The sequence below is a fragment of the Mya arenaria genome, chromosome 2 (genome assembly GCF_026914265.1).
Source record: "Mya arenaria isolate MELC-2E11 chromosome 2, ASM2691426v1".
Classification (NCBI taxonomy): Eukaryota; Metazoa; Mollusca; class Bivalvia; order Myida; family Myidae; genus Mya; species Mya arenaria.
The window spans coordinates 12,367,458-12,511,636 of NC_069123.1; the positions used below are offsets into that span (position 1 = coordinate 12,367,458).

General features: G+C 37.0%; 7 protein-coding genes across 8 annotated transcripts; 2 read left to right on the forward strand and 5 right to left on the reverse strand.

The window, feature by feature from the left end:
• Positions 1–3,242: 3,242 nt before the first annotated feature.
• On the reverse strand, positions 3,243–9,461 carry LOC128206116 (atrial natriuretic peptide-converting enzyme-like). The gene is made up of 7 exons (XM_052908352.1): positions 9,446–9,461; positions 8,970–9,099; positions 7,464–7,622; positions 6,549–6,659; positions 5,674–5,796; positions 4,989–5,108; positions 3,243–3,391 (listed from the first exon to the last, which is right to left on the reverse strand). Exons 2-7 carry the CDS (start codon positions 9,097–9,099, stop codon positions 3,243–3,245), a joined length of 792 nt encoding a protein of 263 aa, XP_052764312.1. The 5' UTR covers positions 9,446–9,461.
• Positions 9,462–11,827: 2,366 nt separating this feature from the next.
• Positions 11,828–12,634, reverse strand: LOC128206117 (uncharacterized). The gene has a single exon (XM_052908367.1). It carries the CDS (start codon positions 12,632–12,634, stop codon positions 11,828–11,830), a length of 807 nt encoding a protein of 268 aa, XP_052764327.1.
• Positions 12,635–37,731: 25,097 nt separating this feature from the next.
• Positions 37,732–40,765, forward strand: LOC128220108 (uncharacterized). 2 transcript variants are annotated; one of them, XM_052928372.1, is made up of 3 exons: positions 37,732–37,826; positions 39,017–39,304; positions 39,848–40,765. In XM_052928372.1, exons 2-3 carry the CDS (start codon positions 39,022–39,024, stop codon positions 40,042–40,044), a joined length of 480 nt encoding a protein of 159 aa, XP_052784332.1. In that variant the 5' UTR covers positions 37,732–37,826; positions 39,017–39,021; the 3' UTR covers positions 40,045–40,765. The 2 variants fall into 2 exon arrangements, with proteins under 2 accessions (XP_052784332.1, XP_052784338.1); XM_052928378.1 differs by having other exon boundaries at positions 37,742–37,864.
• A 1,066-nt stretch (positions 40,766–41,831) lies between these two features.
• LOC128211416 (WD repeat domain phosphoinositide-interacting protein 3-like) lies at positions 41,832–59,804 on the reverse strand. Its single transcript, XM_052916186.1, has 9 exons — positions 59,667–59,804; positions 56,625–56,801; positions 55,475–55,562; positions 54,628–54,722; positions 52,333–52,523; positions 51,671–51,756; positions 50,824–50,925; positions 50,011–50,132; positions 41,832–48,522 (listed from the first exon to the last, which is right to left on the reverse strand). Exons 1-9 carry the CDS (start codon positions 59,731–59,733, stop codon positions 48,416–48,418), a joined length of 1,035 nt encoding a protein of 344 aa, XP_052772146.1. The 5' UTR covers positions 59,734–59,804; the 3' UTR covers positions 41,832–48,415.
• A 169-nt stretch (positions 59,805–59,973) lies between these two features.
• On the forward strand, positions 59,974–70,755 carry LOC128217817 (enoyl-CoA hydratase, mitochondrial-like). The gene is made up of 8 exons (XM_052925220.1): positions 59,974–60,091; positions 63,980–64,171; positions 64,830–64,957; positions 65,679–65,778; positions 68,304–68,408; positions 69,499–69,618; positions 70,142–70,209; positions 70,386–70,755. Exons 1-8 carry the CDS (start codon positions 59,983–59,985, stop codon positions 70,449–70,451), a joined length of 888 nt encoding a protein of 295 aa, XP_052781180.1. The 5' UTR covers positions 59,974–59,982; the 3' UTR covers positions 70,452–70,755.
• A 1,580-nt stretch (positions 70,756–72,335) lies between these two features.
• Positions 72,336–105,280, reverse strand: LOC128219266 (uncharacterized). Its single transcript, XM_052927081.1, has 15 exons — positions 105,132–105,280; positions 102,824–103,180; positions 99,985–100,158; positions 97,891–98,082; positions 95,045–95,190; positions 93,932–94,106; positions 91,122–91,269; positions 84,997–85,161; positions 83,659–83,752; positions 81,256–81,462; positions 79,814–79,874; positions 78,926–79,078; positions 77,516–77,971; positions 76,694–76,835; positions 72,336–75,837 (listed from the first exon to the last, which is right to left on the reverse strand). The coding sequence occupies exons 1-15, from the start codon at positions 105,157–105,159 to the stop codon at positions 75,660–75,662; spliced, it is 2,676 nt and encodes an 891-aa protein (XP_052783041.1). The 5' UTR covers positions 105,160–105,280; the 3' UTR covers positions 72,336–75,659.
• An 11,541-nt stretch (positions 105,281–116,821) lies between these two features.
• On the reverse strand, positions 116,822–140,055 carry LOC128218517 (sodium-dependent multivitamin transporter-like). Its single transcript, XM_052926200.1, has 16 exons — positions 140,026–140,055; positions 136,685–137,156; positions 135,726–135,791; positions 133,974–134,025; positions 132,551–132,618; positions 131,579–131,733; positions 130,521–130,661; positions 129,019–129,148; positions 128,232–128,320; positions 126,636–126,748; positions 120,848–120,915; positions 120,227–120,313; positions 119,697–119,938; positions 118,817–118,923; positions 118,355–118,473; positions 116,822–117,882 (listed from the first exon to the last, which is right to left on the reverse strand). The coding sequence occupies exons 2-16, from the start codon at positions 137,054–137,056 to the stop codon at positions 117,736–117,738; spliced, it is 1,956 nt and encodes a 651-aa protein (XP_052782160.1). The 5' UTR covers positions 137,057–137,156; positions 140,026–140,055; the 3' UTR covers positions 116,822–117,735.
• Positions 140,056–144,179: the final 4,124 nt, after the last annotated feature.

Genomic DNA, 144,179 nt, shown 5'->3' on the forward strand with positions numbered 1-144,179 from the left:
GGCAGTTATGCACCAGTCAATTGACCGCCCCCCCCCCCCCCCAAAAAAAAAAGGTGCGGGGGTAAACTGGGGATAGCCGTGGAAACGGGCGGTGTTTTTACCTTCCAGGTGGCTCCGCAGTGCCGGGTGAATTGGTTTAGTCTTGGCGCCAAAAAAAGCGGGAAAATGGGTCTTACCTAGGGTCACTGGGGCGAGGGGCATTTGGCAGGGATTTTACCAGCAGTTCGTCCCCACACTCTTATATAATTGGTTCTCTTGGATTTTCACAAAAATTAGCATGTTCCAAGACAAAAAATAAAAAAAGTTGTCAAAACGTTCAATCTGTGAGAGTGCAGCTTTAGGTCAGTTTACTGTAATTTAAAATGTTCTGTGTTATGTATAAAGAACATAAAGTAACCGACCCTTGTGTATGTAAAGGGGTTAGTCAGACCCGAGACGAGATTTGGATATCAGGTTTATTCTGTACAACCGTTAACAACAACTAAATACGATTCTTGAATATAATGCGTAAATGCTAATCGCTGACTTCTAACTGGTAGGCGGAGCTTATCAGATCCGGCAGAGCATATAAGAGACCACTACATCTCTGTTTGTTTTCAGACATGGATTTTACTCATAATATAAGATTATAAATTCATAAGATGCATACAAAATACAAGTATATTAACAATTTAGATCCTCCTACCATACTACTTAAACACATGTTTGCAATTACCGACTGATGTTTAAGAATTCATGTGAAATTTGTATTTTCATTGCTAAAGTGTCTTTTTATCTTTCTATTTCCACTCAGTAATATATATTCAAAACATATATCCAAAGAAAATAATGAAACAAGAGGTATGACATTTTTCTCAAGGTCATGCCATGAGCAATGGGCGAAACCATTCTCATGTTGGGTGACCTAATTTGCATTATAACCAGAACGCATGGATAAAATATACTCATATTGGAAAATTTCTTTAACATTATAAAAGTAATACATTGATTATGCACCAGTCAATTGTAACCACGCCCCCCCCCCCCCCAGTGGGTATACCGGGGATAGCCGGGGAAATGGGCCGTATTTCTACCTTTCAGGTGGCCCCACAGTGCCGGGTGAATGCGGTGGTTTTGTCTTCGCTATACATATAGCGGGGAATGGGCCTTACCTAGGGTCCCTGAGGTGCGGGGGAATTTGCGGGGATTTTACCATCTGTTTGTTCCCGCAGGGCGGGGATTTTAGCCGTGGTTGGCTGGACCGAAAGTCAAAGTCCCCGCTATTTCCCGGACGTGGGGGGGGGGCGTGGTTACAATTGACTGGTGCATTAACCAAACTCATGTTCGATGTTCCCATTTACAGTATTATTTATTTAAACAATTATGTATAAACGCTTACATCTTGAACATATAACTGATTAGGGGCGTTGCTAGGCCTAAAAAAACTTGAAGGCCCGATGGTGAATTCGGGGATACCCAGCTCAAAGATTTCTTTCTAAATAAGAAGCAAAATAGTGCAAGTTGGGAGCATTCCATGAGAAAAACAAATGGCACAATTACATCCATTGTTTATGCACATTACAACAACTTAAATATATGCAATGATTTCAATAAAATCAAGCAATACACCCATCAGATAGTTTAAAGAAACACCAGACTTGCTTTTGTTATAATAACTTTATATACAACTTTTGAGTTTTTACTGCATTTTGGGGTTATATTTTTTCATTTTTCAAAAAAGTTGTAGGCCCAGGCCTACAAGGCCTATATGTAGCTACGCCACTGCTGATTATACAATTTGTGAATGGCCAAAGGCAGGATTAAGCGTCATAATGTTTGAATAACATGTTCATTTGTTGACGCATCTTATTGATCTTTAAACATTCGGAGCTCCTCGGCCATTTTTATCGAAAAGAACCTCGGATGTATATGGACGGTTTACATACTCAGAAATCGGTATGTTTAAGTCCGCTTAAGTAGATTGCGTAGTAATTAAATTAAGAAGTTAAACTTAATGAGACTTAACTCTTGGGAATCTTAATTATTTTTGCAAAAGAACAGTTCACTGGCAATCAATTTAAGCTTAAATCAATAAATACAACTCTAAAACACTACATTATGATTAAAAAACAACAACTATTGTTACTGATGTACCGGCATAAATCCGTGGTTGTTTTCGATATAAATGGCTGAGGAGCTCCGAATGATCTTTAAAGTGTTGGAAATTTTCTATGTATCCTATTTTATTAAACCTACTGCGCAGTGGCAGTTTCGTTGTCTGTTTTTCAGTACGCACTGCGCAAGTAGGGAATATCGATGACCTCAATCACAATGCTGAATGAGAACTCTTATTTAGACTATAATGTTAACCATGCACATGCTTTCTTTATCTAAATCACAGTGATTTGCTAGGAATGAACTCCTGCTTTGGTGTAATTTGACCTGTACAAAATTTAGTGATATTTAACCTAAATATTTTTTTTCTTCAGAAATATCAAAGTGGTCACTCCTACCAATTATCTAGCATAAAGTAGCTATGAATTACTGCAGTTTAACAATGTCAGAAAATCGTTTTTTAACCAAGTTTCAAGCCTATCCCTTTCAAAATAAAATGCTAAGTTCAAATCTCACTTCTAAAGCGCTTGACATTTATTCACTTTTTTGAAACTTATTAGTCAAAGTGTTTGCCTCGAATTAATACAGGACTGAGTCATCTTGAGTCATAATTAGCATGGGCGTAGCTAGCCATCTTTTAATGTGGATTCATAATTGCGCTGTGGGGGACCGGGGGCATGCCCCCTCGGAAAATTTGAAAACCACGGTGTAGTCTGGTGCATTCTGGGCGCTCTGAGGCGATGTATTTAGTACTGGAAAATGGACAGTATTAGGATCGTGGAGTCAAGTACGCATACTGCAACTTTGGCTGATTTTATATATATTTTTGTCAGAATCATGTGGATTAAGCAGCTACACGCATGATTAGTGCCAGCTATATGCTGTCAATCTGAATGTTCAAGTGAAATTTGGCCTTGATCTTCATGTCGTTGAACACGGCCATACATTTCTTAAGGCATCTAATGTTCAAATATCGAAGAATTTCTGGCCACCCCATACTTACTTAGTGGGAAAGGGATGGGGCACGTTTATGGGGGAATGTAATTATATTAACAACGTTAAAATTCAAGAAAGATAATTGTTTATTAACGAAAGAAATGTTGAATTTATTCAAACGGGCTTGGCTATATAAGTTACAAGTTTCAAACTCAGTCACAGATGATGTCATCTTCGTCATCTCCATTCGGACATTGTTGATCCAATAGCTCCCCACCTTCTTCGCAAAACTGCTCGTTCTGAATGCAGACTGTTCCTCCGTCGCACTGATATTCACCCTGCTTACATTGGCACCCACTACCTGTAAACAGACCATACATCATTCGCACTGATATTCACCCTGCTTACATTGGCACCCAATACCTGTAAACAGACCATACATCATTCGCACTGAAATTCACCCTGCTTACATTGGCATCCATTGCCTGTAAACTGACCATACATCATTCGCACTGATATTCACCCTGCTAACATTGGCACCCACTACCTGTAAACAGACCATACATCATTCGCACTGATATTCACCCTGCTAACATTGGCACCCACTACCTGTAAACAGACCATACATCATTCGCATTGATTTTTAATTAACACACGTTACCAGTTAACAGAGTATATCTCCTTCGTACTGAAATTCACCCCTCTTACATTTATACACGCTACCAGTAAACAGAGTTTATTTCCTTCGCACTGAAATTCACCCCTCTTACATCTGCACACGCTACCAGTTAACATACTATACCTCCTTCGCACTAATTTTCACCCAACTTACATCAGCTCACGTTACCTGTAAACAGAGTTTTCCTCCTTCGTACTGATATTCATCCCTTTAACATTTACACACGTTACCTGTAAACAGAGTATCCCTCCTTCGCACTGATATCCACCCTCTTACATTTACACACGCTACCAGGAAACAGAGTATACCTTCTTCGCACTGATATTCACCCAACTTACATCTGCTCACGTAACCTGTAAACAGAGTATACCTCCTTCGCACTGATATTCACCAAACTTACATCTGCTCACATTGCCTGTAAACAGAGTATACCTTCTTTGCACTGATATTCACCAAACTTACATCTGCTCACATTGCCTGTAAACAGAGTATACCTCCTTCGCACTGATATTCACCAAACTTACATCTGCTCACATTGCCTGTAAACAGAGTATTGCTCCTTCGCACTGATATTCACCCCTCTTACATTTACATACGTTACCTGTAAACAAAGTATATCTCCTTCGCACTGATATTTAACCAGCTTACATTTGCACACGCTACCTGTAAACAGAGTTGACCTCCTTTGCACTGATATTCACCAAACTTACATTTACAAACGCTACCAGTAAACAGAGAGTTCACAACGCACTGATATTCACCCAGCTTACATTTACATACGCTACCAGTAAACAGAGTGTTCGTCCATCGCACTGATATTCGCCAAGCTTACATTTGCGTCCGCTACTTCGCACTGTTATTCACCCAGCTTTCATTTGCGTCCACGACTTCGCACTCATATTCACCCAGCTTACATTTGCTCCCACTACTTCCCTGATATTTACCCTGTTTACATTTTTTAACAGTGACCTAATGAGGAGCATGATATAAATATGAATATTATATAGAACTTATTGAAAACAAGATATCCTTTTTTGAATATAAATGAAACAGAATTGTTGCCCAAATAAGCCGCTTTGCTTTACTCCCACAGTTTGATATTTACCCAGTTTAGCCCCCGCCCCCCCCCCCGCCCCCGCCCCCCTCGGACACTAACAATTTGTCATGGTTGTTGTAAATAGGGTAACCGTTTCGACCCCTCCTTGAACGTTTCGCATATTGAAGCGAGCCCAAGGTGGCAAAAAACGTACCAAGTACAATATTTAACTTTTGTACGTACGACAGGTTTCATCCTCGTTCATCGGGCAGTCATTATCGCCGTCACAGACCTGTTTGATGTTGATACATTTCCCCTTCCCCATGCACAGATAGGATCGTTCTCCACACTTGCATTCTGCGGCTGTTAAAAGCAAATGTTTGTATATTTTTAATTAGCCTTAATTTTTAAGCTGGTGACTTTGGAAATATGATACCTTTAGCAGTTTATTCCTTGGCATTAATTATTTTTACAGTAACTGTGTGAATGTGATATTTGTATCCAATTGTGATAAATATATAACGTCAAATTTATTTCATTTTTAAGTCACTTCTTAAAGCTGCACTCTCACAGATTAATTGTTTTGACAACTTTTAATATATTGTCTTGGAACGAGCCAATTTATGCGAAAATTCATGGAAACCAGTGATATGAGACTGCTGACAAAAAATGAGATCGCAGATTTTTATATGTAGGTTAAAAAATGATGTTTTATGCGTTTTTCTTAAACCGTTAGTAACGCTTTTAGCCGTAAAACATTAATTTTCGAACGGAAATATTAAAATCTTCGATCTACTTTTGTAAGCAGTTCAATGTCACTGGTTCGCAGATATTTATGCAAAAGAATGGCTCATTCCAAGACAAAAAATATTAAAGTTGTCAAAACGGTAATTCTGTGAGAGTGCAGCTTTAATATAAGATAACGTACGGCAATCGTCTTCGTCGTCGCACGCGGGGCAGTCGTTGTTGCCGTCACAGAGTTGCTTCTTCGATACGCAGGTCTTCATATCCTTGCAAAGGTAGTGGTTTTCGGGGCAGAAGCAACCGGCAGCTTTGAGATAATAAGCATTATTTAGACGATTAATAGTGATCCGTTAAAATTTCAAATCAACCATGAGTGACCTAATTGGAAGTCAAAGGTTATTAGCTCTAACAGCTAATGTGCTCTCAATTTTCTTGTGTTTTTTTTGTGAGTAAAAATCTGTTTTAATATCGTATTAAGTTCCAAATACGTCCTGCACCTTTGGCATCAATAACCTTGTTTTACTGCAAAATCCGATAAAGCACATCGTTCTTGCTTTTATTCGATATATTTTCAATATGACTCAATATCTTGTTTGTCACAGAACCGTAGATTCTCCAGAAAAATGGGTCATCGGTCTACACAGGGTATTGCATACACGTTTAAATATGTTAAAGATGCACTTTTACCCCCAAATAGGATTTACCACAATTAAAACAATTGTTTTGATATACCAAAAAGGATGAATAAATTTCGAAAACAATGGTTCTTATTAAGGATACCAAGTTTAATTTGAAAAAAGGTGCAAAGAACACGGTATTTCTGCATTTTGAGACTATGGTAGATCACAGTAAATCTTTTACCATTCACCAATCATTTTAAATATTCTTGCGTTTTCAGCTATTAAATACACGGTTACAATCTTGTTATCAGAAATTAATAGTTTTCCCTAAATGCATTATTTAGTAAGTAATTAAACGTGTATCACTCAAAATGTATGTTTGTTATACATGTGTATGTATTAGTTTTTTAATAAGAGTGTCGCTTTTATTATTACGTACGACAGGGCCTTTCATCTTCCATGCCGTGACAATCAGGAACTCCGTCACAAAGACTACCACAGTTCTTCCGATCCCTGCAACTGATCATTCCCATCTTGGCGCACTGGGGAGCTAAAATTGCAATGATGCATTATAACTCGATTATAACGTCGCCGATATCGAGGTAGATTCTGTGTGTGTGTGTGGGGGGGGGGGGGGGGTGTAAAAGGAAAAATTCAAATAATCCGTTTAATATGGTTTGGGCGATTTTATTCTATAATGCACCAGTCAATTGTAACCACGGCCCCTCCAGTTCCGGGGAATAGTGGAGACTTTGAATTTCGGTCCAGCAAAGCCCGGGTAAAAACCCCGCCCTGCGGGGACGAACTGATGGTAAAATGCCCCCGCACCACAGGGACCCTACGGAAGGCCCATTCCCCGCTATATTTGGCGCGAATACAAAACCACCGCATTCACCCGGCACTGCGGGGCCACCGGGAAGGTAAAAACACGGCCCATTTCCCCGGCTATTCCCGGTATACCCCCGGACCTTGGGGGCTGTGGTTACAATTGACTGGTGCATTACTGATAACTATAATAACATGGTTTTTTTTGTAAACGAAATTCTACAATAATATAGAAAGACATAAGTAGAAGTTGCAACCAGACATTAGAATTGTCCAAGCAGTGTCTTTCGAGTTACCTTTAGTGACAATGTGCTTTTGACTCTCGATAAATTGAACGCATACATTAAACAAAATACAATACATTCTTTTTCTATGTCCATTCTTTGACTACAGCAATGAAAGGCGTCTTATTGAAGACTCTTTCGTCGGCCCCGTTATCAAGAGATAAACTGTTTGGAATAATATTCGCAACCTATACCCTATAACAACTAATCGATATTATGTATGAAAATGTGACAAAGTGACTTACGGCAGCCCTTTTCGTCGGCCCCGTTACTGCAGTCCATCATACCATCACATATTTTCATTTTGTTCACGCACTCGGGCTGGCTCGATGGTTGCATCCAACTGATACCACTACTGGACTGTGTGTTCTTGCAGTAGAACTGTCCCACGCAGGCAGCCGTAGCTGGAATTGAGAAGCGGTTCCTGACAACAACAACAACTACAACAACAAAAACAAAAATACACGGCAAAAATGGTGCTCGCTCAGTAACTCAAGATATAAGCACAAACTTCCCAATGTGGTTACAGCAGTAAACATAAGAGTACTAAAGTCTCTTAAAATAACCCCCAGAGCACTATATTCTCTCAAAATTAACCCCACAAACTATATCAACACCACCAAATTCGAGTAATTGCAAATCAAATAATCTTTGTCTGAGATAACTCGTCAAGCTATTGTTTGTATATCTTATTTCTTCGAAGAATATTTAAGGGCCTTCCACAGTGAAAAATTCAATTTGAAGGACCAAAACATAAATGTTTATTTTTTTTTATATTTTTTATTTAAGTTTGATGTTCAATAATTAGCAAGCATTATTCATATATCCGTTGCAACATTTGTAGTTGTAATAAGGAATCGAGCAAATTTTATGGAATAAGATATTACGAGATTTTTTTACTTTTTTACGGAAATGTCTTTATACAAAGTTACTTTGTTTGTGTGCCAAGATAGGCAGGACTACCCGATCAACAATGACTTGCGGCTTTGTGATTATTGCAGGTATTTTGAGAAAGATATTTGCATTTTTCAAACCTGGAAATTTAATTAATCCACTATTTTGCATTGTTTTCTTTAATATCTTTCTTATTTGCAACGTTATCATTAATTCCCCGCAAAACATTTATGATTTGGTAGTCTGGAGCATTTTGACACAAAATATATCTATATCGTCGACCGACTTTTCAAAAGAAATGTAAATGCCTTTTGAACCAAAATCTAATAAAATTGTAAAATTTGCTCAATTCCTTATTACCCCAACATATGTTGCAAAGGATGTTTGTTCTACTCCTGAAAAATATTGTTCTTAAAAACTTAGTTAAACATGAACTTTTTAAACATTTTGATTGTTGGCCTTCCCCACCCACTTTGTGGAAGGCCCTTAATGAAACGATTATAAATACGATGTGCTTGCTCATGAGATAAACTGTACATCTGAATATTTGTATAAAAAATTCAGGTTTTTTCTTGTATAATGAGATACGCAACCGGTCATTGCGAGCGATCGCCTACTTTGAACAAATGTTTACTCCAGAATCAGATAAATGTTATTTGCCAGTCCATGTTATATAAAATGCATAGACGCCTACTTTGAACAAATGTTTGCTCCAGAATCAGATAAATGTTATTTGCTAGTACATGCTATATAAAAATGCATAGACGCCTACTTTGAACAAATGTTAACTCCAGAATCAGATAAATGTTATTTGCTAGTCCATGCTATATAAAAATGCATAGAAGAACGTCACTTACATCCGTGATAGGCAGTTGGATATTGATAATACCCTGCTTTCCCGAACGACATCTTCGAGGGATAGTATCCATGATTTCCTGAGCAGACCTCGGCCACGATGGCCAGAACAACAAAAGATGCAAAACCCATCTAAAATTATTTTTGATAATAAATATAAAGATTGTTTTGCCAGCAGTGAGAATGCATTCAGCATCATGACATCTTAATGATAATCACACTCATCATCTTTATCATCTAGATGCGTATCATTGTTATAATCAATATAATCTTCATTATCATAATCGCTATCCTCATCATCATTTTTCAAATAGTAAATGCATTAGTTCTCTCTGGAAAAAAGCAGTATTATTATTTATTTAAAGCAACATACAGTACTGAATCTGTTAATGTGATCTGAATATCAATATATTAAGAAGAATAAAATAACACAATTATTTAATTAATTTAACTTTCTTAAGTTTAATATGTTGCTTACCTCTCTCTTCCTCCGAGAAAAATGGTCACATGCGATGAATCAAAGCCCATTTATAGTCAAAAAGACATAAATTATGTATTTAAATTTTCATTTCCGACCACGAGTAAATGACGTGTCATTACTTCTAATATTTTAGATATAATTATGTTCAAAATCGAACGACGCAATAAAAAGAAGGTCACACCTTTAAGTATGAAGCAACATATGTGTTTAATTATGGGAGCATGACAATGAAGTTAGCTAGAAAATAATACAGTAAAAAAAAATTGAGGGGGTGGGGGGGGGGGTGAGGGGGGGTATATATGTTTTACTGATTCATGTTATAGTATATGAGTCTTTTAACATACACATCTCTTAAGCACGTAAAATTTGGAAAACAACAACATTTAAATAAAAACATTTAAAAAATAAACATTTTTAATCGCCTGGAATCCGCAGTCTCTACTTTCGCTGAGACTACATAAAATAAGGGTATAAGTGTTCCCACTAATTCGATGCGGCTGAATATCATTAGGGTGAAACATTGCATTCGCACAAAGCTGTCGCACACAGAGCCTGGTAGTGCTCCATTTAACCGGGCCTGACCCGGGAGAGGGGGGGGGGAATGGGGTTAACTTACTGATTCTCTTTATGGAGCTAACTGATTCTGATTGAGGTAGGTGGGGCTAACTGATTCTCTTCAGGCGGATAACTGATTCTCTTTAGGAGGCTAACTGAATCTCTTTAGGGGGCTAACTGAACCTCTTTAGGGGGCTCAATGATTATCTATGGCTTTATATCTCGTTCTAAGATAAGGGTAAGTATCCCTCGTTCGGGTTTTTATTCCTTTTTCAACTTCGCGGTGGTACGTTATGGTCAAGCTATAATGCAGCCAATAGGCGTGCACAGAAAACATCATCCTTTCATCTAATAACTTATTAATTAATTTGAAATAGGGGTCCTTTGTTGACAGTTTGCAACTATCACAACAACTGTCAACTAATTGATTGAGGTCAATTGTGTACACAGCGGGGATTAGAGAGACCGTAAATTGTCCTCTTGGCAACTAACCAGTCATATTTTGTTTGTAAATCGTGTATTTGGTGATTGTTACAGAATTTTTTTCCGAGTGAGTAGTGATTTGGTACTCGAGTACTCGGACGTTCGATCGAGTACTCGGGTACTCGTTGCCATCCCTACTAATAAATAATCGTTATTATTTCATGTCAAGAAGTACCTGATTCTTAAACTTATTTGGCATGCCAGAAAAAGAGTTGGTGATATGGCGTTGGTGGTTGATGTTTCCTTGTAGTGGGTTGTTTGGCACTGGGTGTGTGTTATAGCGTTGGGTGGGTGGTGAATGGAACTGGGTGTGTGTTATGGCGTTGGGTGGGTGATGTTTCCTTGTAGTGGGTTGTTTGGCACTGGGTGTGTGTTATGGCGTTGGGTGTATGATATTGCCTTGTAGTGGGTTGTTTGGCACTGGGTGTGTGTTATGGCGTTGGGTGGGCGATATTGCCTTGTAGTGGGTTGTTTGGCACTGGGTGTGTGTTATGGCGTTGGGTGGGTGATGTTGCCTTGTAGTGGGTTGTTTGGCACTGGGTGTGTGTTATGGCGCTGGGTGGGTGATATTGCCTTGTAGTGGGTTGTTTGGCACTGGGTGTGTGTTACGGCGTTGGGTGGGTGAAATTGCCTTGTAGTGGGTTGTTTGGCACTGGGTGTGTGCTATGGCGTTGGGTGGGTGATATTGCCTTGTAGTGGGTTGTTTGGCACTGGGTGTGTGTTATGGCGCTGGGTGGGTGATATTGCCTTGTAGTGGGTTATATGGCACTGGGTGTGTGTTATGGCGCTGGGTGGGTGATGTTGCCTTGTAGTGGGTTGTTTGGCACTGGGTGTGTGTTATGGCGTTGGGTGGGTGATGTTGCCTTGCAGTGGGTTGTTTGGCACTGGGTGTGTGTTATGGCGTTGGGTGGGTGATATTGCCTTGTAGTGGGTTGTTTGGCACTGGGTGTGTGTTATGGCGTTGGGTGGGTGGTGAATGGCACTGGGTGTGTGTTATGGCGTTGGGTGGGTGATGTTGCCTTGTAGTGGGTTGTTTGGCACTGGGTGTGTGCTATGGCGTTGGGTGGGTGGTATTGCCTTGTAGTGGGTTGTTTGGCACTGGGTGTGTGCTATGGCGTTGGGTGGGTGATGTTGCCCTATAGTGGGTTGTTTGGCACTGGGTGTGTGCTATGGCGCTGGGTGGGTGATGTTGCCTTGTAGTGGGTTGTTTGTCACTGGGTGTGTGTTATGGCGCTGGGTGGGTGATATTGCCTTGTAGTGGGTTGTTTGGCACTGGGTGTGTGTTATGGCGTTGGGTGGGTGATATTGCCTTGTAGTGGGTTGTTTGGCACTGGGTGTGTGTTATGGCGTTGGGTGGGTGATATTGCCTTGTAGTGGGTTGTATGGCACTGGGTGTGTGTTATGGCGTTGGGGGTGGGGGGAGGGTATGGCGTTGGTGTGGTTGGTATGGTGTTGAGGTAGATGGAATGACCTTTGATTAGGTTGTATGCCGTTTCGGTGAATATTATGGCGTTGATGTGGTTGGTATAGTGTTGAGATGGGTGGAATGGCGTTTGGTTTGGTTGTATGGCGTTTGGGTTGGTTGTATGACCTTGGGATGGGTGGTATGGCGTTTGGGTTGGTTGTATGACCTTGGGATGGATGGTATGGCGTTTGGATGGGTTGTATGGCGTTTGGGTAGGTTGTATGGCGTTTGGGTTGGTTGTATGGCGTTTGGGTGGGTTGTATGACCATGGGATGGGTGGTATGGCGTTTCGGTTGGTTGTATGGCGTTTGGGTGGGTTGTATGACCTTGGCATGGGCGGTATGACGTTTGGGTTGGTTGTATGTCCCTGGGATGGGTGGTATGGCGTTTGGGTGGGTTGTATGGCGTTTGGGTGGATTGTATGACCTTGGGATGGGTGGTATGGCGTTTTGGTTGGTTGTATGGCGTTTGGGTGGATTGTATGACCTTGGGATGGTTGGTATGGCGTTTTGGTTGGTTGTATGGCGTTTGGGTGGGTTGTATGGCGTTTGGGTGGGTTGTATGACCTTGTGATGGGTGGTATGGCGTTTGGGTGGGTTGTATGGCGTTTGGGTGGGTTGTGTGTCGTTTGGGTTGGTTGTATGACCTTGGGATGGGTGGTATGACGTTTGGGTTGGTTGCATGGCGTTTGGGTGGGTTGTATGACCTTGGGATGGGTGGTATGGCGTTTTGGTTGGTTGTTTGGTGTTTGGGTGGGCGATAAAGTGTTGATTTAAGTTGGCAGGTACGGCGATGGGATGGGTGGTTTGGCCTTAGGGAGGGTGGATAAGTGGTATGGCGTTGGGTAAGATGATGCAGGATATGGCTTTGGGTGGTATTGCGTATGAGTGGGTCGAATGGCGTGGTGTGTCGTTTTGATGGATGATATGGAGTCTGGTTTGGTGGTATTGGCGGTGTGTGGGGGGCTATGGCGCTTAGGTGGATTGTTTGTTGTTGGCGAACATTAAATACTATTGGAGAGGATGGTATGCCATTGGGATAGGTGGAATGGCGTCGGAGTGAGTGGTATGGCGTTGGATGGGTGGTATGGCATTGGTAGGGTGGTTTGACTTTGGAATGGGTACTTTTGCGTTGCGTTTGGTTGATTTTGGCGTTGATGTTGATGGTATTGAATTGTGATTGATGGTATGGCGTTGGGATAGTGGTATGGGATTAAGGTGTGTTGTATGGCAATGGAGTTTGTGGTATGACGTTGGAGTGGTAGGTATGACGTTGGTGGAGGTGGTATGACGTTGGTGGAGGTGGTATGACGTTGGTGGAGGTGGTATGACGTTGGTGGAGGTGGTATGAAGTTGGGGTTAGTGATATGACCCACCCAATTTGTTCTGGTGCATTACCATCATAAATATTTCACCAGTGTTAGAGTTGTTCTATAATCTTGCATTTAATTAAATTATTCCGTGAGGAAATTAAAAATACCAGGATCAGTAACGATATTTTGTGAACTTTTGAAGAAGTTGACAAATATTTCCAGAACTTGAAAAGGTTGCAGAAATATTAAGCATGAAAGAGCACTCAAAGCACTATTTTTATTGGTAAAGCTGGTAAAGTTTACAAGCAACAAATATCGCATTATAAAAGGTTAAGGCAGACTTATAGGCAAAAATTAAGAAATTGTAGGAAGGAATTTGGTCAAAAACATGTATAATTCGCTGGAACTAAAGGAACGTTTTTTGACAAATGGTGTTCATCTAAGAAAATTATGAACAATTCTAATATTAATCAAAATTTATTTCATCATTGAGCCTATGTATGATGAATATTATTTGATGTGTTAAGACGCAAATATTCGATGCCGGTAGCCTGGCTGTAGGACATGGTGACTACATGTTTTTGCTGATACTTACGTCAATATAACAAATACCTTATTAAGTTTATAACAAAATTGAAACAAAATATGGCTGTGAAGGTCACGGTTTGTCGAAACTGAACAACAACTAGTTTTGTAATTGGTCATTTTATCATTTAAACCTGCATGTAAAACTTATTTCTTGATAATAAATATATGTGAAAAATAAAACAAAGCTTCCTTGCCCAAAACCTGACGCGCATGTGTTTTGTCCTGATATTTTTTTTTAATTTAAAAACCGCGCTTTTGTTATCATAAATGTAAACAGTTCAGTGACCAGCAATGTAAACAGTTCAGTGACAAGCAATGTAAACAGTACAGTGACCAGCAATGTAAACAGTTCAGTGACCAGCAATGTAAACAGTACAGTGACCATAAATGTAAACAGTTCAGTGACCATCAATGTAAACAGTTTAGTGACCAGCAATGTAAAGAGTTCAGTGACCAGCAATGTAAACAGTTCAGTGATCATCAATGTAAACAGTTCAGTGATCATCAATGTAAACAGTTCAGTGACCAGCAATGTAAACAGTACAGTGACCATAAATGTAAACAGTTCAGTGACCATCAATGTAAACAGTTAGGTGACCAGCAATATAAAGAGTTCAGTGACCAGCAATGTAAACAGTTCAGTGATCATCAATGTAAACAGTTCAGTGATCATCAATGTAAACAGTTCAGTGACCATCAATGTAAACAGTTCAGTGATCATCAATGTAAACAGTTCAGTGATCATAAATGTAAACAGTTCAGTGATCATCAATGTAAACAGTTCAGTGACCAGCAATGTAAACAGTTCAGTGATCATCAATGTAAACAGTTCAGTGACCAGCAATGTAAACAGTTCAGTGATCATCAATGTAAACAAATCAGTGACCAGCAATGTAAATAATTCAGTGATCATCAATGTAAACAGTTCAGTGACCAGCAATGTAAACAGTTCAGTGATCATCAACGTAAACAGTTCAGTGATCAGCAATGTTAACAGTTAAGTGACCAGCAATGTAAGCAGTTCAGTGACCAGCAATGTAAACAGTTCAGTGATCATCAATGTAAACAGTTCAGTGATCATCAATGTAAACAGTTCAGTGACCAGCAATGTAAACAGTTCAGTGATCATCAATGTAAACAAATCAGTGACCAGCAATGTAAATAATTCAGTGATCATCAATGTAAACAGTTCAGTGACCAGCAATGTAAACAGTTCAGTGACCAGCAATGTAAACAGTTCAGTGATCATCAATGTAAACAAATCAGTGACCAGCAATGTAAATAATTCAGTGATCATCAATGTAAACAGTTCAGTGACCAGCAATGTAAACAGTTCAGTGATCATCAACGTAAACAGTTCAGTGATCAGCAATGTTAACAGTTCAGTGACCATCAATGTAAACAGTTACGTGACCAGCAATGTAAGCAGTTCAGTGACCAGCAATGTAAACAGTTCAGTGATCATCAATGTAAACAGTTCAGTGATCATCAATGTAAACAGTTCAGTGATCATCAATGTAAACAGTTCAGTGACCAGCAATGTAAACAGTTCAGTGATCAGCAATGTAAACAGTTCAGTGACCAGCAATGTAAACAGTTCAGTGACCATCAATGTAAACAGTTCAGTGACCAGCAATGTAAACAGTTTAGTGATCATCAATGTAAACAGTTCAGTGATCATCAATGTAAACAGTTTAGTGATCATCAATGTAAACAGTTCAGTGATCATCAATGTAAACAGTTCAGTGACCAGCAATGTAAACAGTTCAGTGATCATCAATGTAAACAGTTCAGTGACCAGCAATGTAAACAGTTCAGTGATCATCAATGTAAACAGTTCAGTGATCATCAATGTAAACAGTTCAGTGATCATCAATGTAAACAGTTCAGTGACCAGCAATGTAAACAGTTTAGTGATCATCAATGTAAACAGTTCAGTGACCAGCAATGTAAACAGTTCAGTGATCATCAATGTAAGCAGTTCAGTGATCATCAATGTAAACAGTTTAGTGATCATCAATGTAAACAGTTCAGTGATCATCAATGTAAACAGTTCAGTGACCAGCAATGTAAACAGTTCAGTGATCATCAATGTAAACAGTTCAGTGACCAGCAATGTAAACAGTTCAGTGATCATCAATGTAAACAAATCAGTGACCAGCAATGTAAACAGTTCAGTGATCATCAATGTAAACAGTTCAGTGACCAGCAATGTAAACAGTTCAGTGATCATCAACGTAAACAGTTCAGTGATCAGCAATGTTAACAGTTAAGTGACCAGCAATGTAAGCAGTTCAGTGACCAGCAATGTAAACAGTTCAGTGATCATCAATGTAAACAGTTCAGTGATCATCAATGTAAACAGTTCAGTGACCAGCAATGTAAACAGTTCAGTGATCATCAACGTAAGCAGTTCAGTGATCAGCAATGTTAACAGTTAAGTGACCAGCAATGTAAGCAGTTCAGTGACCAGCAATGTAAACAGTTCAGTGATCATCAATGTAAACAGTTCAGTGATCATCAATGTAAACAGTTCAGTGACCAGCAATGTAAACAGTTCAGTGATCATCAATGTAAACAAATCAGTGACCAGCAATGTAAATAATTCAGTGATCATCAATGTAAACAGTTCAGTGACCAGCAATGTAAACAGTTCAGTGACCAGCAATGTAAACAGTTCAGTGATCATCAATGTAAACAAATCAGTGACCAGCAATGTAAATAATTCAGTGATCATCAATGTAAACAGTTCAGTGACCAGCAATGTAAACAGTTCAGTGATCATCAACGTAAACAGTTCAGTGATCAGCAATGTTAACAGTTCAGTGACCATCAATGTAAACAGTTAAGTGACCAGCAATGTAAGCAGTTCAGTGACCAGCAATGTAAACAGTTCAGTGATCAGCAATGTAAACAGTTCAGTGATCATCAATGTAAACAGTTCAGTGACCAGCAATGTAAACAGTTCAGTGATCATCAATGTAAACAAATCAGTGACCAGCAATGTAAATAATTCAGTGATCATCAATGTAAACAGTTCAGTGACCAGCAATGTAAACAGTTCAGTGATCATCAACGTAAACAGTTCAGTGATCAGCAATGTTAACAGTTAAGTGACCAGCAATGTAAGCAGTTCAGTGACCAGCAATGTAAACAGTTCAGTGATCATCAATGTAAACAGTTCAGTGATCATCAATGTAAACAGTTCAGTGACCAGCAATGTAAACAGTTCAGTGATCATCAATGTAAACAGTTCAGTGATCATCAATGTAAACAGTTCAGTGACCAGCAATGTAAACAGTTCAGTGATCATCAATGTGAACAAATCAGTGACCAGCAATGTAAACAATTCAGTGATCATCAATGTAAACAGTTCAGTGACCAGCAATGTAAACAGTTCAGTGATCATCAACGTAAACAGTTCAGTGATCAGCAATGTTAACAGTTCAGTGACCATCAATGTAAACAGTTAAGTGACCAGCAATGTAAGCAGTTCAGTGACCAGCAATGTAAACAGTTCAGTGATCAGCAATGTAAACAGTTCAGTGATCAGCAATGTAAACAGTTCAGTGACCAGCAATGTAAACAGTTCAGTGACCAGCAATGTAAACAGTTCAGTGATCAGCAATGTAAACAGTTCAGTGATCAGCAATGTAAACAGTTCAGTGATCATCAATGTAAACAGTTCAGTGACCAGCAATGTAAACAGTTTAGTGATCATCAATGTAAACAGTTCAGTGATCAGCAATGTAAACAGTTCAGTGACCAGCAATGTAAACAGTTCAGTGACCAGCAATGTAAACAGTTCAGTGATCAGCAATGTAAACATTTCAGTGATCATCAATGTAAACAGTTCAGTGATCATCAATGTAAACAGTTCAGTGATCATCAATGTAAACAGTTCAGTGACCAGCAATGTAAACAGTTCAGTGACCAACAATGTAATTATTCAGTGATCATCAATGTAAACAGTTCAGTGACCAGCAATGTAAACAGTTCAGTGATCATCAACGTAAACAGTTCAGTGATCAGCAATGTTAACAGTTCAGTGACCAGCAATGTAAGCAGTTCAGTGATCAGCAATGTAAACAGTTCAGTGATCAGCAATGTAAACAGTTCAGTGACCAGCAATGTAAACAGTTCAGTGACCAGCAATGTAAACAGTTCAGTGATCAGCAATGTAAACAGTTCAGTGACCAGCAATGTAAACAGTTCAGTGATCATCAACGTAAACAGTTCAGTGATCAGCAATGTAAACAGTTCAGTGATTATCAATGTAAACAGTTCATGGCCAGCAATGTAAACAGTTCAGTGATCATCAATGTAAACAAATCAGTGACCAGCAATGTAAATAATTCAGTGATCATCAATGTAAACAGTTCAGTGACCAGCAATGTAAACAGTTCAGTGATCATCAACGTAAACAGTTCAGTGATCAGCAATGTTAACAGTTCAGTGACCATCAATGTAAACAGTTAAGTGACCAGCAATGTAAACAGTTAATCAACCAGCAATGTTAAAAGTTCAGTGACCAGCAATGTAAACAGTTAAGTGACCAGCAATGTAAACAGTTCAGTGACCAGCAATGTTAACAGTTCAGTGATCAGCAATGTAAACAGTTAAGTGACCAGCAATGTAAACAGTTAAGTGACCAGCAATATAAACAATTTAGTGACCAGCAATGTAAACAGTTCAGTGATCATTAATGTTGACAGTTCAGTGACCAGCAATGTTAACAGTTCAGTGATCAGCAATGTAAACAGTTAAGTGACTATCAATGTAAACAGTTACGTGACCAGCAATGTAAACAATTCAGTGACCAGCAATGTAAACAGTTCAGTGATCATTAATGTTAACATTTCAGTGACCAGCAATGTAAACAGTTCAGTGACCAGCAATGTAAACAGTTCAGTGACCAGCCATGTAACCACTTCAGTGATCATTAATGTAAACAGTTCAGTTACAAGCAATGTAAACAGTTCAGTGTCCAGCCATATAAACAGTTCAGTGATCAGCAATGTAAACAGTTCAGTGACCATCGATGTAAACAGTTCAGTGAGCGGCAATGTAAATAGTTCAGTGACCATCAATGTAAACAAGTTAGTGACCAACCATGTAAAAAGTTCAGTGACCATCCATGTAAACAGTTTAGCGACCAGCATTGAAAATAGTTCAGTGACCATCAATGTAAACAGTTTAGCGACCATCTATGTAAACAGTTTAGCGACCATAAATGTAAACAGTTCAGTGACCATCAATGTAAACAGTTCAGTGACGATCAATGTAAATAGTTCAGTGACCATCAATGTAAATATTTTAGCGTCAAACATTGTAAGCAGTGCAGTGACCAGCATTGTAAATAGTTTGGTGACCATCAATGTGAACAGTTAAGTGACCAGCAATGTAAACAGTGCAGTGACCATCAATGTAAACAGTTGAGTGACTAGCAAGTTAACAGTTCAAAGACAATCAACGTAAACAGTTTAGCGACCAGCATTATAAACAGCTCATTGACCATCAATGTAAACAGTTAAGTGACCAACCATGTAAATAGTTAGCCATGTAAACAGTTCAGTGACCAGCAATGTAAACAGTTCAGTAACCAGCAATGTTAAAAGTTCAGTGACCAGCAATGTAAACAGGTCAGTGAATATCAATGTAAACAGTTTAGTGACCATCAATGTAAACAGTCGAGTGACATGCACCGTAAACAGTTTAGTGACCATCAATGTAAACAATTCAGCGACCATCAATGTAAACAGTTTAGTGACCAGCCATGTAAACAGTTCAGTGACCAGCCATGTAAACAGTTCAGTGACCAGCATTGTTCACAGGTCAGTGACCATTTATGTAAACAGTCCAGTGACCATCCATGTAAACAGTTCAGTGACCATCCATGTAAACAACTAAGCAACCAGCATTGCAAACAGTTCATTGACCATCCATGTGAACAGTTCAGTGACCATCCATGTAAACAACTAAGCAACCAGCATTGCAAACAGTTCATTGACCATCCATGTAAACAGTTCAGCGACCAGCAATGTAAACAGTTCAGTGACCATCATTGTAAACAGTTCAGTGACCAACCATGTAAATAGTTCAGTGACCAGCCATGTAAACAGTTTAGTGACCATCAAAGTAAATAGTTCAGTGGCCAGCAAGCGGCCAGCCATGTAAACAGTTCAGTGACCAGCAATGTAAACAGTTTAGCGATCAGCATTGTGAACAGTTTAGTGACCAGCAATGTAAACAGTTCAGTGACCAGCAATGTAAACAGTTGACGACCAGCCATTTAAACAATTCAGTAACCAGCAATATAAACAGTTTAGTGACCAGCATTGTAAATAGTTCAGTGATCAGCAATGTAAACAGTTTAGTGACCAGCATTGTAAACAGTTCAGTGACCAGCCATGTAAACAGTTCGGTGACCATCAATGTAAACAGTTCAGTGACCATCAATGTAAACAGTTCAGTGAAGTATGTACAACACGAGACATAACACTGCATACAAACAGATGTTACTGACATAGCAATTCATAAATGGAGTTGAGGCATGGTAGTCAAATTGTCCTGACGTTATAAATTAGTTAATTGATTCATTAATTATAATTGTTCTTGGTAAGTAGAAATTTCGGAGATTTGCAAAACTCCACATGAACTTCACATGTGTGTGTTCTAATATTTCATATATTCTTAGAATAATTTAAATATTTTTTTATTTAAGGTATGGATCTGAAAAACAGTGAACATTTAAAATAAAATTCAGGATATCGCGCTATGTATTTTAGCTTGCGGGTTAATGATATTACGCTGTTAACGTAAAGCTTACGTTCATAACGTTTCATCTTTATATATATATATATATATATATATATATATATATATATATATCTTATATTTCCTTATATACATTGAGTATTTAGTTAATTAAAAATTGAAGTTTAAAAGTTTTATCTTACACATTTTCACAGTATCAGTTATGTAGTGTGCCCATTTTCCCCGCTACCATTTTGATAAATCTATTTTATTTCCCGGGAAAAACTTGCAAAGACAGTAAACAAAACAAGATATATCAGACCTCTAGATTTGTGGCTGGTTTAGAACTTATAGACCTCTAGATTTGTGGATCAAGTTTAGAACTAAAAGACCTCTAGATATTTGGCTGGTTTAGAACTATTAGACCTCTAGATTTGTGGCTGCTTTAGAACTATTAGACTTCTAGATTTGTGGCTGGTTTAGAACTATTAGACCTTTAGATTTGTGGCTGGTTTAGAACTATTAGACCTCCAGATTTGTGATTTGTTTAGAACTATTAGACCTCTAGATTTGTGGCTGGTTTAGAACTATTAGACCTATAGATTTGTGGCTGGTTAAGAACTATTAGACCTCTAGATTTGTGGCTGGTTTAGAGCTATTAGACCTTTAGATTTGTGGCTGCTTTAGAACTATTAGACTTCTAGATTTGTGGCTGGTTTAGAACTATTAGACCTATAGATTTGTGATTGGTTTAGAACTATTAGACCTCTAGATTTGTGATTGGTTTAGAACTATTAGACCTCTAGATTTGTGGCTGGTTTAGAACTATTAGACTTCTAGATTTGTGATTGGTTTAGAACTATTAGACCTCTAGATTTGTGGCTGGTTTAGAACTATTAGACCTATAGATTTGTGGCTGGTTTAGAACTATTAGACCTCTAGATTTGTGGCTGGTTTAGAACTATTAGACCTCCAGATTTGTGATTGGTTTAGAACTATTAGACCTCTAGATTTGTGGCTGGTTTAGAACTATTAGACCTATAGATTTGTGGCTGGTTAAGAACTATTAGACCTCTAGATTTGTGGCTGGTTTAGAGCTATTAGACCTCTAGATGTGTGGCTGGTTTAGAACTATTAGACCTCTAGATTTGTGGCTGGTTTAGAGCTATTAGACTTCTAGATTTGTGGCTGGTTTAGAACTATTAGACCTCTAGATTTGTGGCTGATTTAGAGCTATTAGACCTATAGATTTGTGGCTGGTTTAGAACTATTAGACCTCTAGATTTGTGGCTGGTTTAGAACTATTAGACCTCTAGATGTGTGGCTGGTTTAGAACTATTAGACCTCTAGATTTGTGGCTGGTTTAGAACTATTAGACCTCTAGATTTGTGGCTGCTTTAGAGCTATTAGACCTATAGATGTGTGGCTGGTTTAGAGCTATTAGGCCTATAGATGTGTGGCTGGTTTAGAGCTATTAGACCTCTAGATTTGTGGCTGCTTTAGAGCTATTAGACCTATAGATGTGTGGCTGGTTTAGAGCTATTAGACCTCTAGATCTGTGGCTGGTTTAGAGCTATTAGGCCTATCGATGTGTGGCTGGTTTAGAGCTATTAGACCTCTAGATTTGTGGCTGGTTTAGAACTATTAGACCTATAGATTTGTGGCTGGTTTAGAGCTATTAGGCCTATAGATGTGTGGCTGGTTTAGAGCTATTAGACCTCTAGATTTGTGGCTGCTTTAGAGCTATTAGACCTATAGATGTGTGGCTGGTTTAGAGCTATTAGACCTCTAGATCTGTGGCTGGTTTAGAGCTATTAGGCCTATCGATGTGTGGCTGGTTTAGAGCTATTAGACCTCTAGATGTGTGGCTGGTTTAGAACTATTAGACCTCTAGATTTGTGGCTGCTTTAGAGCTATTAGACCTATAGATGTGTGGCTGGTTTAGAGCTATTAGGCCTATAGATGTGTGGCTGGTTTAGAACTATTAGACCTCTAGATTTGTGGCTGCTTTAGAGCTATTAGACCTATAGATGTGTGGCTGGTTTAGAACTATTAGACCTCTAGATTTGTGGCTGCTTTAGAGCTATTAGGCCTATAGATTTGTGGCTGGTTTAGAACTATTAGACCTTTAGATTTGTGGCTGGTTTAGAACTATTAGACCTCTAAATCTGTGGCTGGTTTAGAACTATAAGACCTCTAGATTTGTGATTGGTTTAGAACTATTAGACCTCCAGATTTGTGATTGGTTTAGAACTATTAGACCTCTAGATTTGTGGCTGGTTTAGAACTATTAGACCTCTAGATTTGTGGCTGGTTTAGAGCTATTAGACCTCTAGATTTGTGGCTGGTTTAGAACTATTAGACCTATAGATTTGTGGCTGGTTTAGAGCTATTAGACCTCTAGATTTGTGGCTGGTTTAGAACTATTAGACCTCTAGATGTGTGGCTGGTTTAGAACTATTAGGCCTCTAGATCTGTGGCTGGTTTAGAACTATTAGACCTCTAGATGTGTGGCTGGTTTAGAACTATTAGACCTCTAGATTTGTGGCTGGTTTAGAGCTATTAGACTTCTAGATTTGTGGCTGGTTTAGAACTATTAGACCTCTAGATTTGTGGCTGATTTAGAGCTATTAGACCTATAGATTTGTGGCTGGTTTAGAACTATTAGACCTCTAGATTTGTGGCTGATTTAGAGCTATTAGACCTATAGATTTGTGGCTGGTTAAGAACTATTAGGCCTCTAGATCTGTGGCTGGTTTAGAACTATTAGACCTCTAGATTTGTGGCTGATTTAGAGCTATTAGACCTATAGATTTGTGGCTGGTTTAGAACTATTAGACCTCTAGATTTGTGGCTGGTTTAGAGCTATTAGACCTATAGATTTGTGGCTGGTTAAGAACTATTAGGCCTCTAGATCTGTGGCTGGTTTAGAACTATTAGACCTCTAGATGTGTGGCTGGTTTAGAACTATTAGACCTCTAGATTTGTGGCTGGTTTAGAACTATTAGACCTCTAGATGTGTGGCTGGTTTAGAACTATTAGACCTCTAGATGTGTGGCTGGTTTAGAACTATTAGACCTCTAGATCTGTGGCTGGTTTAGAACTATTAGACCTCTAGATTTGTGGCTGATTTAGAGCTATTAGACCTATAGATTTGTGGCTGGTTAAGAACTATTAGACCTCTAGATGTGTGGCTGGTTTAGAACAATTAGACCTCTAGATCTGTGGCTGGTTTAGAACTATTAGACCTCTAGATTTGTGGCTGATTTAGAGCTATTAGACCTATAGATTTGTGGCTGGTTTAGAACTATTAGACCTCTAGATCTGTGGCTGGTTTAGAGCTATTAGACCTATAGATTTGTGGCTGGTTAAGAACTATTAGGCCTCTAGATCTGTGGCTGGTTTAGAACTATTAGACCTCTAGATGTGTGGCTGGTTTAGAACTATTAGACCTCTAGTTTTGTGGCTGGTTTAGAGCTATTAGACTTCTAGATTTGTGGCTGGTTTAGAACTATTAGACCTCTAGATTTGTGGCTGATTTAGAGCTATTAGACCTATAGATGTGTGGCTGATTTAGAGCTATTCGACCTCTAAATTTGTGGCTGGTTTAGAACTATAAGACCTCTAGATTTGTGGCTGGTTTAGAACTATTAGACCTCTAGATCTGTGGCTGGTTTAGAACTATAAGACCTCTAGATTTGTGGCTGATTTAGAGCTATTAGACCTATAGATTTGTGGCTGGTTTAGAACTATTAGACCTCTAGATTTGTGGCTGATTTAGAGCTATTAGACCTATAGATGTGTGGCTGATTTAGAGCTATTAGACCTCTAGATCTGTGGCTGGTTTAGAACTATAAGACCTCTAGATTTGTGGCTGATTTAGAGCTATTAGACCTATAGATCTGTGGCTGGTTTAGAGCTATTAGACCTATAGATTTGTGGCTGGTTAAGAACTATTAGACCTATAGATGTGTGGCTGGTTTAGAACTATTAGACCTCTAGATTTGTGGCTGGTTTAGAGCTATTAGACCTATAGATTTGTGGCTGGTTTAGAGCTATTAGACCTATAGATCTGTGGCTGGTTTAGAACTATAAGACCTCTAGATTTGTGGCTGATTTAGAGCTATTAGACCTATAGATTTGTGGCTGGTTTAGAGCTATTAGGCCTATAGATTTGTGGCTGGTTTAGAACTATTAGACCTCTAGATTTGTGGCTGGTTTAGAGCTATTAGACTTCTAGATTTGTGGCTGATTTAGAGCTATTAGACCTATAGATCTGTGGCTGGTTTAGAACTATAAGACCTCTAGATTTGTGGCTGATTTAGAGCTATTAGACTTCTAGATTTGTGGCTGCTTTAGAGCTATTAGACCTCTAGATTTGTGGCTGGTTTAGAGCTATTAGACTTCTAGATTTGTGGCTGATTTAGAGCTATTAGACCTATAGATGTGTGGCTGATTTAGAGCTATTAGACCTCTAGATCTGTGGCTGGTTTAGAACTATAAGACCTCTAGATGTGTGGCTGATTTAGAGCTATTAGACCTCTAGATTTGTGGCTGGTTTAGAACTATTAGACCTCTAGATTTGTGGCTGGTTTAGAACTATTAGACCTGTAGATGTTTGGCTGATTTAGAGCTATTAGACCTCTAGATTTGTGGCTGGTTTAGAGCTATTAGACCTCTAGATGTGTGGCTGATTTAGAGCTATTAGACCTCTAGATTTGTGGCTGGTTTAGAACTATTAGACCTCTAGATGTGTGGCTGGTTTAGAGCTATTAGACTTCTAGATTTGTGGCTGATTTAGAGCTATTAGACCTCTAGATCTGTGGCTGGTTTAGAGCTATTAGACCTATAGTTTTGTGGCTGGTTAAGAACTATTAGACCTCTAGATGTGTGGCTGGTTTAGAACTATTAGACCTCTAGATTTGTGGCTGCTTTAGAGCTATAAGACCTCTAGATTTGTGGCTGCTTTAGAGCTATTAGACCTATAGATTTGTGGCTGGTTTAGAACTATTAGACCTCTAGATTTGTGGCTGGTTTAGAACTATTAGACTTCTAGATGTGTGGCTGGTTTAGAGCTATTAGACCTCTAGATTTGTGGCTGCTTTAGAGCTATAAGACCTCTAGATTTGTGGCTGATTTAGAGCTATTAGACCTATAGATGTGTGGCTGGTTTAGAGCTATTAGACCTCTAGATGTGTGGCTGCTTTAGAGCTATAAGACCTCTAGATTTGTGGCTGATTTAGAGCTATTAGACTTCTAGATGTGTGGCTGCTTTAGAGCTATAAGACCTCTAGATTTGTGGCTGCTTTAGAGCTATAAGACCTCTAGATTTGTGGCTGATTTAGAGCTATTAGACCTATAGATGTGTGGCTGGTTTAGAACTATTAGACCTCTAGATTTGTGGCTGCTTTAGAGCTATTAGACCTCTAGATTTGTGGCTGGTTTAGAGCTATTAGACCTCTAGATCTGTGGCTGGTTTAGAACTATTAGACTTCTAGATTTGTGGCTGGTTTAGAACTATTAGACCTATAGATCTGTGGCTGGTTTAGAACTATTAGACCTATAGATGTGTGGCTGGTTTAGAGCTATTAGACTTCTAGATTTGTGGCTGCTTTAGAGCTATAAGACCTCTAGATTTGTGGCTGATTTAGAGCTATTAGACCTCTAGATCTGTGGCTGGTTTAGAACTATTAGACCTCTAGATTTGTGGCTGATTTAGAGCTATTAGACCTATAGATGTGTGGCTGATTTAGAGCTATTAGACTTCTAGATTTGTGGCTGGTTTAGAACTATTAGACTTCTAGATGTGTGGCTGGTTTAGAACTATTAGACCTATAGATTTGTGGCTGGTTTAGAGCTATTAGACCTATAGATCTGTGGCTGGTTTAGAACTATTAGACCTATAGATGTGTGGCTGGTTTAGAGCTATTAGACTTCTAGATTTGTGGCTGCTTTAGAGCTATAAGACCTCTAGATTTGTGGCTGATTTAGAGCTATTAGACTTCTAGATTTGTGGCTGGTTTAGAACTATTAGACTTCTAGATGTGTGGCTGGTTTAGAACTATTAGACCTATAATTTGTGGCTGGTTTAGAGCTATTAGACCTATAGATCTGTGGCTGGTTTAGAACTATTAGACCTATAGATGTGTGGCTGGTTTAGAGCTATTAGACTTCTAGATTTGTGGCTGCTTTAGAGCTATAAGACCTCTAGATTTGTGGCTGATTTAGAACTATTAGACCTCTAGATTTGTGGCTGGTTTAGAGCTATTAGACCTATAGATGTGTGGCTGGTTTAGAGCTATTAGACTTCTAGATTTGTGGCTGCTTTAGAGCTATTAGACTTCTAGATTTGTGGCTGGTTTAGAACTATTAGACCTCTAGATTTGTGGCTGCTTTAGAACTATTAGACCTCTAGATTTGTGGCTGGTTTAGAGCTATTAGACCTATAGATGTGTGGCTGATTTAGAACTATTAGACTTCTAGATTTGTGGCTGGTTTAGAACTATTAGACTTCTAGATTTGTTGCTGGTTTAGAGCTATTAGACTTCTAGATTTGTGGCTGCTTTAGAGCTATAAGACCTCTAGATTTGTGGCTGATTTAGAACTATTAGACCTCTAGATCTGTGGCTGGTTTAGAACTATTAGACCTATAGATGTGTGGCTGGTTTAGAGCTATTAGACTTCTAGATTTGTGGCTGCTTTAGAGCTATTAGACTTCTAGATTTGTGGCTGGTTTAGAACTATTAGACCTCTAGATTTGTGGCTGGTTTAGAGCTATTAGACCTATAGATTTGTGGCTGGTTTAGAACTATAAGACCTCTAGATTTGTGGCTGGTTTAGAACTATTAGACCTCTAGATTTGTGGCTGATTTAGAGCTATTAGACCTATAGATGTGTGGCTGGTTTAGAACTTTTAGACCTCTAGATTTGTGGCTGATTTAGAGCTATTAGACCTATAGATGTGTGGCTGCTTTTAAGTGCTATGCTAGTTAAATAGTTAATATAATCTTATAATTTTTCATTTCGTTACCAGGACGAAGTCAATAGTTTTAGTTAGTATAACACATTTATCTTTTAAACAATATATTTCGGTTACTTATGAAGGTGTTATGTAATGAGACAATCTTTGAAACCGTTATTGGTATAAATTGGATCTAAGGTTGATGTAGCTAATCGGATTACTCGATGTGAATAACAAACCTTTTAAGTGAATGAAACAAATTATGTTCGACCATTAGAATAACTTAAGTTGAATATTAAATACCCCTTCAGGTAAGACTTTTGGGAAGGTTTTGAGTGTACAAGTGTTATGGGTGCATGTGGATCTAAGAAATCGGCGGAAACATAACCGGAAACGTGGTAATACTGGATGTTGAATCGAGCAATGAGAATGTCATAACATCTTATTAACATCATGCGGTTTATGAAAATGAACACCAGTTTCTTCTCTTGACAAAGATTGAGGCAATGATAATAATTTTGGTGACATAGTATGGAAAAATTCGTACTGTATTATAATAAGGGCGGGGGGAGTTTACATTGGATTGCCGGTTTAAATCAATTACAGGAAAATTACTCAAGCAAAACATGCAAGATTACGGTGAAATACTTCGTTAACCAACATGTTGTAATATAATAATATCTTTTGAAAACATTTTAATGGGAAACGGAAATAAATGAAACAACCATGTTGTAGCAAAACATGTTAAATAACATGTCAGGGTTGACATATACATAAATGTATATATATATATTCGTTTCCCAACTTATGTTTTAATGAAACAAACTTTCAAAATGAGTCATTTGACTATGTTTTAACTTCGATGGAAAAATACTGAGCTTTACTGATAAATGTGTAGTGTATAAAGCTTGGTGTTGTTTTTAAATGATGTTTAGATGTATATTTTACTAAATGGTTGCTCAAACTTGTACGAACCTTTTTCCGAATTACACATAATTTATAAGAGAAATCGACCGTGTAGCATACCTGGTCATAGTATACATGAATATGTAGAGATTCCGTTGTCGGAAGTGCAAAAAGTCGCGAAAGCCACGAAAAAATACACATTGAAGCGCGAAATCTCGAAAACCCACACAATTAAACGCGATATCATAAAAACACACACAGCGGAACGCGATATCACGAAAGCCCACAAAATGAAACGCAATATCACGAAAACACACACTATGAAACGCAATATCACGAAAACCCACACAATGAAACGCAATATCACGAAAACCCACATAACGAAACGCAATTTCACGAAAAACAACATGAAAGAGAAAGAAGATTATATCTTTATATGAATCAGTATCGTGTGTAATGTGCATTGGAAGTTATAATTGTTACACGTCGTACAGTACTTAGTTAAGAATGGTCACGAAAAGCTACAAAATGGACGAAATCTCATGAAAATCAAACGATTTGTCACGAAAGGCAAGGAACCGTCACGAACAAAGCAAGAAAGTGTCACGTAAAGAAACTGCACGAGAAGTCTTATACAAGTTAAGTTAATATTAAATGTATAAGTTAAGAGAGCATTTCGTTACATGAAAATGGACAACATCAAAACTGTTATCCATGTTCATGCATCCAGACCAAGCCACGTGGAGGCGCTCTCACAATGGTCCTTTCAATTATGATAAAACTGTATTAAAATATAAGCTTTCTGATATGTGTATTTCTGACAACATCAATATTATCACTTATGAAAAAAAATAATCTTGACACTTTACTAATTCACATTATAATAAATAGTTCATTGTTTACATGAATTGTGTTAATGTACGTATTTACATTAACAACTTGTAATGGATACTACCAAATGTGTAAATATTGAAAATATATTGATTGAACGTGGTTTTTCTGAATATATCTACATTATTTACAGGATGAAATTATTGTAATTTATAATCATCATATTAAACTGAGTTTTGTTTGTCGAAGAAATGTTGAATACATGTATAATTATGTTGAATTACATGAGAAAAGTATGATAGTGATAGTGCGATTGCATGTTTTGTATGTTGCTTAATATGTAAGTTAGTATATGTGTTTTTGTAATACTTTTTGTGTGAAGGCCATGCTGGAAATAAGTAGTATGTCTGTAATGATTGTACATTTAGTATGTAACCTTCGTTAAATAAAGTTGTTGTTATTATTATTATTATTACTATTCTTCTTCTTCTTCTTCTTCTTCTTCTTCTTCTTCTTCTTCTTCTTCTTCTTATTATTATTATTATTATTATCATAAAATAACAAACAGCGCAGTCATTAAATACATTTGAAAAGATGAAATGGTAGCAAAAGCAACATGAATAACAATAATACAACATACGGAACAATAATGTAAATTATAATCATATGAGCAAAGAATTAAATAAGGATAGTACAAAATAATATATCACTTGCAGTTAATTAACAAAAAAGTATTCAGAGATCGATAGTAAATAAAGATCGGGGGCGGGTCCAGGATTTGACGTCAGAGGGGGGCGTGGCTTAGGGGCGTTACCTTTTGATATATGTATATACAATCAAATACATTTATCTAATTTTAATGTGTACCATATATTTTATATACCATATAAACGAACAAAATGAGCTGCACGGTGTATGGGGCGGGCTTAATAAGTACGGTATGTCATTTCAAATTTCCAGCGAATTAAAACTAAACATCAGGGAAAGTTGATAAATCAGTATGGGTTTTTATTTCTCGTCAAGAAGTAAAACTCAACAAAATCAGCACATAAAATATTGTTTTCTTTTTGAAAAATTGAATTTTGTTGCAATATAAAAAAAATTCAGCAAACCATTAATGAAACATGACAGGAAACGGTGATTAGCAAATTTATAAAACGTGCTCCTACCATGTACATAACCAAAATATAACTCCATAAGAGGCTTCGCATTCCAGTGCGGCGTCAATCTGGTGAGGGGGGTGGGCGTTTTGACAGACGCGGTGATACAGCCACTTGTTACAAGTCAGGTTTGGACAAGCACATGCACGTCCGGCACTACAGCTGCCGGTTTTATCGTGTTGTGTTTTGTTGCAAACACCAAAGGGAAAAGACGACATTGGGCGTTTTGTCTCAGAATCGAGAACACAATATCTGCCCCATGCACAATAAAGGTTTACAGTCACTCGCGTAAGGTAACGTCAGCAAGCTGTCTGTATTGTATCCCTGTTGCATCGCAGCACATTCACTGCGAGCAGGACCCTATTCGCGAACGTAAGCCGCAAACACTTACTCACAGAACACAGGGCTGGCATTGCAGTCGCATTTCGCTCTGCTGTTGTGGCATGGGAACCGTGAGAAGTTTTGGGTTCTGTTGCGTAGTGGCCGCGTGGCAGATGACGGAACGAAATACAAAGTTAAGTATTATGTTGTCATTTAGACGCTTGTGGAAGAACGAAATAATGAAAAGACGGCAAATTTAACCAGCCGTTACCGAACTTTTCAAGTCAACTGTCCTGTTCTTGAATATATAAGCCGCGCATTTTTATATAATGTTTGTTTTATGAAAGTATCGTATATCTGTTCTGGCGCCAAAACTGGCAAAATCAATCATCATAAAATATACCTCCCAGACATTTTGTCTGATTTCCGTCCCAGGGGCGACTCAATTTTAAATACGTTTCCGATCATATACCGGTAGACACACTGGCGTCGGGTGGAACAGCCAATGTGCACAGGCACACCTTTATCAACTCCGAAACAACATCAACGATCATGTATAATTAAATAGAGCAATCTATGGGGGCTGATTTCTGCCAATTCTTGTTTTAGCCTCGTCAACAGTAACATTTCTGGCGCATTGTCGCACGTTGCCTTGCAGTATTTATTGTCGCATATTTATTTTGGTATTGAGTCGTATGCAGAATTGGGTTGTTTAGTATGTACTGTGTTTAGCTTTTATTAATCATGCTTCATGATTTTACCTTTTCTACACGGTGATGGGTTAATTTCGCACATTATCGCCTTCCGATAGGCATGAGCAATTAAAACGTTATCAAAACAAATTCTACCGCTGCCTTTTCTGTGCATTTATGTACCTTTTTATGCCCCCGAAGGTGGGCATATTAAAATCGCACCGTCCGTCCGTCCGTCCCGTCCGTCCGTCCGTCCGTCCGTCCGGCTCTGTAACTTTCCCTTGCATGGACAGATTTTTAAATAACTTGCCACATGTGTTCCACATACCAAGACGACGTGGGGCGTGCAAAACTCGTGTCCCTACCTCAAAGGTCAAGGTCACACTTAGTGTTTATTCACAATGGAGTGCTGCATATAAGGACATAGAGTATAGGTTGTCGTGTCCGGGCTGTAACTTTCTCTTCTATAGACAGATTTTAAAATAACTTGCCACATGTGTACCACATACCAAGATGACGTGTCGCGTGCAAGACCCATGTTCCTACCTCAAAGGTCAAGGTCACACTTAGTGTTTATTCACAATGGAGTGCTGCATATAAGGACATAGAGTATAGGTTGTCGTGTCCGGGCTGTATATTTCCCTTGTATGGACAGATTTTAAAATAACTTGCCACATGTGTTCCACATACCAAGACGTCGTGTCGCGTGCAAGACCCGTGTCCCTACCTCAAAGGTCAAGGTCACACTTAGTGTTTATTCACAACGGAGTGCTGCATATAAGGACATAGAGTATAGGTTGTAGTGTCCGGGCTGTAACTTTCTCTTGTATGGACAGATTTTAAAATAACTTGCCACATGTGTACCACATACCAAGACGACGTGTCGCGTGCAAGACCCATGTCCCTACCTCAAAGGTCAAGGTCACACTTAGTGTTTATTCACAATGGAGTGCTGCATATAAGGACATAGAGTATAAGTTGTCGTGTCCGGGCTGTAACTTTCCCTTGTATGGACAGATTTTAAAATAACTTGCCACATGTGTTCCACATACCAAGACGACGTGTCGCGTGCAAGACCCTTGTCCCTACCTTAAAGGTCAAGGTCACACTTAGTGTTTATTTACAATGGAGTGCTGCATATAAGGACATAGAGTATAGGTTGTCGTGTCCGGGCTGGAACTTTCCCTTGTATGGACAGATTTTAAAATAACTTGCCACATGTGTTCCACATACCAAGATGACGTGTCGCGTGCAAGACCCGTGTCCCTACCTTAAAGGTCAAGGTCACACTTAGTGTTTATTTACAATGGAGTGCTGCATATAAGGACATAGAGTATAGGTTGTCGTGTCCGGGCTGTAACTTTCTCTTCGTTGTATGGACAGATTTTAAAATAACTTGCCACATGTGTTCCACATACCAAGACGACGTGTCGCGTGCAAGACCCGTGTCCCTACCTCAAAGGTCAAGGTCACACATAGTGTTTATTCACAATGGAGTGCTGCATATAAGGACATAGAGTATAGGTTGTCGTGTCCGGGCTGTATATTTCCCTTGTATGGACAGATTTTAAAATAACTTGCCACATGTGTTCCACATACCAAGACGTCGTGTCGCGTGCAAGACCCGTGTCCCTACCTCAAAGGTCAAGGTCACACTTAGTGTTTATTCACAACGGAGTGCTGCATATAAGGACATAGAGTATAGGTTGTAGTGTCCGGGCTGTAACTTTCTCTTGTATGGACAGATTTTAAAATAACTTGCCACATGTGTACCACATACCAAGACGACGTGTCGCGTGCAAGACCCATGTCCCTACCTCAAAGGTCAAGGTCACACTTAGTGTTTATTCACAATGGAGTGCTGCATATAAGGACATAGAGTATAGGTTGTCGTGTCCGGGCTGTAACTTTCCCTTGTATGGACAGATTTTAAAATAACTTGCCACATGTGTTCCACATACCAAGACGACGTGTCGCGTGTAAGACCCGTGTCCCTACCTCAAAGGTCAAGGTCACACTTAGTGTTTATTCACAATGGAGTGCTGCATATAAGGACATAGAGTATAGGTTGTCGTGTCCGGGCTGGAACTTTCCCTTGTATGGACAGATTTTAAAATAACTTGCCACATGTGTTCCACATACCAAGATGACGTGTCGCGTGCAAGACCCGTGTCCCTACCTTAAAGGTCAAGGTCACACTTAGTGTTTAATTACAATGGAGTGCTGCATATAAGGACATAGAGTATAGGTTGTAGTGTCCGGGCTGTAACTTTCTCTTGTATGGACAGATTTTAAAATAACTTGCCACATGTGTACCACATACCAAGACGACGTGTCGCGTGCAAGACCCATGTCCCTACCTCAAAGGTCAAGGTCACACTTAGTGTTTATTCACAATGGAGTGCTGCATATAAGGACATAGAGTATAGGTTGTCGTGTCCGGGCTGTAACTTTCCCTTGTATGGACAGATTTTAAAATAACTTGCCACATGTGTTCCACATACCAAGACGACGTGTCGCGTGCAAGACCCGTGTCCCTACCTCAAAGGTCAAGGTCACACTTAGTGTTTATTTACAATGGAGTGCTGTATATAAGGACATAGAGTATAGGTTGTCGTGTCCGGGCTGGAACTTTCCCTTGTATGGACAGATTTTAAAATAACTTGCCACATGTGTTCCACATACCAAGATGACGTGTCGCGTGCAAGACCCGTGTCCCTACCTTAAAGGTCAAGGTCACACTTAGTGTTTATTTACAATGGAGTGCTGCATATAAGGACATAGAGTATAGGTTGTAGTGTCCGGGCTGTAACTTTCTCTTGTATGGACAGATTTTAAAATAACTTGCCACATGTGTACCACATACCAAGACGACGTGTCGCGTGCAAGACCCATGTCCCTACCTCAAAGGTCAAGGTCACACTTAGTGTTTATTCACAATGGAGTGCTGCATATAAGGACATAGAGTATAGGTTGTCGTGTCCGGGCTGTAACTTTCCCTTGTATTGACAGATTTTAAAATAACTTGCCACATGTGTTCCACATACCAAGACGACGTGTCGCGTGCAAGACCCGTGTCCCTACCTCAAAGGTCAAGGTCACACTTAGTGTTTATTTACAATGGAGTGCTGCATATAAGGACATAGAGTATAGGTTGTCGTGTCCGGGCTGGAACTTTCCCTTGTATGGACAGATTTTAAAATAACTTGCCACATGTGTTCCACATACCAAGATGACGTGTCGCGTGCAAGACCCGTGTCCCTACCTTAAAGGTCAAGGTCACACTTAGTGTTTATTTACAATGGAGTGCTGCATATAAGGACATAGAGTATAGGTTGTCGTGTCCGGGCTGTAACTTTCTCTTCGTTGTATGGACAGATTTTAAAATAACTTGCCACATGTGTTCCACATACCAAGACGACGTGTCGCGTGCAAGACCCGTGTCCCTGCCTCAAAGGTCAAGGTCACACATAGTGTTTATTCACAATGGAGTGCTGCATTTAAGGACATAGAGTATAGGTTGTCGTGTCCGGGCTGTATATTTCCCATGTATGGACAGATTTTAAATTAACTTGCCACATGTGTTCCACATACCAAGACGACGTGTCGCGTGTAAGACCCGTGTCCCTACCTCAAAGGTCAAGGTCACACTTAGTGTTTATTCACAATGGAGTGCTGCATATAAGGACATAGAGTATAGGTTGTCGTGTCCGGGCTGTATATTTCCCTTTTATGGACAGATTTTAAAATAACTTGCCACATGTGTTCCACATACCAAGACGTCGTGTCGCGTGCAAGACCCGTGTCCCTACCTCAAAGGTCAAGGTCACACTTAGTGTTTATTCACAACGGAGTGCTGCATATAAGGACATAGAGTATAGGTTGTAGTGTCCGGGCTGTAACTTTCTCTTGTATGGACAGATTTTAAAATAACTTGCCACATGTGTACCACATACCAAGACGACGTGTCGCGTGCAAGACCCATGTCCCTACCTCAAAGGTCAAGGTCACACTTAGTGTTTATTCACAATGGAGTGCTGCATATAAGGACATAGAGTATAGGTTGTCGTGTCCGGGCTGTAACTTTCCCTTGTATGGACAGATTTTAAAATAACTTGCCACATGTGTTCCACATACCAAGACGACGTGTCGCGTGCAAGACCCGTGTCCCTACCTCAAAGGTCAAGGTCACACTTAGTGTTTATTTACAATGGAGTGCTGCATATAAGGACATAGAGTATAGGTTGTCGTGTCCGGGCTGGAACTTTCCCTTGTATGGACAGATTTTAAAATAACTTGCCACATGTGTTCCACATACCAAGATGACGTGTCGCGTGCAAGACCCGTGTCCCTACCTTTAAGGTCAAGGTCACACTTAGTGTTTATTTACAATGGAGTGCTGCATATAAAGACATAGAGTATAGGTTGTCGTGTCCGGGCTGTAACTTTCTCTTCGTTGTATGGACAGATTTTAAAATAACTTGCCACATGTGTTCCACATACCAAGACGACGTGTCGCGTGCAAGACCCGTGTCCCTGCCTCAAAGGTCAAGGTCACACATAGTGTTTATTCACAATGGAGTGCTGCATTTAAGGACATAGAGTATAGGTTGTCGTGTCCGGGCTGTATATTTCCCATGTATGGACAGATTTTAAATTAACTTGCCACATGTGTTCCACATACCAAGATGACGTGTCGCGTGCAAGACCCGTGTCCCTGCCTCAAAGGTCAAGGTCACACATAGTGTTTATTCACAATGGAGTGCTGCATATAAGGACATAGAGTATAGGTTGTCGTGTCCGAGCTGTATATTTCCCATGTATGGACAGATTTTAAATTAACTTGCCACATGTGTTCCACATACCAAGACGACGTGTCGCGTGTAAGACCCGTGTCCCTACCTCAAAGGTCAAGGTCACACTTAGTGTTTATTCACAATGGAGTGCTGCATACAAGGACATAGGGTATAGGTTGTTGTGTCCGGGCTGTATCTTTCTCTTGTATGGACAGATTTTAAAATAACTTGCTACATGTGTTCCACATACGAAGACGGCGTGTCGTGTGCAAGACCCATGTCCCTACCTCTAAGGTGAAAGGTACACTAAGTGTTTATTCACAAGGGAATTCTGAATATAAGGACATAACAGTGTAGGTTGCCAAGTATGGGTGGTGTTTTTTTTTATGTTCAGAGGCAATTTAAAATAACTTGCCATATGTATTTGACACGTAAAGGCAAGATCAACTTTTCATGTTCGTAGGTCAATGTCACATTCGGGGGCATTCGTCACATACTGTGACAGCTCTTGTTTAACTACAAAACGTACATGGTACCGCAGATAAATGAAGTGTTAAACACTTGTAAATGTACCAGTGGCAGTTAATGACTATAATGGCCGTTTTCGTGAAAAGCCGTTTGAATCAGTTCATATATGCGCATGTCTACCGGGGAGAAAATGCCCCAAAAGATGCGAAAATGGCCACAATATAATTTCGCATTTTCTTCCGCCTCTTTGCATATTTTCTCCCACCTTTTGGCACATTTTCTCCCGCCTCTTGGCACATTTTCTCCCACATTTTGACACATTCTCTCGCCTCTTGGCACATTTTCTCCCACATTTTGACACATTTGGCACATTAAGTCCCGCCCTTGGCACATTTTCTCCCACATTTTGACACATTCTCTCGCCTCTTGGCACATTTTCTCCCACATTTTGACACATTAGGCACATTTAGTCCCGCCCTTGGCACATTTTCTCCCGACTCTTGGCACAGTTTCTTCCGCCTCTTGGCACATTTTCTCCCACCTCTTGGCACATTTTCTCCCGCCACTTGGTACATTGGCAGGACTACTCGGATCCCTGGCCGCGTCAGACCAAAATACGTTAAAAGTTGGTACAAGTAGCTCCCTTGCCTGGCCTTCGGCATTTAAAGGGTAGTGCTTAGAAAAGTGGTGTACTCAGTACTGGTTTAACCCAGAAAAGTTGTACCCCGTGTATCGGTGCTTTACACCGAGCACGTAAAAGAACCAAGGGGTCTCTTCGAAAAAGAGCTAGGGTATAACACCCGGACTTCCTAGTATCCAACCACTGTCTCTTCTGCGTGCTGTCCCTTCAGCAAAAACAAAGGACCCCGTTGGAAATAAGTGCTTGCACTTTCATGGGTTATCCTTGACCGCAAGGTCTAAAGAAATACATACATACAACCCATAAAGCTAACCGTTTCTTGCCTACCGTTTTAAAAAATAAATTGCAAGCGTCTTGTAACTTGATATGACTGATTGATAAAAACAAAAACATATTGGAAGAAAAGAAAGAAATTTAGCTATAGAAAGTGTTAATTGCAAAGAGGTATAAGGAATTGAAAACTTTGTGATTTAATATTCTAGGTGAAAATTGCCTTTCACGGCTTATTACTCCAAAAATTCATTAATTATCTATGTATTATTATTGGCTATCTTCGGATGTTGCCATATTCGGATAAACTAATCAGTTTTTTTGTGCTTATAACTGTTGTCATTCTTACAAGTATAGTGCGCTAATAAAACCAGTGTATTAATTAAATCGTTAATTGTCTGTAAATGATATTATCCCTGATTTTCTTCATGATGAAATGAAAGATATTAATACAATGTACATATGGGCCCCTCGGCGATTTTTGGCCTTCAGACATTATTATTACAAATGAAATAATTCATTTATTAAAAAATGCCAAAAATAGTGAATTTTTCTACGTTTATTAATTTCTTTAAAATTCTTTTTTTCAAAGGGTTGTCATTGTCCAATATACTTCGACAATTTATGAGCATTATTTTACTCATGTTTCCATAGCAACCTCTGATTTCGTCCCAACTTAATTTGACTGCATTCATTGTCTATAGTTAAAATATCCCAATGGGTTAAAAATACAAGAATTAATCATCATTTATTTCTGGATTAATGTTTCAGAAAGACTTAAGTTTCAGAAAGCATTTAAATAAGTTAATTAAACTACCGGTAGTTGCAATATCGATATGTTAATTGTGCAAGTAATTTTAATTACATCATGTGTGTGACGTCAATATAAGCATACAAAATGCGCAATACATTGGTTTCACATATAAACATGTATTTTACGAAATTTAAGTGATATCATCATTTAACTTTCAGAATTGATAGTAGTGCATTATGACCCACCTACGCATGAGCTGGCTTCTATTTTATAACCCAATCACGTTACTAACTCAGGTCAAATTCAAGAAAGTAACTTTAAGGACAGGATTTAACAATATATACACATTTCATGCTTGGTGCAAGCTTTCAGTAACTAAGTTTTAATATAACTAAAACAGTAAGCATACTTTTTACCCATGAATGTTAAACTTTTTTCCCCGTGAAGTTGCTATTATGTTCTATGAGAAAGTCTTTTAGCACACTTGCTATTCACCACATTTGGGCACTTAATATTTTAACATATACTATAATATATCAAATTTAACATTTGATATGGTTACAACTTACAGTATTTATTATTAAAATCAGACACATGTTTTATTTTTCAGGAGAAATGAGTTCACTGACAGAAAACTTGTCAAAAGAAGATAAGAAGCAACATGAATATTATGAATGTGAAGAACAGAACCAGCTCATAGAGTTTTTTAAGTTCCTGTGGGAATATTTTGAGGTTGCAGAAAAATGGAAAGAAGTGCAGAATTTCTGTGCACATCATCCTGTAGGAAGTGTGTTCCTGCTGGTCACTTTAGGGATGTGTTCTGTTCCTGTAATCATATTCCTTGTCTTCGTATTCAGCAGTCTTGTCTTCACATTCCTTGGATTTCTCTTTGTTGAAGGTTTGACTTGCTTGGTTTTATTATGAACATGTTTGTTTATGTTAAATGATAGCGAAATAATTCATATACTACTCCATGTCAAATAACAAGTTATCTTTTTGAGTATTAAAATCTCACTTAGTTTAAACTTATTTATTTAACAAGATTGTATAACTACATTAAATTAATCACTCTCATTGACACAATGATGCACAAGTGTGTGTACTTGTCGCATGTGTTGTGGGTAAAGCAGTGTATGTGAAGGAAATCCACTAGTATAGGTTTGTCATCATAGACCTAACTCCCAAGCACCAAGGCCAGGAATCGAACATGGGTCGCCTAGGTGTGAAGCGAGTGTGCAAAGCGGAAAACCCAAAATCAATTAAAAGTTTTGTTCTAAAGTTGAGTATTTCATTCGATAAATGTATTGTAAGACTTCCAGAATCAAACTTTACCACTCTCTTTTACGAGGAAGCTATATCATTGGCAGATATTCAATTTGTGGAAAAAACATCTAGGTCATATTGCTTATAAAATGCTAGGTTAAAATATATTTCATTACAGGAACATTGTTGGCTGTGAGCACGTTCATCCTTGGAGGAGCTCTACTGCTGGTCGGGATGTTAGCTCTCTGCTTCAGTATGTTTCTTGTCTGCAGCTACTACTTTGTGCAGATAGGCAGTGGAGTCTTTAAAAACCTTGGAAAGAGGCTGGACTTATCTGCATTTAACTGGAGAGGGGAATCAGGGAAGGAGGAATGACCCTTGTCATGATAACGCAGTGAAAACATGTTTGAACAAGATAATCATGAATGTGACAATCATGGTGCTGTTTGTTATAAAAGTGTGACAAGTCTCTGAGTGCCTGCATGACTCTGATATTGGATTTATGGTCCCTGGCTCGATACTGGCTGGTGGAGACTAAGAGCCCTTGCCGAGGCCCGGCTTCCCAAGTATAATAACCAGAATTAAAATTATCATTACATGAATCCAAACTGAAATCATGCTTTTTTTAGCCTTTTCATTAAAGTCAATGCAAAATTGTTGTGCAAAAAGAAATGCATGTATGAAGAATGATACATTGTCATTCTTACAAGATACAAGATGTTACTTTAACATTGATTATATATTGGCAGATTCAAATAGACAAAAACTTGATCTCATGGAAGAAGTTGAACAAGTCAATCAAAATGGCAATTTATGTTTTGGCAATTTATGTTTTTCCTACAATGCATGGACACTAGTGTTTGTGTCATAAGATTCTAGTACCGGTGACATTGTATATTTATTTCAGAATCAGTGTAAATAGTTTTAGGATTATTTAACTATTTGAGTGTACTTGAATGTTTGTCAACAAATAAGATTATGATATTTGTTGGGGTTAATTGAATGTTTTGATTTTGATATATAATATATTTAATGATTTTTTTTTATTATAAATACATTGTTATCTGTTGCAATAAAAAATAAACTTGTTATTATATGACTGTTGGTCTTCATTTATATTTGTAAGTTAAGGAAGCACACTGCACATAATACAAGGGGTCCTTGTTTTGTGTGGTATGTCATTGATCGTAAAATGAAACTTGTACATATGTTGCCCCTGGGGCGATATGCACATGATTAGCATAGGAAAAACCCTTTGCTTTAATATACGTAGCTGTTATGTCTGTCGTTTGACTTAAAAGTTTAGACGAGCCTTGGCCTTCAATCTGCTGTGATGTCAGTATACATCTGTACACATATGCATGGATAAACGTTAAAATATATCTGAATGGGGGTCTTTGTATTGGATCACTCCAAGTTTCTTGCATACCGGATGTGTGTTTCTGGTCATATCACCAGTGCTAAAAAGACCTGTCTTACACCCACCCATGTAAGATGAGTCACGCGCAACAACGCACCACTTCTTATTTCTTTTATTGTATGGTTTATGAAAAGTATATTATGCCATTTCTATTATGCGCAATCAAATATATATAAGTATGCCAGACTTTCAATTAAAATTGAAAATAAATAATCGTATAAACGTGATTTTTAGAGAATCTATTCGACTATGTTGCACAAGCTTTTTGGTGACATGTACAAAAGTGCGTTTTCTAGGTAATTTTTTCCACAAACAGATAATTTAAGATATGCAAGAAAAAAAATCGAAAACATCCGACCTTCGGACACGCTGCGTGGCTGGTAACAAGCTTTGTTACAGGCTTATACACAATTGACTTAAGGTTGGATTTTTCTATCCATACCGGAAACACATGATAGATTACTTATAGTCTTTGTGGTTGGTATTTAAAGGCGATATGTAAATTATGTCTACCTAAGGCCAGACTGGCAACTAAATAGATACAAAAATAATATAACTTTGATACAGGATTGGGTTAAGTTCGACTTAAGGCAGCATTGCCACACTTTAATGTAGCTTCATGATGTGTTAATGTCATGTTAACCTTCCATGATCATCAAACACAAAAATTCATAAAATCCCATCCTTCAGACAGATGGTAAATCATAAAAAAACACACAAAAAAACAACAGAACAATTGTAACATATCAACAATTTATTTTCAATATTTTCATTATTGTTACATTTCATATCTCAACATGAAATATTTTTTCATTTTTTATTGTGTGAGTACGATGTAAAAAATATACAAAACAAACATTTTTCAACGAAACGTATCTTCATTTGCACAGCGCAAATAAGCTTAACATTTTAACATAACAAACATTTGATGCAGCGCATCTTTAACAATGTCAGTTACTGTGTATAAGTTTTCATTAGAATTATCACTTTGATTTCATCATTTTACTAAGGAACAATTATACATATAATCTACATATAATGTCAAAAGCATCTCCACATTTGTGTTGACAAAGTTTCAGTCACTGAAATGTCAAAAATATTGCCAACATTTTTTATTAAATAAAAAAAATGATTCAATTGTTAACCATATGCACTGGTTCATTGAAAGATCAAGTCGAGGTGTTGAAACTTTTATGTTCATGAACACAGATTTAAATTAAGATTTTTAAGATATTTTAAATTCAATTTTAAAGATGTTCTTGTTTTTTGGGGTGATAAACACCTTAAGACATAGATGCTCATATCTTTTTCTAGAATTCATAAATTTGGAGCAAAATAAGGATTCCAAAAAATACTTTCATAAATAAGGCTTCATGGTTATTCTAAGGTGGATTTACATGTGTATTTTATTTTGCTGTCAAAAAAGGTCAAAATAAAAAATTATGACAAAGATCATTTATTCTTCTCTATGTCTAACAATCAAAATATGTCAAGGAATTATTGCTTAATTGTAACACAAAATTTTGTATCAATTATAAGATCATTTTTTGAGATATTGGTATTTGAATGTGGAATGATACTTTTGGATTTGACGGACTTTTCCCTTGTTTATTTGCAATTCACATATTGGAATATCCTTTCTTACGTCAGTTATTTATTTGAATATGGCAGTATTAAACAAATGTACTGAAATCTTGTTGTGTATTTATCATCATTATATTTTTATAATCAATAATTTTGAAGACGATTGAGGAAAGATAATCTGCAAATATATCTAGTTCTCAAAGAGTATTGGAAAACATTAACATACATTACTCTTCTACAAAAGAGGTCATGTTGGTCTGGGAAAGAGTTTTTTTCCTAAAGAAACCTGCTTGATAACATACAGATTTCACAAAAAGTAGCAGAAATCACATTCCAGAATCTCTGTGTATTGGACCAATTCTTGTTACAGCTCGTAGAAATACAATTCAGTTTCATATTATTTCGTTTACACTGTACAAAATAATGTGCCTAGTGTGGGGCTATCTTGTAGACTGGTTCATCTTATTGCAAGCCACATTTGTTAAACAAAAAAACCTGACTAACTTTTAGCGATTTTTTATAACAAAGTTAGAATTTCCTGACCCCCCCCCCATTTTTTTGAGTATTGAAAATATACGACCTTTACATATACTTGACATGGGTAAGAATTGAATGCCCGATACAAACAACATAATGCACCAGTCAATTGTAACCACGGCACCCCCTCCCAGGTCCAATGGTATACCGGTGATAGCCGGGGAAATTGGGCATTGTTTAATTTTACCTTCCCGGTGGCACCGCAGTGCCGGGTGAATGCGGTGGTTTTATCTTCGCGCCAAATATAGTGGGGAATGGGCCTTACCTAGGGTTACCGAAAGGCAAAGTCCCTGCTATTCCCTGGACTTAGGGGGGCGGTGGTTACGATTGACTGGTGCATAATATTTACAAGCATATTCATACACAGTAGAGTTTGTGATTCACAATATGTACATGGACATGTAGCTATATGCAAGTTAAAAAAATGCCGTTGTTTGCACATTATAAACGTTGACGAGTATGCTCACATAAACACATAAATCCCCTTCCTCGTGCATTTGTTCCTGTCGTCTTAAACTTGTTAAACTTCATCCACATATCTAGATGATGTAACACAAACAAAGTACAAAACATGTACCGCTTATGTTCTCGTACAAGACGGATTTCACAACACCTCAACTGTAATCTCAACACACATGTATACATTGTGTATTTACTGATAAAGCTGGTCTGTTCAAACACTATAAATTTGTTAACAATAGAAAAATCTTCTGATAGGAAGATAATGTTTTTTAATCCTTAATATGTCAAGAGATAATAGAAAAAAAAGCAAAACATTTGCATTAAATGTATATTAAAGAATATCTCAAATATTTCAATAACTTATTACATTTCTTAATTACAATTTATAAATAAAACAATGTATATATATTTTTTATTTACATTATTAATATTATTTACGGAAGACAATAATTCCACCTAGATGGAAGAAACTTCTAACAAGCAAAGCAAATTTTCAAAAGGAAATTCAAGTTCACTAATTTGAATGCAAAAATATTCCACTTATTAAATTTGAAACTACCTGTTTCAAGAAGTTGGATTGTATCATGCTGGTAATTGTATTTGTATATACATGTATATTGTCTCCCATATCAAAACAGAAGCAAAAAGGCGGAGCTTAACCATTCAATAACTACTCTGCATACAATATACATTTGTACCCCATGCTACATATTAAAGATAGCCCTTGACAGCATCAACATGGTGAAAAACAGTTACATCATGATTTTTCTGCATTCATACACTTTTTTTCTACAATTTAAGCATATTTTGGTAAAAATGTATTCTTTTTTTTAGGGGCACCCACTTTCTTCATGATTGAAATTATATGCTCGCACAGAGTGCTCATGTACAAGTTAAAACACTAGGCTTAGATGCAGTTGCAATACTATTACATAAACAGTGCTCCAGCTAGGCTGAAATAGCAGGGTGGGGCACCCCGCCTCCATTTTCCAGCACCCTGCTGCCTTTTTACTACACCCTCTATGTCCTTTAGTTTGACTAGATTCAATTGTCAGAACATAAGTATAAAAGTAATAAAATTAATATACATACTTTTAAAAATATAAAGAAAATATAACAGCTAAGGTATTCATAGCAAACTATTAGTATTAAAAGTAGTTCTAACAATACGTGTTCTAATAATTAGTACACAATAAGAATCGAACATTGGCCCTTGCAAAGACCCGATTCATTAAGGCTCATTCAAGGCACATCAAAAGGGCCTGTTCTGACTTTGCCCTTTTTAAAACCTGGCAGGAGCACTGCATAAATAACATCACAGCATAAAACAGGAAAAAAGTATAATATTATTTCCAAAAGACTGGCATAACTGTAACATCAGTTTATACAAATGACAGTCTCCTGCATGAGACACTGTGGTTTATCCGTATAAAGCACACTTTATATTTAAGCACATCACTTCTATGACACATCAAGGTATTGTATATACAATTATGATAATTTTAGTGTTGACCCATTTTGTTTTAATATCCTTTGAAACAGTTTAGAATCATAAACAAAGAATCATAAAAAAACAAAGAAAATGTGTGAAATTCGACCACAGGGACTGGATTAGGTCGACATAGCAAAAATCGACATTAGCAGATTTATTTTATAAAGAATAAGAAGGAATAAATTAGGGACCGGGGAAAAAAGTCGACACAACCAGAAAGTCGAGATATCCGATGTCGACATAGCAAATTTGGACTGTATTACCAAAAGTTTTTTTGTACTTATTCAAGGATGTAAAATCAGTTATTTCTCGTCTAATTGAAACAAAAAATAATAAGAGGCCCAAAAGGGCCTATGCTCTACTGGCATGGCTCTTGTGGTCATTTTTAATCCAGAGCATGTATGTATGGGTAAAAGGCAACAGACATTAAATTCACATTTTGTGTTTGGGTTACCTGAAAACGTTGCACGTTCAACATCTGAGCCCAGGAAGTATTGTAAGCAGATTAGTTGCATGAACTATTTTAATATGTGCCAAGTAAAAGTCATCTGACAAAAAAAATGCTTTCAAAACTGTACTCATGGAAAAAATTTCTGTAGTTTTAAAAATTTAAAAAAAGTTGGTCAAAAGGTCAAATTCAAGGGCATCCCAGGACAACATTGATCAATTTGAACAAACATTCACAAGCAATTGTGCTGAGAAGGATGCAAAAACACACAAATATTTTCAAACCTATCCCAATTTAATTCTACCAAACCTGTGAGCCCTGGGTGCGACCAGTAATGACCCCAGGTGCATAACTTAAACAAACATTCACAACCAATTTTGTTAAGATGAATGTGCAAACTACAGACACAGAGACTGTATCGCGTTAACAAGAAAATGATTACAGACGTACGGATGCACGGACGCACATACTACATACACATTACCATCGCATAAGCTCTTCTGGCCTTTGGCCAGTAGAGCTAAAATCAAGAAATGCAATAACATTATGTATGATGACTTTTTTACCATTTATTTTACACATCAGTTAAAAGTTAAGAGCACCCTTTCAAAGGATACCAACATTTCATTGGGTCTCAAGGGATGAAAAATTTACATTGTTACTAATGGCTCGATGGAGTGACAGACTTATTTGTAAATCAGATACATAAATTCAAATATGTCAAACCTTTTGAAACTCGTATACACACGAGTGATGGATCTGTCTATGACTTGATGATCAGATGTTTGATGAAAGCACAAATTGGCACGAAATATTACATATAATTTTAATTGTTCAGCAACAGAAATTCATAAATATTGTACATCATTCCTGCAACACACTGGCTCCATAATGAATGGAATAATGTGACTGTGGCCTCGTGTATTGCTATTTCTATTGTTTGATTTAATGGGAACGCCAATTAGGGTACAAAAAAAGGTCGTATTTGTATAATGAAGTTCAAATCCATGAAATCATTATAACTCTGTGTAAACTGGCAGCATCTTAATGTCAAACTTATTTAAACAGACAGTGGAGAAACCCAGAGCATGTACAATTAAATGCATCTATCATTATTATGTATGAAGTCCAGAACTTGACCCAAGATTTGCCGAGTTAACTATACACATAACTGATGGTTGTTTCCCAAGTCTGACCGATAACATGTTCATGGTCAGTTCTTTTTCTTACATACCTAACAAGTGTTTATTATGGTTAAATCTGACTCTTAATATGCAGTATTGGGTCATCGCACCATACAATACAAGTGTGTAATTATTTGCTGACATTATCAGGGGCTATCATTTGAATGGATATAAAACAGTTTCTACGAAAAGATTTTTTTTTAACTTTTCCAGAGTTTTACTTAGTATAATAATTACAAATTATTATTACTTTTAAAATACACTTATCTTTATCTTTATGCATTTCTATAAGGGATTAATGCAGACAACACATTAATGCCCAATTTTTCATTTTGACAAATAAGATTTTGCAGCAGGTTGTAAGTTTAATAGAATAGAGGAAAAGGTAAATGGTGCAGACCCACCTTCAAACTTTTCTGACCTATTTGTTGACCTTCCATGACTCATATTAACAGTGGTCCTAAACATCATGTTGACAAATGTTCTGACCAAGTTTCATGAAAATTGGATAAAGACTATAGTATTTATGAACGGAATAAGAACATATAACACTACTAGTATTTTGTTTTAATATTCCACTTAATGGCCTATTTTACAGCACCAAAATAAAAACTGTTTTGTTTATGACACAAAAATATAACTTAAACACAAAATCGTAAACATCACCCGAACGCCGGAGTTTTCGTCAATCTATAACCTGGAATTTTTCGATGAAAAATCCGGCTAAATATACTTAAGGCGCATTGTTGTTCCTGACTCATCATACATGGGAGATATGCATGAACGCAGTTTTTAAAGCACCGGTTAATACAAGGAATGTCGATGTCTGGCACATATGATCCTACCAAGACATTATATTGTAATGGAAGATGGACATGAGCATATCATACTTAAACATAAATGCACATCAACACTTCTGCTGAAAATTAATTGTGAAACAAGTCAATATTTCAATGGTTTGAAATTATGATTTAAAATTGTTTTACATAGGATATACATCATGTGACGTCATAATAATTTATGATGAAAAAAATCAGCGATATAGTTCTTATTGCAACAAAAGCAGTATTTCCAATGAATAAGATTTAACATATTTTAAAATGTAAAAAAGGGACACTTAGTAAATAGGACCATCGCTATCCAAAATATCTCGCTTGCCAGTTAACATTGAAAAGGGAAAAGCAAGAAGTATCTGACTTTAACAGGGCTGCTTGCTTGAACTATTTTCTATCAAGCACTCTACAACCATATCCTTTGCAACCATAAGTTAGCATAGAGGGCCATATAGGTCGCCTGGCTAAAATTTCGCTGCCAAGCCGATAGCTCTATTTCGATTTAAGTTGTCTGATAGAAAATCTGTTGGTTAAAAACCACATGGACTTTCTGTGGGTTTGGCTTAAATTTGCAACTCTTTCTATTGGTAAACTTTTTCTATTTTTAACTGGAAAACACTATTTTGATTCAGGTCGTTGGGTCGTAGCTTTATATAATGAGAGCTCTGACAGAGCACTGTGTTGTACTCTTTGCTACGGCAACTAGCCACAGAATTAATGTTCCATATAACTATGAGTTATGAAGGTGACAGTTTATTGATGTATATGAGAGTAATGTGTGTGCGACTATGATCGATCGTCTGTCATCTCAAGGAACTGTGAGTACATGTCTCGCGTACACTCCCCCTTCTGGTTGAACACAAACTTGTAGTAGCTACCGTCTGCACACACCACTGTATGGAAACAAAAAACAAACATTAACATTCTCAAATGATATACAGTCAAAACCCTTTGGCTCTATATCCCAGAGACCAGCAAAAATACTTCCGAGCATCGCGAATATTGAGCCAAGCAGGAAAGCTTAAAATGAGTAAAACAAAATAAGTTCTTTGCATCAAGGAAATCAAGCCAAGCGATATCAAGCCAACAGGATTCGACTGTATTTGTATTATTATCAGTGTAAGTACTATTAAAAGATTAATGGCGAAAATTTATGTATGGCAAAAACTTATGTACAATCCTGGGCAAAATCAGTAATTAATTGCATGGATCTATTAAAAATGTCAAAAAACAAAACATAAAAACAACAACAGATGTTTGTCAAACATTGTGCCTCACCCCCCTTGAGCGCCATGTTGTCAGGATTATTTAGACAATTGAATGAAACAAGCATGGACTGAAATGACAGCTGATTTGTCAATGACATTGGATGCCTTTGAGGCAGTTTTAAGATTATGACCATTCAAAGTGTGAAGATAGTAGGTACAGTTTTTAATCATGTTCAGATGATGAGTGATATTTGCAGATAAAAATGTATCCTCGTAGCAGCAGGGAATAAATAGGGGTCATCAACTGGTCAGGCCCACCCTCAAAGTCAAGTTTGAGGGCCATGTGTGCAGGTATTGTCGAGTAATCCCTCCGACAATCTTTTATCATTCAAGGTCACTGTGACATTTACCTTAGGCCCGATGACCCCCAAAATCAATAAGGGTCAACTACTGGTCAGGCTCAATCTCCAAGTCATGTTTGAGGGCCATGGGTGCAGGCATTGTGGAGTTATCACTAGGACAACCTTTTATCATTCAAGGTCACTGTGACCTTGACCTTTGAGCCTTAAATCAATAGGGGTCATCTACTGGTCAGGCTCAGCCTGCATGTCAAGTTTGATGACCATAGGTCTAGTCATTGTGGAGTATAACTCGGACAAGCTTTAAAATCCTTTTACCATTAAAGGTCACTGTGACCTTGAACTTTTACCCAATGATAATAATCAATAGGGGTCATTTACTGGACAGGCCCAGCCTTTATGTCAAGTTTGATGACCATACATCCAGGAACTGTTGAGTTATCACTCGGACAAGCTTAAGTTTACCGACGGACCAATCAACATGTGCAAAGCAATATATCCCTCTATTTCCAAGGGGGGCATAAAAACTAAGAGACATGCAGTGTGCTTTTTTATCCCTTTTGGGAACCCAATCCTCTCCTAAAAAGTTATTTTCCCAATATAGTGCAATACATAAATATGTCAACAGGTTTGTTAAATAAAACAAGTTGAACTTTATATGAACCATGTTGGTATTTTTTCCCTGTTTGCCGAAAAAAACGTTATTTTTCCTGTATCAAAGGGCCCCTCCAACATCCCCTTGTAAGTGAAGATAACACTGGACAAGCTAAAAGTTGAAAAACAAAATACAAACGAAATGTTTCCATGACCATACCTATCACAGAGTTACTGTCCGAGCCGAAGGCACACATGCAGTGAGCCCCACCAGGCACCTGGAACTTGCAGAAACTCCACTTGGAGCTGAAATACTTAGGAAGAAAACCGGCACCTGCCAAACTGAAATATAGACTTCATGTATATTTATGCATTGCGGTTAAAGGTTAAATAGTTAATTACAATGTCAGTTTTATATAAAAACAAATAGTACTAAACTAGGAGGACAACAAGAGGCCCATGAAGCGCAGGCTAATGCTCTTCTTTTGTTTTTTCCTCATTTGAACAAGGGGCATAATTTGTCTATAATAATTTTTAAAGCCCAGGTTATGGGCTTTACTATACATGAGTACAAAGTTTCATAAGAATATCTAGAATGGTTTAAAAGTATTGGCAAAGGTTTGAGTGTTCCACAATGCTGACGCCCCCGACAACAACGACATCAAGGCTATGACAATACCTCCACTTTTTTTGGATAAAACAGATGACATAAAAACAAGTTTTTAACAAACATTAAACACCTTCTACGTTACCTACATGCAAAAATCACCATGGTTAGGCTCTTGAAAATCTATTGCTCAATAATATGTTAATGTGTCATTTCTTACAATACTCCTTCTATTAAATCTATGACAAAATTATGATATATAATATGGAAATTTCTAGTTCTAGCATTCTTATGTGATTGTTGACATACAACATAGCACGAAGTACAAGAATAATGTAAGTAAGTTTAAGGCATCATCATTTATGCTTTATATTTGATCCAGGGGAGGTAACTAGCATAAACGGTGTATTTCTTATAATTACAAACCTTGACTGTTTATTCTTTTTGGTATCCTCCGTTGAAAATATATGCACTGTCCCATGATCACTAGATACACACAGTAATGTGGAATCTTGGTTAAAGTTTATACTGAAATATTCAAAATGTACTATAAATAAACAGCAATTTCTATATCAAACAGAAATAGCACAAAAACATGATTATTGTCAAGTCTAACTTACCTAGCCATACAGAACATGGGTGATGCCCCTTTAATTGTAAGACCTTATCATTGATAAAACTGACAAGTAAGTCTTCAAACCTTATAAAAGGATAAGGCAATGCTTAATAAATGGTATGATAAGTTATTAGTATATGTCATATCCAGCAGTTACATGTATTACATGTATTAACAGAGACACACATTAGCATTGAAGCAATTGCAAAAGCGTTCAAGTTGTAATCACCATACCGGCCACAATTGTTTTAAATATCTTTTGCCTAATAAGTACAAGTATATTATTTCATTACCCAAATCACTTGCTTAAACTTGACTTTACAAAACATAAATAATTTAATCTAGATAATATTTTTAAAATAATTTCTTTTAAAAGTGTCAAATTTCTTTGAAAGGAAATCATTAAACGATTTATACAAGAACAAAAATAGTGTGCTAAGTTAGGTCATGATATAAGGGACTAACAAGACTGATTTAGAAATTGGGGCTAGTGGTTTCTTCGGTTAATGACTTGAGTACATGGTACATGTAGATGGACATTTGTTTTACAGAACAGAGCTTCATTTTGTTGAATATTACAGAAAAACTATCATTATAACTAAATTTGATCCTTAACCAAAAAGGTTTCTTAAGATTACCTCAATGATAAATTCTTACCAAAAAATGTTAGCATGATTGGCCCCTCTCCGAAGCTCATGTAACTGTTGACCGTTACTTGTATCAAATACTCGTATCAATGTGCCCTGTAAAACAATATGACGCCAAAGTAATTTTCATAAGCAAGTCAACTTTCCAACTTTCCACCTGAAAATGCAAAAATATTCTTTTTGGTTTTGATAAGTTTCGAAGAACAACATTCTAAAACCACTTTGAACCTAAACTTGGTTACATACATGTATATATTATCCAAATGGCAAAACCCACATTTTTTATTCACCAATTCATGGTATCAATTTACTGGATGATACAAGTAAGAATGCCTTATGTCTGTTTAACTTTAAATTTTGCATATGAAATACAGAATGAAAATTGCAGACATGAAACATTGTAAAATTGTATGTTTGAACCAGAAATGAAGACAAAACCTTAGCCGTTTTTCTTTTATCTACTATTTTAAAAAAATTGATTCACCCTGAACCCCTGCTTCAAAATTTCCCTGGCTTTTGCCCAATTCCAAAATATCCTTGTCCAGTAATGAATATTCCTTGACCATGGGAACCCTGTGATTCAGTTAGGCATACAAACTATACCCACCTAATCTGATGATGTTGCCAGTCCTGTACTCTCCTTATCTGCAATATTGCCAGCCATATACCCACCTTATCTGACGATGTTGCCAGCCGTGTGCCCTGCAGGTTAAGGGCCATGCAACTGAGCGAGGCCTCATGTGCATCGATGTCTAGGGGAGGTTTCTCTGTGTTGGCGAGGTCGACGACCTGCACATGGCCCATCTTTCTCCCCGGGAATGTGAGCAGGGAGTTGTTACTGTTTGGACACATCACACACAGACCTGGGTAGATTGCAGGTATTACAACATGGGCTTTTTTTGTTATTATTATTATTATTATTATTATTATTATTATTATTATTATTATTATTATTAATGCATCTTATGATGGAAATAATCAACAAGTTTTATTATAGTTACAAGCATTGACAAAACAAGAGATGTTTGTCAAACATTATGCCCCCCCTGAGCGCCATGTTGTCAGGATTATATGGACAATTTAATGAAATATGCATGGACCGAAATGACAGCTGATTTGTCACTGACATGGGATGCTGGTTAAGCAGTTTTAAGATTATGATCATTCAAAGTGTGAGGATAGAGTGTGTTATAACCATGACCTTTGACTCTATGACCTCAAAATCCATAGGAGTCATCAGCTGGTCACCAAAAATCTAAATGTCAGGTTTGAGGGCCATGGGTGCAGGCATTGACAAGTTATCACAAGGACAACCTTTTGCCATTTAAGGTCACTGTGACCTTGACCTTTGGCCCAATGACCCCTAAAATCAATAGGGGCCATCTACTGGTCAGGCCCAACCTCCAAGTCAAGTTTGATGACCATAGGTCTAGGCATTGTCGTGTTATCACTCGGACAACCTTTTACCATTCAAGGTCATTGTGACCTTGACCTTTGGCCCGATGACCCCCAAAAACAATAGGGGTCATCTACTGGTCAGGCCCAACCTCCAAGTCAAGTTTGAGGGCCATGGGTGCAGGCATTGTCAAGTTATCACACAGACAACCTTTTACCATTCAAGGTCACTGTGACCTTGATCTTTGGCCCCCAAAAACAATAGGGGTCATCTACTGGTCAGGCCCAATCTCCAAGTCAAGTATGAGGGCCATGGGTGCAGGCATTGTCGAGTTATCACAAGGACAACCTTTTACCATTCAAGGTCACTGTGACCTTGACCTTTGGCCCGATGACCCCCAAAAACAATAGGGGTCATCTACTGGTCAGGCACAACTTCCATAAAAAGTTTGATGACCATAGGTCTAGGCATTGTTGAGTTATCACTCGGACAAGCTTTAAAATTATTTTACCATTAAAGGTCATTGTGACCTTGACCTGATGAGCCCTAAAATTATAGGGGTCATATACTGGTCAGGCCCAACCTTCATGTCAAGTTTGATGACCATATGTCCAGGAATTGTTGAGTTGTCACTCGGACAAGCTTTGGTCTACCGACGGACAGATCGACCGACCGACCTACCGACAGACATGTGCAAAGCAATATACCCCTCTTCTTCGAAGGGGGGCATAAAAATTATTAACATGCTACTATGCTTCTCATTGTTTTATGATATTATTTACCTTTTGTTTGACTAAAAAATGTTACATCATTTCCATGTTAAGCAAGGGACTTAAGGTCAGGTGCTTGTTTCCTTATTTGTGTGAATTGAACTTAAGTCACTTTTAAGGATTACAAACATGGGGCAATGCGGGAAACCAACATTAGAGCAGGATTTTTAGTTTTGACAATGGCGTTTTTTCAATGGGATGTATGGTTAGTGGGCAGTAATTAAAACTTGCTTGCTTTTACTTCCATTTATTGTATTGTTTGGAGCCAGACCTGTACGTAAAAAAATGGCCTTAGATTGAAATATTCTGACCAAATGTCATGAAGATAGGATAGTTATGTTGAACTTATGAAAGAAAAAATGAATTTGTGCATTGGGATTTGTATTTAAACAACAAGTGAATATAATTGTTGACTGAATATTTTCAAAGATTTGACCCAGTGACCTGGTTTTTCACCAGAGGTGACCAATATTCATAATTGTTCATGGCAACATGCAGTCAAGTATTCTGACCAAGTTTCATAACAATTGGATAAAAACTTCTAAATTTATGACAAGGGATATTTAACGCAGAATTGTTAACGACATCTGCCTGCACACTTAACTGGCTGCCCGCCTGGTTTTCCCACTTCTATAACTCTTAATTTTTTTGTTGAAAGATCAGGCTTAAAATGAACTATTGAAATTGGCAACATTAATGCATATTTAATATTATTGAAGTTATGACTAAGATCCTTTAATGAACCAGGTCACAGGTAGCCATTATCATGTCATACACAAATAATGTTCATGCAACACTAACCTTTTGTATTTTGGCAAGTTTCAAACACATGAAGCTGTTGGGGGTTCTGTGTAAACGTGTAAACTTTGATCATTGTGTCCAGCACCACCACAATTCTGAAAAACAAAACAACATTTCACATTGTTTTATTGACCTAAACATGCATTCAATAATACAAGTTTGTTTCATAAAATTGAGTTTGTATCAATAATAAACAAACAAGACTCCCAATAGTAGATGTATTATAATACAGCGTCTGCAAATGAGACTACCAAAAGAATGTTTATAAAGTGGCTCCTATAAATGAGACTACCAATAGCAGATGGATTATAACACAGCTCCTGCAAATGAGACTACCAATAGCAGATGTATTATAATACAGCTCCTGCAAATGAGACTACCAATAGCAGATGGATTATAACACAGCTCCTGCAAATGAGACTACCAATAGCAGATGGATTATAACACAGCTCCTGCAAATGAGACTACCAATAGCAGATGTATTATAATACAGCTCCTGCAAATTACATTAAAAATATTTTAAATATATGCATAAATATACAGCTCTGACAGTCATTAAAACATTTTAAATGTGTCAAACTGAAAAAGAGTCCATATTCTGAGCCTGAGTTTCCGAACCCAAGATGTTATGTGAAAACATTCCAAGGTACATTAACACTGGGCAAAGGAAACACCAACATCGTTACATATCCTTGGCGATAAATTTGTGGTTACCACTATACAGCACTGCCTGTGTTCGGGGGGGGGGGGGGGGGGGGGGGGAATTGTTTTTTCAGAGCTAAACCCACATAATATTAAATTTTAACAAATTTCTAAAAAAGACCAAAACTTCTAAATGTAAATATACCTGTCCCTGCGTAGCCTCACACTGCGGACTTCGCTGGAGAACTCAAGCTCTATCACATGCTTCTTCTTCAGGTCATCCCATACCATCACTTAAACATCATAAATAATACCTAGACAAGCTAAAATATATGTGTTTATTATATACATCGAAGTATCATAAAACTGCAAGTAACCTATATCACAAAAAATCACCTATTAAAAGTGCAATATATTGTCTGTCCAGTAACTGAGTAGTTGGAGCACCTGCTTCTCACCTAGGTGACCTGGGTTCAATTCCCAGCCTTGGCACATGCTAATTTGGTTTTGTGGTCACCAAGCCGGAAAAGTGGGTTTCCTTAGGGTACTCTGATCTCCCGCACAACACAAGACCACACTTTCGCGTTAAATCATGCCAACAAGAGTGATTAATATAATGCTGTAATAACTTGTTTCACAATCGTTGTAAAATAAATAAGTTTAAACTTAAAGTGCAATACGACAGTTTTAAACTACAGCAACATCACTTCATAACAAGTATTATTGTATGATAATGTCAAAAAAACAATGAAGGGCAAAATTCAATTGATGTAATTGTTATAACGCATCTTCTTAGCAATTTTATTTAATAAAAGAGTTATTAATACCTAACACTAAGTGCAAACTGACTCTGCAATTATCCACTTATGAAATAAACTACCATAATGTAGTTTTTAAATAACCCTTACGTATGAAACAGATCTCGATCAGATTAAACCAACTTCAAAGTTTTAGAAAATGACAACAATGACATGACACTAGCATCACATATCTAAGAGCTAAATTAAGTTATCAACCATCGAAATATGGTGCTATCTGTATTGTATAGCTTTTACCTTTTTATTGCAAATGTTGAGACAGATTTAACTTGAATAAAGAACATGTGTGGGATGTCTAAAGATACCAGAAATGTATAATAGACCCTTAATGCGTTTGATAAAATACGAAAATTTCACTCATTAATGTACATGTAGTACAAAAATTAGTTCAATGTGATCTAGATCACATTGAACTAATTTTTGTACTACATGTAATTCACAAACGTTTTCAACAAGCTTTATTCTTTTACGTTTAAATTCTGCGAACTTCCAAAACAATAATCGCAGATATCTTTCTGTTCCAATATCAACACAAACCTTTGTTTGGAGGGTATCTGGGATTCTTTCCCCCTCCCACCAAAGCCAAGTAGTTACATCTGAACAACATCTCAATATGGCCAATGCCACCATCTGTAAAATCCTGGCGTTCTTTTTCTTTCAAAGGGTCTGCATTGTAGACTCGAAATCCACTTTCCATTCCACATGCAAAACATCCTGCAAACACAATTTTTTAAAGTTTTATCTTAACTTTAAGTGAGGGGTCATAGCGAGTAATGATTCTGTGAAATATATGACAAATCACTGCATTAAGTGCAGATATAAGTTGTGGCGGTTTAAAGCTACAATCTTAAAAGGGGGAAAGTTTGACAACTTTCATTTTATTTTTTGTCTTGGAATGAACAAATCTTTGCTTGAATATCTGAAAAAACCAGTGATATAAGACTGTTGAAAAATTATCAGATCAAAGATTTTAATATTTACGTTCGCAAAATGAAAGTTTTGTGGCTATAAGCATAACTAATGCTTTACAAATGCTTTTAAAAGAGTTTTCGGCAGAAAACATCAATTTTTGAACATAAATATGAAAACTGCATTATGATCCTTTCTTACATTAACTCAAGTAATCTGGACGAGGACCATCCAATGAACATTCCTTTGAAGAATAATTGAAATTGTACCAGTGGTTTAGGAGAAGTTGTTTGAAAGAAAATGTTGTTGACATACGGACAATCACCCTCTCACTGCGCTGAGCTCAGAACTGACCGGGTTAACTTAGGCGGTGGCATGTAGCAGTGCTAGTGTCTCTGTGGTTGTGAATTTAAGCCCTATATAGAGTGCACTCCATTACCATACGTGTTTAAAGTTTACTTTGCAACAATTGGTTAACATTGGTTAACAATTGTTTAAATTGTAACCAAACTTCTGCTGGCCTAACCAATGAAGTCATTCCAGTAAGGGCATGGACAAGTACCCATGAGGCCAGTACAATTTGGCTAGTTCCCTGGTGCAATTTTACTACCTGGTACTAGACTAATGTCCTATATGTTTAGTGTTTTTTAAGTATTTTAACTGCTAGATGTTGTTAACTGCTAGATGTTGAAGTGAATGAACCATTTCTTCTCCATGTGTTTTATAGAAGATGTTTACCCACTTTGTGACTGAGCACACATGAACAGAAACAGCATTTACTCTTTTCATTTGACAAACAAAAACCTTCCAAACAATCCTTATTACTGTTTCAGACGATAGGGATACCGTAGCTTTGCAGTGCAGTGTGCGACATTAACAGTAGCCCGATCGCCCGTGGCAACAAAAAATTACCTGGGCTATGAAAATTCCTTTAAGATAGCCCGACTAGCAATGAAATCATTGGGCTTGTTGGTTAAAAGATCAAATTTCAGACTGTCAATACTTTTTTGATATGATTTGGATTATATACAGGCGGCAGTAGGGTTGACATGGCCCACATTATGGCCACAATCGAACCATCACCCGCCTCCCCTCTCTCTGTCAACACAGGACCACACCACCACCATACTTGCATTCATACAAAATGAAATAAGAAATTTTACAGTTGTCATATCATTCCTTATTTTAACCATATAAGGTACATAAGATGCGTTTTTCTGTTAACCGGTGGGCAATGGAAATCTGGCTCGGGCTACAGAAAACTCAGTCTGTAGCCCCATTGACTAGAGGGGAAACACTTGGTTAATTTCGCACACTGCAGTGGTTTCAAAAACTGTAAAAACGACAGTGATGCTTGGCTATGCACCAGTCAATTGTAACAACAGCCCCTCCAGGTCCGGGGAATAGCGGGGACTTTTGACTTTGGGTCCAGCCAAGCCCGGGTAAAACCCCCGCCCTGAGAGAAAGAAATGATGGTAAAATCCCCGCCAAATGCCCCTGCACCCCAGGGACCCTTAGTAAGGCACATTCCCCGCTATATTTTGTGCGAATACAAAACAACCGCATTCACCCGGCACTGCGGGGCCACCAGTAAGGTAAAAACACGGCCCATTTCACCGGCTTTTCCAGGTATACCCCTGGACCTTGGGGGGCGTGGTTACAATTGACTGGTGCACTAGGAGTGAAAATTAAGAGTCAACAGCGTCTCTTCCATCTTATTACACCAATTCTGTCTACATGCTAAAGCAAATACAGCGAATGACAACAACCCATAAAGTATCAGGGTTTCCGCCAGCCCTTTATGGCATGTCGGGCCCGACGTGCCTTCCGCTGGCAAGGCTAATTAACGACACGCGTTAATTATGCCGACATGCTTTAATCCGCGTAGCGACAACCCTTATCAAAACAATCATCAGTTTTGACAATACACAGTTTTGTTGCGATTCCAACGGTTGCAACGGTTGACTGACAGCCAGAAGGCGTGTCGGGACTATTACGGCATTTGTATCAGCCATTCAGGATCGACGACAGCATGAAGGCGTGTCGGTGAGGTTCAACAGTGCAATTAACCAAACTCCTCCTATTCTTTATCAAATAGGAATGGGTGAAAAACACCACTGTCGTAATTGCGACCTTCATCCCTAGAATCATCTATGAATGCAAAGTAAACAATAAGTTGTTAATTGATTTCGGTAACATAAATCATGTGTCGTTTTATTTTGTTTTTTAATCCCGAGTGCGTTTGTTAACCAATTAAATTATTAAATTGTAATTGAGAACCGTGTTAAGATATCGGTGTTATTATAAACAAGGGTTATGCTATGTCGTCGTATGTAATTGAGTCGCGTTCCCGTCTTTAGTTTAGTGTAAAAATCGACGTAAGGAGGGGACACCCCTCCCAAACCCTCCCCTTCCGACATGCCTTATGAAATTCCTGGCGGAAACCATGAGTATTATAAAATATGCTATTATTTGAAGTTGGTTTCCGTCGTTCGCTTCTTAATATGTATATACAAGGAACCCCGTATAATTGACGATGCCGTGTCCAAAATTTCTACCCGTCCATGCCCTGCAAATATTGTTGACATTTCGTAAAAAATCACTCTTTATTTGGGAACAGAATATTTAGGAATGTGGTTTAAACCTGGCAACTAAGGCAAAGGATGGTACCTTGGTCTTGGTTCCAGCCGGAATACAGGAGTCCATTACCATACGTGTTTGAAGCGCTTAAATTCATCGCGCAAAAACAAAACACGCCTACTTTTTTATCTTGAGAAGTTTGTTTTTCGGAAGTTCAAACACTTCCGGGTTAGAAATAGTCTCCAATGAATCAAATTAACTTTTAAAGTAAGATATCAATGGGCAAGATTTAAAATAAATTTCGGGGGAAAAAAGGTTATGGGGAATTTTGCTGAAAAAACTTTGATTCCATCAAAAATAACAGTATTCAAGACGTTGATTGTCTTTTATTTTGAGAGTACTAAAAATGGCGTCTTTGAATCTAGGTCGCCGAGTATTTGGTCAATTTCTTCTGAAATCAGCACAATCTAAGAGCAATCTTACATCATTTGGCATTGCAAGATGTATGGCGACACGTAAGTGTTATATAAGACTAGACTTTTACGAATGACAATTCATTGTTTTTTCAACACAATCTTATCTTTGCAAGGTCATGTTTTTGTCACCCAATTTCACGAACTGTCAAACGTTTGTTAGAGTATTCGGATAGGTATTTCGGATACTTTATAAAGTAAAATTAACTTTAAGTGACTTTACTGTTATTCGCGCACATACTTAAATAAATAACAAAACCGGAAATGCTTGTCGTGATTTTTTTTATTTGTGTAATAGTAATATCTAAATCAGTTATTATTATTATTATTATTGTTATTTTTATTATTATTATTATTATTATTATTATTATTATTATTATATTTTGTTCTTTGTCATAAAAATAACTTTGATGAGCGGGGCATGCAAATATATATATATATATGTATTAGAGTTCCATCTCACGTAAAATATCATGTAAATCACACAAAAAAATAAAATCAGGCATACATTTTTCACCCGGTACGAGATCGTGCCCGGCCAAAAATCATGGGGGCGAATATTAATTTCGTTGGAATCCCACACTGCGTTCTAAAAATAGACATGGCAAATAATATCTAGTCCCATTGATTGGCTAAAAATCCCACACTGCGTTCTAAAAATAGACATGACAAATAATATCTAGTCCCAATTGATTGGCTAAACCGCAGATTCTGCTCGGTGACGTCATTACAATGTTGACGGGTTAGAACTTTTTACGCATGGGGAAATAAATGATAGGCAGCAAAACATTGTAACCAATCGACACACGGGAATTCCGTCTGCATTCAAAATGTCCATGCAATCAAAACTGACAGCGTTTGGTAAATGTCATTCAAAGGGCAGTTCAGAAATGTAACCTGTAGACAATAGACTTTGATTGGCAAGGATTGAAATAGTTGTTAAGTTGTTACTTCAATACAAAACTTACCATTTGTTTTATAATGTAACTTTTCAATAATTTTTTTAACATCTTTTATTTTCATACTGAAGAAAAACAGTTGTGAAACATTTTCATATTAAGTTAAACATAACATACTCATTTTATATTTATAATTAATCTTGTTTTTATTTCATCATATTTCATGTTAAATAATTTTATATGATAATCAAAATTTGTTTATAAATATAATACAGTGTTGTAACATGACATTCATATTGCCCAGCATACCCTGTTTGATGCATCACGGTTTACACTTATGAAATCAAATGTGAAATTAGCTTTTCTTGATATCAGACATGTACGTGGTGATCAGAAGTAGACTGAAAAACACATGCAATAAGGATTCTCAGGGGAAATAAAATCAGATTTTGTAAACTACTGAAAACATTTGGTATTAAACTTCTTTTTATCCTTACAAGAAGAAAAGTGTTTTTACCTGTTGAGATGTTTAAAGCACCTGATTGATTATTTTTAGGGATGGAAGCGAATATCTGAGTATCCGGATATCACGCAAGTATTCGGATACCAAAATGGGTATTCGAATATTCGTTAAGAATTAAACTTTCAATGAAATAGCTTAGCAGAGACATAGCATTTGTTATAAAACTTTTCATATGAAATATTTCAGGTGATCAACAGTGTCTGTCGCGAAGCGGGTATGTGTCACAAATCGTCTGCTAATTGGGTGTTTGCAAAAGGCGTGATATTATGTCCTTGTGCAGCACCCTGTGAAGTTCTATGACCTTGTTTACAATGACAATTGTTGTTTTATGATCTCAGATGTGCTTAATTGACACTAATTGGCACTAGTTGATATTAAACGGATTGATCATTAATCCGTATGAATTGATCGTCCAATCACAAGATAAGGGTCGTGCAATCAAAGCTATTAATGACCAATCATATTTTTGATGAATATGCATGAAGAAATTATTGCTATCTGAACAATAAATACAAAAACAAATTTGTTTATCTTTTCACTTTTCAATCAAATTTCCATCATTTTGCATCTTGTAATTGTGTTTTGAATTATTAATCGTTATTCCTGTATCACGACTTCGGAAATATGCCTCCAACATTGACTTCAAGTGTTTGGAAGTATTTCACAAGTATGTCCTCGCCGTACCGGCTACCTCTGTTCCATCTGAACGAGTGTTCTCATCTGCTGGTCTGGTACTGAGCAAACTTAGAAATTGCCTCAGCAGTAACATGGTGGACGCTATCTTGTTTCTGAACAAGAACATGCGTTCGATTAAGTGCGACATCGAATGAAAACTGTTGTGAAGTATTCGAATATTTCGGACTTGAAAGTAGTGTGTGTACAGTGTTTAATTAAATTATCAAATATATAAATGATTTATTTCCTATTTAGTATTTATTCACGTTTTATTTTGTGTAGTGTATTTTATTTTTCATACGATATGTAAATAAAGAAAAATCAGATCGTCTTTTTGTTTTCTTATCTTTTCCGCAATTATATCCTTCATTACAAAACACCGCAGAAATTGTAGGTATTACATTAAATCAAACAATGTAATGAAATAAAATTACAATCGACTATCAAATAATCAAAGCGTCATTTAACATGAAACCTGCTGTTAAATAACAAACTCGAAAGCACGTGGCAGTAACCAAGCAACCACCTCGGCCGAAGTTACTATCAAATTTGCGAGGTGTTTATGTGGTATTCATAATGAGTTTTATGACGTAAAATGAGTTGTTTAGCTTTGATTATAACATTATAAATTATTAAGACTGAGAAAGAATGAATGAAAAAGTGAAATTGCCATATGACGAATTATAAATTAAGTGGACAATTATGTCAAATAACAGCAGGTGGGTGACATATAATAGGAAATTTACTTATTATGAAAACAATTTGATACGAGTATCCGGATAGTATTCGAATACTTGATACGAATATCAGGATACTGATTTGGTATCCAGGATCCATCCCTAATTATTTTATAAGGCATTACTTAAATCTTCCCAAATAAGGTGAAAATCACGACTTACCAAGACCTACTGCTGTCCGAAAACTACTTGCCCACTGTTAGAACTTGAGCTCACGTTTATTAACGGTATACATGTTTGTACTGGTTCTTTCAACTGAAGAGAAAATCATTTTAAACTCAACCAGAACCTGACATTTTTATGTCACACTTAAGTTTCAATCATTCAAAATACAAGCTAATATTTTATTACATGTACATGTATATTGATAATAATAACCAATCAGGTGCTTGATTTATGTCAGATGTCAAACCATCTCAGGGATTTATTAAATATATATATTGCCATGATTAGTGCTTATTTATAAGGCCCAAAAGATTTTTGAATAATCCAAGTCCAGATTTTTAACTTTACAACAGTACTCTAATTACTTCAATTTATAAATCCCTTATCTTGAACTTTATTTATTCTACCGTAACCTTGAAGATAATTTAGTCATTTATAATTGTTTGACGTTTCTCATGTTTCTTGAAAATAAAACTATTTTAACTTGCTTACATGTATGTCCAGAAAAATGTCCGTCAAAGTTTTTATGCATCATTGAGATGGTTTGACATCTGACATAAATTTTTAACGTTAATATGAATACTGTCAGTTTCAACTTTTATACACAACCATGTTAACAACATCACTACAAACTTTATTACCATTTACATTTGTATATTTGTAGGTCTGGAAACACTTAGTTTATAGTGTTTTCCCCGCAGAAAATGTCTATAATTATGCAGTTTCCCCAAATTCGAGGTTATGTCACAGTGGGCAAAACTAGCACCAAGACTTTGTGGTGTGGGTTCCAGGGCACACTCTTGATGCTAGAACTGTTTTTTTTCCAGGAAACAGATGACCTGAGGTGATTTCTGCTTACTGCTGTCTTCATAGCCAAACTGAAATAAAATCAATTAGTGTAATCTAATTGTCAGATTTTATTTGATTTCAGAGGGTGAATACATAATAACAGACAAGAAAGGGGAGAAGGGTAATGTTGGCTTTATTCAGCTGAACCGGCGTAAGGCTCTTAACGCGCTGTGTGATGGACTTATGAAGGAAGTAGCACAGGCTGTGGACACTTTTGAAGCTGATGCAAACATCGGCTGTATTGTCCTTACTGGCGGGGATAAGGCATTTGCTGGTAAGACAGTTGTAAATGACATCTGTAATTAAAGAAATCTATGTTAAAATAAATGGACTGCTGAAAATATTAACTTTTCGGTATTTTCTTGAGGTAATCCTTAAAATATTAACCCTGAGGTCATCCTTAAAATATTAAGCCTGAGGTAATCCTTAAAATAATAATCCTGAGGTAATCCTTGATATATTAACCTGGAGGTAATCCTTAAAATATTATCCCGGAGGTCATTCTAAAATTATTAACCATGAAGTAATCCTTAAATTAGTACATGTACCCTTGAGGTCATCCTTAAAATACAAAAAGAATTGCAGTGTAGTGATGAACTCATCTTAATTGGCAGTAGGTGTACCCTGTTGGCTCGAACTCGACGCGTATTCCTTGATGGCTCAAATTAGATGTAATGAACCAAATGTCTTTAAACTGAAGGTAAGCATTCCCACTTTGCTCAGTTTTCCAAGGCTCAAGGTATTTTCGCCAGTCCCTGGGAGTTCAAGCCAACGAGGTTTGACTGTACAGGGCTCTGTGGTGTAAGCAAAATATCAAATGGAGCTGTTGCTGATTGAAACAGTTTTAAGGCCTAGCATTTTGTATGTAAACCACACTCGCTAATTTTAATTTGTGTATTATTTTACTATCATGTTCATGTTTACATTACCAGCTGGTGCTGACATCAAAGAGATGAAGGACCGAGACTTTGCAGGCGTGTACAACGGTGATTTTCTCTCCTTCTGGGATCGCTTGGCAAAATCTAAGAAGCCTGTCATTGCAGCCGTAAACGGATATGCGGTAGGGTGTGAAGATATCAACCATACTAGCATAGCATCAACTTGTGGGGCATATGTTTTATTTTGTCGGATCAGCAGTTAATACATATGTATTGCATCCAGGTATAAAGCTCGAGGGGTGAAAGCAAAAAGGTTCTATCTTCTTCTTTATTTTATGTCACTTAGAACCTTTCTTTTCGCATTAACCCCTCGAGCTGCTGGACTTTCCAAGTAGGGAGAAGTTTCTTTTTCTGTTATTTACTAGTCTGTAGTGTTAAAAAGAAACGGACAGTTCAAATTGCAATTGAGCTGATTGAAATTTGGAAAAATAAGTGAATTTTAAGTAGAATAAGTAGAGGCTGGTCGGCTACTTTACTATTTGAGACAGTTCAGCCTCAACTTATTGAGAAACCTGGTCTATTCAGAGAAAGGTTTAATTGCTAAGGAAGGTTGTCTTATTCCCCAGTAGCTTAATTTCTGGCATCCCATTCAGTGAAATAGCTGTCTCCCTGTGGCTTAATAATAGCATACAATCACAACCTGCGAAATATACTGTCAGCTAAAGGAAGACCTTATCAAACAATACAAAATACAAGAAGCAAATACTGTAAATCTAATCTCAATTTATTATCATATAATCTCTTTAATTCTGATTTTAATGTTTTGAAGATAATATTATTTAAAAACATAGCTTTTGTAGATTTGTCTGTTTATATACAAAGGCTTTTTCTCTATTTTTCCAGTTGGGTGGCGGGTGTGAGATTGCGATGATGTGTGACATTATCTACGCTGGAGAGAACGCCCAGTTTGGCCAGCCTGAGATCACACTTGGAACAGTACCTGGTAGGCCAACGTGATATATACAGCATGTTGTTCATGCTGTAAAGGATGTGTTGATATATGAGTATGGTTCTAATGGTATAAGGCATCAGAGGCGGTTTCCTGTCTAAGATGACAGTATTTTGTTTCCTGATTGATTGTGGCAAGTTATCCCCTGGCATTACAAAAAATGTGATAAACTTTTTTCTAATAATCATATACTAGTTGTGTGGCCAGGTTAAGCGTATAGATGGTTACCTTGTCTAAGATGACAGTGTCTTGTTTCTTGATTAATTGTGTGTATTAGTTAAGGGTATATATGGTATAGTAAAACAAGTAGTGTGGAGGATGAGGTTGAAATACTCCACTCATTCTCCATCCAGTAGCCATATGTCTCAAAATTATAGCGTAATCTTCAAGACTGATGTGGTGAAATCTCACCCTAGTCTGGTTGCAGGTTATATATTAAACCCAGATGAGTTTAAATAATGCTGCTAACATGTCCAAAATTAATCAGATACTTCTTATATATCCCAAATTTGTGATGTCATAAGTAATTGAAGTTTGTTTTTAGAGGTTTGTGTTTTTGTTATTGTGTGAGAAATCTGAACACTCGAGAAGTTTCAATCATGCTGAGGCTTTTATACATCAAAGAGAATGTGAGAGGTAAACGGAGCTATACACAGGTGTTGGTAGATCAGTTATAAATATAAATACTTTTAGTAATGCACGTTGGTCATGAAGCCAATCATAGGCATGACGTAAATGTGTAAATGGGATTGTGTTATTGCTGCTGTGAGAGAGAAGTAAATTTTGTCTTCTTGATTAAAAGTTATGTTATGGTACATTATATTGAGGACAGCCGATGAAGTAAAAAATAGCAAAACAGTTTAATTGTTGAAAATCTAGAACCTCAAACTCTTCTCCAATCCTTGGAAAATTTAAACAGTCATTTTTATTTGTACTTTTTGGAGAAAAGCATATGATGATATAATATAATTTTTATTTGGTTTGAAGTTGAACCTCCGTCTCGACAGTTATCAAAGAGACATTCTTTCTTAATTTTAGGATAATTATTGAAAAAGTGGTTATTGGCACGAGAAATTGTTTCAACGTTTTTGTCACTGACTCTAAATTTTGTAAAAAAAAACGAACCCGATAAATGATGTGTAATATATAGGTACAGCATTGACCTCTACCTGAGGACTATTGGGTCTCTTTGGTATCATGAATTTATTGTAAAGCTATTTGTCTTTTCTTATTTAAGTAAACTGTCATTGAAATCAGACTTTTAGATGAACATGGGGAGAATTGCTCAATAATTTTCAGATAAATAGTAGGGATGCAAACGAATATTCGAATATTCGATCAAACGTTTGGTATTCGAATGTCAAAATCGGTATTCGAATATTTGGAAAAAAGAGTAATGATACTAATTCTCAATAAAGAGAATAAAAAACCTTTTGCCTTCAACACTGTTGTTGTTCATAAAGTTTGTTTTGTTTTTACAACGACTGGCCCCTTATGCCAGAGGTGTGAATGTGAGAACAATACACTAAACACGTGTCATATGTCATTTAGGGACATATCGTCGGGTACTGTTAAAAGTCCCCCTACTTTTACAATAACTGACTAGGAATCAGCTTTAACACCAATGTTTTGTCTTGGCTCCAAATTAAGCTTTGCAACGTAGCTCAAATCGCCATGATGATATGAATGCCATGTGCTACATTAATGTTGTTACATATATTCGCTTTAAATTGTTTTCCATGTTTCGATACAATGTTCATGCTTTGAAATGTTAATGTATAGTATAGCGTTTTAGGAAATATTTCCTTTATTGTTAAACACTGGATGAGTCAAATCCAGATATGTTTTCGTTTTATTATGTTACTATTTCCTGAGTTGCTTTGGGTTTTCCATAGTTATATTTAGTCAATTTAGAGGTCAATCTCAGAACGACGCTGCTTGTCCTACGGAAAGACCATCCGTTGGCGCAAAACGCTATTTGACTAGAAATCCATCTAATTTCACCATGTTTTCACATATAAAGGCAGCGGAATTGAAATTATTCGATTTTGTTGTTTGTCTGTTTATAATATATTGTTTTTTTCAAAGGCTTATTTGGGGGAAATCGGGGTCTGCCGCTACGACAAATAGGGTCAAATTGCCCTGGTTATTAATTTTAAGCAAATGATAATAGTAGTTTTCTACATCTTCCAAAATATGTATTTCGGTAATCGAATATTCGATCGCAAGAATTACCGAATATTCGAATATCAATTTTGCCATTTGTTTGCATCCCTAATAAATAGTTTAAAGAAAATAAATAGAGTTGACCCCTCCTACATAATTATAATACCACAAAAGTGTTTTTCATCGACTTTCCAATTATGATATGATAATGTTACTAGTATTTGTCAGGCTGGCGTGTTCCCGAAAAAGGTGCTGGCAAGGGGTACAAGTCTAAAGCGCCACTTATATTTGTTAAGGGGCGCACACCTGTACAACCTTGCTTATTTGCTAACACCATATGTATTTCACTACAGGTGCAGGGGGCACCCAGAGGTTGTGCAAGGCAATCGGGAAATCCAAGGCAATGGAGATGGTTCTCACCGCGGATCGTATGTCAGCCAGCGATGCTGAGAAGGCAGGTATGGTTTGTCTAGTGTATTGAAGTATTTGATAACCTATAAATTGTGTTATCTTTGTGCATGTTTTGTAAGGTGGTCACCAATTTCCTCGGGGTATTCTGGTTTTTACCATAGCACAAGACCACACACAGGGACCATTGCACCAATGAGATTGATTGATGAAATGGTGTATTTACTGCAGGGCTTGAATTTAACTTTTTTTGCGAGTGCTTAAATTTTCAACTTGCAAAACCAGAAACTCACTCGCATTTTTTAAGGCAAATTTTTGTGTTTGCTAGGCAAAATTTATATTGAATGGAAAACAATGATTTAAGGTATAGTTTAATTGATTTAATGAATTATCATGTAATTTTACATTAAACGATATCATCATATATGTAACACTGACAGTACGTACTGAGGAAGTCGGATCAAGCCTGAGTATTGGTCTGTGCAAAATATTTTGAAAATGTTCCTTTTGTCATAGGTGTTGATGGTCAATTTAATGTACAACTCCCTCTTTCACTTCGAAACAGTTTAAACGGACATATTATTTCATTTTGGCTTCTTTTTGGGAACTGATTTATCATCGCCATCAGCGATTTTAAATCAACACGCTGAGAAAACTTATCTTTTTGCTTTTCATCATTATGCAGACTGTGTCTCGATACGATTATTGCTAAATACCGCCGCCAAATATGGAAATGAAAGACCAATGTACAAAACTGCAAAGTAACGAGTACTTGCAACATAGTAACAAGTACCTGCCTATGCGCATAATGTTAATCTACGTCATCAATTTCTGTATCTTTATCGGAAAACGAAAGTAGGCATCTCTAAAATTAGTGTTATACCTATTGTGCAGGAATTGATCACCGATTATGTTCATTTCTCTTTCAAGGGTTGCATATTTTCTGCAAATTTTTGCGAGTGTCTTTAAATTCAACTCGCATATTCCAATTTTGGCTCGCATTTTGCGAGTGTGCGAGTGCTAAATTCGAGCCCTGTTACTGGTTTTTGTAAAAAAAACTTAACTTATTTTTGTAAATTTAATCATAAATAGAATGTATTTAAATGTGAATGACTAAGTCCCCTATTTATTTTGTTTAAGGTCTAGTGAGCAAGGTTTTCCCGGTGGACCAGGTGGTGAACGAGGCCATCAAGACTGCAGAGAAAATATCCTCCTACTCCAAGATCACCACCGCCATGTGCAAGGAGCTCATCAATTCTTGTAAGGAGTATTGATGTCTGAAGTGTTAAAGAAATTCTCTTTCATGGTGGCAGCCATTTATGACACTGAAGAAAGGCATATATTAGACACACTGTCTGTCCTTCAGTGTGTCCGTCTTGTTTGTTTGCCTATGTGTCCCTGTTACTATCACGTTCAGGTGTAACTTATTCAATTATTTTATATAAAACTTTTAATTCCCTGTTTAATTCTCGCCAATTCGGAGGAGTAAGTCACATTTGTGTGACAGCTTTTGTTTCTGATTATGCTGAAATTTGACTTGTTTTTTTTCATTATTTCAAACACACTCTTAACAGTAACGGATAGGTAGTTGTTTGAACAGATGTTTCTTAATTTAAGCCTACAATTTCCATCCTATTTCCAGTGTTACCCATGCTTTTTGGCAAAATAAAGCTACATGTACTAACATTGTATTTAAGATGTTTGTCTCAGTACTTGGCAAAAGAAGATTCATTTTTGTTTTGATCGCTTGCTCGAGCTGACTATTGTGTTGTATATATTGTAGCCTATGAGCTGTCCCTAAAGGAAGGTCTTCACTTTGAGAAGAGGATCTTCCATGCTACATTTGCAACTGTAAGTACGAATGAAAAACATTTATCAGTGTTCTTTTTTCTGTATAAATAAAGCTTATTTAAAAGGGGAGGTTATCAATACAAAGTAGCAGATACAAAAAAGCTTTTTAAAAGTGTTATGTTGTTTAATATTGAAGGTATTTTCAATAGACTGATCGTCTTTTTTTCACATTGCAGGAGGACAGAAAAGAAGGAATGACAGCGTTCTCCGAGAAGAGAAAACCAAATTTCACCGACAAATAATGAACTTATACAGTTAGAATGGAGCGTTTCCTGAATGATTGGTAATTGATAACATGTTAATTATGTATGTGCAAGTCACTTTCTTTGTGTGGTGAGAATGACATTTATAGCATGGATGTGACAGTGAGGCTTGAGTTCTTCATGAAATAGCATGTAATTCACAGTGTATTTCAATTTCTTTATGTCAATTAAAGTAAAATGATACAATTTTGTACAATTATTTTTGTTATACATATTTCATTAAAGTGCTTTATAACTGTGTGATTAATAATGTCATAAGAGAACAAATAAATTTGCAAAATCATTAGTCTTGCTTGAACCTTCATGGCAAGTTTTTGAAAATCCTATTATGCATGGTCAAGATACAGCTTGGACAAGGATCATTTTAACTTTTGACCTCTTAGCGTGACCTTGACTTTTGAGGTACAAACCCGGGTATTGAGCCCGACATGCCATCTCATTTTGGTGATCTTCCATTTAGATTTTTTTTAACTACTATAATGCATGGTGAAGAAACAGCCCTGACGAGATTCAGTCCGCAAAAACGCACATACACAGCGCCATTGTGACAGCTATGCCAAGCTCACTGCATTGATTCAACAAAAACAAACTTGTTCCAAAAACCTTTTCCAACTCAAGTTATGACATTGACCTTTGACCTCAGAATCAATAGGGGTTATCTTCTAATCATGACTAAGCTGCCTAGCAAGTTTGAGGTTTCTGGGACATAAGATCCTACAGTCACTCATAATGACCTTGGCCTTTTACCTACCATCAAATCAATAGGGGTCATCTGCTGGTTATGACCGGTCTGGCTACCAAGTTTGAGGTTCATGCCCAAGCAATCTGGGGGGGGGGGGGGGGGGGGGGTTTCAGCTCAAAGTCACCACAACCCTGAACTTAAAAATTGATAAGGGTTATCTGCAAACCTACCAAGTTTGAGGTTCATGGACACAAGCAATTTGTTCTTTCCGATTAATGTCACCACGACCCTGACCTCGCAACTACAAACTTGAAAATTAATGGGGGTCATCTGCTGTTCAAGAAACTATCTGCCTACCAAGTTCGAGGTTCAAGGGCACAAGAGTTCTTCAGTTCTTGATCAGATACCATGGGGACAAACTGCCAAGGCGGATGGGTTGATTGCTATTCTCAGTACAATTTAAAAACACAAAGTTTTCATTTCTTCAAAGGGCATGCTAGTTTGATGTGCTTTTTAAAACTATAATTATACCATTAAAACTCATTAAAGCTTGTTTTTTGTTTTTACTATCATTTTAAGTTGAGTTTGAAACATTTTGATAACTTTTAAGAGAGGAAACAAAAAGCAGCACCTCCAAGAGAAAACTGGTCTCCTCAGGCAAAAGTCATTAAGATGATTTAAAAGCAAAGGTTAAACTGATGACATGCTTTAATTTAAAAGCTACCAACTATTAAATTAAGGATTGATTTGCTCTTAGATAAAAATTTTACTCAACTTCAGCTAAAACTTTGGACAACACTTGCAATCTTAACACTATGAAAGATATCAATTAAATCAAAACACATAATTTGTAGAACTTTGGAATAGCATCTTTTTGAATTGTATCTTTAAATCTGTAAATTGCATTATAAAAAGTTGCATTTTTAAATCTACAAAGTATAAATGGTGCCCTTCGGGTACATAAAAACCAGGTGACTTTCCAGAGCTGGGGGTAAACCTTTTGGGCTTTTTTTTAAATTAGTTGTTTTATTTTTAACCAAAACTGCTTTTTAAAATCAGGTGTATTCTTTATAGGGAGAGCTCTTATGTGATACTCAACCAGAAGTCTCTACCTATGCAACTCACCAAAGTACGGTATTTTAGCAAACCCTTATCATTGGGATGAAAAAAAAATCTTTGAAAAAAATAAAAGATTTATTATCAAAAGTACAAAAACAATTCTACAATAATAACTGGTAAAACTCAGAACAAGCCACAAACAATCATTTTTGTACAAATGGCATATGAGATATACTAATATGGCAAAAGAGAGCAAAGCAAATGATATGGTGCTATCAAACAGTAGCGAGAATGAACGCTCTATGGAAGAATTATCTGGTACATTTGCTTGAAATCACGATGAGACAGATCTTATACGATGGAGGAAAAATAAACTACACACTCTTGATTTAAATAAGACCATCATGAAACAAGCATTATATGTAAATAACAATATAATCATAAACTGTGTATAATATCTCACTTACTTAGAAAACATATATGGAATTTACAGAATAAAATATATATCGATACTATCATTATTTAAAGGTAAAAGCATGCGCCTATGATGCTGTGGATAATAGAATTGCATTTTGAAGTTTTTAGTACCAGAGTAACTAATCAATTTAAAACAGATATCAAGCATTAATGAAATCAAATAAGGAGATCTCGGATATGGAATGTTCTTTAAACAAGTCCGCTGTGGAGAATCGCCATCTATTGTAGTTGTGTTTTCAATCAAACAAGAGTCTTGACATTATAATTAAAGCCAGAGTTAAGAACTATACATGTATATACTGTCTCTTGCGACATGTGTACCAAGTTTCACTTGAACATTTTGGACAGTTTTTGAGTCAAGGCTTGAGTTCTTGTATGACAACGATGTCACTGACAACAACAACTTCAAAGCTATGACAATACTTTAACTGTTTATTTCTTCAAAAAACCCCAGACAAGATTAAACTTTATAGTTCAAGATAATTGCATTGATTGATATTAAAGCTGTACCTAAATAAACCTCCATCAAATTGTCAACATTCTAAATCTTTCTTGAGTGAAACTGACAATCATTGAGACAGAAATTTGACCAGATATTGATCAAGCATGAATCAATACAACCAGTAGTATGTACCATTCTTAATACAAGCTACACATTTCATTATAAAATTATATATTTAGTATAATAAAATAACTTTCTTTGTCAAGTTGAGGTAAAATGATGATAAATATATATTTTAAAACATGTATAGAATGCTGTTAAGCCAAGCCCCAAACCGTGTAAACACTAGTCTTCATGAATACACATGGAAACCATCTTATCAGGAAACGTGTGACATAATATCAGACGATCAAGAATACCAGTTTAATATAAAGGATAATTGTTTATTTAAGAATAAGATCGTAATATATTTCACCAAGTGAACCCAAAAAGCTATATTTCACTAGTGGCAGAGCCGCAAGTAAAATATTTACTTTTAATGTTCAAGAGGTTAAATATATTGCGATCCTACACTGAAAGAAACAGTTTTTCTTTTTATAATATGCCTAAAAAGGATATAAAAGGACATTTAATTGTAATTTTGTATTTGAAATGACGTCGTTGAAATTGAGTCCAGCCCTGTGCGCAATGACGTTCGAATTTGAATTGTCAGAGCAGGCCAAAATTTTCAAAACAGTGAAAAATATTAAAATGTTCTTACACTATTTGAAACAGTGAAATAACTTTTTTATTTCACTGATAAATATCTATATAATACATGAAAGCATATAATAAAATACAATATTATCACAAAAATGACCAATGAGATCATATACATACAACAGTATGTATCCACATACAAAATCTAAACTATTTAATCATTGTCTTTTACTTAATAACAATACAAAAGCTACTTTCTAAGATAGACGACAACCATATTTAAAGTACAACAGTTAGGCAATGATCAACCATAATAGCTTAAAATCTTTCAAGGTTCCAAAAACAATGAGCTCCTAAACTATAACTTTTTCATTGATGCCTTTGTGATAGAATTTACTTGTATATATTGAACACTCAAAATGTTGTATAATTATATGTATAGTGACATATAGAGGATAATGGTTTGTTTCAGTGGAAGATCATAATATATTTCACAGAGTGAGCACCAAAATATGTATTTCACATTAGTGGCATAGCAACAAGTAAAATATTTTCTTTGATGTTCAGGAGGTGAAATACATCGCAAACTGACACTGAAACAAACAATTTTGTTTTTATTATATTTGTAAAAAGGGTATACAATGACATTTAATTGTAGTTTTGTAGAAAAGCATGCAGAAATGAATGCAAGCGTAACATCAGGTCAGATATAAAGTCGTTGAAAGTGTGTCCCAGCCCTAAGCGTGCTGACACTTAATTTAGGTAAATTTCGAATCAATGAAAAATATCAAAATGTTATTTCACTGTTTAACATCATTTTCGTTTCACTGATAAATCACTGGAAGGCATGTTATAAAAATTGTAAATAATATTAAGATCAAAATGATTCTATTTGCCTGAACCTACCTAACAAGTCACTGTCACACAAATGGTGGGATTTAGCTGTTTTCTATTAACACAACAATATAAACAAGTGAAAAATATTCAAAAACACAAAATAATATATTATAATTAAACTTAGGGGCTGTCTTTGGAGCTAAACAAAGTTGGCATATCAATATCACATCTCAAAAGGTTGATATCACCAGATACATTAAAACATAATGCTGTTTTCACAGTAAAGCAAGTTTTTCATATAAAGACAAAGCTGAATAAATGAATGTCTTTAGAAAAATAGTATCTTAAAGAAATAGCATAAAAGCAGTAAAAGCAACATATCACAATATATGATATATCTGGTTTCATAAAATTTTGTAAGAAATCTTTAAGAAGTACACATCACAGAGAGCATTTCATAAATCCAATAGTCTCTGACAGAGAGCATTTCATAAATCCATATCCAATAGTCTCTGACAGAGAGCATTTCATAAATCCAATACTCCGCAATAGTCTCTGACATAGAGCATTTCATAAATCCAATAGTCTCTCACAGAGAGCATTTCATAAATAAAACAGTCTCAAATTAACAGTATTTCATAAACCCAATAGCCTTTAACAGAGTATACATCCAATAGTCTCTGACAGAGAGCATTTCATAAATCCAAAAGTCTCTGACAGAGAGCATTTCATAAATCCAATAGTCTCTGACAGAGAGCATTTCATAAATCCAATAGTCTCTGATGGAGAATATTTCATAAATCCAATAGTCCTTAACAGAGTGTGTCATGATTCCAATAGTCTATGACAGCGAGCTTTTTGTAAATCTGAAAGTCTCGAATAGAGAGCATTTTATAATCCAATAGTCTCGAATAGAGAGCCTTTTATAAATATAATAGTCTGTGAACATAGAGCCTTTCATAAATCCAATAATCTCCAAAAGTCTGTTACTCTATTGTTCACCAGGCTTTGTATACACAGAGTCATGTGTTTTGCCCATGAACTGTGTCCATGTCTGCTGGTCAACAGGCAGGAGGGTGGGGTGCTCTGTGATGGGGTGGAGGGGGTCAGGCATGGGCATCTTTGTCTTCTCATGTAACAACACTTTTTCCAGGGTCCCTGTCTCATAACTGGTAAAGAAAATAGTTCGGTGTAACTTATTTTAAGTGTTGATCAATAAATCAAAAAAGGTCAACATAGGCAAATTTCCATAGTGATTAAAAAAAAAAAGTAATCCAATCTTGTCTACCACAAAAGTCTCTTGCGTTTAAGTAATAGGTTTTAAGTTAACCCAATAAACTTATTTTCTGCAGGGGATATGGCAATCAGTAACTTCTTCTAAAAATCATGAGAAAGTTTTTAATTTCCTTACCTTATTTGAAGGCTGACAACTTTAATCTCTTTAGCTTACCCTGATCTCTATAGCTTACCTTCTCTGAAGTCTGATGTCTTTAATCTCTTTAGCTTACCCTGATGTCTATAGCTTACCTTATTTGAAGGCTGATGACTTTAATCTCTTTCGCTTACCCAAATCTCTATAGCTTACCCTAATCTCTATAGCTTACACTAATCTCTATAGCTTACCCTATCTGAAGGCTGAAGACTTTAATCCCTTTAGCTTACCCTAATCTCTATAGCTTACCCTGATCCTATAGCTTCCCCTATCTGAAGGCTGACGACTTTAATCCCTTTAGCTTACCCTAATCTCTATAGTTTACCCTGATCCTATAGCTTCCCCTATCTGAAGGCTGACGACTTTAATCTATTTAGCTTACCCTGATCTCTATAGTTTACCCTATCTGATGGCTGATGACTTTAATCTCTTAAGCTTACCCTAATCTCTTTAGCTTACCCTGATCGCTTCCCCTATCTGAAGGCTGACGACTTTAATCTATTTAGCTTACCCAAATCTCATTAGCTTACCCTGATCTCTCTGAATGCTGATGACTTTAATCTCTTTAGCTTACCTGAATGTCTATAGCTTACCTTATCTGAAGGCTAACGACTTTAATCTCTATGAAGAAGCTGATCCCCTGCATACAGTAGCCGGCGTCCAGCTCATCATAATGCAGAGCCCGTACAGACATGTAGTCCAACATCCCATCACCGTCAAAGTCACTGATCAGACCTACATAATGACTGATGAGAATTACTGTTCAAACAATATGGCTTTGGTGATAGGCAATTTCTTATCATGAAATACAGGCTTACCCTGCAGATCTTGTTATGTTTAGGATACACACACAAAATTGATACAGTTTTTGTTTAAATTATGGACATAAGTTTTATTTGAAGAATTTCAATGCCTGAACACAAAGTCTCTTACAAAATTTATTCTGTAACACTAAATCATGTAAAGTTTTAAATAAAAGTGTAAAAGATAAATTATTATATATTTAAAAAAAAAATCATCAGTGTTTTTCAACTATGTAACTAAAATTTTCATAATGCAGCTTTATGGTTAGGCAATGGTAACTTTCTTAATGGTATTTAAACCTTCTTTATGGTTTCAATATCCAAATATCAAATATTGATCTTATCTAGGTTTTAATACCCAAATTTCCAATATTGATATTTTCCATGGTTTCAATACCCACATTTCCAATACTGATCTACTCCATGGTTTTAATACCCAAATTTCCAATATTGATATTTTCCATGGTTTCAGTACATGGTTTCAATACCTAAATTTCCAATATTGATAATTTCCATGGTTTCAATACCCAAATTTCCAATACTGATCTACTCCATGGTTTTATACCCAAATTTCAAATATTAAAACGCAAGATGCTAGTTGGGGGTTCATACCTGTACTCATGCTGTCAGGGGATTCCACATTACACATGGGAACCAGCGTCACATTGGGAGGAAAGTTGGCACGAGGGTCACACTGTTGAACATCCTCATATTCCTGCTCCTCAATCTCCCCCACCCCATCTGGTGGGTCATCCGTGCCCTTCCTACCATTGGTCATGTGATTGTTTCGACGAGGTCTGTCTTTCTTTGGTGAAGGTGGATGACCTATACGCTGATTTGGGTTATCTGGGACACTGTCTGGATCGAATGGAGGGTTGTTGAAATAACTTGGAGATTGCACTGGCGGAGCTTGTTGGTTATTTGGAGGTGACGTTGCTGTGTTTCTAATGTTACTTGATGGATCAGGGTTGCCATCACTATCACCTTCTTTGTGGTTATTCTGCATGAATAACGGAGGGGCTACCTTGTGGTCTTTCAGCACTGTGGACACACACCTTGGGAGGGCATCTACAGGACAACAATAAATACAGGATAATTGTTTTCTTTCAGTGTCAGATTCAGGGCTTCTAAAATCCAGCAAATTTTGACTATTTTTACTTAGCCGGACCGGTTGTAGTTACAGAAAATGGCTAAAGAATCGGTCCAAAAATTGTGTTGTTGTTTTTTCAGTCCAAAATGGCTAAGTCCGTAGAAAATACAGAAAATTGTATTATACAACAGTGTTTTTCATAACACATAACACTAACAGGGGACACCCTATTGCAGCTAGGGGACTTTTCCTTGAGGGCGACTTCTGACTTAGATTGCAATATTATTGACCTGTGAGCACCAAAAGTTGAATTTCATGGTTTGCAGATATTTACACAAAAATTTGCTCTTTCCAAGACAAAAAATAAAAAAGTTGTAAAAATGGAATATTTGTGAGAGTGCAGCTTTAAAAGAAAAAAATATGACAGTTGATTGTTGATTTTCAAAAAAGCATGTCAAATTGTATGCAAATAAAGCGTCATTTTGGAAATGTTGTCGTCTATTCAAGACACTCCTTCCTATGCTTCTCTACAAGCCTGTGAAGTTTAAGTTAAATATTTAAAATTAAAAATCATTGAAAAATATTATGAAAGTTACAGCTGACACAAATGTTTTCAGTACTATGAAATTCCTCATCAACTGTTCAGTTGACCTTTAAGTGTGTCCTTTGTGGTGTCAGCACAAATGCTATAGGGGACACACCTTCAAATGCTGCTGTAAAATTCTGTGAAGTTTAATTGAAATTTGAATAATTTAAAAATTGAATTAGTAAAAGCTGGAACATGACAGCAACAATCTGACAGGACAGAAGGATGGACTTAAGGACAGACAGACCGTGTAATTTCTATTATGCCTCCGAGGGCTTTGAGGGTATAAAAATATCATACACTTTAAGATACAATCTGTACAATATTAAGAAGTGATGGTACGTACCATAAGTATGTTTCTGTGTAGGAGAGTTTAGGATCCTGTGTGCCCTGCTGGGCTGTGTGCGGTCAACCATAAGCACCTCGGTCATGTGACCACTCAAATCATCATCACACATTAGCTTTGAATGTGCAACATCGCTCTTCCTCTGCTCTGGAGCTGAAAGTGCAGCAAGAGTTGTGACCATTGACCAGTGTAATCATACTGTTTTTGTATCCTGATCAAGATTCTTATATTAATAGACATTTGTACCTAACTTGGTAAGGACATCCTTGGCACCCCAGTGAATCATAACCTATATGATACCCTGGGCAAATCAGCTGTAAAAATCTCGTACTCATGAATAAGTAATAGGGTGTAATCCAACCACTTGACTGGTTGCATGAGACACACCTCATGCCGTGAGGAAATGGCCGAGACGTTAAGAATGTAATCTCGGTTCGAAATAATCCAATAAGAATATCGCTTACAAATCGATTTAGGCAGGATATGGTTAAATATGGTGATAGCTCTTCACAAAGGAGATTCTTACTATTTGTTATCGGCTACTTCATTGGTCGGAAAATGCTTATGAATATTCATGAATTATGAAGTTTCCCTTGCCAATTTGCACAGGGTATCATATTGGTTATGATACGCTGGGGTGCCATGGATTGGTAAGGATAGGATAAGCCTAACCTTAACCATATGGATTGGGTAAGAAATACTGAAGTTAGACAGCTGAGACAAGATAAATTTGGTCTAATTTTGACTATTCAAGGGATCTTCAGAAAATAAGATGAAACCTAAAGTATATTCATTGGAAAGTGTTTGGTTTCAGAAAAAAGAAGTTTACTTATTATAATTATTTGACATTTAGAATTTTATTCAAACAACACAGTAGGTGATACATACAATAGTCACCCAATTTTTTTTCGCTGCCTTCACCTTCTGGAGTCTCTTGACCGTGACGTTTCTATAATAACAAAGACAGAAAACAATCACTAATCTCAGAGGAAAGCATTGTTTATTTTAAAATACATGTACAGTCAAACCACGTTGGCCTGAACTCCCAGGATCTGGTTAAAATACCTCGGAAAATTCAAGCCAAGCAGGATTGTTTACCCTCAGTTTAAAGAAATCCGTCCTTTACATCTAGTTCGAACCAACGAGGGTTCAAGCCAAGCGAGTTCGAGTCAACTGGGTTTGACTGTGTGACAGAACTAAAAAAATTACCTACATTATTATATGCATGGTTTATCAGCCAGTAATAAACTCTTCGAAAATCCTTGTTTAAAGATTTTCAATTGAATGAATTTTATTCATCAAGGGGCATAACTTTTTCAATGGTTTAGTCAAATGTGGTGACTGCATGTCTGCAATCAACTGCCTGACACATGTATTCATGAGAATCAACTAATCATCAAAACTAATGAAAATTCTACTATAACATGGTTATAAATATGAATGTCTGTATAAATAACAAGAGGCCAACGAGGGCCTATGCTCCACTTGAATGGCTTGTTTCGTCATTTTTTATCCAGAGCATGTATGTATGGGTAATAAGCAACATACTGATAGCTCACTTAGAACATTTCATGTTAGATAATGGGCACCTCTGTTGTTTACAGAAATGTTGTCATTTTCAAGGGCTATAATGCAGTCATGCATGGGCGGATCTAGCTGTTTTGGGGAAGAAATCTAGGTCTCATGAATATCAATTTACCATCCAAGTGTAGTCTAGTCATCTGTTGTTTTTTTCAAATAGAAACATAATTAAGCCAATATCTAAGTAATGTAAACATCGGATAATAAATGGAGCATCTATTGTGTTCACAAGCCCAATTATAGCAATTTTGACAATTTTAAGGGTTAATAATCCAGTCATGCATGGGTAGATCTTGCTGGTTTTCAAAAGTACCCAAGGTTTCGTCAATACTTAACTAATGTCTAAGTTTGGTGAAGATCAGAAAAGAAATGGACGCTAAATTTTATCCTTTTCACAAGCTGTATTATAGCAATTTTGACAATTTAAAGGGCCATAACCCAGTCATGCATGGGAGGATATGACTGGTTTACAAAAGAGATGGAGGCTCTATTGTATTCAGAAGCTGAATCATCCAAATTTGACAATGTCAAGGGGCATAATTCAGTAACACATAGGCGGATCTGGCTGGATTACGAAAGTTACCAAGCTCTCATATCTAACTACTGCATAAGTTTGATACAATTGCAACTGTAGACGCTCACAAGCAATTGTTTATTAACGCAGGGATTGACAATGGAGACTGCACTATAAGTTTTCTAAATAGTTTCAGTTACATGTTCTGTAATAGAAGGCAGATTGTTCTACTTACAGTTCTGTTGGCAGTGTCTGGTACCCCAAACCTTACAAGTGAGCCATCTTCTCTCCAGCTATACGGGGAGTCGCGTCCTGTCACAGAGAACACAAACTTGTGCAGGTTTCTCTGGCTGGTTCCCAGGGTCAACACAGAGCTGAACTGCATTCTAGTAGAGTTGAGGGACCAGAGCAGGGAACCATCATGGCCATCTATGATTGACACCTGCCATGTATCAAACATTCACATACATGTATTCATAGTATAACAATTATTTTACTCCATATAGAAACCATATTATGTGTAATTGTTAGCTTAACTGATTCAAACAAAGCCTGAGTCACAATTATTGCAAAATCCTTCAAGCATGAGTAATTGAGCGGACACAAAATGAAGTCTTATTACAGTCATATAACTTTTGACCTTTAAGTGTGACCTTGACCTTTAACTGAGCTGGTTGTAACATGCACTCTACACATCGTCACAATATGGTGTAAAAAAGTGGTGAGTTTGAATTATTTAAAAATCCTTCAAGCGGTTAAAGAAATATAGTGCAGACAAGAAATTTATTCATTTGACTTTTGACTTCCAAGTGTGCTCTTGACCTTGAACAGAGCAAAGTTATTTGTAATCTGTAGATCATCTCTATATCGTGAACATTTGTGGGTAATTATTATTCAAGTGCTTCAAGAGATATGGAGCATACACAAACTATAGTCTCATGAAAGTCATATGTCCTTTGACTTCTAAGTGTGACTTTGACCTTGAACTGAGCTGGTTGTAAAATATGCTCTGCACATTATCGAAATATGGTACACGTTTGTGGGAAGTAATTTCAAAATCCTTTAAGCAGTTCAAGAGATATTGAGTGGACATGAAATATAGTCATATTACAGCCACATGTCCTTTGACCTATAAGCATGACCTTGACTTGAACAGAGCTGGTTGTAACATGCACTCTGCACATTGTCACAATATAGTGTACATTTGTGGCAAATCTTGTAAGTGTTGCAAGAGATATGAAGTGTACAAGAAAAGTAATGGACAGACTGATGAACAACTTAAGCAAAAACAAGTTTATGGGGGGAGACATAATAAGCCAGCATTATGCTACTTATTTAGAATAATATAATGAAATACCAGTTACTGTTAACATATGTACCAAGTTTGGAAGGGAATACAACATTGCTAAGTACAATAAACGCTTGCTTCATGTCTGATTATTTTTTATTTTTTTTGCAAAGAAATCTAAGTATGTAAAACATGTCCATTATCAAATAAGGTAACACTAAATATATACATTGGTTTCAGACAACATAGAAACAATAGCTATTCAAGTTATTTTGAAATATTGTTACTTTAAAATGCGCTGACCCAACTGTGGACTAAAATAACAGGAGTACTAAATACCAATAGAACCCACACATATACACTTGAAGCTGTGATGAATAGCAGGATTTCTCCTAAAAGGATAGTTAATAACAGCTAAGAATCATGTATATTTGGTGTCAGATACACCGGCGCTTCTTATCAATTAAGTAACAGAAACATGACACAATGTTCCATAAGAGGCTGATATTAGACCAGGGTTGTGGGTGGGTGATGGGTAATGAAAACACTGTTACACTACCAGGGGTGGGGCTGGATCATGAAGGAGTTACTCATATATGAAAACAGTGTGTTACACGTATAGGGGTGTGGATAGGAGTTTTAAATGAGGGTAGGATTTTGTACTCACATTGGAAACAGTGTGTTATCTAACAAGGGTGGGGCTGGGAGTTTACGATGGGGGAAGGGGGATTTGTACTCACATGGGGTGTGGTTGGTAGTTCAGGATGGGGGGGGGGGGGTCCCATACTGGAAACACTATGCAACACCGACAGGGATGGGGTTGGAAGTTCATGATGGGGTGGTGTGTGTGTGTGTGTGTGTGTGTGTGGGGGGGGGGGGGGGGGGGGGGTTATACTCATATACTCAAATTGTAAACACTGTGTAACACTAACAGGGATGGGGTTGCGGGTTCGGGATGGAGGGGGGGGGGGCAGGGGTGTTCTAATATTGTAAACACTGTGTTCCACTTACAAGGGTGAGAATGGGAGTTCAGGAATGAGGAGATGGGGGTTGTACTCACATTGGAAACACTGTGTTAGGGATGGTTGGGAGTTCCGGAATGGGGGGGGGGGGTACTCACATTGGAATCACGGTGTTACACTAACAGGGGTGGGGTGGGAGCTCAGGATAGCGGGGGGAATGGGGGGGTAAATGTACTCACATTTGAAACACGGTGTTACATACACTAACAGGGGTGGGGTGGGAGCTCAGGATGGGGGGGGGGTACTCACATTTGAATCACTGTGTTACAATTACAGGGGTGGGGTGGGAGCTCAGGATGGAAGGATTGGGAATGGGTGTTATACTCACATTTGAAACACTGTATTTCATCCACTCTCCTTTATTCCAGTGGATCATTATATCCAGTATGTCATCATCATTGTAGTAGCCAGGTGCTGGGGTGCTGAATTAACAATACATATATTTTAAAGGCAGAATAATAAAGACACAAGCCCTGTGTTTTTTTTTTTAAATATTGTAAGTCCCTATAACAGGATTAAACTATTTTTGTTTTGGTCTAAATTGTGTAATTTTCACCTGTTAAAGACTTTATTAAAGTATTTACTTATAGAGAGAATCATGCTCCCAAAGTGCCATCCAGTTCAATGGATTACATACATGCCATATCCCCCAGAATTTCGATCCATAATTTCCCCCGGTCTCTTGGCAAGAGATAAAAATCCCCCAGAGTTAAAAAAAAAATTATGGTATAGAAATACCAACATGGTTACATTAAAGAAGATTTAACATAAACTATAATATTTACACCTCAACTTCCATTCCTTAAATGAACTGCCCTTCGGACTCCAATTGCCCAATTGCGTTCATACCCCGATAATGACATCAACCCCACAATTAATTCCTTAATTAAAGCATATGCCAGACCCCATAATGTTTGACCTCAAGTATGGGGGAGTAATGAAGTAAGAGGAAGGGACATGGCTCTTTCACGCGAGACGAGCCTTTATGCACCAAACATATGTACCAAGTAATTTGAAAATCACTTTGAGCATGACAGCCAGTCGATGACTGTTTCATAACCGAACACAATGAGTGTGTCATTACCTTACAACTTCTGTATCACAACAGTACACAGAACACAATCTGTTTCATAACAGTACACAATCTGTCATTACGTTACACTTTCTGTATCATAACAGTACACAGAACACAATCTGTTTCATAACCGAAAACAATCTGTGTCATTATGTTACACCTTCTGTATCATAACAGTACACAGAACACAATCTGTGTCATTATGTTACACCTTCTGTATCATAACAGTAAACAGAACACAATCTGTGTCATTATGTTACACCTTCTATATCATAACAGTACACAGAACACAATCTGTTTCATTACATTACACCTTCTGTATCATAACAGTACACAGAACACAATCTGTTTCATAACCGAACACAATCTGTGTCATTATGTTACACCTTCTGTATCATAACAGTACACAGAACACAATCTGTGTCATTACATTACACCTTCTGTATCATAACAGTACACAATTGTTTTCATAACAATCAACTATCTGTGTCAGTTAACGATCTTTGTTATTCAAGACTAGCAATATTTGAAAAGTGCAAAATTTGGTTAAATAAATAACAAATAAATAAGAAAGGTTGGTTTTCAACACACCTGTAAGACTCCATGCCCGGAAAGTGAGCTACCCAGCGCTGCGTGGCTGTTTTCCCATCATACAGGACGACCTGCCCGTCAAACAATGAGGCGACCACATCCAGAACACCGTCACCATTGATATCTGCCAGTACTGGTGTGACCATAGCCCCTTTAGTCTGCCCTCTGGAGTGTAAGATCATGGATCAGTAAAACATATGTTAAGTTACTACTAGTTTTTTGAACAGGGTTGTTTTCAACCCTGTTCAGTGTAGCCACAAACTTGACACTCCCAACAGAAAATTCCTATTAATAGTAACAAATGTCGCCAGCCGATTTACCACCAAAAATATAGTTTGAGAAAGTGCAGACTATATAAATTGCAAGCTATGTTTCAAATAACCGAGGTAGATTTGACAAAGCAAAAAGCAATAATAACGCAATATCTATTTAAATAATTTAATATGTCTTAGATAAAGATAACATTAAAGTAGTATCCCTGCACCAAAAAAAATTAATGAACATCGAAACGTAAACAAAGAATTACTACCCACTCTAAGCGCACCATTCAATCATGTGACACAATTATGAACCCAAGTGAATTTACAGTCGAAGAGAGATAATCATAATAAGATAATGCAGTAAGTTAATCAGATTTCTCTCCCTTGCCTAAATGTACAGAAGAAGCGGAAAATCCAAGTTTGATTGATTGTCGTGCACAGTTGAAGTCTACAGAGATGTTTGTTTTACTTTATTTTAAAAAAACTTGATTGTTTTACTTGGAATCTGATGTTGTGATGGTTAGTATTGATTTGCATTTGTAGTCTTTTGTTTTTGTCTTGGGTTAGCAATGAATTGGAATTATCATTATTTCATTCAGCTGCATTTATTTAATTTTGTCATGTATTTTTACGACATCAGAAGATTTTGTATTTAAACCGAGAATGGCAGTTCCGTGATATTCTTTTAGCCTCTTTCCATACACTAATATATGTGGGTTTGGTTACAGATGATAACAGGCATGGGTAACAGAAGTCACCATGGGATTACGAGGGAGTAGGAGTGTTTGATTCCATAAATCAGTTAGTTCCATGTCAATGATTTGTTTTATGATGTACTGTGTTGTTGTTGGTGTTGTTGTAATCGCTTGTATTATATGTGTGTTTTATATGCTGTAGCCATTTAATTTAATCTGCCACTGCACACGATTAAATCATATAAGATATTAGACTGTTTACGATGTTAACTTATAAACATGTTATTATTCATTATCTTATGATTGTTTATATTTTCATGACGCTCCGATATTATATCTACATTCGATAATGTTGAATATAGAGATATTGAAGAACACTGTGTTTGTTGTTTGAACTATTAAACTGCTACATTTGGTAACCTGGACATATAGACCTACCCTCGCTTAGGATTACAAATGTATTCTCATCTTAAAACCTGGAATGACCTAGAAAGCAACAATGGTCTCATTGATCTCAATGATCACGCAGTTTACCCTGCTTAAAACATCACGTGATAGCCCACGTGGGAATAACAAACGTGATAAAGTGCTGACGAGTTATCTGAAGATATAGAAATAGATGAGAGTTGTTGATCATATAGACAATGAAGGAAAAAAGTTTTGAAATTAAAGATTTTATGCTAACTTTATATGATATATATATAACTTTTTATAGTGTACGTAAAGACGGATGTTTGTGCATTTATTTTTGAAAATGGAATTTTATTGAAATGAATCGATTTCTATTTTTGCTGGTCTGGTGTAAATATGAGAAAATATCGAAGATTTAATAACTTTTTTAGGTGTTTCATCCACAATTGTTTGAAATCCGTTATTTAAATTTTCATCATTTCAATTAAGAAACTATTTTACTTTAATCTGTTGTATTTTCGAAGGTTTTTTGTGAATAACAAGGCAAACATAGGCAAACTAATGAGTAAAGTTTTATTAGTATATATATATACTCATATCATATGAGTCATATGTAACACCACATGATGGAGTTCTGCTTGGATTGGTTACATTTTCCATCCTTGTTTGCCTTCTTACACAGCGACATTAATTTTATTGTCAATTAAATAATAAATTTTCATTTACCATCATGCTTCAATAAGCCTGGGGCGGCCCCTGTGGTTGTTTTACACGGGGACTCTTAGATTCACTGTGCAACATATCAGCACCATATAAAAACACACATCATCGTGAATCATAATGGTGAAAACCCGTATAAAACCCTGTTCATGCAGCGCTATCAGCGCTTTGATTTTTTAAAGGGTCAATTCTATTCAGTATCCAAAAAAAATCATAATATAACACTATATTAAAGCTGCATGTACTCTTACATAGATAGACCGTTATGACAACTTTTTAGTTTTTTGTCATAGAATGAGCCAATTTTTGCATAAATTTTTGACAACCATTGATATAAGACAGCTGACAAAAGATCAAATTACAGTTTTCATATTTATGGTTAAATGATTATGTTTTATGGCTAAAAGCATTACTAGGGCTTTACAAATGGCATGAGACCCCCCAGTAAATACGGAGATCTGGGATCTGATCTTTTGTCAGCAGTCTTAGATCACTCAGGTTTCCAGACATTCTCACAAACAAGAGGGCCATGATGGCCCTAAATCGCTCACCTGAGTAAAAGAGTTTAACCTTTGTTATTAATATAGCTTGTTTCTCAAAGAATATTGAACAAGAGCTGTCAAAGTATGTGACAAATGCCCCCCAATGTGACATTGATCTATGAACAAGTACATAAAAAGTTGATCTTGCCTTTATGTGTCAAATACATATTACAAGTTATATTAAATTGCCTCTGAGCATAGAAAAAAACAACAATCATACTAAATGACAGCCAACACTCTTTATGTCCTCATATTCAGCATTCCATTGTGAATAAACACTTTGTGTATCTTTCACCTTAGAGGTAGGGACATGGGTCTTGCACACGACACGTTGTCTTGGTATGTCGAAAACATATGGCAAGTCATTTTAAAATCTGTCCGTATAAGAGTAGGTCACAGCGCGGACACGACAGCCTATATTTTCCTTCAGGTTGCCATGGCAACCAGAGTTCTGCATGGAATTAAGTTTTTTGAACAATTTTGAAAAAGCACCAACCAAGGATCATTCCTATGAAGTTTCATCAAAATTGTCCAAGCAGTTTAGGAGAAGAAGATGATTGTAACAAATTGTTGTCACTTTTCCTTTAGGTTGCCATGTCAACCAGAGTTCTATATGGAATTAATTTCTTTGAACAATTTTGAAAAAACACCAACCAAGGATCATTCCTATGATGTTTCATCAAAATTGTTAAAGCGGTTTAGGAGAAGAAGATGATTATAACCAATTGTTGACATTTTCCTTTAGGTTGCCATGGCAACCGAGCCAAACAAAATTATGGGAACAAATTTAAGAGAGGTCCATGCAAGGACACTTCAAACCAAATTTGCTGAAGATCTATCAAGGTGTTTTTTTTACTAATTTTAGCTCTGGTGGCCCTTAAAAGGGGCCAAAGTGACAAGACAATGTAAAAACAAATGATACCTGAGCAAGGCCAATTTGACCCGGGACAATAATTTGAATACCTTTGGTGTAGGTCCACTAGGTAACACTTATACCAAATATGAAAGCTCTAGGTCTTATATTTTGGAGAAGAGGATTTTTAAAGTTTTATTATATAAGACTATATAAAAATATTGAAAACCTAAGCCTATGAACACGGGGGGTGGCCAATTTTGACCACAGGGCTAAAGTTGGAACAATCTAAAGAGTGGTCCGATAAACAATGCTTCATACCAAATATCTAAGGCCTTCGCCTTTTGGTTTCGGAGAAGAAAATTTTATAAGTTTTCATCATATACATATATAAGGAAACCCATGACCGCCCAGGTGGGGCCATTTTTTGACCCCAGGGTCAAAGATTGAACAATATTGGTACAAGTCAACTAGATGATATATCATGCCAAATATCTAAGCTCTTGTCACTACTTGATTTTACGTGTGTATCTATATATGTATATTTGTTATTAATTGTTGTATGTGGCCCATATTGAAAATTGGTATGTGTACTAAATATGTTATCCAGTTTAAATTAAGACGTTACTTGTCTTTGTGAGTTCGGAGAAGATTTTTTAAGTTTTCACTATAACACATATAGAGAAAACCCATCAGCCCCGGGGTGTGGCCAATTTTGACCCCAGGGCCATAATTTGAACAAACTTTGTAGAGGTCCACTAGACGATGAATCATGCCAAATATCTAAGCTCTAAGCCAAGTATGTTCAGAGGAGATGATTTTTGAAGTTTTAACTATAAACATATAGAGAATACCCTAACCCCCCTGGGCGGGGCCAATTTGGACCCCAAGGCCATAATTTGAACAATCTTTGTAGAGGTCCACTAGACGATGAATCAAGGCAAATATCTAAGCTCTAAGCAACGTAAGTTCAGAGGAGATTTTTGATTTTTTTTAATATAAACATATAGAGAAAACCAATGACCACCCAGGGGCGGGGCCAATTTTGACCACAGGGCCATAATTTGAACAATCTTTGTAGAGGTCCACCAGACGATGAATCATGCCAAATATCTAAGCTCTAGTCCAAGTAAGTTAAGAGGAGAAGATTTTTGAAGTTTTAACTATAAACATATCAAGTATACCCATGACCCCCCGGGGCGGGGCCAATTTTGACCCCAAGGCCATAATTTGAATAATCTTTGTAGAGGTCCACTAGACGATGAATCATGCCAAATATCTAAGCTCTAGTCCAAGTAAGTTCAAAGGAGAAGATTTTTTAAGTTTTCACTATAAACATATAGAGAATACCCTAACCCCCCGGGGCGGAGCCAATTTTGACCCCAAGGCCATAATTTGAACAATCTTTGTAGAGGTCCACTAGACGATGTATCATGCCAAATATCTAAGCTCTAGTCCAAGTAAGTTAAGAGGAGAAGATTTTTGAAGTTTTAACTATAAACATATCAAGTATACCCATGACCACCCGGGGCGGGGCCAATTTTGACCCCAAGGCCATAATTTGAACAATCTTTGTAGAGGTCCACTAGACGATGAATCATGCCAAATATCTAAGCTCTAGTCCAAGTAAGTTAAGAGGAGAAGATTTTTGAAGTTTTAACTATAAACATATCAAGTATACCAATGACACCCCAGGGCGGGGCCAATTTTGACCCCAAGGCCATAATTTGAACAATCTTTGTAGAGGTCTACTAGACGATGAATCATGCCAAATATCTAAGCTCTAGTCCAAGTAAGTTCAGAGGAGAAGATTTTTGAAGTTTTAACTATAAACATATAGAGCATACCCAATACCCCCCGGGGCGGGGCCAATTTTGACCCCAGGGCCATAATTTGAACAAACTTTGTAGAGGTCCACTAGACGATGAAACATGACAAATATCTAAGCTCTAGGCCAAGTAAGTTCAGAGGAGAAGATTTTTTAAGTTTTCACTATAAACATATAGAGAAAACCCATGACCCCCCGGGGCGGGGCCAATTTTGACCCAAGGGCCATAATTTGAGCAATCTTGGCAGAGGACCATTTGGTGATCCTACCTACCATATATCAACGGCCTAAGCCTTGTGGGTTGGGAGAAGAAGATTTTTAAAGTTTTTCCTTTCCATTGCCATGGCAATCAGAGTTCTGCATGGAATTCAATTCTTTGAACAATTTTCAAAGGGGACCACCCAAGGAACATTCCTGTGAAGTTTGGATGAAATTGGCTAAGCGGTTTATGAGGAGATGTCGTTTAAAGTAAAAGTTTACGGACGGACGGACGGACGACGGACGGACGCCGGACAAATTGTGATCACAAAAGCTCACCTTGTCACTATGTGACAGGTGAGCTAAAAACGACTGATTCTAAGACAAAAAAATAAATGTCAAAACTGGCAATCTGTGAGAGTGCTGCTTTAAAGTTCAACTAAAGATTGGTAGTAATATCTATTTCACCTTTTGTATTTATTACCACAGACATTATCACATGAATCAAGGCAAGTTTTAAAGCTTTTAGAATATGACTAGATAATGCATGCTCAAATATGATTATAAACTTAAGATTATTGATAACCATAATGCTGTTTACAATGCATGTTATCTTACTTGTGTATGATGAAGGTGCCGTTCGCATCTCTGACAAACTTGCTACTCCATGGGTCATGCGGGTCAGGTCCAACTAGCTGACATTTATCAGGATCATCTGCCGTTATGTAACACTTGAAATCTTCCAGATTAATACCCATAAGGTCACCTGTTGAAAGAACAAATTAAATGAAGTTGATAATGTTGATAATTATGAAATCATATTAACACCTACAAATGCTACAATGTATTTATATAAGGGCTGTTCTGATTGAAATATTTTTTAGCCGTTATGTTATAATTACTGCAGTGTTTGTTTTTCCACTCTTAAGGGAATGGTGGCGAAGCCCTTTGATTTTTGGAAAAATAGCAAAGTATTGACAAAACAGAAAAGAATTTAAACATGATTCATATAATGTTAAACTTGTTTTCAAATTTTTTATTCAACAAAACTATCAACAGATTCTTGGCACTAAATGGTAACATTTGGTAAATGTTAAGAGGTCAATGATCCACTAAAAAAAAGAGAAAAAAATGGGATTTTTTTACTTGAGTAGGGATAAACTATATACTTTTTCATGAGGTGAATGGGTCCGAATTTTGGCCCCAAAACCAACACTGTACTGCACCCACAAACTAAGGTATTAAAATCAAATTAAAAGAGCACTTCAGCATGAATGTATATATTTCTAATCATGAGGGTAGTGGGGACATGACTGTTTTTTATCATGCTGCCAAGGAACAGCGTTCAATTACAAGTAGGAGGTATAAGTTAATAGCATTGCAATTTATCCGCATGCCTTATTATTGAATGGTTAAGCTCAAACTATTTGTTATCATTTCAGCATGGGATTTATTGTTGAAAAACAGACAAAAACTAAGAAACACTCTAAACATGGTATAAAATATGTTAATAGTAAGATACATCATTTTGTATACTCTGGATGAACCTTACATTACTATAATGTTATTAAATGGAGTGAAGATGAATGTTGATCTAACTGAGAATGGCGCTCATGAAAATGAGCATGTAACCAGTTCAACTCTGTAAAGAAAGTTTAAAATCTATTTAAAGGGTTTAAAATTATTATCCCAACTAGCCTTTCATGAGTTATCGTCCGGAAACCATTTTTCTATTTTTAGTAACAGTGACCTTGACCTTGGCCCCACCAGCCCCAATATCGAACTTGACTTGTATCTTCTGATGTTACACCTGTGTACCAAAAATTGATCAAATCTGTCTAGCCTTTCATGAGTTATCGTCCGGAAACCGTTTTTTCTATTTTTAGTAACAGTGACCTTGACCTTGGCCCCACCAGCCCCAATATCGAACTTGACCTGTATCTTCTGATGTTACACCTGTGTACCAAAAATTGTTCAAATCTGTCTAGCCTTTCATGAGTTATCGTCCGGAAACCATTTTTCTATTTTTAGAAACAGTGACCTTGACCTTGGCCCCACCAGCCCCAATATCGAACTTGACCTGTATCTTCTGATGTTACACCTGTGTACTAAAAATTGATCAAATCTGTCTAGCCTTTCATGAGTTATCGTCCGGAAACCGTTTTTCTATTTTTAGTAACAGTGACCTTGACCTTGGCCCCACCAGCCCCAATATCGAACTTGACCTATATCTTCTGATGTTACACCTGTGTACCAAAAATTTTTCAAATCTGTCAAGCCTTTCATGAGTTATCGTCCGGAAACCATGAAAACCGACAGACCGACCGACCGACAGACAGACCGATCGACCGACCGACAAGCTCACTCCTATATACCCACTCAAACTTCGTTTGTGGGGGTATAACAATCCTGAGAAGCATCCATGTATTATGCCGCTCATTTTCAGCCTACTAAATGTTCGATTTTTAGCACATAAAAACATAATTGTAATTATGCAGGAGATCATAATTAGATATTAATGGCATTTCCTCAAATACTGAGATATTTCTTATAGGACACCTAAGTAATAATTATCACTTCTTACATCTCTAAGTTTGAGACAGGGTCCAAATAATCATTAAATGATCTTTCAGTAATTGACATTATTATGTCATTATTTTGCTTGAAGACAAATATTTTCATTTTTTGATAACCACATTCATCACCTGTCATATTTTATCTAACTCTGTATCTCTTTTTAGGAGTATATTAACACATACATGTTTTCATTTAAATAGTGAGGATTTAGTAATGAATAAGGCAACAACTTTTGTGTAACTTTGTGAAAGACACTACACTCTATATCTCTATGTGTAAAACTTTGTGCTTAATACTTTGTGTGCATCTTAAACTGTGTGAACATTCTAAGTGACTTAATTCAATTGAATAAGTTAATAATTAGACTTCAATATTTAATTTAAACTATTCATAATACTCTGTTATTTGTTACTGGAATAAAACGTGAAAACAAAATGGCGCTGCACGTTCCTTTTTGTCAGAGTAACGTTATGTGGCAGACATACGCAATGTCGTGTTGCGGGTGTGAGGCGCACAATGCCGCGCACCCAAACTGTCGCATAAAACATGCATTCCTTATATTTTCACACATAATTATACAGTCAAAATCCGTTGGCTCGATATCACTAGGCTCGATTTCCTCGTTGGTTCGAACTTGATGTGAAGGACCAATTCTTCACTTTATGTAAGCATTCCCGCTTGGCTCTATTTGCGAGGGTCGAAGAAGTTTGGCCAGTCCCTGGAATATCGAGCCAACGGGTTTTGACTGTATATCTATAAGGCCTTTACAAATAAAGATTGATAAGTCATATCTTATTATAAGGACCAGCCAGTCAGCATGGGAAGGTGTACATAATGGTTCAAGGCGCTACCTGAGACAGTTTCCCCGCCACTTCCAAACAGGATGTACGTGTGTGAGAAGGGTTCATACAACACTGGGCTCATGTAAGTTTCCCGACTGTTGGGGAGATCATAGTAGCGGGCCCCAAACGGCTTCCCTGTACCTCCTTTAAGGATCAATAACCTGCCTGGGGCTCGATCGTGGTCCTAGATGAATGTTTAAAAATATGTCTCTACTATGGGGCATATCTCATCAATATTTTTAAAGAGAACATGGAAAGTCTTACAACAATTGTATAACAAGTTCTGTCACAGAGACTGAGATATATAAACACATGTGTGTTTACATGCAAAACCTTATCCAGAATATCTCTGTTTAATTATAAAGGGCAATTATTTGCATCATTTGCATGATAGGGTTATCTTACTTACTTAGTTAGTTTAAACATTATATATTTTACAAAGATTGTGAAGAAAGCTATTATAGCTTATACTAAGTCACTCCTGTTGGCACGATGTTGCTCGATAGTGTGGTCTTGTGTTGTGGGGAAAACCAGAGTACCTGGAGAAAACCGACTAACCGGACATCCAAAACTTACTTAATTAAGAAGGTTGGATTGTTGGGAGCCCTTGTATAAAGTTCTGAATGCAATACATGATGTATTTGCTAAGATATCAATTTAAATGTGGTTACAGGCAAAACCTTAACCAGAATTTCTAAGTCGAAAAATAAAGGGCCATTATTTGCAAATTAAAGTTATCTAAATTGGTTATTCAGGTAGGTTGGATGATTGAGTACCGTTGCATAAAGTCTCAATGCAATACAACAAGTAGATGTTGAGATATTAACCAATACATACAAAACCTTACCATAACCAGAATATATATGTCAAATTATAAAGGCCCATTCTTTTGATTACTATATATTCAAATTAGTGTAGATTGGAATACATACTTAAAGTTTCAATTCAATACATGATGTGTTTGGTGAGATAATGACTTGAAGGTGCTTACATGCATTACCTTAATAAGGAGTGAAGTTGACACCGATGATAGGGTGAGTAGTACAGCTCTCCTTATTCTTCGAATAGTCAAGCTAAAAACATCCTTTATATAAACAAAATGGATATTTTTGCAAAACCCACATCTGGTTCCTTTCTGGTATCCCCGCCATTAGCCACGAGCATCTCAGGAATGCCATCCCCGTCCATGTCAGGCATGGCAGTCGGGCGGTAGATGTTCCATGTTGCCTTCAGCCAATCATCATCCTCCAACACCCAGAAACTGCTGCCTGCAGGGAACATGTAACAAATCGCTGAGGTTTAATCTGGATTTTTTCTGCTCATTTTGGGAAAAAGACCCAAGGCATTTTGAAAAAATTTGCGTCATAAAATATGCCTTTTTGAGTACAAAAATAATGGTCACATAAAAATTTGTGAAATTATACATTTAAAAGAACAAACTTTTCTGTCTCCTCCAGATAAGGAAATTATTAAAGTATTAGTTCCTTTTCCCTTTAAAAAAAAAACTGAAATGCTGAAATATCAACCTGTGTGAGTATAAATATCTACTGCAATATATCATGACAGTTAATATTGCATACTGATCTCTGAATGTGTTGTAAAACAACGATTTCTGAATTCAATAATCCCCAAAACTTGAAACCTGAAGGTTGAATGAACCATTACAGGTATGAAGACTTTCAAAAAATTAATAAAAAAATGTTTTTACTTTGATTGTGATTTTTTTCTCCAGCTTAGGAAAAAAAAAAAATATTTTGCTAGGGGAATAGGTCTGATATTCGGCCCTGTGGGAACTACAGTAAAAGGCCTGAAAATATATTCATTTTAAAGTATCTAAGAACGGGCAAGTTTTAAACTCAAAACAATTCAATTAAACAGGGAAATTTCAAATTCTCTTTTCAATTTCCCTATACTGCAGGGTTTACCTTTCTGAGTTAATGGCAAGAAAGACAAAACAAAATTTGTCTTCTGTTTCCATTTGAAGCTATGAGCTACCAGTGAACTATTGAAGCTATGAGCTACCAGTTGAAGCTATGAGCTACCAGTTGTAGCTATGAGCTACCAGTTGAAGCTATGAGCTACCAGTTGTAGCTATGAGCTACCAGTTGAAGCTATGAGCTACTAGTTGAAGCTATGAGCTACCATTTGAAGCTATGAGCTACCATTTGAAGCTATGAGCTACCAGTTGAAGCTATGAGCTACCAGTTGAAGCTATGAGATACCAGTTGAAGCTATGAGCTACCAGTTGAAGCTATGAGCTACCAGTTGAAGCAATGACCTAACACAGACATCACAAAAGTGTCAATCATTTTTTTCAACAGCCTCTTAAATTTTGTCAGTATGAAAGAGAATTAGTCCAAATTCTATTTTAACATCGCCATTTTTCTAAAGTCTTGCAATGATTCATTACTATATATATATATATATATATACTTCAAACCTAACTGGATTTTGTCTATTCCCACGCAAACAGTTTTCTACAACATTATGTCAGAAGTGTCAAAAAATAGTTTTGTGCTGATTTCAAAATATATTTACCATGCTTTCATAACAAGAGAAACATTTGCTTTAAAATATGTCTTGTTCATCATTGTATTATATCTATGTTGTTAAATGTATAGGTATGAATAACCGTATTATGGGCTGGAGGCCTTAGATTACAATAAACTATATGTTATGTTATATTATGTTATGTTTTTACTGGAGTAGGATTAAAATTGGTCCCAGCTCGTAATAACAATTGTATTTGGTTGATTTTGTTTCAATGTGTATCTCTCGGACCGTATCAGTACTGGGTCCCATAGCCTGTCCCAAAAAATAAGATTGGAGTTTGAAACATTTAAAACCAGCCAATGCTTATTGACAACTTCAAGATGATTTTTTTTAGCACTTCGTAACTTGGTAATGAACTGCAAAGGGAGGTAAATGTTGCCTTCTGTTTGACTAGTGCGGAACACATTGCAACATTTACACTCTACCAATTACAACATCGGGTTAGCAAACAAATTGTTATTTGACTATGTTATATCTTTAAAAGAAAATCAATAATTCTCACGTTTAAGCAGTGTTAAGTAAATGGCATTAAATCTTTATTATTTAAATACATCTGAACATGAAAACTGTTGTTCAGACAGACCGTTCAAAACCCCTTACAACTTTGTAGGCCGCTAACAGTTGAAGCTATAATCTACCACGTGAAACTACATGTATTACCTACCAGTTGAAGCTATAACCTACCAGTTAGAGCTGTGACCTAACAGTTAAGGTATCAGTATGACCTACCAGTTGAAGCTTTGAACTAACAGTTGAAGTTATCAGTAATATCTACCAGCTGATGCTATGACCTACCAGTTGAAGCTATGATCTACCCGTTAAAGCTTTAACCTACCAGATGAAGCTGTGATTTACCACTTAAAGCTATTACTTACCTGTTAAAGCTTTGATCTACCAGTTGAAGCTAAGATCTCCCAGTTGAAGCTATAACCTACCAGTTGAAGCTATAACCTACCAGTTGAAGCTATAACCTACCAGTTGAAGCTATAACCTACCATTTGAAGCTTTAACCTACCAGTTGAAGCTTTTACCTATCAGTTGTAGCTTTAACATACAAGTTGAAGCTTTAACCTACCAGTTGAAGCTATAACCTACCAGTTGAAGCTTTAACCTACCAGTTGAAGCTTTTACCTATCAGTTGTAGCTTTAACATACAAGTTGAAGCTTTAACCTACCAGTTGAAGCTATAACCTACCAGTTGAAGCTATAACCTGCCAGTTGAAGCTATAAACTAAAAGTTGAAGCTTTAACCTGCCAGTTGAAGCTATAATCTACTGGTTGAAGCTTTTACATACCAGTTGAAGCCATAACATACCAGTTGAAGCTATAACCTGCCATTTGAAGCTATAATCTACCAGTTTATGCTATGACCTACAAGATGAAGCTATAACCTACCAGTTGAAGCTATGACCTACCATTCCTGGGGTTGAAGGCAATAATTGTGCCCATTCTTCCAGTGGCAACACAGTCCTGCTTGCCATCTTTATCGAAATCAAACTGTTCGCAGTTGAAGAACAGCACTTCGGACCTGACGTCAATCTCCCACAAAACCTTGCCATCGTATCCCCGAATAGCCATGATAGACCCAAAACATGGGTATTGGAAACCTGCAACAGACATTATGGTTAACTATAAACTAGTACAGTTTTTGCTTGGGGGGGATTCTAGCTTGTTTGTGAAAGCTAATATAAATCTTTGGGTCCATTTTCTGGATAAAAAACAGTAATGGTGTCCTTTTTGAGAGGCCATGAGAAATAATCCCCTGATGGGTATGGAACACACAACATCTTGGGTGAGAGCCGGAAACCTATACCATTAGACCACTCTCACACACCCTGGACAAATATTAGAACCAGTGTTATTGGCCATGCTATTCAAAGTCATGTGCGAATTGTCTCTTCCACCATGTGATGGCCGTGTACTAGGTTTCAATTAAATATCTTGAAAAGTTTAAAAGTTATGACATAATTTAATATTTTGGCATCAAGCTGACGATGTAAAAAATGACACCAAGGTGGAAACTTATAAGAGTTTATAACCAATAGTTTTTTTAAATAAGATGAACAAATAGAAAAGGATACATCATTATAACATCTACTGTGTACCAATACAATGTATGTACATAATACACTGCATATAGACGGTCTTGATTAAAAATTATAATACTGCAAGAATTATTTAAAGTGACACTTCTATTAACAAGAGGCCCAAAAGGGCCTATGCTCTACTCAGTACTGGCATGGCTTTTGTGGTCATATCAATCCAGAGCATGTATGTATGGGTAAAAGGCAACAGACATATGGTTTATGTTTTGTGTTTGGCTTACCTGAAAACGTAGCACGTTCAACATCTGAGCCCAGAAAGTATTGTAAGCAGATTAGTTCCATGAACTATTTTAATATGTGCCAAGTAAAAGTCATCTGACAAAAAAAAATGCTTTCAAAACTGTACTCATAGTAAAAATTTCTGTAGTTATAAAAGTTAAAAAAAGTTGGTCAAAAGGTCAAAGTCAAGGGCATCCTAGGACAACATTGATCAATTTGAACAAACATTCACAATCAATTGTGCTGAGATGGATGCACGAACACACAAAAAGATTTTCAAACTTTCCAGATTTATGTTTACAAACCTGTGAGCCCTGGGTGTGGCCAGTAATGACACCAGGTGCATAACTTAAACATTCACAACCAATTTTGTTAAGATGAATGCGCAAACTACAGAACTTAAAGCTAAAAAATGGCCTTTGGGCTTTCAACAAGAACAAGGCAGAGTAATTCACAAAATCAGCTGCAGAAGCAAAAAGCAAATTGTCTCTCAAAATCCTAGACTTGCAAATTGTCTCCCTTAACTCTAGACTTGAATTTACATGTACATGTAAACTTGGCTAAAAATAGAATTCGCTCATGCAGACCTGGCTAAAAATAGAGAGCATTTCTTTAAAACTTTCATGGCCCATAATCTAGGCATTCATGGGCGGATCTGGCTGGTTTTCGAAAGGAACCGAGCTCTAATGGATATCTAGATACTGTACAAGTTTCATTGAGATACAATAAAAACTAAAGACTGTATCGTTTTCACAACCAATTGTTTACACAATAGCATTTTTTTATACTATCAAGGGCCATAATCTAGGCATGCATAGGCGGATCTGGCTGGTTTTCGAAAGGAACCCAGCTCTAATGGATATCTAGATGCTGTACAAGTTTCATCGAGATACAATCAAAACTGAAGACTGTATCGTGTTCACAAGCAATTGTTTACAGACGCACGAACGCACGACCGCACGGATGCACATACTACGTACACATTACCATCACATAAAAATCAATACATACACATGTATAACAAACAAAAATTTAGAGTGATATTGACAAAAAAGAGTAAATATATTAAGTAAAATGATTACGCACTTGATGGGAAACTAATAAAGCATATTCTATTTCAAGAGTCAATGTTACTGTCAATTATTTTTATTGAAGATGGGCCGCTTACAAACACTTTAATAATACCTGAGATATTGCACATAGTTCTCAGATTGTGAAATAGGTCGCTTCCTGGTTGATCCTGAAACTCCATCATAGCACATGCGGCGCCTGCAAACCTTTCTGTGTTCCCGCTCCCCAGAATCACATCATCCAGCCCATCACCGTCCACATCAAACAACATTTCAGCACCTTCCGAGGCTGCAAGCATTGAACCACACATTGTAACTTCAGTCACACAGTGCAACCCTGATTACAGTCAAACCCTGTTGGCTCGAACTCCCAGGGACCGGTGAAGATACCTCGAGCCTTGGGAAATTAAAGCCAAGCAGAAATGCTTACATTGAGTAAAAAGAAATCGGTCCTTTACCTACAGTTCGTGGAAACAAGCCTAGCGAGTTCGAGCGAACAGGTTTCGACTGTATAACCTTCAAGAGCATAGCTAGCTATACGATCATAAGCAATATATTAGTTACAATTCAGTGAGAGAATACTATTACGAAACATTAAAGAACTTGTAAGTTTTTTAAGACAAGTGCTGATATCAGCTCCTTGGCTCTGTAGCATGTATGTGACAAAACACAGTCGTTGAAGTTAGACTGTTGGATGAACAAGCCCGAATTCTTATACTATTGCCTCGTTTCAAATTTTTTAACAAGCCCTGCAATGTAAAATTCAGAATTTGAGCAAGCCCGGAAGACATTTTACCAGTGCAGGGCTTACGAGCTTGTGTCAATTTTGACCACTGATAACATTAAATCTGGCCTATATGTAGCTATGCCCTTTTGTACATTTGGAAGAGGAATAATTAAGTTTACAGTAAATCTGAAATCCTCTTTGTTCCGGGTTCAAACCCCAATTCCTTTCCTGCACAGTCACAATTGTGCACTGCATCACAGTTACTCACTCACCCTACCTGCTTGTTTACAGGACTCAGACACAACATTGCAATACTGAGTCGCAAAATAATTTTGCATCGGTACGAGGACATCGTCTAGGCTGTCTTCATTAACATCAAATGTGCGGGTAATTTCTGTGGCTTAAACCATGCGATAATATTGTAATAATTTAAAGGATTTTTACTCTTTAATAATGTCTACTGAAAATTAAAATACAAAATTATAGTTAATAATCTATGTTTAGCATCTGTTAAACATGATAAATATATATATGAATCTTATGTTGCAACTACAATACCATGTTATTTGTGTATTTTGGGTTGGTGGCCTCTGTTTAAACTGAGTTCAATTAAATTGAAATATGATTTCAAAAAATGGTTTAAAATAAAGAATGATTCAGAGTAAAATATAATAAAAAAGATGTCTAGTACTTCTTAGTTGTAAAATAGGATTAATAGTTATAAATCAGGGGATTTGGAGGACAGGGTAGATGTTACAAGCAATTTTATACATCAAAATGTTCGGCAAAGTCCGTAGAATATAAAAATTTGACCGCATTTTTGCTAACGCATGGTGCAGACCATAAGATACAAAATGGTGTCCAAGATGGCCACCACTATAATTTGCCAATTCAGTGAATATGATTTGTTTGGTCATAAACCTTTTCATAAAATAGATAAGGGTAAAATTTTAATATTCACATGGTTATTACTTCACTTTTCCCATGAGAGTAGATTATGTAAAGACCTCTTCACACTTACATACCGACCATGATGTGACCTCTACGCCATAAAAAATGACAATGTCATTGCCGTATCAGAGGTGTCTCAAAGATTTCGCAAAGGTCACCTCTACGCCATAAAAAATGACAATGTCATTGCTGTATCAGAGGTGTCTTAAAGATTTCGCTAAGGTAACTACAGGGTTTCTGAATGGTTGCAAAAACGAAAAAGGTCGCAAGCAGTGTTCTGAGCATGGTGACCTATCTTTGATTGATTGGTGATGAGGCAGGTTAATTGCCACATACTCATGAACCTCTGTACTGAGTGAATTTTCATTATTTTGCTCTCCGCAACTCAATGCAAATGTATTGTCTTTGCTTGATGAATATGTTTTTTACCATCACTGGACACATACATCTTTTTAAAGGGACTGTACACCAGATTGGCACCAAAAAAAGTTTTTCTGTAACGAATCTCAGGACAATTATTTAATAGAATGTGTTACGCTTTGATATCATAATTGCAAAAAAAGTACCAAAATGTAAAAAAAAATTGTGTCGGAGACCGGGTTCGAACCTGTGTCGCCAAAATTGCAGTCAAGTGCTGTATCCACTGTGCTACAATGGCTTACTCCAAACAAGTGGTATATTTAAGCTATATACCTAACTTGGTAATATCACATGATAACATCGACTAGCCAATCACGCATTGGGAATGAATTCTACTAGGTAGACATACCCAGTATTCTTTTTTAATGGAAAAATACGAAATAACTGCTATTAAAACTTAAATAAATTGTAAACTATGTGGTACTTCAGTAAGTAAGTTTCAATGCATTGTACACATTAATACCAAGTTTATGTCAGTTTTCGACAATTGTCTTTTTTTCTTGCAAATTGATCATCTCAGGTGCACAGTTGCTTTAAATCTTAAGAAAAGGTCCACTTACCAGGCAAACGTTGGTACCTGAATCGGTACGTCTCATTCGAAATCCGTAATTTTGTTTGCCATGAAACATTATTCTCACTTAATGTTTGCATAAAATGAAATAATGTCCTCCCCTTTGATCAATATGTCATGTGTTTTTTTTTATCAAACTGTAAAAAAATTCCTTAAATAAAACAAATGATTGTCAATGACACCTTTTTATCTTATAGATAAGTGTTTTTTTATTTAAAGCTAAGAGAGATAGTTATGGATTTAATGTGTTTGAAGAAATGACTTTGTACATGGATTTGAAATTACCTCTTTTTTGAATAATTTTCCGCCACTTGACTCCAGGACCCGTAACATTTTGGCGAATCTTTCCAGCCCCACTCCCCGACAAGGTTCTGTTTGTGTGACCAGCTGCATGATGAGCATTCTTATACAAAGTGACGCCAACAGCGAACACGCAAATGATTACAACTACAATAGTGCACACCAAGCATGCCTGTTTCATAAAGGACACGCCCGTCTTTGTGCCGACACTTTTGCTGGAGTTTGGGTAAAGGTTCAGCTCTATTTCCCTGGGAGTCTTGAACAAGACTTCCTCCTCATCAGACAGGGAAAACTCGTCATCTGATGACGCAACTTTTCTGTACTTAGCATCACCATGGCCAGCTGCAATGTATAAGTAACAGACCATGGAATGCACCAACTAATGAATAAGAAATTAAGATATAACAGATATATGACACAGTGATAACCTTGCTGCTGTCAAAATCTATGGAATAACACTTGCTATACGCAACATAAACAAAATCTAAGAAAGGGCCCTGAATGATAGCATCTTAGGCAGGAGGAAGCAATTTGGAGGTACAACATGTATGTTAAAAGTGAAGTTTGATGACTATGCAAGTATGGGCCATATATTTGTACAATAAAATGTTGCTCAAAGGTTATCAAAGTTTTCTCTGTTTGTTTTTTTTTAATTTTTATTTATATATTTTAAAAAAAACCATGGATGGTTCATTTTTAGGTCTGTGAATAAACTAGTCATTTGTGTATCTCAACCAAGATAAGATGATCATTAACATATTATTAAGACAAGTGTTTCGTTTAAAAGAATGATTTCAAAAGTTTCAGTACAATTGCCATTTGGTCCAAACAAAAGCAATGGCAATTTAGTTTTTTTCAATCAAGCCCAAACAAAGTTGAGCAAAGTCTAAACATAATAAACATGAAAAGGGAGGTAACCTTTTGACTAATCATCAGTTATAGCTCTTTAAATGGGTACAAACACATGTTTAATGATATTGTTTAAGTCATAACCATACAATCACTGTTGTGACCACTAATCACCTGCATTTCCATAATGCATCTAAATAACTAGATAAACAGCTTCTTATATCTATTATTATGCACAATATTGTTATACGTGAACATTCTCCATATTTCTTGAGCTACTCTTGAATTGTTATTGATACTGGCTACCTTGTAAAGATGATCACACTCGTGAATATTTTGTTTAATTGTATATATTTGTTTGACGAGATGCTTTGTTGCATAAGTAGAAATAAACTTCTGTTCTGTTCTGTTCATGTTGCTATCAACACTTTTCTGAAAAATAATCTTGAATGCCTTGTTTTAATGTTAAATATACTTGTTTGTATTATAGGGAAGAACAGGTCACAGAGTAAGTGTTCTTAAAATGTATCAAGTCAACACATCAACATGAACAAATTGCTCCAAGTTTCACTCACTTACATTCAAAGCTTTTTACAAAGTTGTTATACAACTTAAATAAGCAAACATTAAGAAATAATTGGCAACAAAAAGACAACATAGTGACAGTTCTTGAATTTTGCATGAGTTCAACGTATTATTCATAATAATTGCCCTTATGCAATCTTTCAAGGTATGAATATATCAGGCGCACCTTAGGAGGGGCATCCTTTTCCCTAGGAACCCCCTAAATAGGCTCTCCTTATTGCATTTCTTTTAAGACACATACAGATTAATTATTATGACATAAGTAATGTACGTGTAGTATTTATTTTACTACCAGGGTACGCCAGCTATACCAAATGCATTTAGCAAAATGCATTGGACATGTTAATAAAGTTAATATTTAATAAGATGTCAGGGGCGTACCTGAAGCATTTTGAAATATAGCTTGTACACTTGAGAGCGGTGAAAAAGGTAAAGGTATTTCTATATTCTGGCCCCAATGTGATATATGGGGTTGGAACGTGACCGATAACCCCTGACGTGAAACTTTTAACTGGCCATTTCGCGGGAACCTTTATTCATTTGTACGCCTGGGCTTACTGGAGTATGCCTAGGTACTCCCCTGGATGTAGGTGCAATTGATAATCATACAATGATTATATTGCTTAACATAAAAAGTCATTACATGTCTTAATAACGTCCTTATGAAAATTCAAGTCTTGAACAATATTGAATTTTCCACTATGAAATGGAAAATCAAGATAAAATCAAACGTAAGAAAAGATAATTTAAGTTTCATTCTACACAACCTTTTGTTTGTTTGAATGAAAGCGTAGTGAGTGAAACTCGAGCACTCAAACTGTCTGTAAACACATCGCGAAAATATATGACATACACTTACCTTTCCCAAATAGGTTAAAACCGGACATTTTTTCGAAATAAGGTCGAAAATTTAATTGAAAATATGTTTCCTTTGCTATCTGCGTTTGCTCTTACACCTGTCATTTTAAGAACGCCATAAACTTAAATAATAAAGGCATTTTATCTGTTTATCGGCTACTTCCTTATTGGCATTACAGTAAGGGAGGCTACTCTTTTTAGAGCAACAAGGTAGGGGAGGTAATTTCCACTTAATCAAAATTAATTTCATTATAGGTAAATAAAATGAAATTAAATTAATTTAATTCTAAAAAATAAATAAATTAATACAGAATTAATGAGAGTAATAATTTAATAATTTAATAATAATAATAATAATAATAATAATAATAATAATAATAATAATAATAATAATAATAATAATAATAATAATTATAATAATAATAAAATAATAATAATATTAGTAATATTATTAGTAATAGTATTAGTAATAGTAATAGTAATTATCATAATAATAATAATTATAATAATAATAATAATAATAATAATAATAATAATAATAATATTAATAATAATAATAATAATAATAATAATAATAATAATAATAATAATGTATAAAAAGAATAAGAATAATAATAATAATAATAATAATAATAATAATAATAATAATAATAATAATTTATAATAATAATAATAATAATAATAATAATAATAATAATAATAATAATAATAATAAAAATAATAATAATAATAATAATAATAATAATAATAATAATAATAACAATGATAATGATGATGATGATGATGATGATGATGATGGTGATGATGATGATGATGATGATGATGATAATCGTAATAACAATATCAATCTACTACTACTACTACAACTACTACTACAACTACTACTACAACTACTACTACTACTACTACTACTACTACTACTGCTGCTGCTGCTGCTGCTGCTGCTGCTGCTACTACTACTCTACTACTACTACTACTACTACTACTACTACTACTACTACTACTTCTACTACTTCTACTACTACTACTACTACTACTACTACTACTACTACTACTACTACTATTACTACTACTACTGCTGCTGCTGCTACTTCTACTACTAGTTATAATGATAATGAGAAGAAGAAGAGAAAATGATATCATAAATTATCATTATAGAACAGAATCACCATCTCTAACTGATACTGCCGATAATGGCATTCACATTGTATTATTAAAAGAAAAAAATAGCGAAGTATTTTAAGGTACACAACATAAAACATACATTCATGGCTGTTTTTTTTCTCCTTTTGATACATCATACGCTACGTTGAATAATTCCAAATGTTCACACTCCACTGAGAAATGTGGGAAATCGAATGACTATTTCTGGCATCAATGACGTCGGCGTTGTTCATTGTAAAATTGCCAAACGTTAAATTCTTCGCACCACCACCACATGGCGGAAGAGGTGAGTCTTATGTAAATAACATAGGCATAATAATGTGTAATTGCCTTTATGATTTGTGTATGATGAACACTATTTCGTTATCAAGAAATAACCCATTGAATTCTATCAAATTCATTTTTATTGCATAATTGCTGTCTTTAATAACTAATACTGAAACATATGTATACATGTTCATGCCATAAATTTCATAATGACCACATGTATATGTTGTTCTTTACAATTATTTGTATTTCATGCATTACCTTGAACACGCTTACGCCGTTTATAATTCAATTGCATATTACAGACCACTATTTAACATATTGGACATATGAAGAGATTGGACGAGGAAGCCGAACCATTCGTGTGTCGTTCGTACGGCCAATGCATTGTTCATAGAGGTACAGTCGACATTCCCCGTGATAAAGTTGGACGTAAGGCTGGAACGCTGGAAAAAAGCTCAGCACACGAAAATAAAAGGATGATACAAAGCACATCTGATGGAGTTGCAAGCCATGGTCATAGAGGTACAGTCGACATTCCCCGTGATAAAGTTGGACGTAAGGCTGGAACGCTGGAAAAAAGCTCAACACACGAAAATAGAGGGATGAAACAAAATACATATAATGGAGTTGCAAGCCATGTTCATAGAGGTACAGTCGACATTCCCCGTAATAAAGTTGGACGTCAGGCTGGAACGCTGGAAAAAAGATCAACACACGAAAATAGAGGGATGAAACAAAATACATCTGATGGAGTTGCAAGCCATGTTCATAGAGGTACAGTCGACATTCCCCGTAATAAAGTTGGGCGTCAGGCTGGAACGCTGGAAAAAAGATCAACACACGAAAATAGAGGGATGAAACAAAATACATCTGATGGAGTTGCAAGCCATGTCCATAGAGGTACAGTCGACATTCCCCGTGATATAGTTGGGCGTCAGACTGGAACGCTGGAAAAAAGCTCAACACACGAAATTAAAGGGATGAAACAAAATACATCTGATGGAGTTGCAAGCCAGATACATCACACTAAAGAAGACCGGGTTTCTAGCAGCACTAAAAAAGCGGACTCATCATTTCTTTATCGATTGAGCAAGTTCTTAGGCATTTGCAAAGAAGACGAATCAAATGTCAGCGGAAATGAAATTCTTGGGCGTACTGAGGTGGGAGCTATACAGGCAAGTGAGGATGATAATTCTAAAGAAAAACGGCAAGAATCGAAAGACATCCCTAGTTCTGATGAATCGCCACGATCTCTCACAAAGTCCTTGTCTTTGGCGGACTTGTCCGCTTTCACAGGGAGCCTGTCGAGGCAATGCGTATCTTTTGACGGTGTAAGTGAATGCTTTGATGACTCTTTTTTGTCAGTTTCACCCAAGAGCAAACGAGGAAATTCTGAACACGCCGGACGTTCTGTTTCGATGGACAACTCGTTTGACAGTGTACAAGTCTCTCAAAATACCAGCAACAGGGAATTCGAAAACGACTTACGCTTTCTTTCCACTTGCGGAAATAAAACATCGACCCCAGAACGTCCCAAATCCGTGATTCAAAAACCAAGGCGTGGAAGGATGCTAAATTTTAACCATGCAAGTATACCACGTGACCACGTTGGTCTCACGTCGCCGCTCCGGACGTGCAGAAAGCAGCGTTTTTGTAACAACTGGCCACCTCGTCACTTCTGCCAGTCCCTTCCAAACATTATATACGATACAACCAAAGTTAGCGGTAACTTTAACCAAACGGAACCGGTTGCATGTAGTGTAATGCCAAGAAATTCGAAGGAATTCTTTGATAATTGCCGAATAACGAATACATTTCCCTTTGAACGAGGCCATACATCCTGGTTGAATGGGGAACATCGGCAGTGCCTGGTAGATGGCGTTTATTTGCAGACGGAGGCAAACAGTTTACAGTGTACATCGCGCGGGTGTTTGGGGGTAGATAGCAGTTTGACAATTGGATTTCCATCTGATTCAGACTTCAAGCCTTGGTATAATCCGAACTTTCGAAACGAGGACGAGGAAGCTGTGTACCACCTCGTGACAAAATATTTGGAAAATGAGGATTGTAAATGGTGAAGTTTATTTCATTTAAGCTTTTATTCTTAAAGCTGCACTCTCACAGATTGAACGTTTTGACAACTTTTTCATGTTTTGTCTTGGAATGAGCCAATTTTTGCTATTATCCATGGAAACCAGTTATACACGACTGCTGACAAAAAATAGCTCGCAGATTTTTATATTCAAGTTCAAAATGATGTTTTAGGCAGTTTTCTTAAACCGTTAGTAACGGTTTCAGCCATAAAACATTAATTTTCGAACGGAAATATGAATATCTGCGATCTGATCTTTTGGCAGCAATCTTTTATTATTGGTTTGCTGATATTTACGCAAAAATTGCTCTTTCCAAGACAAAAAGTAAAAAAGATGTAAAAATGGTAAATCTGTGAGAGTGCAGCTTTAATGTAAGACTATAATAGTATGTCTTGATACAAAGGTTACTGGTAAAAATTTTACTTGTTCCATGTTTTAAATGCCCACTGTCTTATTTTTAGTAGAATTAAAGGAAATCTTAACAGTATGATGTTACGTCAATGACCTGTTTCCTGGTTATATATATATATATATATATATATATATATATATATATATATATATATATATATAGAGAGAGAGAGAGAGAGAGAGAGAGAGAGAGAGAGAGAGAGAGAGAGAGAGAGAATAATTGTTCGTTTGAGTGTAAGATCACAATATATTTCATCGAGTGAGCACCAAAAGATACATTTCACGAGTGATAAAGCCACGAGTGAAATATGTACTTTTGGTGTTCACGAGGTGAAAATAACGATCGTACACTGAAACGATCATTTATCTTTCCTTTTTATGACACTTTATTGTTGATTTTTCAGAAAAACGTGCCAAATTGTATGCAAATGTAACGCCATTTTATAAATGACGTCGTTGAAATTGTGTCCCAGCCCCGTGTGCGTTGACGTTCGACTTGAAAGTGAAAGCGGGCTTAATCTTAAAAACAGTGAAAAATGTCAAAATGTTATTTCACTGTTTGATCCAGTGTAATATTATCTTTATTTCACTGATAAATCTCTATTAACCACCGGAAGGCATATACAGTCGAACCCCGTTGGCTCGAAGTCCTAGGGACCGGTGAAATAACCTCGAGCCTTGGGAATTTCGAGCCAAACGGAAATGTTTATATTCAGTATATTGAAATCGGTCCTTGACATCCAGTTCGAGCCAGCGGGTAATTCGAGCCAAGCGAGTTCGAGCCAACGGGATTCTACTGTAATAAATTGAATTATTATGGTATTTTTAAACCCCATGTATGTTTTAAATGGGCGAAATCAAAGTTAAAGCTACATGACCATTGTTTGGATATAAATGGAAGAAAAATGTCGCCTTAAAATGTAGCCGTCTTCAGTGGAACATGTCTAATCTCCATTGGGAACACCTCGGCCATTTTTATCGAAAACAACCTCGGATGTATGCCGGTACATCAGTAGAAGTAGTTCGTAAATGTTTGAATTATATACCATTAATTTAATGTAGTGTATAAGCTTGTATTTATTGATGTAATTTTTGCCAGTGAAGTGTATCATTCTAAACATAATTAAGATTCCCATGAGTTATATCATTAAGTTTAACTGCTTAATTAAATTACTACGCGATCTACATGCAGCGGACTTAAACATACTGATTTCTAAGTATGTAAACCGCTCAAATACATTCGAGGTTATTATCGAAAAAAATGGCCGAGGAGTTCCGAATGGGCCCATCTCGAGGCAACATTTTTCACTAATCAGTGGTTGGCGTCTTTATCCCTTTACCAAATTATGTAAGCTACTCATGCTTTGTTAAATTTTTGGATGCTTATTCACCAAAACTGCTAAATTGATCAGTATTCTCAGAAAATAATCAAGTTGCAACAAACATGACACCTCTTTTATGTTCAGGTGTTTCTAGTGATTATTGTATGAACAGAATGCCCCATTGAAAAAAAAACGACCGAGAACCTAAAGTACACAACAGACAACATTCACAACATACAAAAATAGAATCAATGTGAAGGTCTTGGTTTGTGCTTCACCTGGAGACTAGAATTTAAAACCAAACTACATCTAATCATTCCATCGAAATTCCAGCAATAACAGCAACACACCTTGTGTCCAAGGTATAGGTTACGTAAGATTATATTAGTTAATAATTTACAATGTTATACTGTTCCACTTTACTTCGATAGGTGCTGTTATGTCGGAATGAAATGGGCCATGGTATACAAGATACAAGTATCTTTATTTAAAGGGACTGTACACCAGATTGGCACCAACAAACAGTTTTTTTCTGTAACGAATCTCAGGACAATTTATTATAATTTAATAAAATATTTTACTCTTTGATATTATAATTGTAAAAAAAGTACCAAAATGTAAAACAAAAATCGAGTCGGAGACCGGGTTCGAACCGGTGTCGCCACAATAGCAGTCCAGTGTTGTATCCACTTAGAAGGCTTACCCTAAACTGTTGGAATATTTAAGCTATATAACTTGGTAATATCACGTGATAACATCGACTAGCCAATCACGCATAAGGAATGAATTCTACTAGGTAGACATACCTAGTAATCTTTTTTAATGGAAAAATACGAAAAATACGAAAAAACTGCGAAAAAATAAATCAATTGTAAACTATGTGGTACTTCAGTTAGTAAGTTTCAATGCATTGTACACATCGATACCAAGTTTATGTCAGTTTTCGACATTTTTTCTTTCTTTTTTTCGCTATTTCATCATACGGAGTACAGCCCCTTTAAAGTCGGATATAATTATTTTAACTAGAAACATTAGCTGAATGAGCTATTTTCCGACATGTATTATTGGTCAATGATTGTCGTTGTCTTGTTAATATTTTTTTAATATATGTTGCTGAAAAGCGTGAGATTAAACACCCTTAAATCAGTTTAATCATCAAATAAGTATTTATTACATACATACATGATATATCATACGCGTGGACATTCAATGCCGAATTTTATTAAACTCGTTTACTTAAGTTGACAAAGGCTCGTCAAGACTCGTTTTTTATCAAATAAGAAAAATCGTTTATTAAATTCCGTTTTGAACGATCACTCATATAATGTCCTCCGCTCATATATTATTCTCTAGCTATAACCAATGACTCAGAGAAATGACGAGCTAAGTGTACATCGAACCGTGGTTATGTCAAAACAAATCGTATGCATATGACATTCACCTTTGAAATGCCCCATGAATAATGGAATTTTCTCCTTACGACTATCAACAAATATCTGCATTTTATTTACAACCACAGTTTGGTCAGTTAAGAACAAAAGTACGGTCATTATTTAGCTTCATGGCTTTTCTCATTTTCCTCTGCCAGCTCAAGCGAAGTTAAGGGCGTATTTCATAGCTCGCCACGACAAAGCTTTGTTGTTTTTAGTAAAATAAACCCTGCCATCCTGCCTAATTTATTAGATATGATGTACTAATGTGTGTGTATATAATATATCATATATGTATTCTAATGTATATTTTGCATAGCGGCGTTTTGAGGCTGTCCTTTATTACATGCATGTTTATTTTATTACATGTATGTTTATCTATATTTTCGAAGCCTCGTTTTCGACGATTAATTGCAGCATTTACTAATAGCGATATCTCAATAGTTGTGTAATATGTTTTGTTTTGATTGTATACAGTGTTGTGTCTCTTGTTCACTGTTTCTTGGCCTTGATTCAGGATCTTGGATACATTTAATGCACCAGTCAATTGTAACCACGGCCCCCCAGGTCCGGGGAATAGCGGGGACTTTGACTTTCGGTCCAGCCAACCCCGGCTAAAATTCCCGTCCCGCGGGGACGAACAGATGGTTAAATCCCCGCCAAATGCCCCCGCACCCCAGGGACCCTAGGTAAGGCCGATTCCCCGCTATATTTAAAGCGAAGACAAAACCACTGCATTCACCCGGCACTGCGGGGCCACCTGAAAGGTAAAAACACGGCCCATTTCCCCGGCTATCCCTTGTATACCCCCGGACCGGGGGGGGGGGGCGTGGTTACAATTGACTGGTGCATAAGACCAATATGGGATTCTCCCCGTAGTTTCATTATGCTACCGATATAATCTACAGTTAGGACATACCACGTGGTTTGTGATGTCACATTTGGCTATTGCAGGAAGCAAATACATCTCGATTCAGATAGGATTATCCTTGCAAGTTCGTTATTTTCATATCAATTTTTACAAAACATAGCTCAGGCTTAGGAAAAAATGTACCCTATACTGAGCGATATGTTGAGTAATTTGTATTTTTTTAAAAATGGTGGGCAAATGTTCAGAATGCATAAACTATTGTTCGTTATAGTGAAAAGCAATTAACGTTTCTGGTCCAAAACTATATATTCACCATGTTTGCTGTTAAAACGGAATTCTCAAAATGCATATTCTATCCAAACGAGGCTCATATGATATAGAAATATGTAATGTTTGCGTTTTGTTACTACGAAAAGCAAAAACTTGGTTTTAGCGAAAAGCAGTTTTTGGGGTACAATGGTTATGGTCTCTCTATTTTGCCATGAGCCCGAATAAAACATGTTTTCCAATAATTGTTTTTTAAAACAGTAGACATGAGCATCGGCTATATAGTGTATACCATTTCTTGTGCGTGGGTACTAATGACGATATTGATGTTTACAAACGGTCAAATTGATCTAGCTGATGAGTTGGGAATTTTTACACATAACCAGTCCTTCAGTATTCCTATTTCAAAATATAATGATACCTCTGGGAGCGTTTGTCCTGTGTCATATGCTTGCTTATAATTATTGTCATATGAACATTAGACTAATGTGTCGTATATATTTGCATTTTCCAATCTAGTGGATAATGTTCCAACACCTGGTCGGTATAAAAGACGCAGTCGCCGTTCATTCGCATGAGAACTAAACAGTAACGTTGATAACACACAATGAGAGCTCACAGTTTCGGAACGAATGCTTTGTTGTCTTTTACTATCCTGATATTTGCTCAATATGGCTCAACAGCACGAAGCAACTCGCTCGGAAAACATCAGATGTTTGCTCACCGCTCTTCAGCATCATTTGACACTAATGCTAACACAGTTAAAGGCTTTGAAAACAAGGAATCTACAACTGATTCAGCAGTGTCGTTTCAAGGAGAGACCTCTTTGGAAAACCGTGATAGACATTATTTAAGTAAACGAAGCATTGCGTTTATTGACACAGATGACCATTCACAACAAGAAAATGAAGATGTGACGGAGAAAAGGTCGTCCGATTTTGGATACGGCTCGCGGATTGGTGCAGGCAATACTCTGGCGCAGGCTGCCTGGCATAAGAAGAACGTGTATGGCGTATATGGCCCTGGAAAACGTTCTGCTAACAAACGAACATTTTCGGACTTCGGTTACGGCTCACGTTTACAAGCTGGTGAGAACATTGCCAGTTCCTTGAATAAAGAAGGATTATATGGTGTTTATGGCCCCGGCAAAAGGGCAGGCGAGAAAAGAACGTTTTCTGACTTCGGATACGGTTCTCGTTTACAGGCTGGTGAACAAGTTGCACAATCTTTACAAAATAAAGATCTTTATGGTATCGCCGGTCCCGGAAAGAGAGCGGTTGACTTCGGGTATGGTTCTCGGTTACAGGCTGGTGAAAATTTTGCAAAATCATTACAAAATAGAGATCTTTATGGAATTGCCGGTCCCGGAAAGAGAGCGGTGGACTTCGGGTACGGTTCTCGTTTACAGGCTGGAGAAAACCTGGCAAAATCATTACAAAATAGAGATTTATATGGTATCGCCGGTCCCGGAAAGAGAGCGGTTGACTTCGGGTATGGTTCGCGTTTACTGGCTGGAGAAAACCTGGCAAAATCATTACAAAATAGAGATTTATATGGAATTGCCGGTCCCGGAAAGAGAGCGGTTGACTTCGGGTACGGTTCTCGTTTACAGGCTGGAGAAAACCTGGCAAACTCATTACAAAATAGAGATTTATATGGTATCGCCGGTCCCGGAAAGAGAGCGGTTGACTTCGGGTATGGTTCGCGTTTACAGGCTGGAGAAAACCTGGCAAATTCATTGCAAAATAGAGATCTTTATGGAATTGCAGGTCCCGGAAAGAGAGCGGTGGACTTCGGGTATGGTTCGCGTTTACAGGCTGGAGAAAATCTGGCAAACTCATTACAAAATAGAGATCTTTATGGTATCGCCGGTCCCGGAAAGAGAGCTGTAGACTTTGGGTACGGGTCGCGTTTACAGGCTGGAGAAAATCTGGCAAACTCATTACAAAATAGAGATCTTTATGGTATCGCAGGTCCCGGAAAGAGAGCGGTGGACTTCGGGTATGGTTCGCGTTTACAGGCTGGTGAAAACCTGGCAAATTCATTACAAAATAGAGATCTTTATGGAATTGCCGGTCCCGGAAAAAGAGCGGTTGACTTCGGGTATGGTTCGCGTTTACAGGCCGGTGAAAATCTCGCTAATTCATGGGATAACGGTCTATATGGAATTCATGGCCCCGGCAAACGGTCGTCCGATTTCGGTTATGGCTCGAGGTTGCAGGCTGGTGAAAATATTGCCAATGACTGGGACCGGGAGGGCCTGTATGGTGTGTATGGCCCCGGAAAGCGCTCCGCCATGTCGGAGGATGCTCTAGATAATATGGTGGAAACGGAAGATGATACGGTGCTTGATTCAATCTCTAGTGAGGATAAAGAAAAGCGAATGTCAACGGACTATGGTTACGGATCACGTATTCGGGCGGCAGAAAATGTTGCCAAGAACAACGACGGTCTTTTTGGAGTGTTCGGCCCTGGTAAACGTTCAGAGGAGTACGTACCAGATGGCATTCAGGACGACATGAGCTACGCAATGGACGCACAGGACGGCATTCAGGATGGCATTCACGAGATGGACGCACGGGATGGCACAAGATTGGCCGCCGACAGCGGATACGGGTCGCGGGTGCGTACCGGAAGTCAAGTCGCAGACGACATTGTTGCTATTAACGCGCTGTACGGACTATATGGCCCGGGGAAACATAAACACAAACGGTCTGCTGATGAAGACAGGAATATTCTAGAAGAGCAGATAGCCGGTAACCTGGGCAAGTTTATCGCGCAGTAAGGTGACGTAGTACGTCTGATCTCTGCTACGGGTCTAGAATAGTGGCTGGTGAGCAACTGACTCACTCTAAGGAGCTCATGGGACTGTTTGGTCACGTGATTGTTTGGCCGGGGAGATTCATATATGTTTATCTTTTTACCTAATGCTGTGTTAGAACATATTTGATAAGTCTATAATTTTATCATATCATTTGAAGGTTTAATTGACAATTATGTTCATCTTCATATTGAATATACTCACATAACATTTTATAAAGAGAATAGATTGCAAGTCTTAAGTGTCGTCATTGAACTCTTTGAAATTGTTAATTAAATGAAACTGTCGCTATAAGTCTTTGTAAATTAATGCCTGTTTTAGCCGTTATAGTTACATAAAAGTGAAAATAAAGATAGCAATATAGTAGTGCTGCATTTTTCTTTTCTAACGTTTCCAACACGGTATTTCTGATCATAATATACGACACAGCAAGTGCAGTAAGAGGCAAGATCATTGGGTGAGCTTATATAGAATAAGAACCTTGCAAAAAAATTCTGTTATATGTTACTGTTATTTTCTTTGAAAATTAAAAAAAAAAACACTTTCCACAGCATGATAATATTTAAAACACCGACTTACGTTTAAAACTAAAAAATAACTATTAACACATTTTCTCTCTCTTTCTCGATTCTGGCTTTTTGACTTGACATCTGAACATCTGAATTTTTTTCGCCGGGGTTACAAAATGGATGTTTTATGCGATTTTAAATAGTGCGAATAAAAAGACCCCTTTAAAAAAATACGATTGCAAGGTTAATGTGATTTTGAAAGCAAGCTGAAGAATGTTACATTTATCTTGGTGAGGAATTGAGGGGAATAATTTAAACATGATAACGCAGAAAATGGAAAGATGTTGACTAAAAGACCACGCCTTACATTACCTACTACAAATAGTCAAAAAGTCCTCAACCAATATCGGGTTTCATTTAATTAACTTTACACTAGTAATACACTTGCGAGATAAAAACAATCTCCATATATCCTAATACATATATTTTTACATGTACATATCATTTACCGTTATGAAACTAGCAAATTTAATTAAATATAATCAATTTATGATACCTATTCTAAGGTAATGACAGGTAATAAATTGGGCTTAGTTCGGGGCCACTCAAAATATGTTTAAGATTAGATTTTTATTCCTTGTAAACAGAATTGTTAAAAAGCAAAATCAGGCTTGTGGCGACTACAGCCTTTCAGTGCCTTAATTTTAATCTATAAACACAGTATTCTTAGTCGGTGTTTTATATTAGATTTTAATTCCCTGTGAACAGAATTGTTAAAAAGCAAAATCAGGCTTGTGGCGACTACAGCCTTTCAGCGCTTTCAGCGCCTTAATTTTAATATTTAAACACAGTATTCTTAGTCGATAAACACAGTATTCTTAGTCGGTGAATGATGTACTTAACGGTATATTATTTCTAGAATGCCCAAAATCGATCAAAAAAGGACAAACTAAATGACTTGAAATGTTATGGCTGAACCTAAAAACCATCCACCCGGCTAAGGTCAGTACATATATATAAAATAATATTTTCACGAATAAAGCACATTTACAGGTGGCATCAGGCCTCTTGAACTTCTTTTATTAATCTTCGGCCCGATAAACAAAAAGATAACTTCGTTCAAAACTATGTTGACATAACCTGTAAAACATAAACACAAGCATTTTAATGTTGACAACTTCTTGCTACAATGTTGACACATTCTGAAAATTATCATAATGATTAGTATCTATTTATCATATTTGTAAATATATTTCAAAATCTTTTAAATTCGAACAAATACAGGTATGCTGCACATCTTCAAAGGTACAACTTAAACCATTCATATGCTTACAAGCCCATATCGCCAGTTCTAAGTCAAAGACATGAGTACACTGTCAACATTCTGGACACATGTTGGACGGATACGTCTTTTAAATGATGGTCAAACGTTACGCTCTTCGTGTGGCTATCGTTTTTCGGTAATATGAACTTTGTTTCCACTTAAGAGCACCTCGATTTCCGGCGAGGGCAGCTTGATCGAGCCGTCTTCCTCCTGAAGAGTCAGGATGGACTCCCGGCGCACCTCCGCCTCGGCCTCGTCAGCCGCGTATTTCTGTAGAATATACAGATGAAAGTTTTGTACATGTATACTTGTATTGAACGTTATGAGTTCAGCTGCAGCTTCTTATACATTTTCCGTATATTTCACCATGGTTGATTTACATGTGAAGGACGCTTATAACTAGGGATCTTACACGAAAGGTTTAGCTGAAGATTACACGCTGCAAGTATATTAAATGTTCTTTTCTCTACATTGCATACCTAGCAGAAGCGAATTTCTTTTCAGTCGAAACCCGTTGGCTCGATATCCCAGGGACCGGCCAGATCGAGCTTATCGGGAAGGCTTACACAGAGTGTATAATTTTTTTTACATCAAGCTCGAGTCAACAATGTAATCGAGCCAAGCGATATCGAGCCAACGGGTTTTCGACTGTAAATAAATTTCATCTCAAAGTCTGCGCCAGCGGCTGCACGTTTCACGTGTTTGTATCCTGAGGGTTTTGACATATAATTGTTCGCCATACCCCTTCGTGCACGATGCCAAATCTGAGCGGTTTGCGCCATCTCTCTGGTAGGAAAGGGAACATAACGTCGAAGATGGGACATACCAACCGGGCGTCAAGTTTCCGCGGGTCCTGGCGGCCTGTAACACACAGTGAATTCGCGGCAATAACATTATGGAAGAACACAGTCTAAATTACATATGTATAATAATATAATATAGTATGTGATTCTCAGTCTTGAACATATTATAAGCTAAATTGTGAGAAAGTTCGTAATATGTAGATGTTTTTATACATGTGTATGTATTGATTTTGAATAAGAGTCTCATCAAGTTATGTCAACAGCATTCATTGAACAAATATTTATGCTAAATTAGTGATGTGAATTTGCGTATATCATCCACCGGTGTGGAAGTTTCTCTGAAAAACAACAGCTTTAGAACAAGAAACTGAATGATGGAAACGATGATTTATGGTATTTACCTGTTATGAGACTGACGATGATGCCGACGACACAGACGATAAGCATGGCGAGACAACTGTACCAGAGGTAGGAGAGGGAGTAGAGCCGGTCTAGGCCTTCAACCGGGCTGTGAATGGGGGGTGGGGAGAATGAAAATCAGGGGAAGGGGGCGTAATTTCGTTTCATGCAAATATTAAGTGAGAAAATGGCAAACAAAATGGCGGATTTAGAATGGAAAGTACCGAGTCAGGTACCAACTTTTGCCTGGTAAGTGGACTTTATCTATACATTTTTGAAAATCGTATGCGTTCAGTATGTGGCGAAAACATTCTTCGATCGACATCTTAGTTTGGTATCTCAACTGTAAAGATTGTTTGCCATGAAACATAAATAAATCAGCTAAAAAGGAAGAAGTTACCATGGTGGATAAAAATAATACTCATTATAGATAACACGGGTCCAGATTTATATTAAATACGCTGCTTGAAAAAAGAATTGTCAACAAACGACTGGATTTTCTTTAACATCAGAATCTTGGTAAAAACGTCTCGCCGAGACCTAAAAGTTTATAATTGATATTTATTCTTAGTAAAAAAAGCACTGATGTTAATTCGGATAAAACACTCAAATTAAACTTGGTACTACATAACAGGGTAGATTAAATGACAACACTAGGATGTAGCTTTAAAGAACTTGAGGTTATATTGCAAAAACATTCCGGATTTTCAAATCTCTACACAATATTCAGTGCGTTTGTGGACAAAGCACTTAAAAACTACAACTCGACTCAACTGTAACTCGACTTAAGGTTGATGAGTAATAATAGGATGGTGTTCGATTTGTTTAATGTAATTTCCTTTTTTAGTATTATATTATTATTATTGTTTTTTTAGTGTTTACCCTTCGGCTAGTGACGCGGATGCTATAACAGTATCATTAATAACATCCGCAGTGGTGATAGTGGATATGAGAACCGGAGTGGCTGTTGTGTTCCAGGGAGACAGCCGCCCATCTTGGGTGAGATTCCAGTTGCATCCCTCCGTGGATATAGGTGGGCGCCACGAGGAAGGCTTCGTGATGTAGGCGCCTCCGCCGATCCACAACATCACCACGAGGCTGGTAAGAGTACCCGCATACGCTCCCTGCACGTGAGGTACGTGGAGATAGAGTACAAGCGATGGCATATGGTGTTAAGTTGTGAATATTACTGATACCAATATTGGATTACTGTGATAACATACTAAATTATAGTTGAGGTGTTTTAGATGATCTTCTTTGTTGATATTATTGGGTTTCATATTCTGTATGGTGGTGTGTTACTAACGCCAACCAGACCCAATGGTGTTGATTAAACTAATAGAGTCACAAACAACCGGCTCGTGTTACAGACTTACTAGGTTTAATAATCTTAGGCCAAGCGAGGTAATTACCTTGTAGTTGGCCCATGGGTAGATCATCCCCAGGGTGAACAACCCTAGCATTGGCGCTCCCAGCATTCCGAACAGGGACAGAGCCGCCTTCAAGGGATAAAGATGCCATGATTGGTTTCACATACACAAAGGTAACATCAGGTCTTATATCATAAACATTAGAAAATTTAACTTCAAGTTAATGTATTAAGCTGTTTGCATATGGTTCAATTTTTCAAAATATTTTTTTTAGACTTTAATTATTTTTTCTGCAATGACGATATCATAATTTAAACTAACTATGAAATAAGTGTTTTCAGATGCATTACCGGAAAAAAAAATATTGAAGCGAAAAACTTCGTCGTTAAAAAATTCAAATCATTACGAAATAAAGTAACATATAGGTACTATTAAGAAAGTCATGTGGCATGCAAATTTTGTAATGACGTGGTGCGCGCTAAATTTAGAAAATACGTTCGCATTATTTGCAATTTGTAATTGCGATAAATGCATTTATTCAATCATTTGGGGGTTAAAAAAGGTCAAAAAGTTTAAGAGAAGTCATTCGAATATACATACAAACAATAAGTTTACACCAATAAAACATGATGGGATTCTAAGCTTGAGTGAAAGATGATTTACCTGTAATATGTTTCCCAGTTTGGAAGCTACATATGTGAGAGCCAAGCACAGCACACCATACAGAAGAGCTGAAACAGACCACAATACTGTAAGACGTATGTGAGATCCAAGCATAGCACACCATGCAGAAGAGCTGAAACAGACCACAATACTGCCAGACGTATGTGAGAGCCAAGCACAGCACACCATACAGAAGAGCTGAAACGGACCACACTACTGTCAGACGTATGTGAGAGCCAAGCATAGCACACCATACAGAAGAGCTGAAACAGACCACACTACTGTCAAGACGTATGTGAGAACCAAGTGAAACAGACCACAATATTGTCAGACGTATGTGAGAGCCAAGCACAGCACACCATACAGAAGAGCTGAAACAGACCACAATACTGCCAGACGTATGTGAGAGCCAAGCACAGCACACCATACAGAAGAGCTGAAACAGATCACAATACTGTCAGACGTATGTGAGAGCCAAGCATAGCACATCATACAGAAGAGCTGAAACAGACCACACTACTGTCAGACGTATGTGAGAGCCAAGTGAAACAGACCACAATATTGTCAGACGTATGTGAGAGCCAAGCATAGCACACCATACAGAAGAGCTGAAACAGACCACAATACTGTCAGACGTATGTGACAGTCAAGCACAGCACACCATACAGAAGAGCTGAAACAGACCACATTACTGCCAGACGTATGTGAGAGCCAAGCATAGCACACCATACAGAAGAGCTGAAACAGACCACCATACTGTCAGACGTATGTGAGAGCCAAGCATAGCACACCATACAGAAGAGCTGAAACAGACCACACTACTGTCAGACGTATGTGAGAGCCAAGTGAAACAGACCACAATATTGTCAGACGTATGTGAGAGCCAAGCACAGCACACAATACAGAAGAGCTGAAACAGACCACACTACTGTCAGACGTATGTGAGAGCCAAGCATAGCACACCATACAGAAGAGCTGAAACAGACCACAATACTGTCAGACGTATGTGAGAGCCAAGCACAGCACACCATAAAAAAGAGCTGAAACAGACCACAATACTGTCAGACGTATGTGAGAGCCAAGCATAGCACACCATAAAAAAGAGCTGAAACAGACCACAATACTGTCAGACGTATGTGAGAGCCAAGCACAGCACACCATACAGAAGAGCTGAAACAGACCACAATACTGTCAGACGTATGTGAGAGCCAAGCACAGCACACCATACAGAAGAGCTGAAACAGACCATACTACTGTCTGACGTATGCGAGAGCCAAGCATAGCACACCATACAGAAGAGCTGAAACAGACCACACTACTGTCAGACGTATGTGAGGGCCAAGCATAGCACACCATACAGAAGAGCTGAAACAGACCACAATACTGTCAGACGTATGTGAGAGCCAAGCACAGCACACCATACAGAAGAGCTGAAACAGACCATACTACTGTCAGACGTATGTGAGAGCCAAGCACAGCACACCATACAGAAGAGCTGAAACAGACCACAATACTGTCAGACGTATGTGAGAGCCAAGCATAGCACACCATACAGAAGAGCTGAAACAGACCGCAATACTGTCAGACGTATGTGAGAGCCAAGCATAGCACACCATACAGAAGAGCTGAAACAGACCATACTACTGTCAGACGTATATGAGAGCCAAGCACAGCACACCATACAGAAGAGCTGAAACAGACCACAATACTGTCAGACGTATGTGAGAGCCAAGCACAGCACACCATACAGAAGAGCTGAAACAGACCACAATACTGTCAGACGTATGTGAGAGCCAAGCACAGCACACCATACAGAAGAGCTGAAACAGACCACAATATTGTCAGACGTATGTGAGAGCCAAGCATTGCACACCATACAGAAGAGCTGAAACAGACCATACTACTGTCAGACGTATGTGAGAGCCAAGCACAGCACACCATGCAGAAGAGCTGAAACAGACCATACTACTGTCAGACGTATGTGAGAGCCAAGCACAGCACACCATACAGAAGAGCTGAAACAGACCACAATACTGTCTGACATATGTGAGAGCCAAGCATAGCACACCATACAGAAGAGCTGAAACAGACCACACTATTGTCAGACGTATGTGAGAGCCAAGTGAAACAGACCACAATATTGTCAGACGTATGTGAGAGCCAAGCACAGCACACAATACAGAAGAGCTGAAACAGACCACACTACTGTCAGACGTATGTGAGAGCCAAGCATAGCACACCATACAGAAGAGCTGAAACAGACCACAATACTGTCAGACGTATGTGAGAGCCAAACACAGCACACCATAAAAAAGAGCTGAAACAGACCACACTACTGTCAGACATATGTGAGAGCCAAGCATAGCACACCATACAGAAGAGCTGAAACAGACCACATATACTGTCAGACGTATGTGAGAGCCAAGCACAGCACACCATACAGAAGAGCTGAAACAGACCACACTACTGTCAGACATATGTGAGAGCCAAGCATAGCACACCATACAGAAGAGCTGAAACAGACCACACTACTGTCAGACGTATGTGAGAGCCAAGCACAGCACACCATGAAAAAGAGCTGAAACAGACCACACTTCTGTCAGACATATGTGAGAGCCAAGCATAGCACACCATACAAAAGAGCTGAAACAGACCACATATACTGTCAGACGTATGTGAGAGCCAAGCACAGCACACCATAAAAAAGAGCTGAAACAGACCACACTACTGTCAGACATATGTGAGAGCCAAGCATAGCACACCATACAGAAGAGCTGAAACAGACCACAATACGGTCAGACGTATGTGAGAGCCAAGCACAGCACACCATACAGAAGAGCTGAAACAGACCACAATACTGTCAGACGTATGTGAGAGCCAAGCATAGCACACCATACAGAAGAGCTGAAACAGACCATACTACTGTCAGACGTATGTGAGAGCCAAGCATAGCACACCATACAGAAGAGCTGAAACAGACCACAATACTGTCAGACGTATGTGAGAGCCAAGCATAGCACACCATACAGAAGAGCTGAAACAGACCACAATACTGTCAAGACGTATGTGAGAGCCAAGCATAGCACACCATAAAAAAGAGCTGAAACAGACCATACTACTGTCAGACGTATGTGAGAGCCAAGCACAGCACACCATACAGAAGAGCTGAAACAGACCACAATACTGTCAGACGTATGTGAGAGCCAAGCACAGCACACCATACAGAGGAGCTGAAACAGACCACACTACTGTCAGACGTATGTGAGAGCCAAGCATAGCACACCATACAAAAGAGCTGAAACAGACCACACTACTGTCAGACGTATGTGAGGGCCAAGCATAGCACACCATACAGAAGAGCTGAAACAGACCACAATACTGTCAGACGTATGTGAGAGCCAAGCATGGCACACCATACAGAAGAGCTGAAGCAGACCATACTACTGTCAGACGTATGTGAGAGCCAAGCATAGCACACCATACAGAAGAGCTGAAACAGACCGCAATACTGTCAGACGTATGTGAGAGCCAAGCATAGCACACCATACAGAAGAGCTGAAACAGACCGCAATTCTGTCAGAGGTATGTGAGAGCCAAGCATAGCACACCATACAGAAGAGCTGAAACAGACCATACTACTGTCAGACGTATGTGAGAGCCAAGCACAGCACACCATACAGAAGAGCTGAAACAGACCACAATACTGTCAGACGTATGTGAGAGCCAAGCATAGCACACCATACAGAAGAGCTGAAACAGACCATACTACTGTCAGACGTATGTGAGAGCCAAGCATAGCACACCATACAGAAGAGCTGAAACAGACCACAATACTGTCAGACGTATGTGAGAGCCAAGCATAGCACACCATACAGAAGAGCTGAAACAGACCACAATACTGTCAGACGTATGTGAGAGCCAAGCATAGCACACCATACAGAAGAGCTGAAACAGACCACAATACTGTCAGACGTATGTGAGAGCCAAGCACAGCACACCATACAGAAGAGCTGAAACAGACCACACTACTGCCAGACGTATGTGAGAGCCAAGCATAGCACACCATAAAAAGAGCTGAAACAGACCACAATACTGTCAGACGTATGTGAGAGCCAAGCATAGCACACCATAAAAAAGAGCTGAAACAGACCACAATACTGTCAGACGTATGTGAGAGCCAAGCATAGCACACCATAAAAAAGAGCTGAAACAGACCACAATACTGTCAGACGTATGTGAGAGCCAAGCATAGCACACCATACAAAAGAGCGAAACAAACCACAATACTGTCAGACGTATGTGAGAGCCAAGCATAGCACACCATACAGAAGAGCTGAAACAGACCACCCTACTGTCAGACGTATGTGAGAGCCAAGCATAGCACACCATACAGAAGAGCTGAAACAGACCACAATACTGTCAGACGTATGTGAGAGCCAAGCATAGCACACCATACAGAAGAGCTGAAACAGACCACAATACTGTCAGACGTATGTGAGAGCCAAGCACAGCACACCATACAGAAGAGCTGAAACAGACCACATATACTGTCAGACGTATGTGAGAGCCAAGCATAGCACACCATAAAAAAGAGCTGAAACAGACCACAATACTATCAGACGTATGTGAGAGCCAAGCATAGCACACCATAAAAAAGAGCTGAAACAGACCACAATACTGTCAGACGTATGTGAGAGCCAAGCATAGCACACCATAAAAAAGAGCCGAAACAGACCACATATACTGTCAGACAAATATACCTGGGCTGGTATTCAATATTGGTCTTAATTGGATCTAAGAACGATGTAGCTATTCGGATAAATTGTATAACTGTCCAATAGAGTGAATGAAGTCAATGATGTATGACCATAAGATTAACGCATGAATACCATCCTTGAATGTATACAGATTATATTGTAGCAACGAGAACATTATATGGTAATCTGGTTCAAGAAGAGCACCACGAGTGGAGTCAACGCTCGTCCGTTTATATTCATAATGCTGGACTATAACTGGAATATTTCAACCTCACCAACATGTAATGTATAACGCTATATAGTAATCTGGTTCAAGAAGAGCACCACGAGTGGAGTCAACGCTCGTCCGTTTATAGCATGATGCTGGACAATAACTTAAGGAATATTTCAACATCGCTTGACATCTAATGTATTACGCCTTTGCCCACGTGTGTGCTACGTTTCATGCATAAACACATACATATAATCGATTCGAGTGGTCGAGCGACCCTGCGTTTTGTCACGACGATGTCACTGCTGACGACACAAGTGCTCTGACAATGTTTCTACTTCTATTTTTGTAAACCATGCCATTGCGGTACACTTAATACCTAAGAATAAAAGGGCTGAACTATATTAGTAATATTATTCAAGAGATAATTCCGGTACCAGCAATCGTGCCCGCTATAAGCCTAAAAGTCATTCGGAACTCCTCGGCCATTTTTTCAAAAACAACCTCGGATGTATATGGACAGTTAACATACTTAAAAAGTGGTACGTTTAAGTCCGCTGCAAATAGATCGCGTAGTAATCTTATTTAGTAGTTAAAATTTATGACTTAACTCTTGGGAATCGTAATTATGTTTGCAATAATACACTTCACTGGCAATCAATTTAAACTGAGAGCAATGAATACAACTCTTAAACACTACATTTAATTAATGCTTTTATTCAAAAAAATACGGACTACTTCAACAGATGTACCGGCATACATCCGAGGTTGTTTTTTTTAAAAAATGGCCGAGGAGCTCCGAATGCCTAAAAGTGTGTACCTATGATTTTGGAGATGTTGGTTGCCCGCTTCTCGGACATATCGGGAAACACGGGACGGATAATGTCTGTCAAGGTGACAGCCGACAGAGAGTTCAGGCCGGACGAAATTGTGCTGGAAGAAAAAAAATGATCACGACTTTATCGCAGGGTTAAAGCTGCACTCTCACAGATTGGCCGTTTTGACAACTTTTTATTTTTATTTTCGGTCTTGGAATGAGAACATTTTTTTTTTGCGTTGATGTCTGGAAACCAGTGATAAACGACTGCTGACAAAAGAGCTGATCGTAGTTTTCATAATAACTTTTGAAAATTGAAGTCTTATGGCTAAACGCATTACTAACTCTTTCAGAAAAAAAATGAAATTTTCGGCAGTTTTTTTTTTCAAACAATTGAGATATGTTCTATTGTGAGTTATCTTATATGATTGTATTGAAGGCATTGATATCAAAATGAACTGATTCTGAGACAAAAGCTAAAAAGCCTGTCCGACCTGTCAATCTGTGAGAGTGCAGCTTAAGACGAAAAGGTTCGAAGTGATACTATATAAATAAGCAGGTAGAAGTGTTTCATTCTCACCCATCGAAATGCATTAACGGGCTCATAAGGTTTCTCATTTCATATCTGAAAATGGCCTTTGTCAACCACTAAACTCATGTCATATCGTCTCACTTAACTATAAAAGCGTGCTGGTCTATTCATGTAGTAAAAGCATTGTGTTTTTGGATCGCAATAAAGTGGCTGTACGTGCATGATTATGCATACATTCAAAGACAGTATTGTACTGACTGCAAAGTCATTTGCAACCCTTTTGAAACAAGAGAAATCTTTCTTAAACAATGACAGATGATGGAACAAGTTTACCATAAACGTGTTTATTCACCAATACTTGTTTTCTATGTTTATATACGCATTTTTTTTTTAGCTATATAACTTCCACATTTGTGGAATGATTTTGCTAGAATATAGATAGTATTTGATCATCACAAAATATGTGTTGTTCATCTTGTTTAATGTTTATGATGTAAAAACATAAATGTGTGCAGAACTGTAACTTTTGTTATGGAGACCTAACATTACAGTTAACTCTATGTAATGTCATGTTGTGTAATGTGCTATGTTATGTGTTATGTTACGTGTTATGTTATGTTATGCGTCATGTCATGTTATGTTATGCGTCATGTCATGTCATGTTATGTTTGTTATGTTATGTTATGTTATGTTATGCGTCATGTCATGTCATGTCATTTCATGTTATGTTATGTTATGTTATGTTTGTTATGTTATGTTATGTTAAGTTATATTATTTTAAGTTTTGTTATGTTATGTTATGTATTTCCATGTTATGTTATATTATGCTATGCGTCATGTCACGTCATGTTACGTTACGTTACGTAACGTTTCGTTACGTTACGTTATGTTATGTTATGAAATGTTATGTTATGTTATGTTAAGTTAATAAACCAAGCATGTATAAACTCGTACACGTTCTCCAACTGTAACAGTTGACAAAAGATCTCAAAATATTAAAGTTAATAAGGTTGAAATAAAATAATTCGCTGAATAAAGTGAGCCGAGCGGGTTCAAAATCTAGATACCTGAGCGTGCCGCTGAATATACAGGCCACAAAGAGACCAGGGACACCGGGCACATGGCTCAGTAAGTCCATCACAAATAGGGGGTACATCTGAAGAGGTAAAGAACACGAAGTCATGAAACAGATCATCATTAGACATCACAGGAGATGAACCATTAACGTTTAGTACAATAAACATGTGAAAATAAGAATGTTCATTTTTGATTTTCAGAATTGCCTAAGCCCCCAACCCGTTGTTAAATGGAGGTTATTCGGATGTTTTGAAACAATGGCGACTTTCAATGAAATGTGTTACGTTGAGTTATAGTAATTTACCAGTGAGATAAAAACTGATATTTTGTACTGTTTTGAAATGTTAGCCCGCTCTCACTTTCAAATCAAACGTCAGCGCGCACGACCCGGGGACTCAATTTCAAAGACCAAATTTCCGAAATGACGTTAAGTTCGCGTACAATTTGGGACGCTAGTTTTATTTGTTTTTAGAATAAACTGCCATTTTAAATTCATTTAGGCATATACTAAAAAGAAAAATGATTTGTTTTCGTGTAAGATCGCAATATATTTCATCTCATGAATACCAAACGTATATATCTTAAGATGATAGCTTTTGGTGCTCACTCGGTGAAATATATTACGATCTTACACGAATAACAGCAAAAAAATATCATCTATATCGTCGGTGTTGTTCGAGCCTATAATGATAGCGGTATCTAAGAGATGTACGTCTTTGCTTACCACTGTGGGGTTTATTTGGCATACCGGTTGAACCCATGCACTAGCTAACGTACCTGATCTGACGCCATGATTAGCTTGAATGAGATGGGATCACACGTGCTGTAGAAGGCGTACATGACGATACCGACCATACAGGACAACAGCAGGATCACACACAGGCCGGGGAAGTTGACCCACAGGGCCCTGTAGGGGGGACATATATAACAAAGTTAATATGTAGTAGTATAATAATGAAGATACTTAGTAGGCGTACATGACGACCACGACCATACAGGACAGCAGCAGGATCAAACACAAACCGGGGACGCTGTTCCACACGGCACTGTAAAGGAACAAATCTTACATGGTTAATGATTTAGAGTTATAGAAAACGTACATGGTGATCAAAACCAGACCAGGATCACACACAGGCCAGGGAAGTTTATCCAGTAGGGAAAGAGGTTTTACAGGGTCTTACTTATTTCAAATGTTCACGTGCAGAAGACAGTCTTAAGCTTATCCAGGTCATTGGTACATAGAGTGGGTCAAGGGCTTAGCTAGGCCTAAAAAACTTGTAGGCCCGATGGTTCTATGTGAGTTTGGGGATCCCCCCCCCTTCGATGTCATTCGGGAGCATTCCAGGAGAAATACAAAAGGCACAATTTCATCCATTTTTTATGTGTATTCCACAAACTTAATTATATATGCAATGATTACAATAAAATCAATCAATACAACCTGCATGTAGTTAAAATAAACACCAGACTTGCTTTGGTTATATACGAGGGATGTCCGGAACATCTCGTATTAACGTTATATACAACTTTTGAGTTGTTCAAAGTTTTTGAGTAGCTATTAGTTTTCATTGCATTTTTGGGTAATTTAAATTTCGTCATTTTTCGAAAAAAGAGTTGTAAGCCCAGGCCTACAAGACCTATATGTAGCTTCGCCACTTTGGGTGGAGAAGGCCAACATATTTTAAAATGATTTCATTTAGTATTGAGAAACAATTTGTGGCAAAAGTATAACATATATACATGTTATATGTTTTCTTGTGTTTATAACTTGAACATATTTGAATAGGGAATAGTTTTTCACAGAGTTGTTAAAGTTACGTTTAGATTCGAACGGAAAATCTTTTATCATTTGAGAAATAGTCGAGTTTATTTTAATTTTTTATACAAGTAATGCGTGAGAATGCATATTCCTTTTTATTTTATTCAGTGAAATGCATGTTGCGTAAATTTTTCAAAGGTCTAAAAACACAAGGACTTGAAAACATCAACCCACTTTGTCACTGTGACAATTCCTGAATTCTGATGCTAACTAAAATTACAATGTAACTAAAGCTAGTAGACTGAAGGTTTCATTTTTTGTCAATATTTTAAATTCAGTTTGTAAGATCTAACAAGGACTACTTCTGTAACTCAGAATACATGAAATGGGTCTAGCGACGCTACACTACATAATATTTTTTACAGCATAGGCTGAAACACTGATATACGCAGTCCAAATGGCGGACTACAAGCAAATATGCAAGTCCTTCATTTATCATTATCCACTTGATAAGACTCACAGCTGTGCACTCCTAAGAGATCCACACGAGAGCGTCCGCTGGACCTGGGCCTGGTTTGTGCCGTACACGCTCCCCCACAGGAAGGCGCTCCCGATCGTCAACGCCCAGAAACTGTGCCGCACAGTCGGATCAGCACGGAAACTGAAGGGTGGAAACATTGGGAACTCCTCGGCCATTTTATCGAAAACAACAAAATGGCCGAGGAGTTCCGAATGGGGTGGAAATTGTTTTAAAGGTACTAGACACTAGATGGTTCCAAAATCGTCAAATACATTATTTACACAGTGCAAGCATATACTCATCAAAACGAGCTAGTAATAGGCCGATAAAGCATCATTTTACATGCTTAAAATAATATTTTGTCACTGTTTCAGTTGTGTTAACCGGTTTGAAAAAAACGCATAATGGTTTCCCAGTGTATAGTGAGTATATTTAGCACGTGAAAGTCACGTGGTAAATACAGATACATATACCCACGCTATTTTTAAAATAACTGGGATTTACGTGGCAGACAAACCCAGTGAATTTCAAATTTGAAAACTACGCAAAAACTGCGAAAGATACATTTGTCGTAAGCGATGTGATACATCAGTAAGTAAGATTCAATGCGTTGTACACAACGATATCAACTTTACGTAAGTTTTTGACAATTTTCTTTTTATTCTTGCAAATCATCTTCTGTCTAGTCCCTGATAGTATTTAAAAATGGTTGCACATATGAATGATCCTTTCTGGCCTAGATTACCTTCATGTTTTTGTTAGTAACAGGGTTAGGGTTATGCCATGTTGTTTCAAAATACACATTCGGTATGAATTTCAAATTTAAGAGAGCACAACACACGGGGTCATAACTAGACATTTATTTATGCCAGAGGTATCGAACTTGCTACACATATGCCTATTGTAACTTGTAGCATGTTTCAAGTGAATATCTTGAACGGCGTTCTATAGGTATGGCTAATGTAATAGACGTCAAGGCTATAAAGTACATCAAAGTTTGTCATTCAAAAAAGACGAACGAACAATGCAAAGATGAAAAAAAACCCATTCGGTCATACTCATCAAAGTAGACCCTGTGGTTTTGCTCCGCTATATTCCAGGCGTTTGTGAAGCCGCCCATCTCGTAGCATCCCTGTATAAGTGTGGCCAACAACCCCACTATCATCATCACCGTCTGGAATGTGTCCGTCCACAGCACCGCCTTCATACCGCCCTGGTGGGTGTCAATAGTATTAATATTTATGTCCAATTTACAATGATTCGTAGAAAAAATCGGTCTGCTACTTGAGCAGGTATTTACATAAATGCGCTCGAGCAGGTATTTACATAAATGCGCTCGAGCAGGGTTTAACATAAATGCGCTCGAGCAAGTATTATCATAAATGCGCGCGTGCAGATATTAACATAAATGCGCTCGAGCAGGTATTAAAATAAATGCGCTTGAGCAGGTATTAACATAAACGCGCTCGAGCTACAGTGATTTGATGGGAATAAACTCCTTCTTTGGGTTTCATCTGACCAACTATCTAGCATAAAATAACTATGACTATTTAGGTATTTTGAGATTGTCTGACATTGTTAAACTGCAGTAATTCATAGTTATTTTGTGCTAGATAGTTGGTAGGAGTGACCCCTTTGAAAAATCTGAAGATTTTTTTATATTTTTAGGTTAAATGTCACTAAATTTTGTACAGGTCAAATGACACCAAAGCAGGAGTTCATTCCCATCAAATCACTGTGGCTCGAGCAGGTATTAACACAAATTATTTCAAATTGGTACTGTTTTATCAAGTTCCCTCTTTAGATTTGTTTTTAACCCTCCCTCTATAATGAAATGTATACTGTTATAAGCAAATGCATTTCGGCTTCAGATGACTTTGTTTCAAAGGATAGTGATTATTAATTTGAAGTAATCGCTAATGAGGAACTGCCAAAATACGGTAACATGTGTTCGTCCACTGAACGCACTATCTTCTTTTTTAACATCGAATTGACACGCTGCTTTTCAATCCAAAGAAATTGACACTTACAATAGCGGTGTAGATGGTACAGAGGCTGCCCACAGATATAATCGCGCCCCACAGGGACAGTCCCGTCACTGAATAATAAGGATATAGAACATGCAGTGTATACATATATATAGTCGTAGAAGTCCAATGCAGGAAGGTCAAGTATATATATATATATATATACGTTTAAACTATGAAGGTGTTTTCTTAGATTTCGTGAATACACTAACTTCTATTACGGAACGGTAACAAGAAGACGGAGCTTAATCGTGCAATAAATGTCGGGTGGATAAATTACAACGCTTTTCACTTACAGGCAATAACTAGTTATTGAACGTTGTCCTAAATCAACATGTACATTACAGTTATTGCACGCACTACCCTCGTAGATAAAATTATACACTCGGGCTGCAAGCGCTCGTGTACAATCTAAATAACTCGGGTTGTTGGTGCAAGAACTACTTGAAGATGTCCGACTTTCGACCGAGCGTGTTGGTACATGCCCCATATTCATTTTGTACACAAGTTTTTTTTTATCTTTAACAAGGATCGTGAAGGAATTGTTCATACTCCTTCATAGACAAACTGCATACAGAGGCCATTAAATCGGACTGTTGTTGAAATAGTTTATATGTTATACTAACACACTGGCGGGTCCAGGGTGGGGATCAACCCGGCGCACGCACCCTAGAAAATCGCTCAAGTTCACTTTTGCTTCCAATATAGGAGAAAAATGTAATATAATACACCCATTATGCATCATTTCAGACCAATAATTGATAACATTTTCTTGGGAAATTACCCCCCACCCCCCTGCCAAGGATGTAAACAAAATGTTCGGTTCTGAGGGAGGGGGGGGGGGTCAAGTCAAATGGTTACGCCCCTAAGTTACGCTCCGTCTAACGTCAAATCTAAGATCCGCCCAGTAACAGTAATATCGTGAGCAAATGATCCGATGCTCTTGTACTTGTTTGGATCAAGGATTTTAATTAATTTGATTTCAGTTCTATGAGTGAAAATCGCAATTTCGAGTTTGAATGCATCTGAAAGATCAATTCATTGTACGTTGTCGTCATAATGTTGATCAATTGTTGAAAACATTTGTGAATATCAGAGGCGAATCCAAGAATTGATATTAGAGGGGGCGTATCATTAGGGCGCAACTTTTTAACATGCGGCCCTCCCGCAAAATTGATATGGTTTAAAATGTTGGCAGGGGTATTAGGGGGTACTACCCTGTTTTATTTTACAATTCAAGTCCGAAATGGTGCAAATTGAGAGTATTGAATAACTTTTTTTTATTTGATATTAACATAAAAGTTAACTTGAATGATTTTAGGGGGGAGGTCGGGCTGGGGGGGGGGGGCTTGCGCTGGATGCCACTCCACTACCCCTGGATTCGCTTGTGAATATATCATCAAAAACCCAAAATACGCGCGCATACCTGCATTCAACGCCAGAGATGGACCGTACAAGACGATGGACATGTAAATGATCTGAAACGATAATAGTCAAAGTTTATACGAATGTTGAAGACACTTAATTGCCTCCGCCAAAATGCCAAAGTTGGGTTGAAGGTCTAAAAACAGAATACACAGGGAGTTGAGTTAAATGGTTTTATAAGGTTCAATAATTAGCAAGCATTATACCATTTAACATGTACACTACCATTGCAGTCAGGTAACTAACCTATAGCAGGTACAAACAAAAACCGTACAAAATGCACCTGTCCTAACATGAGTAGGTTTATTGAGAGCTAAGCAGACAAAAAACCACACACATTTGCGCATGTTTTCGTGCAAAAGCATAACTTTGTATTAATACGTTAAGTTACAATAATAATAGGTATAGTTATAGGCGCCAAACTGCTCGACCTAATCGAAACAAACATGTATTGCGTCTTTTAGGTGATTAATTCTGTTATTGTTTTTTTGTTTACATAAATAAATATATTTTTCATTTTTGTAATGCATTTTAAGCCACTTTTGTATAATATCTTTCTAGTTCAAAAAGATACTCTAAGTTCAGGAATTTTGTGACGTAAATCGTTAATCGCTTTATCGAGACTCTAACAACATTTGTTTGATAAAATTTTGCACGGCATACTTTGCTTAACTCATTAAATCACAAAAACATGTTGCAAAGGTTATATGCGTAACATGCAGAAAGAGTTTACCTCAAGATTAATTAAATGAAAACTTATTTGTCTGAATAATCTATAAGATTGACCTTCCTACTTTGTATGGCGGAAATCCCTTAACTACATTCTGATATTTAAACTCCTATGATGTTCTACTCGTTGTCTTTATCATCACGATTATTTAAAAACTTGATAATTTTAATTACGATACTAATTAGGCTATGTATTATGTAGAAGCGTATGCGACAGCATGCGTATCTAATTAAAATTTCAACAGTAAACATGAACTGTAATAAGCTTAATAAAGCAGTAATAATGTATATAGTACTAGTTCTACTGAGATTCAGTGACCTAGAAATGGCACATCCATCGACAAGGAACAGTTCAGACTGTAAATATACTTATATTATGAAATAACAGCCTGCTAAAATGTTTGTATTTCTTCCGGCCCCAATTTCTCGAAACTTTTTAAGCTAAAGCTGCACACTCACATTAAACGTTTTGACGGGTTTTTTTTTGTCTTTGAACGAGCCATTTTTTTTGCGAAAATCCATGTTTTATGCATTTTTCCGTTAGTAACGGTTTAAGCCATAAAACATTAATTTTCGAACTGAAATATAAAAATCTACGATCTGATTTCTTGTCAACAAATATATATCATTGGTTTGAAGATATTTACGCAAAAAATGCTCGTTCCAAGACAAAAAATAAAAAAAGTAGTTTAAATATTCAATCTGTGAGAGTGCAGCTTTAATTAAAAGGCTTAAGTAACTTATTTCAATTAGCCAAACTACATACTTAAATTGAATTTCTGATAAATGAAAAATGGTTTATTGTGATTTTCATAAAAATAATTCCTATTTAAAGTATAAAAACCTCTTAAAGAAGTAAATTTTACGTAAATTATTGAAAATAAAAATAATGAGCTAAGCTTAATCCTGTTATATTCAATTCAATTCGATTTATTTGCATTTTATGGTCTCCGGCCCAGATACATAATATACAACATGTAGGGAAGGGGAGAAGTTTCGAAAAATTGGGGCCAGTTGTTCTAACCATTTGCATAGAGAAGATGCAGGTCCCCATCAGCCTCACCCCTCGGCTGAATCTCATCTCCAAGTACTGAAACAATAGGGGACATTTTAAGCTCCACTCTCACAGATTGAACGTTTTGACAACTTTATTTTTATTTTTTTTGTCTTGGAACGAGCCAATTTTTGCGAAAATCCATGGAAAGCAGTTAAATAAGAATGCTGATAAAAATTAGATTGCATCTTTTTTTATTACAGTTCAAAAATTGATGTTTTATGCAATTTTCTTAAACCGTAAGTAATGGTTTAGGCAATAAAACATTAGTTTCCGAAAGGAAATATGAAAATCTACGATGTGATTTTTTGTCAGCAATCTTATATCATTGGTTTGCAGATATTGGCGCAAAAAATGCTCTTTCAAAGACAAAAAATAAAAAAGAGCAAAATGCTATATCTGTGAGAGTGTAGCTTTAATATATTTTACAGCTTTGAAAACAATATCCCGTATCAGTTATTTGTGGCAATTTTGTTTGTCGGAAGGCCTTTAAAGTAATACTCGTATTTAAAATCTATACATACACATGTATGACAAACATAACTTTTGAGTGATAAACCATTAACTACTTATAAATCATGCATTTATTGAAAATATTAATTACTGGTAATCAGATTGTAACCGTGTTTCAATAGCTGAAAACGCAAAAAAATGACTGCATGGTGGGTCATAAAAGATTTACAGTGATCAACGATCGTCTCATAAGGTAGCACATTTCTTTGTATTTAACACGGTATCTTTCATAGGAAAACTTTGTTTTTCGATATTTATTTACCCTTTTCAGTAAATTAAAACAATTGTATTAAGTGTGGTACTTCTTATTTGGGAGTAAGAGTGCATCTTATACATTGGAAATAAAATAATAACGATATCATTGGTGAAACATGCTGATTACTGTAAATATGTATATCGACAGTGTCCCGGCTTACCTCGTAACACGTGGTGACCCTGAGTCTGTAGAAGATAGGCACATACACATGCGCCGCCAGGGCGACTGAGCCGGCATACGAGAGCCCGATCCACCAGTACATGGTTCCGAAGTTGTACATCTCGGCCGGTGTCCCTAGCAGCGTGATTGCCGACATGAAGCTTGCCAACAGCGACATGGACACAGGCACAAAGTTCATATTCCCGCCGGCGAGCAGAAACAGTTTGGTGTCGCTAATTTTCCGGTCTTTGATTGCGTAGAAAAATCCAATGAACGTTGAAACAGCTAGAGTTGCTCCGAAAATAACATAGTCCACCGTAGAAAAAGTATTTTTCTGACCGGTGTTAAAGCTATAGCTTCGATCCGACAACATTTTTATAGTAGTTTCCCCGCCAAATGTTTAATACGATATAAAATGAAACCAGCAAAACTTTCCAATTTGTGTCCACGCTATATATTATCATCCAGTTCAGCTACAGCCCTTAATAACTCCATCTTCAGTTAAGAGGTTTATCACATTTTTACTGATAACACTCTTCGAAGTCCTTTGTATTTAGAAGTCAGCCACATGTATTACCAGTTAAAGAGTCTAATATCTCATAATGACCTAGTTGTTTTTAGTTTTTGACTTATCAATGTTGATACGTTTGTAAAGACATTTAACAAATCAAACTTAAAAAGCAATTGCCAGTATATATTTAAAATCACCTTATATAATATTCACCTCAAAGTCATGCTATATAAATGCACTATGCAATGAAAGTAAACATATTCAAGAGAAATTTAAACTTCACTAAGTTTTAAAGCTGACCTCTCACAGATTAAACGTTTGACAATTTGAAATTTTTGATTGTCTTGGAACGAGCCAAAATTTGCGAAAATCCATGGAAATCAGTGATACAAGACTGCTGACAAAAAAAAGATCGCAGATTTTTATCTTTATGTTCAAAAATTGATGTTTTATGCATTTTTATTAAACCGTTAGTAATGTTACATCATTATTGTCTTTGTTAAATATTAAATACTTATACTGATAAAACTATATTAAACGAGGATTTATACCAGATATATGTAAGCTGTTTAATGTGGAACGTGACCCTGGGCGAAATTTCGAGTAAATGTCTGAAAACTGGTACAAAAACAAATAAAACAGCAAAAAACCCCTCTTATTATAAGTATCTTTTATGGCCGAGAGTGTAAGATAGGTTCATTCTGACCCGAGCTTAGGGTGTTTTGTGGAATATCTCATGAGCGGTTATGGTAGATGCTTTTTCTCCCACCTCAGTTAAACAAAATTAAGTAAAAATGTATTTTTTGCTGGAACTCTTTTGTGCTTAGTGAAAATAATTGCGTACGGATATGCGATAATTCGTGGTTGTCATGGATATTCGCGCAGTGATTCAGAGTATGTAAATGGTCTGATCGGTCTTTAAATAGTTCTAAGAAGAGTAAAGCATTATTTCTTGAAAGGTGTGTGGAAACTGTTTTCTGGTGACATTTGAAGCGAGAAATAATTAACTAGCGTTCTAAATATTGCCACAAGACAAGGTTTCCATGATGCGCTACAGACGACAGTCTTCAACAAGGGAGGTAATTACAATGTGGTGACCATAAAAGAAGTTCCATACGGGCATTTTATCTTCGCCCGTGGGCAAGATAAGAATTTATAGCATGGTTAAATTACTGGATCTAATTATCTGAGGTGGGAGAAAAGAATTTCTAGCATGGTTAAATTAATGGATCTACTTATCTGAGGTGGGAGAAAACATATTTCGATTAACGTCATGTAATACGTTTTAATACAATAAGTATTGAGTAAGAAACAGGTATAGGGGTAAGATTATTTGTTAATGCGAAGAAACGAAGTCGGTAAGGTACACTTTTCTTGATTTGAAGTAAAATTTTGAATAAATATATTTAAACAAATCAAAAGTTATATGAACATCTTTTTTCAAAATTTCAAAGATAGGCACACTGTTTTTCAGCGAAAAACGACGCCGTTTTTTCCGCGAAAAAATGACGTTTTAGACAAAAAACTAGAGAATGAAATTTTTATGTCCGTGAATGTTTTCACAAGACTTAAGGTTGTAATTTCATAGCGGTAAAGGAAGAATTGATAAACATATCGGTTATTGTAGCTGGAAAAGTAAAGAATGACAGATGAGTCAATATTGACGTCAGTGGTATAATTTGCATACTCGTAGTTTCAAAACTATTTCAAATATTAAAAATGTTAAAAACAGTCCCTAATTGGGCATATGCTGATTAATTTGTACACCCATTATTACACATTATCTCCACCTTAAGCTGTTAGAACAAGAAAAATTATTTCACGTCGTATATATTTTTATACATAAATTAGAAATAAGTTCGCAGAGCTATTTTTCAACTTAATACAACATGCAATTTGTGCTCAATAGCTATCTACTCCAGATAAGATAACTTTGTTAACAACGCAATAATACTTTAACGCAAATTATGCTTGGATTCCCGTTCCGCAAATGATTGTGAGTGTATGCTATTTCAAACACTTCAGCCAAGTATACAACCTGCTATTATGTATACTGTTTCTAGAAATGGTAATTTTCATCAGAAAGCCAAAAAAATAGCAAAATTGTGGTGCAGACCTTTGATTTAAAGGAACAAACATTGAGCTTAAATGCTATTTAATCTTTCAGGAAGAACTAAATATAAAGTGACTCACATACTGCCAATCAGGATAGACTTTATTAATCAAACAAATATTTTTTTGAATAAACAGGAATATGAAAGCTTAAATAACTTAAACGGCAAGTTAACTTATTTGCAAAAAATATCTTTAATTTAACATTTGCAGCCTTTTTTAATATCATATCATTCTTATTTGCAACATTTACTGGTTCAAACGTGATGTGTTTAGTTTTGATCAAGGGGAAGTAACTACACTTCATTTTAAAAGTAGTTTTTTGATATTGTAACTCCACAGTTTGCCGTGAAAATATTCAATGTCGTTATATCACAAAAGAAAACTTCATATTTTAAAAAAGCATGCGAAAAGCATGAAAGAAATAAAGATTGTTTATTTATTTCAGTGTAATATCGTATTTTATTTCACGGGTGTCCTAGAAAAAACACGTTTTCACTGTTGTTATTTCACTGATAAAACTCCATATTTCATCGAAAAGCATGAAAGAAATACGTGTAAATGTGATTTGATTCTTACTATAGACATCAAACTTTAAAGACGATGAGTACTATAACCAACATATAACTGATATTGATTGGATTAACTTATCGGATAGAACAATAATGCAAACACTCATCCTAGTATATAAAAATAACTGTGATGAACTACCATCTTACCTAGAGTTATTCTCGTAATTCTACTTTCCAGTGACAGTTAATGATTTTTTTCCTATAAACTATGAAACAGTGAACATCTAGTAAAACTTAGGAGATAAGGAATTTACAGTAATTCAACGATTTCCTCCGCCATTTCATTGTGAAGTACACTCGTTGTAGCCACAAGACACTCGTTCTCCACTCTCGTCTTTCAAGCAAAATTTACAACAAAGGTTTAAAGGACATGATGTTCCATTTGTGTTGGTCTTTGGAGAACGCTGCTGGTCATTCACGTATAAAATAACTGCAGTAATCTTAATTCAGACTTGTTTAATATCACCTTAGAGACTCTCCGTTATGTGGTCACTGGCATGCAGAGACCTTTTTAAGAACACTAGATATGTTCATTTTTCCTCTGAGCACTAACAAACTACTTTTCGGATCTTCTAATCTCTCTAATGATGATAACGTTGTGATATTTACGTACAGCACTGTATACAATACAGGAATCGCTTTTTAACACTCCAGGTACAAGAAGCACTGCACTACTCACTTCTATCTTTCTAAATTTCTCTCTTGATATATTTCTCTCTTCAATGTTAATTCTTAGACATACTTTATTAGCTTGATTTCTACTCTCTCTATCATTATTTATTGCATTACACTTTCTATCAGTTAGTAGAAACCTCTTTTCTCGCAGTTACATAACACATTATTCTCATTCCTGTGTATATCAACACTACATAACTGCATGAAATATTACATGTATTTTCATAGTTTATGTATTAACAACGTAATCATTTTGCTTTTCCTTGCGACGTTTTGGGAAAGGGCCGTAACCGATGTTGGAAAAACTCGAGGCCCAATCACTTTGCATGTTCTTTACAAATGAACGTAAGCTTTGTACATTGCGCTGTTTCTGTTTCTTTGTTGTTGTTTTTTCACCATATATTGTGTAAATTTATCATAATGCAACAGAATATTTTTAATCAAGTTTAAGGATTTTCTATAATATATCAACTGTATTTAAGTAGATGAATATGAACCCTTTCCTGTTTAATGCATAGATTTTTTTTACGGACTTAGGTATAAAGTAGTACGTTAAAAAGGTAAAGAAAATAATAACATTGTACACATTGTTTTAAGTCAGATTGCTAAATGGTTTTATAAGACCTCCATTTGTGAACGTATATCAGAACCGATTATGTTTATGTATCATTTATATAATGTTTTGATAATTCTTCATGTCTATTTCAATATGTTTTTAGAATAATTTTAATATTAATATAACTTCAATAATGTTGGTTTATCAATGAAGGAATCTTTCTAAATACGTATCTACTTTCCCCCACAATTGTTTAACTGATTAACGGCTGTTTGTATATATTGTATGTAATGTTTGTATTGTGAAAAAAATAACAAAAGGGCTGCAGGGTTGTCATAAACTGATAAAACATACTTTACCGATAAGTGACGGGACAACCACCTTAGAACAGTCAGTGAAGCACACGTCTACTGGTACAATAGTCGACTGGACAATACTTGAACACTATTATATTGCAGAGGTTATGGGAGGAAGAACAGGTACTTTGGATATGCTGGAATATGTTGGTCTGTGAAAAGGGCACATTGATATTACATAGGGGTTGTTTAGGCACTCTCTTGGTTATGGTAGAAGCTGTAGCTGCCAGCCTAATTGTAACATTGAAAATCAAATCAAGTCCAAGAAGACCCGTATAAAACTGTGACATATAGACCTACGACCGTGACTAACTCATACTTCACCATTTGTCCGCGTGTCAAAAGTAGGCACTGATGATTTAAACACACTGCATGAATTTCCATCAAGCAGTAGTGTCGCAAGATCATGCTCACAACGTATATTTTCCTTGCAGGGTGACCGGCGTTCCTGGCTTCTACAGATACTTCCTACTATCAACCAACAGTGTGAGGGCATAAACCGCATATTGTGGCGATACAATAGGACCAAAAACGATACAGTGACCTTCGAATTGAGCAGTAGTGAGAATTTCATTGGCAGTATGCGAGACATGGCAAGCGAACCAGTGAAGTCGCACAAACATATAGAGACATTCGGTGAACATTATGTTACTTATTAAAGTGACACTCTTATTCAAAATCAATACATACACATGTATAACGAACACCAATTTTGAGTGATACACCTTTAACTACTTGCTAAAAATGCATTTATGGAAACTATTAATAACTGAAACACAGTTATAAGTGTGTATGTAAAAGCAGACAGCGCAATTTTTTTTTTAAATGATTGGTGAATGCTAAAAGATTTACTGTGATCTACTTTAGTCTCATGAGGTAGAAATACAGTGTTTTATGCTCATTTATTTCAAATTAAACTCGGTATCCTTCATAAGAATTATTGTTTTCGACATTTATACATTCCATTTTGGAATATAAAAACAATATTATTATTTATGGTAAAGCTTATTTGGGAGTAAGAGTGCATCTTTAAATAAATGCGCTTTAAAACACCTTATCCCGCATTCGTTCTTTCGTCTTCATTTGTTAAGAAACTCCAACATGCCCAACAAGAAATCGCTGTTTTTTTGTGTTTTTTTTGTGAGGGAGGGGGCAATATGCCGGGGGGGGGGCATGTACCTGCCCCCTCCCCCTGGTGTGATTACCTTAACTATTTTATAATAGCGCCCTCTAGTTTGTTTGTCTGAAACATACTTGACTGTATGGCAGAAAATGTAAAAAGAGGCACAGGAAATATTCTTGTCTGGGGCTCTTATCAGCGGGTAAAATTGGGAAATTCTTAGTTCTCAGGGTTTGGTTAAATCCCAGTACGCCAGGTAATTTTCTTGTCTGGGGCTCTTAATAGCGAGTATAACTTGGAAATCCTTAGTTCTCAGCGTTTGATTAAATCCCAGTACGCCAGGTAATTTTTTTGTCTGGGGCTCTTATAAGCGGGTATAACTGGGAATTCCTTAGTACTGAGGGTTTGGTTAAATCCCAGTACGCCAGGTAATTTTCTTGTCTGGGGCTCTTATTAGCGGGTATAACTGGGAAATCCTTAGTACTCAGCGTTTGGTTAAATCCCAGTACGCCAGGTAATTTTTTTGTCTGGGGCTCTTATTAGCGGGTATAACTGGGAAATCCTTAGTACTCAGCGTTTGGTTAAATCCCAGTACGCCAGGTAATTTTCTTGTCTGGGGTCTTATTAGCGGGTATAACTGGGAAATCCTTAGTACTCAGGGTTTGGTTAAATCTCAGTACGCCATTGAGCATTGAGAAAGGAAAATTCAACGCACTAAAACAAGCATATTCCGTAATTCTTATTGAATTTTTTACATCGAAAAACAATATGCAAGGAGTCTCTCTTGAAACCGTGACCTATAGATCTACAACCATGAATAACTCATTTTGAAACATTTTCCCGCTTTAACAGGGTCGACCCCGGAGTAAATGTTTTAATATAAAAGTGACACTCTTATTCAAAATCAATACATAGACATGTATAACAAACCTACATTTTGAGTGACAAATCATGAACAACTTGTTAAATAATGCATTTATGGAAAATATTAATAACTGATAACAAGATTGTAACAGTGTATTTTATAGCTGAAAACCAAAAAATATTAAATGATTGGTGAATGCTTAAAGATTTTCACTGATCTACTATAGTCTCATAAGGTAGAAATATGTTGTTTTGCACAATTATTTCAAATTAAACTCGGTATCCTTCATAAGAACCATTGTTTTCGACATTTATTCATCCTTTCTGGTAAATTTAAACAATTGTATTAATTGTGGTAAATCTTTGGGAGTAGCAGTGCATCTTTAATAATCTTCAATTGGGCATATTGGATCAAACTAAATCATTAACAAGTAATCCCTAAGAAATATTGTTACAAGGACATTGAGTTGAAGATTATATGGACACTCCAGTGCAAAAAGACATCATTATATAAATACAGCAATACTAGTAATATCCCTGAAATTGGCACTTGGGACATTTATATCTGGAAAATTGCTTTTTATTAGTAATATCCCAAAATCCTCTAACTATTTCGAGCTGGTCGATATTTCTGCTCCCGTTGAGACTGCAAGTCATCTTCAGTTATATTCTAGGCACGATTGGCTGTGCTGGCCTTATTTACTCGTAGTTGAAAGCATATATAATCTCG

What these genes read in the sequence shown, in the direction of transcription:
- LOC128206117 (XM_052908367.1), bottom strand. Translation starts at nt 12,634, where the DNA reads ATGCAACCAACCCAAACGTCATACCACCCATCCCAAGGTCATACAACC.
- LOC128217817 (XM_052925220.1), top strand. Translation starts at nt 59,983, where the DNA reads ATGGCGTCTTTGAATCTAGGTCGCCGAGTATTTGGTCAATTTCTTCTG. An exon ending in TGCAAGATGTATGGCGACAC is followed by an intron (nt 60,092 to 63,979) that starts GTAAGTGTTATA and finishes ATTTGATTTCAG; the next exon opens with AGGGTGAATACATAATAACA. An exon ending in CGGGGATAAGGCATTTGCTG is followed by an intron (nt 64,172 to 64,829) that starts GTAAGACAGTTG and finishes TTACATTACCAG; the next exon opens with CTGGTGCTGACATCAAAGAG.
- LOC128206116 (XM_052908352.1), bottom strand. Translation starts at nt 9,099, where the DNA reads ATGGGTTTTGCATCTTTTGTTGTTCTGGCCATCGTGGCCGAGGTCTGC. An exon ending in CGACGACGAAGACGATTGCC is followed by an intron (nt 5,109 to 5,673) that starts GTACGTTATCTT and finishes TGCTTTTAACAG; the next exon opens with CCGCAGAATGCAAGTGTGGA. An exon ending in GAACGAGGATGAAACCTGTC is followed by an intron (nt 3,392 to 4,988) that starts GTACGTACAAAA and finishes GTCTGTTTACAG; the next exon opens with GTAGTGGGTGCCAATGTAAG.
- LOC128211416 (XM_052916186.1), bottom strand. Translation starts at nt 59,733, where the DNA reads ATGAATTTAAGCGCTTCAAACACGTATGGTAATGGACTCCTGTATTCC. An exon ending in TGGCAACATCGTCAGATAAG is followed by an intron (nt 51,757 to 52,332) that starts GTGGGTATATGG and finishes ATTGTTTTACAG; the next exon opens with GGCACATTGATACGAGTATT. An exon ending in AATCATGCTAACATTTTTTG is followed by an intron (nt 50,926 to 51,670) that starts GTAAGAATTTAT and finishes TGAATATTTCAG; the next exon opens with TATAAACTTTAACCAAGATT.
- LOC128218517 (XM_052926200.1), bottom strand. Translation starts at nt 137,056, where the DNA reads ATGTTGTCGGATCGAAGCTATAGCTTTAACACCGGTCAGAAAAATACT. An exon ending in GGGTCACCACGTGTTACGAG is followed by an intron (nt 135,792 to 136,684) that starts GTAAGCCGGGAC and finishes CTATTGTTTCAG; the next exon opens with TACTTGGAGATGAGATTCAG. An exon ending in TCCGCGTCACTAGCCGAAGG is followed by an intron (nt 118,924 to 119,696) that starts GTAAACACTAAA and finishes CCCCATTCACAG; the next exon opens with CCCGGTTGAAGGCCTAGACC.
- LOC128219266 (XM_052927081.1), bottom strand. Translation starts at nt 105,159, where the DNA reads ATGTCCGGTTTTAACCTATTTGGGAAAG. An exon ending in AACTATGTGCAATATCTCAG is followed by an intron (nt 98,083 to 99,984) that starts GTATTATTAAAG and finishes TGTCTGTTGCAG; the next exon opens with GTTTCCAATACCCATGTTTT. An exon ending in ATACCAGAAAGGAACCAGAT is followed by an intron (nt 94,107 to 95,044) that starts GTGGGTTTTGCA and finishes ACATTCATCTAG; the next exon opens with GACCACGATCGAGCCCCAGG.
- LOC128220108 (XM_052928372.1), top strand. Translation starts at nt 39,022, where the DNA reads ATGAGTTCACTGACAGAAAACTTGTCAAAAGAAGATAAGAAGCAACAT. An exon ending in TGGATTTCTCTTTGTTGAAG is followed by an intron (nt 39,305 to 39,847) that starts GTTTGACTTGCT and finishes ATTTCATTACAG; the next exon opens with GAACATTGTTGGCTGTGAGC.